Below are 108,892 nucleotides of genomic sequence, written 5' to 3'. Positions count from 1 at the left end.
TGGTTTGTGAGCGGGGCTTTTTTTGGTTCAGTGGGTTTCTCTAATCCGCCTTACAGTGTGGGTAAAAGCAGGACTGGGAGAGGGAAGGTGGCGAATTTGCTGACAAAGGGTGAAAAAGGCGACTGGTGTGGAAACTGGAGCACAGTTGTGGCTGGAGAGCAATGGAGATGTTGGAGATGTCACCTCTGTAAAGAGCTGTTTGCTGGATAAGCATGTGGAGTAATTAGCCAGTGCTCACAAGTTTTTTGTGAAATCAGTGACTAAGCTGGCACTTGCACATATATCTTAATAAAACAAGTGCAGAAAAATACACTCCTAGCAGCATCAATATGCTGTTCAAGCTTGTATTACAACCTGCATTTTATTCCTTTCTTGTTATTTTGTGTCTTGTAGCTTCAGTGAACACAACAGGAAGTCACTAATCAGTAATATGTCTGCCTTGGGCTCTGATTTCAAATATTTATTTTGTAAATCTAAGCAAGACAGCCCTTGGTCAGCATTTGTAATAGGGACATCAAAGAAAAACTGAGTTTGTGTGGCCATGTGTTTATCTGGCTATTTATCCTCTCTGAGCATTGAGATGCAGGTGTACTTTTGGATCACTTACACTTTTTTGAAGTTCTTGTTACACTGCTTATTTGTTCCTATTCCAACAATTTCTTTTTTCTTCTTGTGAAAAGGATAACAACTTCAACAAAAAATACTGATCATGCGTTAAAAGGGGTATGAGGCAAAACCAAGAATCTACAGACAAATCTTTTACTGTCTTTTAAGGTTAGATTGGATTAAAGAATTAACTTTCCCAAGTGTTGGTGTGGATTATATTTATTACAGATATAGATTTTCAGTGAAGAGACAACTTCTCAGGCTGGGATTTAAAAGCATTGGTAGTCAGCTGCTTTCTCCATCCTGCCTTTGTTAGCTATAAAACCCACCAGCTGAGTCCCTTAGAATCTGAAGGAGTTGAAATGTAAAGGGAAAAATCTTATTTTGCATTTCAAAACCCTGGTGATTCTATGCTTCTGCCTTACAAAGCCATAAAAGAAAACACAGAAATTCACCAGCCAAGGTACAGTGACCCCTAAGAATATGTCATTAGGCTTCTCTTCTTCAGCGAAAGGAAAAACAAACATTCTCCATATTACCCCATGTACACTTCATTTTTTTTCATCTAAAATGGATGATTTTAAGTTTAATCTCAAAGGATCCCCACCATCCATTTTTGCAAAAGGCTTATGTTGATTTTGGGTAACCTGAAAAGATGGTGGTAGCCTGAATCAGCTACACTGGCTGAAGTAGAACAAATTAAATGAAGGGGGCACACACAGAAGGAGCTGCTGTGCTCAGTAAGCCAAACACAAAAAATCTGTTCTGATGGGCCTGATGAAGTATTGTCTTGGAATGAAGAAGAGACAAAAGAAGATGTGACCTGCTAGAGCAGGGGAGACACTGGAGGAGATGTGGGAGCTTGTTGGACCTGAGCATGAGCTCCCAATGAAAGATTTAATCAAAAATGAGGTAGAGCAACCTCAGATATATATACAAGTAAAGGCAGAGGTGCTATAACTCATCTATTTATCATACTGGTGCCATCTTGTTGGAAGACTCCATCCCATTCTGGTGTCAGAGATACGTGGAATATACTGAAATAAATAAGCTTGCCACAAAATAAAGCCACAACGTCTGAAAGGCTGCAAAAAAATGCATTTTCTGGTGAACACATTGTGGAGCTCAATCTGTCTCTAATAGCCAGGAGAAGGCTCAATCCCATGAGAGTCTCAGTGTACCGACAGGGGCAGAGATGTAGTGGCAGAAGCTCTTTAAATTAGCAAAGGTAAGATTTGGTATCTGTTAAAGAAATTAAACAAATTCAAACACTGATATTTTAATTGTTGGAACAGCTTTTCAATAACTATGGTGAATTGTCCTGCAGTAGAATTTTTTAAAAGAGAAGTGGATGCTTTTCTAAAAGAAATGCTCTTGCTCAGTAATTAATGAGGTTTTTGGAACTGTATCCCTAGCCTGTGTCATGCCAAATGATCACAGCAGTCTCTCTTGGGTTCATGATTATGAATAATTAAAGGATATTTTGTAGGTTTATTGCAAAACATATGGAGATTTCTGTGACAAGTCAGTGCTTTTGGAGGTCTCCACATAGCTACAAAGATTACAAAATATCATTGGTATGGTTGGATTTTTTGGTAAATATTGGTATGCAATATATTTTTAATATATTTTAATAAATTCTTGTGAAGGCTTTGGTAACTACTTTTTCCTTTCACCAGGTGGAACCTCAATCTACCTGTAAATCAAAGCAATTCATTGCCATTTTCATGCAGGGAATATTTGCCACTCATATTGCCAAACAGGTCTGCAACAAAGATGAACAATATCACTGAGTCTAGAGTGTGCATGACGTAGAAAACAAGTCTTCCCAGAGCAGAGCTGGTGCCTGGCTCTGGGGGGTAGTGATGCTGTTCTTGGCCCTCACCCCTTGCTCAGGGGCAGAAACCATGCAGCTGCTGGTGTGAAACAGAAAGGTGAGTGTGACATCCAAAAATGCCAATTTCCCATGCCGTCTGGGGTAATGTGACCAGGGGTGGATATAGGAACAGTCTGATGTCAGGGCTCAGCACCATCATGCCAGCCACAATGCAGCCTCTCCTGGGATGCCTCCAAGTGCAGGGACCCACCAGGGTCCTTGGCCTGGGCTGGGAAGTGGCACCTTGGCTTCCCTGCTCCTGGATCCACAGGGCAGGTGTCTGGAGCCTCAGCAGTGACCTGTAGTGACCTTGGCTAGAGACTTGCCACTGTGCTCACTGCAAATGCACAAAATGCAAATACTGCGGTGGAGGATTATGAAATGAAGGTGATATGAACCTACTGGGCTCAGAGGGAAGGAGTCTGCCAAGGTTTTCTCTTGTGGGGCACATTTCCATCCCAAGAGGGAAATAAAGCTGCCAGAACATGTGCCAACAAACGTGAGATCTCTCTCTAGGAACTAACTAACTATAGGGATTAAAACTAGCACAGATGCAGTGTTCCTTATATAAACTCTACCAATGCTCCTAGGTCATGCCCCAGATTTGGCAGCCACTGCCCCATGGCTACCAAGAAGTCATCCTACAAGTATCCCAAAGGAAAAAAAAAGTGCAGTAGAGCATTCTGGTGTCCTCTCCTGTTAGTCAATCAATGAAATGAGCAAGCCTGTGAATTTTAGGGAAACAACACAGTTCCAAATAGCAATGCTGGTGGTCCCCAAACACTCCTGTGCACTGCTATGCTCAGGGCACAGTGAAAGCCATGAAGGAAGGGGGACAGGAAAATGCCTTTTCCTGGGAGCAATGCAGTCAACTGGAGAAGCCCTGAGAGTGCAGAGGCAGAGAAAGGTGCATGGACAGCAGGAGCAGAGCCTTGGAGCTATTCTGAGCAGTTCCAGGCCTGAGGCAGATGGTGAGGCTTTTCCTAGTGACCTAGAAGGGATTGTGTAGACACTCTCTAAAGGTTGTGGAGTTTCACCACGGAGAAAGACCTAAATGGAAAAAACTCCAAAAGTAATGAGAGTTCTGTGTCCTTTTTGTTCACTGAACTTCGACTGGGAGCTTTTTGCAGTTGTAGCTTGTACTCACATATAATGGAGCTTCAGAGATGTACCAAAAATAGTTTGGGGTGCTATTTGTAAAGTAAAGTTTCCTGCTAAGTTTTCTGCTCTATCAACTCCTTGGTTCAGGCAATTTCACAAGCACTTGATAGCATCCCCACCTCCTGTTTTGGTGAGACCAAAGGCGAACACTTGTGGGGTACAATAAAATCTTTCCAGTCTCTTGCTGATAGCTCAGGACTATGCTGCTTTCTCCCACCCTTTCCCTCCCTCTCCCCCACACAAACACATGTACGGAGGGGAGATAATGGGGGTGTGTAGAAATTAAATATGCTGCCGATCTCAAACTCCTGCAGATACAGGGATTATTTGGAGAACAAGGGACCGCCCTCAGCTGGAAAAGTGCTGTGAAATACAATCTATTTCTCACTTATCAAACAAGAGTGCAAAGCATTGCAGAGCTTGGTGTTTTGGGATACTGCTGAAACTCGCACCTGGAAGGCTGCTCACATCAGCCAAGCTGCTTAAGATGTTACCCTTTCTCTTCTTTGTCCTGCTTTTACTTTATGCTGTCCTCACAGATATCACTCTTAGTTGATCTTTCATGGTCAGGAACGATTAGACTACACTGTGTGTGCCAAGGACATCTGTGGTCATTGAATAACCGTTACTAAAACTGTTGTGAGAAACACTCTCAGTTGCTAGTTACCTTCTCCAGATCCTTTCTTTATCAATAGATGATGGTGGATGATCTCAGTTCTGCTATGGTTTCCCATTCTAGATCTCTCTGAACATTTTCCTTTAAATGTTTGTTCCAATATTTTCTCCAAGCAGTAATAATGCCATTTTGGAGCATTTTCCCCCCATATCAAGAGTCGAGATCATAGATTTGTAATACTTCTTTGGTAGACCATGATGCCATGATTGCTTTTCAATCATCCATCTAAACTCCTAGTAAAAAAAAAAAAAAACTCCAGATAAAATATAGAAATTTCAACATTAATTCAGAGGAAGCAAAAAGGAAAGAAACACTTTTCTCTGCTTTTTGAAAGGGTGTTGATCAGTTTTTTTCACCACCTGATTATGCTTTCTGGAGTATAAATCTGAGAAAGCTGAGATAAAAAGCATGGCAATTATGGGAGCTATATATATACGCATATGTACATACATATATATGTATATAAAACTTCACACAATAATTTTGAAGATACAAGCAATGTTCCTCTCTTTTTCCTTCCACAGGCAAAGTCTGATGGGAAAGCTGTTCTGAGCTATTGCCAAGTTGGAAAAGACAAAAGAACAGTTCCATAACACTGATGTGTTTTTAGATCAAGCAGCTGGAAGTACTGTACTTAATGGCAGAAAAGAAACAATTCTTTTAGTAACACATAAAAGAAAATAATATAGTGCACAAACTATGCAACATTTGATTATTTCTTAATTTGTTTCATGTGATCATAGAGGTTTAGAGGCTAGAAAAGAATGTGTTTGAGAAGCTCTAACTTAAAATGTCTGGAATTTATAGGCAGCTGAAAAGTAATAGAAGTTAAAACAGCATTTCCAGTGAGATGCAAAGAGTCTGTTTGCCTATCTGACACAGACACCTCCTGCCTTTCAGCACCTAAGGGAAGTTTCAAACCATGAAGCAACAATCTAAAGATGACTGTTACATCTTCAAGAGTTCTTTTGTTTGTGGATGAACCTTCTTCTGTGTAAATTTACCAGACAACAGTATCTTTATGTGTGTTATAAGTCTTTCTTTCTTTCTTTCTTTCTTTCTTTCTTTCTTTCTTTCTTTCTTTCTTTCTTTCTAGATCACTTGCAGATACCCATTTGAACTCTGTTTTGAAAAAGTAGCTATTTATATATCCATAAAATAAATTTCCACTTTAAATGTTCATGTCAAGCTGACAATAAATCCGGAATAGCATGACATTGTATTAAAGATTTTATAGGAGATTATGAAATCACTGTTATATAAAATATTTGTATACATTATTGTTTTTAATTTGTCTGAGGACTCAATTTCCTATTTGGGTGGTGCCTAGAATTCCTACTGACTTCTAAGTTAGACAGGTCAAATTTAGCCCAGCAGTTTGGCTAAATAGTCTGAAAGTGGTTTGAAGCATCTCCTAAAGATTAAAAGAACTTGTGAAAGGACAGAAAGAAATCAGGAAAAAAAATTTAGAAATTTGGGCTTTTTATTTTTGTTTGAGCTAATCCTTACACATCAGGGAGGATACATTTTCCCCTGCAAAACCTCATTCCTAACAGAAATTTGAAAAACTTTCAGTCTAACATCTGGAAGGATGATTCCAGCACTCCCAGCAGAATGTTAAAATACTCCTAGTGCTCCTCTTTCTGCATTAGCAGTTTAGCCTGCTATTGCTAATTTTTATGGGACAATGAATCAACTCTCAAATTCCTAATGTTACATCTATAATACTGTTTGTTATTTTGTTTTGAGGTTGCAGAGGTCAGATCAGCAATTACTGAAAAGTTGCTTTATGGAAAAAAATATGCTTTTAAATGTGACTTAAGTTTTTGTTTAATGATACTCATTTACTTGGCAAATATTCTCTGCTGTAAGCATTATGGTTACTTGAGATATTCTTTAATAGCCTTTTGTTCTGCAATATTCAGTTTCCAAGCAGAGTGATTTCTCTCTCACTTTTGTCTACTTTGCTTTTATTCCTTTTTCTGCTCCAGATCACACCCTTTAATTGCTACTCTTGTGAGGCAGGACAACTGTTGATTATTTGGCTTTGTGTTTTAATAGAGCCATTATTAAACTTAATAAGCATATCTTCTGCTGAACCTTAAAAAGCAATAATTATCTTATTATAAGTAGATCTCACAATCCACCCCTAAACTGCAAATGTTTTCTTCATGGTTTCTTCTTTTTCACCTCTAGAAAACAGGAGACTCTAATTTAGAGAGAGTATGAAATTTATATTCCCTGTAGTTGCTATTATAACTGACAAAATTACCATGAGTTTTATGTGTTAGTTCCTATGCAACCAATGCTTGCATATGTTTAACCAGTCAAGCCTGTTACAGTTCCTTTTCTTAATGCTATTTGTTTTATACCATTTATGACTATAAATTGCTACACGATTATTGCTATGTGCTCTGCTTTCTTTGGTCTTACTGAACACAGAAAATGAAAGAGAAGGAGTGAGATTCTTCCTGTTTAAATGTAGTATCTGCAGCCCAGACTTGGACATGAGCAGGGGTGCCCCTTGCCACCAGTGCAGACCTCCAGAGTGCATCACCCACACTGAAGCAGGCTCCTACTTTTGGCTGGGTCTACCCCAGCCTGGATGGCATTGCTAGCATTTGCTAGGTCTCACTGATCACAGCAGGAGCCTAAACACCTATCCCCACATGCACACCTACTCTGTAGACTTTAATATCAGATAAGATGACTTCAATCCAAGGAGTTTCAACTGATTCTAAATTGCAGCTATTCAGGTCATCAGGCAGCATATTGCAACTGAATAGCAAATCTCACTGCGAAATTTTTTTCCCCTAGTTGAAAGTATAGGAGGGAGGGCTCCTTCTTGAGATGGCCCTTTGGTTCCCAGGAATTGATGCCTGGAAGGCCCCAGGCAAGCCACTTTGTACTGGAGGTGAGTGGCCCACATTTTCCATAAACTGTCCTTCAGCATGAAATGTATTGTGCTGCAGAAAAACAATGTTAACTAAAACACTGCAAGACCAATCACAAGGATGAAGTAGTTTATGCTATTCACACTATAACCTATAAAGGTTTTGTCGACTAGGAAGGGACACGATAATTGTGTGTATGGACATATGAGACATGAAAATGGGCTATGGTTTCACTATTAGCACTGTTCAGAATAGCACAGCTGGTCACAGATCAGTATTTTGAGAGCTTTTCCTCCTTCCCATTCAAGCTGTGTCCCATTTCAGCCTGGACTCATTGGGGAAAACCTACCACACAATCCCTTAGACCAGGTTTAGAGCCATCTCTGGGTTTTTTTAGATTTCTTTGAAATGGAGTTTTAAAATAAAATTTATCTGAAGAAGAAGTGAACAGCAAGGCTAATAGTTTAAGCACTAAATTTAGGAAATATTTGCATCCTGTATGTATGATATGTACAGCAATGACCATCTAACTGGTGGCTCAGTTAAGTGATCTATAGTAGCACTGCAGGGTGCCATTAAAGGTTAGCTTGTGGGATAACTGGTTCCTTAATCTTGCTCTGACAACCACCCAAAAATAGGCAAGTGATCAGTCTTACTGATGTTCCTAACAAGTTTGCTCTTTTCCAGTTTCTTCAGTACTGCAGCAAATGCTACAGACAGGAAAAGCTGGATGTTCAAACTGTGTAGCTGAAGCTGGAAGAAAAATAAGGAATGAAAACAATTTCTTGTGGAGAGAGTCCACCAAAAGAACCCCCAAAAACCTCAAAACCCCACCACAGTCTGAAGCATTATTTTTGCGAGCATGTTTTTGCTGTTTGTTCTGTTACATGCAAGTACTGGGATGCATTACATTCTAGGCTTTATTGCTGCTCAGTAAGCTGTTCAGGGACCAGTGGGCCTTCCTTGGGAGCTGCAGGCTGCAGTGTAGGGTGCACCCACTATGGGCACCTGTGGGACAGTGGGAAGTACTGACTTCAACAGGCAACGTGTCAGACTTTAACATATTTACATTTCATAGCTATTTTGTAATATTGAAAACAGTTCTGTTAAAATCAGCTAAGATACAGGGATGGGAAAAGTCTGGACAATCCTACAAATCTACATTAAATTGCTGAAATAGGCAGAGTTGACAAAAGTAATCCCAAAGAGTGACTGAATTTATCTTTAAGAGACAGTATTTGGGGGCTCCTCTTTCTGTGCAATGACTTTACCACATCACCGAACCTTCCCTAAGAGCTGAAATACCCCAAGTGAAATAATCCAGCAAAGCGTGGGAGCAGCCTGCAGCTGAGAGTGCTGAGCAGCTCTGCTTGCAGAGGCCGGGTGGAGCAGCCTGCAGGCAGCAAACACAGCTGAGGGCACAGCTGGCAGAGAGCACAGCTGGCAGGAGCAGCTGTGAGCCAGCCCAAGGGCCAGGGGGTGCTGAGCAGCTGAGTGCAGCTGCAAACTTCAGCTTAGAGCACAGGGACCTTTCTGGCTTTTCCAAACCAAGAGAGTGGTGACATGGTAAACTGATGCAGCACCAGCCAAGCTCTGTCTTTTGGGACAGCAACTCGATTCCTGACTAGGTGGATTATATGATGAAAAGGGGGATGATTAAAAGAGGAGCAGACTACAGTCGGTATGTTCTGAGGAAGGGTAGTTTTCCTTGCAGCCAATTGTCTTGCAGCCAATCCCTTGAAAGCTTTCATTATTTAAACTCATGTATACAAAATATTGTTTGCCAATGAGGAAAAATTTTCCTTGTTTAGGTGCATTGATTTAATTGTTCTGAGACACTCAGACTCCTGTTCTGTATTTCATAAGGCCTCTTGAAAACAGTATCTGCTGCCTGTGGCCAGTCTGTGCTTGGGGCGGGGCTACAACTCATCTCCTGTTCTACAGCACTATAAACTGCTTAAAGCTGCTATCCATCTTGTCTTCAATTTTGGTTCAACATGCTGCTCTTTAAAACAGGGCTTTATATATTAAGTGAATGATCCATATCTTTGCATCTTATAGGCATGTATTTGCATTGAACTGCACTGCACCATTATTCCAGGGAACACAGATTACCATGAAATTCCAATCACTTGATCAACCTACTTCTTTTCATTATAATGGCCTCCATTATGTTTTATCTGTGAAGTTTCCCAGTAAAGGATAAATACATTGAATAGAACTGATCCTGAAATACTCCATTATAGATGCTCTCTAGAATTACTTTCTGAATCATATTTTTTTAGCATGTGCAGCATTCATTTTCTATAGTGCTAATTTTTAATCAACACATCATTTGGTGAGAAATTATATCAAATCCTTTAGTAAAATCTAGATGTATTATATTGCATTGTCTCCATTCACAGATTTTATCAATAGAAGTAATTATCCAGCATTATTTGTTTTCTGTGTGCTCTGTTACCCATCTTCTGCAGTTATCTTTAAAATCCACATGTTGAACCTTAGCCTAATTTAATCTCTTTGAGGCAGGAACAATTCCAGTGTTAGGACAGTGCAGAGCACTGGGAATTCAGAGAAAACTATTAATAATAACTACGTGTCAACTATTCTTCAGCTCTCTGTTGTGATTTAGTTGTTTCACATTTACTGCATTACTTTGGTCAGAACAGAATTTGAAGTACCAAGTCCAGAAGTACCAAAGTCCCTACAAGTTACATGCTGAAGTGTCCAAATTATCAGATTTTCTCTCTAAGAAGAATTTTAAAGCCTATGCTAGAAGTTCACACTTCTTAGACAGAACATATATACTCATCAACATCTGGATAAAAGAGATAATTAGAATTTTTCTACAGATAGTAGTAGCAAGTAGTTATTATGTGTATAATTATGTATATAATTATGTATTTGTGACCCTCAGAATGGTGCAGTGCAGAGGAGCATCATCACGGTGTGACAGCAGAAACATTGCAAATGAGGGTACTGGATACCAATTGTGAGAGCAGAGGGTGAAAAGTGAGTGCTTGAGATGTCCTCCTACTGGGGATCCCAGTGCTGTAAAGAAGTCACCAGTGATTGGTAAGGAAGTGTAGTTTGAGAGCTGGACAAAGCCAAAAGGACTGAAAGAGCAAAGCTCACCATATACAGTAAATTTGAATGTAAAATAGAGTTGCAGGGCAATGAGGCAGAAGCTCACACAATCAGTCTTGAAAACCTGCTCCAAGTGAGGGTTCTCATAGTAGGGAGGAAGAAACCATCAACCATCATACACCTCCTTCCAGCAAAGAAGGAACTCCATCATGAACACCACACTTGCCCTGGCAAAGGGCACGAGGTGCTGATGGCTTGCTGCAGCCCTCTTTTTCTCAAGCAGTACTGATGCCATCAAACACAGGACCAAACATGAAAGCCCATGGGAGAGCCCAAGAGCAGAGCTAGGTACTAGGAAGGTTTTGTACAACAGTTTTGACTCCATTATTAATGTTATTCTGAATTAATCAGATAATTTGCACTGTAGCAGGAAGCATTATTGTAACTAGACTAATCTTAGTAACTGTTATATTGTAATTAGTATGGAGATTTCCATTAGACTAATAATAAATTCTTTGTTTCCACATAAGGTGTTTTCTTTCCTGCCCATAACATGATTTTGAATGCAACATTGGTTTCAGAATTCCCTTTTCTGTAATAACACTGGTATGGAGCAGTGACAACACAAAAAATCATTACATTATAGTTTAACCCCATTAATTTTTAACTTTATTTTATTCTAAGCATGTAGTTTTTAAAAGATAGATTTTTTCTGTAGTCATAGTTCCATATATTTAGATAAATAACTTCTGCAACTCTAAAGTCTGCAGCAATAATGTTGCTTATACAATTGAAGCTGTCCCTTTTCCTTGTAAGACCTTTTTTACATATCTGATCTATTCCTCAATATGACAAACAGATCTGAAGGTATTTCTTTCTCTGTGACAGTAAATAAAGTATATGCATTCCACTGACATAAAAAATGAAAGAGGACATGAGCAATTAAAATCTGAACAATTCTGCAGCTCTAAAATATTTATGTTTCAAAGACCTTTCTATGCAAAGAGGAAGCGGCATTTAGAAATGCTTTAAACATCAAAAAATGAGAGTTAAATAAAGCTGTATATAATCTATTTGTTTGTATATCAACTATTTTTCATTTGCATTGCAGAAGCAATTTTTCAGAAAATATTGGGAGAAAAAGCCTTTGACGGAGAAGTGATATATGTTAGTATTTGCATTTCTCACCCTATTTGTCTGCCTTTACTACAAAAGAAGATTCAATTTAATTAATTTGATTTAGATAGTAAATGTCTGTAAGAAGCTTATTTTGGGAAGCAGCTATAAAAGAAACAGCATATTTTAAGAGAGCTTTACAAAGATAAACTAAAATGGTAATATTAGAAATTCAGTTTCAAAGAATATAAAGAATGAGGTTAATGTAAAGTGCAAAGATTCATTATGTAGTGAAATATATATATAAGTTTTGGAGACTAATGAGAAATAGATTCTTGTGCTGTATCTGCTTTTTAGGAACACCAAGGGCTGTGGGGAGGACATGAATCAGTGGTGGTTATGGCTCGGCTTCTGCAATCTGAGAGACTCTTTTACTATGTCAAATTCACAGACTGTTTGGGAACCTGTGCCAAGGATGATATTAAGATTTACACTACATTCTGCCTCTGATTTGGAGTTCTGAAAGAAAAAAATAATGGTTTATTTAAAGAAACGAAATTGAGCTAATTTTTGTAAACTGATGTTTATTGCTTTACCACATTATGTTGAGCTGTGAGAAACTATCTTCAAACATTAAAAAAAAATCTGATAAAGTTTGAGACAGTAAGCAATAAAGACTTTAATCACATTGATTTGCTGTGTTGAAAAAGGCCCCTATGTCAGGTCAACAGGAGCATGGTGGGTTTTATGCAGACCAAAGCACAAGCCTGCACTTGGTGTAGGTGCGCCCAGGCATGGGAAAAGGAGGGGGTCTCAGGGCTGCTGGACAGCAGCTCTGCAGCAAAGCCCTGGGCAGACAAGAGACTGAACATAAATGAGCAGAGATCACCCCAGGCACCACAACAGTCTGGGCTGTGGTAGCAGAGCCAGCAGGGATTTTTTCCCCCAGGTCACTTCTTTGAACTGAATTGGGACCCCTGCTATTAAGGCATTCAACTGCAGAGACACGTAAGTGAGAGATCATCAGGATGATTAGGGAGCTGATGATTAGATCATAATGAGCACGAAGAGCAGAGGGAACTCTCCCTGTGCAGCCTGGAGATGAGAAGGATGAGGAGTGTAACTGCTGCTGGCTGTTACCTTAGTGGAGCTCTCTGATGATACCTGGGAGTGTTGCCTTGGAGGTGCACAGCAGAAAGGACAAAAGGAAATAGTCACAAGCTGCAGCAAAGAAAAACCTAACCGGATATGGGGCAAATTTTTATAAGCATTTACATGTTGGAAAGGGGCACCTGGTCTGCCTTAGGGAGTTTTAAACCTCAGCTGAACAAGACCCTGAGCAACTTGTCCTTCCTTTGGCAATAGCCGTGCTCAGAGCTTTGACAATGGCCATGCTCAGAGCAGAAGGAATGGGTGAAACATGGAGGTCACTTGCAGCTTCAATGATCCCATCCTTCTTTGATAAAAACGAGCAGGTTTCCATACTTTGGATAATGTGAAACAGTGCTTTCCCTGCTAAGTTAGCTGCCATGCCGAGATGGCCTCATGATGTATTAAGGTTCATGTTTGATTTATAGTCTGACAAACATCTACAGCAATAAGTAAAATGAAAGTTATTGAGTTAAAAAAGCTGGATAAAAACTAATCTTTAGATAATAATGAAGAATAATCAATTTTCATAATTAAGATTTTTCTACCTGTTAAGTCTAGAGATGTTAGAATCATAGAATACTAGGTAAATCATGTTTTTAATTTGAAAAGGAATGATAAAATAGGTTTTAAAGCATGATTCCTAAACTTTCCTTGCCATACCAAGCTTCTGCAGTGAGCGGCTTCTCAGCCAATGCTAAGCCAAGGCAAAGGTTAGTCTTGCAGAAGGTAAACTCAAGATTACTGATGGAGCTGCAAAAAGAAGCCGAGTTCTCACTATAGCTGAGAGTGACCCTTTCTGACATACCGTGCATGATGCAGGTCTTGGGATCTAAGTGGCACTTAGGAGAATGCTTGTGTTGGGAGTCTGCTTCCATCAGGTACCAGGTAGCAGAGGATTTTATTCTGTATTGAATTAGGACTGGTTCTTGGGTTTAGGTATGTGCAAGACTAAAACTGGACTGAGTGTTAGGATTAGCGTTATGTGTAGCAATAATGTAGTGCAGTATTATGTAGAATTAGCAATTATATGTAGGGAGTTTATCCCTGTGTTAGGAGCCCAAGTTTTTTCTTTATATAGATTAATGCTGAAGAATGCATATTTTCCCAAAAGGCTTTTTAAAAGTAGAAACTTTCAACAGTAAAAGATTTTTTAGTGCCCCTCCCTTTCAAAAGTAAATAATGCTCGGGAGACATATAAACTGGACTCGAAATATATCTTGCAATCAAATTTCTTCTAAAATGACTATATATCCCCACATAGCTATGCTAATTATATCACTATGGAAAAGATACACCAAAACTGTAACTAATTAAGGACCTCAAGTTAATATTTAAAGTGTAATATTAATTTATACTGAGTTATCTGTTAAATTCAAGAGGGTTAATTAGTTCATTGATCATTTCAGTTCTTAAGTTCCTATAAGGATGAATTTGGCCTAGGTTGTTTCAAATACAATACGTTTAAGAATCATTCTAATCCTTCTCTTAATTATGCAAAGTAAGGTTAATTTACCATTTTAAAAGCTACTGAACTAGCAAATTTAATTTTTTGTTTGTGCTTATAGTTGAATTTTAAATCAAACATATCAATATGAAACAGGGAATCACTATTCAAATAAAATATTTTTCTTATTTCAATGAGTTTTGTGTTTATCTCTGAAGCACATTCAGAATTCCAGTCCATGTGACAATTTTAAAATTGGCCATTTATTTTTTCTTTAAATTTGTTTTAGAATTATTTGGTGGTTTATTTTCTTTTTACTTCTTTTTTACCACCAGAAAAAAAAATACTGAAGTGTTTATGAAGCTACTTTCTCAGCTGGGACAAATGCTGGTTGTGCTGGCAGCAAGCCAGCATCTTTTTTGCAGAATAACTTGAAGACAACTGTGCTATGGTTACCTAAACAGTGGAATAATTTTCATAGGATTCTTGCTACTGTGGCTCTGGAAAGTATGCTGCTGGTATCTGGCAATTGCCCCAAACTAATTAGCTCTTTATTTTTGAAGATGAATGTTTATTTCACAGTCGAATAAATAATGTGTATGAAGTCATTTTAGGAAAACAAATACTGTTTGTATCAGGATGCAAAACCCTTCTGAAAAGAAGAGGAAATTAAAGGTTCTCACTTACCACAGATACAGAATTAGAAGTCCTGACACTCATCACCACAGCTCAGTCCTTGGTGCCGATAGAGTTTAATTTTTCATATTCTGTTAAGTAACAGAATCTTATTTACCTCCCATTTGAGAAATACTGGGGGATCTTTAGTGGTATTTTGAAGCTGAAGATAAGTAATGGATCAGGTATCATTTGAATAATTCGTGGATATAAGTACATTGAGAGAGCAGAATGTGACGAGAAAATGGCAATATTGTACTTGTACTTCTCACACAGGCAAAGCAATGAACCCTCCAAGCTCAGCAAATGTTACGTGTGAGCTTTACACCTCACTTAAGAGGCAGACAGCTGCTGCCCAACAACACAGTTATGAATTCAAGCATATGGTTAAATGCATTCCTGCATTAGTGCCACAGTTGTTCTGGAAGATAGTCAAACTCATTACATTATTTGGGCTGGAAATTTTCAGCCTCATTAAAACCTTAATTGCTTGAATGTTGCCATGAAATGAGAAAAATCTGATGGACAGTGTTCCTGAAAGACAATCCACATGCTGTTAACCATTTGTTTAAGGTATTTTAATTGAATGGAAAATAACGTAAAATTAAAATTCATGAATGAGGAAATACATGAGGATGAAAAAAGAAGAAATATTCTTACAGAATTCACTTTTCTATCTGCGGTTCTTTTCTGTTTTCATGAAAGAAAAAGAAGCAACTCTGAAGTTCTTCTCTAGATATTTTAGTGACTTGCTAAATGTCAGTACTATAAGTCACACTGCCTTTTTGATAGTTCATTAATAACGCAAAATTAACCTATATCATAAATTAGTGTTTGGTAACTAGGATGGCAACTGTCATTATAAAATGCAATCAAAATAAATGCTGTAAAGTTAGAAAATTTAATTGATAGTTATAAATGAGTCATGAGTGATTAAAATCAGCTTCTCTGAGAATTCGTATAGTCACTTTGGAGCTTGCTTCTGGTAAATTGGAAGAAAAAGAAGACGATGTCCTGCAATAATTACATTTCTTCAATATATGTTGTGTACAAAGACCTCCCTTTTGCTGCAGAGATCTCCCAGCTGTGTAGGAAAGTGCCAGGCTCACTGAGGGGCAGAACAACCCAGACCACTGCACAGCTCCTCCCGAGAGAAACCTGGTGGCTGCACCCTGGAAGAAAACGATGGGCTCTTTAGAATCTAGCCATATTGAGTAGCTCAGAAAATTGCACTTTATCTAAAAGGATAAACTTTCTTTGAATAGCTGAAGAAAAGCCCCTGCTGCTAGAGGCCCTCCCTGGAGGTGAAAGCCAAAGTGATTTAATGGATTAAAGTCTGCTTTTCAGACCGAGCATATGACCTTGAAGCTCCTATCAAGTACTAATAATGAATAGTTATGGGAATGGAGGTATTTAATGATATTCCAGTTATTTCAATTATTGCTGCTTGTATCCTTGTAGGTGGAGGCATAAAATCAACGGCGGAAGCCAAATCAACATCAGAGATAGTACTGGTAAGACTCAGAAAGTCTTTCAGCTGGGAAACAGAATCTTTTATATCCTCACACGATTTCACAAATCTTTCCAGACACAATTCCTCCTCTTTCCAGAGCCCAGACCATAGAACCCATTGTGTGGGAGAGGTTTATGCTTTCTGGTTCTGTGTCTAACAGTGAGTTATCAAATATGACAGAGTCTTAAGGAGCCATAAAGCTTTTCCTCTCTGAAAATAGAACCATGTTCTCTTTTTGTCCAAAGGGCATTTGTTGGTTTCTTGCACAAAATACGTATAATCTTGGGAAAAAAAACCATCAAGAAACCAATAAAGTAAATCACATGTGCAGCCTTCAAAATTAATTTGGGACATAGCTTCACTGTAAGCCTGACTGTATGAAAAATAGTACATGTAGGGACCCGGCAACATGCTGGGATTTCACTGATCTTTGAAGGAATACAGAAACACCCACCACTTTTTTTCCAAAATGAGAAAGCCATAGAAATGGTATGGGTACATATGGTGACAAGTTTTTTGAAATTCCACTATCTTGGCTTACACTGAGAAATTTGTGAAAGAAACTGTTAAAAAGCAATTGACAGAAAAGTTTGGGTTTGCTTCTTTCTGGCTAATTAGAATATGTAGTGTTACCCTGACTCCACAAAGATCCTTCTGGGAAGATGAAATTATAAGATAACCTGATATATCATCCAGAGTATTTATTTATGTGAGTTCAAGTGTGTGACTATTGACAAGCAGTGGATCCAACACTTAACCAAATTATTCCAGGTGACCCCCTCAGAGTGTATACATCTGTCTGAATATTTACAGGTAGGTAATAGATAAGCAATTGGTGCTTCCTCATGAAATCTCTGTTGGAGACTACTTGCAAAGATTAAATCTGTGCCTGTTTTGGCAGAGTTACTGATGTCTTCCATGCCTAGAATGGTGTGACCCATAGAAATACATGTAGTCATGTGCATGAGTACTGAAGCCACCACCTGGGTGATGGAGGAGGATGTAGCAGTTTGGGCATTGCTGCTGTTGGGTTCAGAAATGCTGTAATCATTCTTTTCCAAAAACAACTGAGTTTGACTTTAGTTGCCATGAAGAAAATAACTTGATATCATACCTTTAAATTGTATAGACTACATGCTAATTTCTTCTGTGTTAGCCAAATTCACTAAGTAACTGTTACATATGAAGACTTGGCCTCCCGAGATGTATTGCTAATGGGCAATTGATTTTATGAATATTCTGGAAGCATGCTGAGGGAAAAGATGTGGGTTGAGATTAGGCAGAGAAAGAAACTGTGAAATATATTATTCCTAAAAGATTTATAGCAAACAAATAGTTTCTGCAAATCAGCTGATATTTCTTAGAAGGCCTAGAAGTGATTGGGCAAGGAAAGGAAGGAAAGAATAATTCCAGTCATCAAGAGTAGTTCAAGAACATGGGAAGAAACTGAAGTGCAAGAAGTAGATTCTCCTCTGCCTCTTCTGAGACTAAAATACTTTGCTGAATCATTCAGCTGATCTTGTGACAAACATCTTGAGGTTTCATTTTGGGGCTGTCTAATCTTATGTCCATTAAAAAGAACACTGTTATTTGGAATTTTTGAGATAAATTGTATGCAGACAATCTTCTTGTTACCATCCTTTCTGCCATACTAAACACTTAGTTTAGCAAAACCTCGAATTATCTCCTGCCATGAGCCAGTCATAAATTGTCTTTCTAGAAAAAATATTTCAAATGCATCCTTACATTTTTCTGGCAGCCTGTCCACAAATGAAATCCGGATGGCCAATGCTCAGTTGAAGGTGCATGAATAATACAAAAAACACCTAAGGAGTATTCCTTGTCCTTTAAAATGAAACCTGAACTTCTGAACTTTAATCTGACTTTGTTAGCAGTTAAAAACCTGTACTAAAAATACTCCCAAGTCAAATTTTTAGAACTTGAGTTCCACATTACTTGCTTTACTCTGAGAGCGAGAAAAAGTGCTCAGTAGATTTAAAATTCCTCTGTTTACTGATGTAGAGACTTTACTATGCAGTCTTAAGTGTAGGATGTGAAATGGATTCCACTACACCTCCTGGATGACTCTGAAAATGCTTCAGGGGTCTTTACCATTTTGAAGAGCTCTTGAACTAACTGAAAACTGTGTCAGGAACTGACACTACTTAACCTGATTCTATGGAAGAGCACTTTTCTTAGGATGTGGCAGGAAGGAACCTTATGGTTGTGCTGCTGATATCTCTTTTTTGGACTGCATCAAACAGGAAGAAAATTTGAAATCATACAGGAAAATTATCTAGTGCTAAAGGTAATTTGTTACATAACATAGTTCTAGTGTAAACAAATAAATAGTGAGACAAGAGTATTTGTTAGATAGCTGTCCTTTGTGTGTTTGAAGAGGGGAAGTGGTATTTATACTTTGTGATTTTATTCTGCAGTGAAACAGTAGAGAAGTATACAAACAAATGCATTACTAATTTCATCATGGTACAGAAAGGGTGAAATTATCAGCTGTCTCTACACTGATGACTCACTAACCTTCCTCAGCTTATGCCATGGTGACAAGGTTTTCTGGGTCCTCACAACGGAGATGCTCTTATGCAGACAGTGAGGATAGGTTTCAAAGGCTTTTAAACACAGAAGGCCCAGATACTTTTTACAGAAGAATGTATTCTCTTTGACACCTGTGAGACTGTAGACATTAGCCCTTGAAAAACTAGTGTTTAAAGTGAAAACCTTAAAGTGGAGAGTTTTTCTTTACGTCAAACCTCTGAGTCTGACACCTCCCTTAGACTTTACTTTCACAAAAATAGAGCTTCATCAGTATTTGTGTGTTTTGAAAGCAGATCACAAAATCATGGAGTTATAGGAGATAATTCATCCTAGAAGAATAAAGGGACTGAATGTATCCGTCAGCATGTTCTATTACAGAGGTTTGTAAAGCCTATGGTTCTGTATTCAGCCACAGTTCCTGCCGATGGTTCCAGTAGTGACGGTGGCACTGATGGTTCCACTTGTCCCAGCAAATGCTAAATTCCTTGTCTTTGTTCAATGGATTGAAACAATCAGCACTAGCAAAGAAGGAGGAAATTAACTATATTAATCAAAAGCAGGAAAGAAAGATATAACAATTCTCAAACTGTAGTGTACATTAGGATATTGGAATTGTTTCAGCGCTATGTTCAGTTATCAGAAAGGACCAAGTTATGGCCAAGTTCACTCTATTCTTCAGGTTTTTGAAAGAAACAGTTTGGTGGCAGCCAGGATAAAAATATGACATTTGATTAATGTTACTTGAGTGAACAATTGAACGGATACTTGAAAAAGAACAAGGGAATATGGTATGTTCATCACAAATACAGACTGAGGAGGCATGTCATTGTCATGAAAATGCATTGTAGTCACATTGTTCTGTTTCAATAATGCTGAAGCTCACTTCTATAATCATCCACCTATTCTACCACATAACTAGAATAGATGCCATTTCCAGTTCCTTAACTTCCTACAGATTAGTCTGCATTGGTTTTGCATGTGGTTTATTTTTTTTAGTAGTGCAAAGATTTAATCATTAAACTTCTTTTTTGAGATGTCTAATAATGATCTACAAGGCAGAAAGCTGAGGGGGTGGAGGGGAGTAATCAATGTTTGCATCCTGTGGCATTCGGCTTCAATTATACTGCTGAAACCTGGAAGCTGTGATGTTTTAAAGCAATCATCCAGTGTTACGCATTACTGCTATTCTGGAATCTCTAGTTTGTTCATAGTTTATGCTATAATTACTGCAAATCTATCCCTCATTCCTTAAATTAGGTAGCGGGTATTGAAACAAGTTATGTAGGTATCTGATAATTAGCAACAGCTAGTAATAATAAAGTAACAATCACAAAAGAAAGCAAGGAAAATATGTCCTGTTTTCCATTGCAAAATTTTCTGAGAGTCACTGATGTCATTCAAATGTCAGCTTACCATATACCACACACAGCTCTTATGTTTCTTTTTGCACTTTAATCTGATAGGTATTTTGTATATAAATTTCAGATACTAAGGCTGCCTCAGTCCTAATACTTGGGCATTGTTCCAGTCCCCATACCTTAGTGCCATTTAAGCATGAGAAAATACAAGGTGTCTCTCTGGAATGATAATAATGTATATTTAGTCCCATTGGTGCATATCTTTCACCTACCTCTTGGTTTAGTTTTTTGTTTCCATTTCCCATATAAATCACTCTCAGTGCATAAGAATTATGCACTTACTCTAAGCTGAAACATTAAAAGACAAAACAGTTGTGCCTTTATAAACGTGATGAGAAAAGATGGATATCTCCCCAGCAACACTGAAGACTTGAATTTCCTTAACTCCTCCATTATTTTCATAGGGTGATCTATTTATGGAATCAGCAATCGCCAACAATTTTCATTTTTCTAAGTAGAATAAAATATTAAGATCAGGTAATATAAAAAAGGATCAAAACAAACCCCCACATAACCAAAAGTAAAGTGGATTAGTAGAGAATAATGTAAAATCATGTCACACAATACACTTTTAGGTTACTCACACGTATATTATTGTAACAGTTATATCATTTATAGTGATGTACTATCCTTATTATAATAACGCTTCACACGTTTCTGGTTATTCATGCCATGCCTTGTGGGAAACAGTGATCATGTTTAGTACCTTATAGTGGATTATAAAAGAGGGATGAACTGTATTATAAAGCTGAAAAACAGGTTTTTTTTCTTAAAAACTGTTCTTTAGCTTTTAGTCATCTAGTAGCTTATTTGTACTTGGCATTAGCCTCTCAAGTCATCACTGGTCCTTCACCCATCCCTTCACACTACTGTACAGACAAAGATAGAAGTGAACTAAATTTTTCTTGTTTTTCTGTTTGAGTTTCGTGGTGTGGCTTTTTAAAGCAATTTCAGCTGTAGGCTTACTGGTTTGGCTGCCTGCAGACATACCTAGAATACTTGTGAAGGTATGTGGTTTCTCGGCTGCACTGACAACTTTAGACAGATTGGTTTAAGAGGAAGTACTTTAGAGATACCTGATGAGAAATTGCTCTGTGCTTAACAAATTGCTCTGGACAAGAGAATGAAAATAAAGAAATGACGCTTCAGTTGATAATCTCCTGAAAACAAAGAGCCAGAAGCTTAGATCTGGGATGTGGTCAGAAATTTTTGAATAAAATATTCGTGATATCTTCCTTGAGTTTCTGCCACTGGAGTTATGTTTCAGCTTTGTGCTGTGCACAGGAAGTATATCTCTGTTCATAAGAATATGTTACTGTCTTCTGCATTACCACTGCTGTTCCTTCTGTTTGCTACGAGCTAACCAGGTGTTGACATTCAGGTTCTCTTATCATTATTTTGATGTATTACCTGAGATCGAGCACTGAACTTGAATTACAGCAACAAGAATCTAGAAATGAAATTCAAAATTAATGTATTTTGGTGATTGTGGCTTTGGAGTTAATTTTTTTTTCTTACAAGTAAACACATTAAACTTCTTTATTGTTGTATGTAAAACTATTGACAGAGGAGTAGAGAAATTCAGTATATAATTTTGGGTTGATATCTTCGACCTGTCCTGTATATTGCGTGGCTACAAACATGGCATTTAATTTGCCTTTGCCTTAACTTCCCACCTGTGACATGGGAATGGTAGCACTTCCATCTCTTTTCAAACTGCCATGATGAGAAATAAATATTGAGGACTACTTATATGCCATAATAATGGATACAAATTGTACACATTACATATAAGATGACGGAGTTGTTGTGATTATTGTGAATTAATATGAACAGATTCAGGGCAACTGGTTTAGTGATCCTGGGGAAAAAAAGGAATGTGTCTGCGCACGTGTCAGAGAGTGAAACCCCCGTTTTTCAGCGTGTCAATGCACACAGTACCCAAGATAAATTCACCTCTTTTCCCTCGACTTTTGCGCAATTGGAATGGCTGTTGGCATTCCTGACGCACTCACACCGAGGTCTTCCCTCTGCCGGAGACCGCCCCGAGGAGCGCGCACCCTCCGGGCCGCTCCGCCGCGCCCCCTGGCGGCACCGGGCCTGCCCCGCCGCTCCCGCAAACCTCGCGCTCGCCGCCCGGGGCTTTTGCGGTGGCGGCCCCGGGAAAATTAATAACCCCGCGCCGGGCCTTGCAGTTTGGCCCACACGCAGCCCCCAGCTGCGGCTGCAGCTGCTCGGGGCGCGGGGATCCGCACATGGAAGGAGGGGATTCCCCGCACAGCCTGCGGAACGGGACGGAGCGGAGCGGGAGTTTCCGTGCAAGAGCCAAGGGGAAGACACCTTGGAGATTCCCCACTCACTAACGCGTAGGGAGGAGACTGCCCGGACATCCGACGGGACGGGACGGAGCGGGAGTTTCCGTGCAGAAGCCAGGGGGGAAGAAACTGGAGAGGCGCGGGAGCGAAATCACTCGGGACCGCACCCTGGGCACGCCTCCACCGGGGCACTTCCCCGCCCCGCACGCTCTGGGGCCGCGACGGCTCCGGTGCCGCATTTGCCCTGAGGGCTGCGGCGCGTGCCCTCGCTCGGGCCGTCCAGGCTCCCCGCGCCCGGGGCGGGCACGCCCGGCTCGCGCTGACGCCACGCCTCGCTCCAGTCGGCGAGCGCTTCCCGCGGGTGCGGAGCGGGGCTGACCCGGCTCCGCGCCACGGGCGGCAGCGCCGTCGTGCTGTGGAGACCAATAGGCGCCGCCTCCTCCCGCCCTCCCTTCCTCGTTCCCACCCGCGCCGCTCTGTCCCATGTTCGGGCTGGAGAAGCCGGCGGGGCAGCGGGAGCCGGGCAGAAGCGGTGGGCTTCCGAAGATGGCGTCCGTGGGGGATTTTAACGTACTCAGCTCCAGCATCCCGGCCACCAAGGTGGAGCTCTCCGTGTCCTGCAGGTACGGTGGCGGCTCACGGCCGTGCCACCCGCTCTCCCCGCGGCGTCGGAGGGGGCGGACGGGCCGGGACCCCTCGTCCCCTCGTCCCGGGCTTGTTAGCGGAGCGGGGAGGGGAAGGGCAGCGCGGGACGCGCTTCGCATGCCTGGCGCTGTGCGAGGCGCAGTACCCGCTCCTGCCCTCGGAGCGTGCCGAGCGCGAAGAGCTGCCGGTGGCATCCTCGGGCAGAGCCAGGCGCATCCCGGGGCTGGCTGCCAGCCCGCTGCAGCCCGCTGGCCGCGCACCGGGCGTGTCCGCCGCAGGCTGCTGCCGGCGGACCCCGGGACCGAAGCGCCGGCGCCCGCGGCGGCTGCGGGCTCTGCTGAGACGGGCAGCGGCTGCCGCCGCCCCGCATCCTGCCGGGGAGCGGGAGTCGCGTCGGTGAGCGCGCAGGGCGCGGTGTCCGCCCGGTATTTAACTTCTGGAGCTGTCCCAAGTGCCGTGGTGGGGATGGACACCTTCCGTCCGGAGTAATCCCGTCACGGGTTTTCTCTTGCAAAACTTAGGAGTACGGGCGTGTGATGTGGCCTCGTCATGTTTTATCGTAACTGTGCTGCCGAGAAATCGAGGGAATGCCAACCCATAACATCAAATGTAGTGTCTGTGGTTTTGTTCCAATGGCGCTTGTTTATCGGTATTTCAAAAATTGTGTTTTCTCCCGTGATGAAGAGATTTTCTGATTAGAAGTCTAAAACGTACTTTTATTTGTGCGCTTTTTTATTCATGTCTTCGTCCACATTCTGTAACTTCCTTAAGTATTTCCTAGTTGCAAAGCAGTGACGCCTTTTACCAGAAGAGTTGGCAGCTTCTAGCGGAAGGTTTGAGCTGTCAGTGTGTTTTCCTGATGGGAAATGAGACAGAGTTTCTTCTACAGTCCATTGCTTCATTTTATAACGTGGCTTCTCAGAGCTGCTGCTGTCTTTACTAGTATTACTACCAGGGCAGAACGGCAGTTCTCTAAACTTAAATTGTCAGACCACTCCCTCTCTTTCCTTAATAAATAAAGTATGATTTGATGTTTTAGCAAGTGTTATTTTCTAAAGAAGGCTGAAGCAGTGAGAACTGCTGAAACAGTCGCCAAGCTGACATATAAACACCCCGTTGTACTTGCTGGCTGTCTCTGCAAAGTTCACAAGCACCAACTGTTGTCCGAGGAAGGGTGTGCTGTAATGTGTAAAAGCAATCCAGGACCTTTAGCATTACTTGTAAGTTCTTCAGATAGCCTGTCACCGTTACAGATGTCAGAGCATTTATGCATTTGACCCAGTTCCTTTAATTCCAGCTGCCATTTGTATATACCTGCCATGTTTCAAAGTGGTTTAGGAATCCATCAGAGAGTTACAAAGAAATGCAGGTATAAAACATAGTCAGTCGATTCTGGCCTTACTTGTAACTAATTTCAGCAAATAGTTTACAGAGGCAGTTTCTCTGTAGATGTCATTAAAAGCCATGTCAGTTTTGTTAAAACTCTTTCATTTGTCTAGATGCCAAGTGCAGAAGGATGGGAATTTCCATGGAGATTCCTCTCTTCTGTATGTGCTGGATGACAATTTTTGATTACAAAATTGTGCTTCAAAGTGGAGTACAAGATGAATGACACTAGGGCAGAGATTAATGATTAACACATTCGTGATTCATCTGTAAACACATCCATTGGCTAAAGCTTGTGAAATGTGGTGTTAAATGAAATTGTGAAAGACTGCCAGAGCAAACTGCAAAATTCAGCGAATGCTGAAAGTTCTTTAATAATTAGCAGTTGTGCATTCCTTAATAACTGGAGAGAAATGCTTTTAGCAACAGTTTGGGTAATGACTTTTTTTTCCTTGATACCTGAAGAGTTGTAGGACCAATGTGGTCACTAACTCACGTCAACAATTGTTAGTTGATAACTATTATTTATTCCTAGATATTTTTCCTTGGATTTTTCTTAGGCTTTGGGGTTTTTTGTTATTGTGGTGGTGTTTTGTGGTTTGTTTGTTTGTGGGTTTGTTGGTTTTTCTGGGGGGGAGGTGTTGCTTGTTTGTTGTGGGTTTTTGCTTGCTTTCCTTGTAGGACATGAGAGAATTTCTTCCAGTTGGTACAGGTGGTGTAACTTGGTGGTTAGTGAAGCAGTGCTAGCTGTTTGTGCCATAAGGTAAATCTGTCACTCTTCTTTCTTTTGTTCTGTGTTTTTGTCTGTCTTATTCAATGAGGATACAGTTTCTATTCCTTTAGTTTTCAATTCCATAGGGTTTCTCTGTCAGCATTTCCCAATTTGCTTGCATGCTCATACTGCCAGTGTTACCAAAGTATCCACATTCAGCACTCTGCATATGGCATTGCACTGCTTGATATTCTCCAAGCCACCCTGGTTTACCTTCAGGATCACATCAGGTAGCCTTTAGGAGATATGCATCTAATGGGATGAGAAATTCTATGAAAATTGTAAAAATCTGGAAATGTTTTGGTTGTCACACAATGCTCTTTCTGGGATTTCTTTATGACTAAAAGCTTTTTATGTCATTCCTGTGGCTTTTTTACCGCATTAGCTGTAATTTAAAAAATGCTAGAAAAGCAAGAAATTAATTTAATTCTAGTTACTACTACTCAGTTTCTATCAGATAAAAACTTCACAATTATTATCTGACCCTGTAAGATGTAGTTTGTCAGGAAGCAGAAATCTTTGACTCAAGAGCCAGCTCTAATATGGCAGAAGAACTTACATGTGTATCCCAGACGATTCTCTGGTGTTGGTAATTGTCCACTATTGTCTGGATCAGTTGTTCTGGTAGCCATTTCCCTCTGCACCCTGTCTCTCCCCTCATCACATGTGCTGAAGGGCATTCATGGTCTGATGAAAATGTTGCTGTCACTTGCCATGCCATCTTTATTTGTTGCTGCCTGGCATAATCTTGCACAATTGTCTTGTGGTGAAGGATGAAGACCTTGTCCCTGCAGTCTGTGTGAAAGAGTGGAAATAGGCTGCACTCTATCCTTTTACTCACTACTATTTCCAAGCCCAGAGGTTCCTCTTCCTCTACAGGGGTGTTTGCACTGCCTGCTGGTTACAGGCCTGTGTCTAGACACACTCTTCTCTTACTAGCTCTGTGTGTCAGCTTGTGGTTTTATGTGAGCTTCAGGTAAGCTTCAGGCATGTACCTGTCATCCTGTTTTCCCTCTACTGATGTTCTCCACTGATTCCAATCTAGTTAAGTCTTGGAAAAACTTCATATTCTGTTCCCATCTTCCCTCTGTTAGTGCTGTTGCTATATGTTGACTGAAGTAGTTTATCTAATGCTGAGGACTACAAGATTGTGGCTATTACATATCTTGAAGTTTGTGCTCTCTGTGAGCATGTAAAGTTCAGTGTATTTAATGGGTTCAAGTTTTTAATGTATTTATTGTGATCTACATAATGATGATTTCTATTTATCATGGTTACTGTATGAATGTGCCTAGGTTTTTTTCCTGTAGTACCTGATAATTCTGCCTCCATTCTGCAATCTTATGTTAATAAAAAAGTCAAGAGTTTCATTATATCTCATGTTAATGTTTATTTATGTACTTGTCAATCAGAATTATCTTCTTGAGAGTGTTCTTTTAATATCTATAGGAAACTGAAGCTGTAGTTTTATCATTTTATGACTTCTAGTAGTGTATCAAAGATGACATGGTTATTGGAAAAACGGTAGAATTGTTGCAAAATATTGACACAGTGCAGGGTCACTTTGCTAATTCAGAACACTATTTATCATAATACTGCTTTGAAAGGCTTTATCTTCAATCAGGCAGTGTCTTTATTGGTCTGGGTCTGTGTTGGATAAACTCTATACTGCCAGTGTTCCCACAACAGGCATTAAGTGCATAAAGGCACCATAAACGCCTCATCATGGTTAATTCAACAGAAATACAGTTGGTTGCCCATGCCTGTTTTGGATCAGTCCTATGCCACTTCACAACTTGTACAGAAATCTAACATTAATCAATGAGCTGAATGGAATTAAGCAACCCCTGTTCTCAGTAATTGAGATAATTCAAGTTTCATGCACAGAGGAACAAAGCATACCACTTCAGAATTTTTCCTTTCCAGTCTACAAGTCTTAACCAGCCACTTCCAAGTGTTTGCAATACCTAAAAGTATGTTTAATTATATCTTTGATTGTCCTAGGCATTGGTTTCTGGGAAGATCATGTCTCTCCAGCCATCATACTTACCTTCTGCATTTTTAAAAAATATTAATAATTTGTTTGAAGTCTCTGTCACAGGAAGATACAATGAAAGAAGAGATAGTCAACGAATTATTTGAGCTTCTAACCCTCTATAGCACAAAATGCAGAATATAAAATTAATTATGATTGTAAATATGGTTTTTATTTTCCTGCCTTCTTTGTGTATGTGTTTCTAGATTGGATTAAAAGTCCACAGAGTGGTTATGTGTGACTGGAAACAGAAGGTTGATCTTACATGTTTTTTTCCTTTGAAATGATATGGCCTAGACAACCAGCTGGTTTCAGATGAGAAAAAAATATAAATGGTTTGCAGTGTCCATAGTCATGGAGATGCATTCCTGATAGAGTGCACGGTTTCATTTTCATCTGTGTGTATGTATTGTTTGAAATTTAAACATGCAACCGTGTGCCTAACAGAATTTAAAGCAGATCGTTTGCACTCTTAAGTTCTGTTTTGAAATTGTGATGACAAAGATGAGTGCCAGTGTCTTCACAAACAGTTCCATGAGTGAGTGTCCTAAGGAGAAATGGATGCTAATGTCTTTGAAATAGGTCTTAGTACCTCTGCCAACCTCAAGCTACAGAACCCAGGCAGTTTGACTCCTGAACTTAAGGGTAATAGACAAATGGGTCAGCACAAAGTCTGTTGCAGAACCTATATAGCTTAAATTTCTAAACTCTGGAGGAGAATGACGTGTTCAAGGGGGGAATGTGGTAAGCGGTTTGGGAAGGCTGTACCTTCCTAGTACCGCAGCCACTGGGGAAAGGAAGAGGGCAGTGTGGCTGGGATTTTAGGATAAAAGGAGGCTATGTCCTCTGACACCTCAAGAGACAAACCCCATGGGTGTATTTGAATAAAGTTGTAGGACTCCTGTCTTCTTTGTGGACAGTGGCTCTTCACAGAGTGATTTTCTGCACACTAGGGACAGGCTGTTTTAACCCACCCGTGAGATGGCCTAAGTGACAGTTCTTACTAAATCCCTTGGGGTGGATTAAAGTGAAAGGAGACTGAATGACCAGTGTGTATACACATGGCAGGTTTATTTCAGAACAGTTTGGCTACATTGGAAAGGAGGTATATATCCGCTTTGGTTATTATTTATAGAAATAAAATTATATAAATATAAAAATATCGTTTAGGAAAATTTACAAGGAAAATAAAGAAAGGGTAAGTATAAAAAGGAGAGGAAAGGTCATCACCTGTGGATCCAACACTGAGACTTGATTGTTGCAATTTCAGTGTCTATTGAACAAAGTTGTGGTCATGGTCTTTATCCATTGGGGTGGAGAAATCCCCTAGAAAATGATTCAGTGGGTTAATATATGTTCAGGTGGGAAGGCCCAGGTGCCCCACCGGGAATGGAGTTTTACACTATGAAATACTGTGGATCATGCACAGTGTGGGAGTGCTTCAGGGGTCTTTGAAGATGTGTGGCCCTAAGACATGGCCACTGTTTCTCATGACTGCACAGGTTGAGTCAGTTGTGACTTAGAGAACCAATGAATACCTTCAGGCTTACATGTGAATGTCCCAATACCTCCCCCGGGGTGGTTTTACACCTGAGTCTCATCAGGAGAGGACATTGACATGATAAAAAGCATTACCCCACCTTGCAGGATCTGCTTGTTAATGGCTTGTTCCCTCAACAAAGAAGATTGTTGATAAGCAAAGCTTGGCTTGTTGTGATCTTCCTCTGGTGGGTGGGTGTGCATCTTCTCTGCACCTGGGCTGTTCTTTGGAAGATCAGAAGTTACACCGCACACCCAAAAATTCTCTTCCTCCCCTTTTTTTAGGGGATGCAAATCTGGCCTCAGCAAAGCACCTATTGCTTTTGCAAATCTGATTTTTGAGTCTTTAGCATGTCCGTTCTGATGCAGACTTCAGGTTTCACACAACCTTGCAAGTCTCAGGACTTGTCAGGTTTTGTCTGAACGTGCCTTTGCCTACATGGAGCTTTGTTTGGCTTTACTTAGCTGTAAACCCATACCCAGTATCTTTTTTATTAGTTACTGGGTGGTTACTGCTTAGTTAGTTTCCTTTTGGCTTGTCCTTGTATAATTGTGTGGTATAACCACATTTCTTTCAGCAGACAGTAGTAGCAAATAGTTATTACGTGTATAATGATGTATTTGTGACCCTCACAGAATGGTGTAGTGCAGAGGAGCATCGCCACGGTGTGATAGCAGAGGTTTTGCAAGTGGGGGCACAGGATGGGAGTGTGGAAGCAGAGGGTGAAAAGAGGGTACTTGGGATGTCCCCCTTACTGGGGACCCCAGTGCTGTAAAGAGGTCACCGGTGGTTGGTAAAGAAGTGCAGTTTGGGAGCTGGGAAAAACCAAAAGCGATGGAAGAGCAAGTCTGAAGCAGATGTATACATTGTGCAGTAAATGTGGATGTAGAATGGAGCTGCAGATGAATAAAGTCAGAGTGTGTTAACTCAGCTGGGGGTCCTTGGACTGGGGAAGAAGAAGCCATCAACATCATGCTCCTCCTGAGAGCAGCTGTTCCCTGCCACCTCTGTAAACTTTGTGGCTCTCCTCAGTGCGGAGCTGGGACACTGACAAGTGGCTCCCTGTAACACCCTCCCTCAGCTGAAGCCCACTGTCCTAGGCCTCGGAAAGGTGGCATACAGGGAAGCCTGGCAGCAGGAAAAGATCCAGGTAATAGGAAATGTGCAATGACTGCGTATTTTTATGTAGATTTTCTGTGGTAGTATTGTTTTCCTCATTTTTTTTCTCTGCCCATTTGAGCAGTGGCTCACCCACTAACAGTCCTGCACTGGCAGAGAAAGAATGAATATTAGAGTGATGGTATACATATCCTTTTAAAATTACTTCTTTGAGGTATACCTTTTAAAGAGTTGTTTCAGAAAAACTTGGAGTTTGTTTCAGCAAAACCGATCTGTAGGTTTTATATGTTGTTAGACATTAATGAAACTGTACTAACTGAATTATACATCCCTAAAGAATTGGGATCTCAAGTAGGGCAGCATATCCATTGATTTGGATGGTCTGGGTGAAAGTAACTGAAAAGGAGTGGTGAGTTGACACTAGATTGAAAAACTCTTTCAGCCACCAGCAGTCCTTAATGCCGTCTCCCAGGATACATCACCAGAAGCTCAAAGCCAGAGACTGTTTACCTGCCCAGCCTTAACAGCATAAATGTGGATGGTTTATTCTTCGGTTTCTAATAGAAATTGGGTTGGTACTGAAGCAGAGTTCCATCAGTTTGTGCTAGTACTAAATGGACTCTTTTTTAAAACTTAAACTGGAATATTCTATGATTGTGTTCAGGTCTCTTTCATCTGCACAAGTGTATTTTTATAACTCAGTACTTCCTGTCTGTTTCAACAGGATTCCTGTTAAACTGTTGCTATGTTAGAGTAAATAAACTTGGCAAATCCTTTGGGGTGTTTTAAACCCTCTGGAGTAATCAGTAATTTTAATAGAGGTTTCATCCTAAAATTGTTTCCATACATCTAGCCAGAGATGGCTTTCTGTGGGTTGTCTTAAAACTCATGGAAGCACTGCTGGTCCTACCCTTCTCATTACTTCTCCTTTTGTTTTTTTCCCTTATGGCTTCTGAATCAATATATTCTTAGTTTGACAGTGAAAGTTACCATGAGGCTGAAAATTATTTGTTTTCTGGTGAGCAAGAAGAGTGAATTACTTCTCCAAAGGTTATGAAGAGGTATTGTGAATGTTTTCTTAATCTTGCACATCAGAGATATGTTTGCTTTCTTTCTGGTTCTTCTTATGCCCCTGAGAGTGGAGATGGTTTGAACAGAAAGGAACAGGTCATCCTAATTACCTGTTAGTCAGTAGAGTCACTGTGGTCTCACCTGTGAGCCTATTCTAGGACAACCAGTTGTTTTGACAAGAAGGTAAAATTCTGAGAGATTGTCTGATCTGCTGTTAGGTCCAGGGCATTTTGAATCTAGTGATCTGGAGGCTAATAGCTGGCTTTGTTGTGCTCTGAGTGAATAGAGAAGGAGAGAGTAAACAGCTGTGAAAGGGTGACTGCTTAAGCTGCCACTACAGTTTGTGGAATTACTCTGCAGGTAGGTCAAGTGGGCTCTTCACTTGAGTGGACTCTTTGGATAATACGTCATCTTAGAACTGATACTTACAGGTTCAGTGATACCATTAAGGCTGAGGTGCAGTGCCTACTAGGTTAATACAGTTATATTACAATTAGAAGCTCTGTGGGTACTATTCTGCACATTAAAAGGTGATTAAGATGCTTCTTTCTTTATGAGGATCTTCCGTGAAAAAGTGATGTGGGCCCATCATTAAGTGAGGGAAACAGAAATGCATTTTTTTAATGAACTAGGGACAATTCCTTTTCCTGTGGGTTGATAAAAATGTGAGAGAAGTAGTGCGCACTTGCAATATATAATACAAATATGGTGTACTGAAAATGTATATTTTCTAAAAATTATTTTGTGTGAGTAACCAACTTCTGTGTTTGTAAACTGCTGAGTGCTTTTTTTCAGAACCAAGAAATCTTTGCATGCATTTAAATGTAATCCAAAGAGGAAGAGAAACATGAAGCCATAGCACCCAGAGAGATTTTGACACATTAATCTGAAGTGAATGACATATTTATCATTAAAGATTTCAGAGCTGTTGAAAGCAATGTATAAGTCTTTTTCCAATCAATACAGAATTTAATTTTTTTTTTAATTTTGAAACTAGAGAAGCAGATTTTACAATGTTCAGTTCTGTACTTACTGTGGTCTTTCTTCAAGGCCAGAATTCTGTAATTTCTGACAGGGGAATTAGATTTACTTCTGCTTAGCAGTTTGCCTTAACAAAGGCTTAAAAAAAATTTACAGAGAAGGAAGTTTAGATGTTGATCGCTAAAAGTAAAATTTGAAGGGAAGTATTTGTGGACAAGGCGAGTAAATGCTACTTTTTAGTGTACATCTGTCAACATGCCCATGGTGCATAGTGGATGAGAGGTCGTAGGAAGCAGCGTAGGCTGTGATGGTTTTTGGTCAGCTGCCACTGCTAGCTAGATTGGTGAATCTTGAGGCATCTGATTTATATGTGCGACTTGGTTTAGATTAAACAGTTCAAAACACTTGACATTAGGAAGCATTTCTTTGCTAAGAGTGTGGTCAAATACTGGAACAGGCTTCCTAGAGAGGTCGATGCCCCAGGCCTGACAGTGTTTAAGAGACATTTGGACATTGTCCTTAATAACATGTCTTAACTTTTTGTCACCCCTGAGGTGGTTGGGCTGTTAGACTGCGTGATCACTGTAGTCCCCTTCCAACTGAAACATTCTATGATTAAAAACTTCTTGGGCACTGGACTGTTATTTTGATAAATTTTTATGGATTTTATGAAACTGTGTGAACAAAGTGATTCTATTAGCATAGCTAAATATGTTTTAACTTTATCTTATTTACTGATCACTTTCTTTCCCACCCTGGGGAAATTGCTCTTATTATACTGAAAAAAAATTACCCCAGCATTTCCAGTGTTATTGCCATGGCTTCTGTTGATTTTTTTTCCCTTAGACATCTGTGTTGTTGCAGCTGTTTTGGAAGGTCCACACCAGAATGAGTAGGTGCAGAATGAATTCCTTCAAGGTCTGTGCTAGTAGAATAATTCTTCCTGCACAGATGTTCCTAGACTTCCTTGCTATAAGTGTTTGATATGCATGTTTTTCAAGAAAAAATTTTGGTTATTTTCCCTCTCTCATAATTGATGGGAATTCCTTTTCATTTTGCATTCTTTATCTGAAAGGCTTAATGGACATAGACATAAAATACACTCACCAAGTTCAGTTAAAATATGAGTCTGTTTCTCTCCATACTTTGATTAGGAGAAGGAAGAAGTTGTTTCAGATATTTCTGGTTTCTGAAAGCTTTGTGAGCTTTCCCGAGACAAAACAGTTTACTACCAAAGAGAATGCTTTTCTCAGGAAAAAGGGACAAAATACACTCTATTGCTCAGCATGTACAGAAAGTGCCATTGAAAATTAAGAGTACAAAGACTACCTAAAGTTCTAGAAATAGGTTCAATCTGCTTTCTATTTTACATTACCATTTCTTGTGGTTGTAGATTGTCCTGTGCGCAGATACTGTGTAGTTTTCTCATATTTAAAGGACCACTTTGATTGTTATCCCCTGAAATGAAATTGAGCAGCCTTTTGAGGTGTTAGGTGATTTAGTGTCCAAATCAGACTCTTCTTTTTCTGTTTTTTTCCTGTTAGCACTTTTTCTTTAAGGTTCCTTTTGCAATTGGCTGCATTGCCTGAACAGCTTGTGAAGTTCTTTTGTTACTATTTTGATTGTCTCTTTATGATTTGGACAATCAGGCTTGCTGCAAACTTTGCTGAAGACATTGTTAATTTGTAGGAAAGTGTGTGAAAGGTTGAATTGAGGGTGTTACAAGTTGTACTAGTTCAAAACCACAAGTTCATTGCATGAACTGACCGGAATGACAGTGTTAAACTTGGGTGTCTCTAGCCTTGCAATCCTTTCAGGGATACTGTTTCTGTAGAAATGTTCTTAACTCACTAAAGATTCTTTATCTTTAGATTCTTTAAAAACCTGTAGATTCTCATCTACAGATTCTTACCTTCCTTTTATGCTGTTCCCATGGTGACTGCTTCTTGCAGCTGTTGGAAGGATCAGGATAGACTAAGCTGTACAGTACCAGGCTACTCTTTATGTTGGTATGTATATGGAAAATAGAGGGGAACAAAACTTACAAGGGAGCATAAGAAGAGTAGGAAGTATCTAAAGAACTCGAAGCACTTTATCTCAGTATAAGTATGACTAAAATTCCTTAATCTACAGTGACAAGCACTTACATACCAATTTTAAGGCCACTGTATAGTCATCATACAGAGGAATTAAAATTGTTTGGAATTCTAATGATGAGTATGGGAGGCTCGTTGCAAAATCTAATGTACTATTGCTTTCATAAACGTCTAATTTTGTGTTTTTATTGCAATTCATCTTGGGATGATCCAATTCTAGTTACAAGGAATTAGTGGTGTATCTAGGTATGTATAATTACGGAGGAATAGGATGCCATTTTCATTTTGGGTTGGCAATTCCATTATTTCAGAACTTGCTGTACTGTCTTTTAAAGCAGTTTGTAGTTATTGCTGTCAACTACTGACTTGGGTTCACTGATTTTCCTGGGTTTCTTAATGCTTCCAATTTATTTTTGCATGATTTTCATTAAGGTAGGATATAGTTTCACTGAGTATAATCGTATGCATAAAAATTACACTTCTGAATGGACTAGAGAAGTTCTGAAGAATTAATGTGTGCAGAATTCAGGTGTATTCGCAAGTACTAATATTAAAGCTAGTACCTACTTTGGCTAGATTAAATAAAACAGATCTGTCTAATGTTCTTTTCAAGCTTTTTGTTGTTGTTGTTCATATTCCTTGTTCTGAAGTGTGAACTTGGCAATACCTAAATCTGGAATACAGTGTCTTTTCATTTCTGAAGTCTTAATTGGACCACTTAGAACATCTATATTGAACAAAATATTAATACACTTTTCAGCACTGTTCAGTAGCACAAAAATAATGTGATTTAGATCTGAATAAGAGTAGATAATGGTGCCCCTTGAAGAGGCTGCACTAGTTATTAAAAATAATTAGCTATACGGGATATAACCTGGTTATTTAATCCTTCCTTTTGCTCTGGCATAGGATCAAAGACCTTACTAGAAGTCGTATCTATCTGATATGTTCTTGAAGACAATGGAGATTTCACATCATGTCTCCCACCTTTAACAGTGAAAGATGGTAAAACAATGGAGTAGACTTCAGCTTCTGTGCCTGTGGTTTAATTTATGGTTAAACCTGTTCCTACTTGATCTGTCGACATTGAGGTCAACTTCAATTTGTAGCAGTATTTCCCTCATAGATAGAGTTTATATACTTCCAATTATTTCTGTTTTCACTGAACTCCAGTGGCTCCATGTCTGTCTTAGATTGCAAGACATTGGAGTGCCCAAAACATTATTGTTTGAATTGAGTGTTTATCAGTATTATGAAGACCAGACAATTAGTCTAAAGGGGCATTTTTGTTTGTGTATTCCAGCATGCCTTTTTGCCAAAGGTACGAGACTCCTGACTTGCATTCAATTTGTGGTCAACTGTGATGTTTAGGACTATTTTTGACATAAGTGCTGCATATTGAGCTCCATGTAGCTATGCTGCATTTTTGCTGTTAATTTTAATACCTTCCAAAGAGGAGATGCTCTTTCTTGTCCCTTTTCAATGGCATCCTGTTTCAGAACATTTTTCTAGTCTGTCAAGACAATTTATAATACTTATTTACTTTAATTTTTTTGAATGGTGAAATATTGGTAACTATTCTGATAATGGCTTCTGATCAGTCCTGATACTTCTGAATTGTTAATTTAAGTCTGTTCATCTGTGTATGATTCTCAGCTGGCTGAAGTGTGGTTACGATATTGGAACTGCATTCCATAACAAAATTAATATTTATTCCTAGGTATATTCTCTGTGTGGATTAGTTCTCTTTACCTTACTTGCCCATCACAGATTCTCAGAGATATTTCCTGATGGCTCTGAAATCTCATAGCCATTCTTTTATGTAAAGTCTAAGGTTTTTGTGTTGAATTAGCAAGTTAATCTCTGGTAGACCTTTGTGATTTAAAGGTATTTCTCTTCATGATGCCTGTTACATGTGTATATAATGTACACGTGGTTGTCTTTTGATTCATGGTATTGGAGTATATGGGCCACAGTTTGCTCGAATCCAAAATGAATAATAAAATGAACTGTAAGCTGACTCTAATGTTAGTGCTGACTAAGTCTTGTGTGTATTACGAGGGGAGAAGACTAAGCTGACTCTTGATTTGTTAAAAATGTATGTTCATTGGTATCTGATTTGCATTTTTTTATACCTAAGATTATTTTTATCTCTTCTTTTTTTTTCTATAGAAATCTTTTGGACAGAGATACATTTTCTAAATCTGATCCAAGTGAGTATATAGTATTTTGTTGTTTCTTCTTATTACATATTCTAAATGTGCAAACACTGGAATAAAATTAGGTGGGTGATTTTCTTCAGTTTCAGTTAGGTTTACATTGTCTTTATGACAATTACTTAGAACAATTAAGTTACACTTGAATAAGTTAAACTTATAATTAATGTTATGCAAACTAGAGTTTTAAAGACTGTTTTTAATACTGCTTTCCTGAGCTAAGTAATCCCTTATTTAATATTTAACCTAAAGTTTCCTAGGATTAACACATTCTGGAAAGTTTGGTTGTTGTTTCTCTTTTAGTATCTGTTGTTTTAGATCTTTTTCAAAGCTGTTAGGCAAAATACTAAATAAACTAGAAGCATTTGTTGCTGCTAGTACATACTGCCTACTAATCTTAGAGTCAAATGCTGAAAAATAAAGTTAAGTTTATTAATCTCTGTGAAACACTGTCTTTCCTGATCAAAAATTGGTGTAACGTTTTTTTAATTAATCTTTTCAAAACTGTAAGCTAGTGACACTCACTTTTCTCATAAGTTGTATTATGACTGGGTCCCCCAAAAACTCTCATGCCTATGAATTTATGATGGGACTTTTGATTTAAAATCCATTACTACTTTGCTATATATTGGATGCTTTATGAAAACTTTAATAAAGGAACCAAGAACACAAACAATTTCCTTTCTTTTCTGATAATGTTACTCAAAGGAGTTTTGTACTGTTAATACACTGGTCCTTAGGTTATAGTGTCAGCTGGTCTCCCCTACAGCTCTCCATTTTCTTTTCTGCATAAGTTCAATTTCTTACTTTAAGCCTGTTAAAGTATGCTTCCATTCTGCATCAAAAAATTTTTGAGAGATTCCACAATACACTTTTGAAGGGGAAAGCTTCTACTTCGTGGGGAAAAACTACAAGAAGTTAGGAGTACCTTTGACGTTTCTAACCTGCAAAGCTTTTTTTAAAAATAAAAACCAAAAAACAAAACAACCCCAAGAGACATAGGCAATACTATGCCTCTGGTATAGGGAGACCACACAGAAACAAATAAAAAGTTGTAGTTGGCTAAAAAAAAGAGTAAAGATTAGTTGGGAGGTGGATTGGATGCTCTTCAAATGTCCCTAAAAATTCTGTGATTCTGTTAAAAAAGACCCTCAGGTAAACTGTTTTGAAGAATGCTTAGTAACCTATTGCCTATAATGAATTCAGAGATCTCTCATATTCGCAAAAGTGATATGGTGTCTACAGTTCTTAAACTCAAAAATTATTAAGGACAAGTACTTCAAGTCTTTATCAGACAGGGCACTATATTAAGCATAAATTGCAGGGTTTCAGTGGCAGGGGACTGCAGTGTGAGCTGTGTGGGAGAAGGCCATGAACCACCCTGTGACAGTCACAGCTGGTTCCAGTCAGCTCTGGAAACCACATGAGCAGCTCTTGCCTGCCAGAACTTCTGCTTGCCAAGAGAGCACACAGTGTCCTGCTCAAACACATCCCAGGAAAAATGTGTCAGCAGGTGTGAGGTAGAGACAGAGCTGCTGAAAGTACTGCCACAGCCACATGTGTGCAGATGCACTGCTGGAGATGCCCTCTGGAGAGGAGATGCTCCAGCAAAGTACCTCCAAAGGCTCTGTAGCCTATGCACAGCCCAAGAACCTGCAGGTGAGCGAACCAAAGTGATCATGGCTGGTGGGTGACCCCTTCTGGGAAAAACATGGAAGCAAAGTGGCAGGAAAACCTAAAGAAATCTTAGTATCTTTGTGAGAAGTAAACTGGTGGGTTTTTTTAATGGATTCAGAGTATATGGAAATATTTTAAAGGTATCGTAAACTTGTTTATCCATTTGTGACATACTACTTTTTCAATATGTAAATAGCTTATTTAAAGCACTCAAATAGGTGGTGTGCTTTCGAGATCTGGTCTCCAGTTGTGAGTACCCAATTATGCTGCCATTCAGGCCTGTCTGTTATAGGTTAGCAGTATAGAACCATGGAGTACAGTAACAATGTCCTTGGTGAGGAGAGAAGGGGGAAACTGTTGACTCCAGAAGTACTCGTACTGTATTTGCACTCTAGAAATTACTTGTCAGAGCAGCTTTGATTTTGGGTGCTTTCCAAAGAGTGTACATCCAGTTTTAGCACTCCGCAGGTTTTTTTTCATCGCCAGTTTAGTTTGTTTGCTTGTACTGTCCTTTAGTTGGGCACAGAGATATGGCCCTACTGTAAAAGAGGTTGAGTAGCACAAAAGGTTCTTATTCTTCTGTATTTGGAAGTACAGCAGGACAACTTTCCTCAATGTCTATTCACTTGAACAAGGCCATTCTTAGGCTGCTCTGTATACAGTAAGTTTATTTTGTAGCTAAAAAGGTGTCAAAATCCGCATCCTACCACTGTCAAAAGATCTACTTTTGCAGCCACTGAATTTGCAGCCATTAGATCTCACTCAAGATAGAACCGTGTAGAGTCATTCTGTATGCTGAGGTCTCATTGCTTTTGACTAGGCCAGTTCTAATATGCTTTTCATAGTCCAGTGCATTTATTTAAGGATCCTACTGGTAGTGAAAATCCAATTTTATCTTCTTGGTCTTTTTCTCAGAGGGAGACACATGAATGTAGCTGACTTCCATGAGTTATAAACATCCTTCTCCTGAAATTAAAAAGGACTTTGTGATTTTCCTGGTTCTCTTAGGAGATATCCTTGCCCTTTTTTTTAATACTGTATTTGCTACTCAGTATTCCAAGTTTGACCATTTCCCTGCAATCTAGAACATTCCATGCCAAGAGGAATCTGTCACTTTTCCTCCCCAGAGGCAAGTGACAGAAGTAACTGTAGAGATAGTAGATATAGATGGGACAGGCTTGGATAGCCATTGTTTATGAAGTATTTTAAATAATCCTGAAGCCTCTTACTGACAGTGCTTTCTGCTCAGTGGAGTCAAAGCAAGTAATATAAACTGATCTACTGTAGTGTTTGGAGCATTCTGCTCTTCCAGTTTGGAGACCATTTTTTTGAAGAATATTTTAAAAAAAAATCTATGGGTTTTGTTGGTTTGGTTTTTTTCTTGTAGAAAGCTGAGCTAAAGTAGCGATTCCCTGATGTGGCAGGGATGAGACCTGGCGAGGAGATACAGGTTAATGATTTTGGCATGTTTCTTCTGTCTAATGACAGGCAGAATTGTTTTCTTCCCATACTCTGACAACTCAAGCTGAGCCCTGCAGAGCTGTGCTGGCAGCAGCACAGTTGGATGAAATATCCTCCTGTGGAACCCTGTGGATCCTGAGTATTAATCATCAAAAGAGTCCAGGATGAATGACTGAAAATGTAAAAACTCCTCCCTGGGGAATCTCCCCAGGGAGGATAGTAACAATATGAAGAATCTCTTGGTAGTTGGGACAAAGGGACCTTAGGGCACCTCTGCCTGGAAGGTATAAAAGCTGGTCAGTGAAGAGTATTGGAGAGCCCTGCTAGAACTGGTACTATGCAAAGATTTAGGTAGCATGAGGAAAAGGTGAATTTCACCATGGGTAAGTCTTCCTTGAACTGGAATAGATGTGTTTGGGAAAACTGAGATGGGCAGGGCAGGTGAGGGAGGCCCAGTCTTTGTGGGAAAATAGGAAGATGCAGGCTATAATAATCTGTAATATTTTTGGAACTGTATCTACAACAAAGTAATAAGTGTTGACATTTCCACCTTCTTCTTCATTGCAAGGTTTAATTAAATCTGCCTTGAATATGACAGTGTGGTATCAGTGTCCAGGTTGAAAATTACTAAATATTCCTGACTACAGATGTAGATGTATCTTCTCTTGGAACAACTCAATATGGCAAAGCCTTCCAAAAGGGTTTCTCAGTTACTGTTCATTAGTGTGCTGCTGTGAGCATTCTCATTGCTACCTCAGTTTTTGAGATTATGAGAGAAAAATTATTTTTTCAGCTCTGTCTTAGGATGTGATTGGATGATATGATGGCTTTTGAAATATTATTTATCCCCCTTTATTCCTTCTTCTCCCTCATGGCAATGCTGTTAACTGTTTTCTACTAAAAAATGGATTGCTTTATGGAGCCTTTAATCTCTGGTGTGAGCATTTCAAGTGCTTTAGATCAACTTAGCTGTATTTATCTGCATTATTCCAGTCTGATATGAATTTGACACAGTTTTTGACTGATTGTTCCAATTAATGTATCAAGATCTTTACAAAACTCCGTCCGAGACCCATTGGAGATAGTGAATCTTAACATTGATGGAGACCAGTATCATGGTTGGCTTCCTTAAATTTATGGGGTACATTTTAGAAGAAAGATAGAATAATTCAAAATTTTTTTTCTAAATTTACAAAGTATTTATCAGAAAGATTGAAATGTATGTCTTTTCTATAGCTTTCATTAGGGCTGACTTTATTTTGAAATGTCAGTTTGAGATGCACATGTGTATGTATCCCTGTCAGACTTGCACCTTTTACTTAAAATAATATGCTGTATGAGGTGATAGCTTATTAGTCTATATTTTTATTTTATTTAAAATATTGGCCACATCTACAGCCTAGAGGGGGAGACGTTATTACAATCTACAGCTTTCACTGATCTCTTCTCTGTGGTGACCAGTGACAGAATCCAAGGGAACAGCCTGAGGTTGTGTCAGGGGAGGTTTAAGTTGGGTATTAGTAAAAAAGGATTTTCCCCAGAGGGTGGTTGGGCACTGGAACAGGCTCCACAGGGCAGTGGTCACAGCACCAGCCTGACAGAGTTCAAGAAATGTTTGGGAAATGCTCTTGGGCTGTCCTGTGCAGGTCAGGAGCTGGATCCTTTCCAGCTCAGGATGTTCTATGATTCTGCAATTCTGGATGGGTAGTCAGAAGTTCAGGAACCTACAGAACTTTCTTTAGCTCATTTCACAGCTTCTATTTCATTCTGTTTTCTTATATTTTCCCATTTCACTTCATTCTTCATGTAATACATTCCAGCAGCTTGTGTTGTAAAAATAAGCTTTTTGGTTTGGGTTCACTCTACTATGAATAGTAAGCAAAGGTAGGGACATGATTGCCAAGGGTTTATTTAAAGTAAATAGGGAAAGACAGACATCTCCTGAGAATTACTTTCAATTTTTTTTTTTGTAAAAGCTTTTTTTCATCTACAAGACATCTTACTTAAAAAATAAAAGTGTAAACTTTTAGCTTCTATGTGAGCTAAAATATTGAAATAGCTTTTTTCTGTGTCTCCTCTTATTTGCTACTGCCTAAGGGGATTTTCTTTTCTTTTTTTTTTTTTTTGGTGTAGAGCAAATGCATTTCAAGTAAGAAGAAAGTGTATTTAGAAGGTTGACTTCATTTCTGCTTTCAGCTGTTGATGATACTAACTTCACTGACAATAAAATCAAACCTCTACCTTTGTTGTTCAAGGCTGCAACCTGAAACAGTATTATTTTTACCTTCTTTTAAAAAATAATGATTGGTACAGGAAAAGAATGTTGAAATACCTGTGTTTCTGTTGTTCAGGAAGGGTTTGAAGAGGAGTTTCAGGTAAAAATTTATCATATGCTTTATCGTAGTTACCTGCAACTAGTAGAAAATAGACTGTAAAAATAAGGTTTATAGTGCTCCTTCAGTGCAAATGATCTGTACTTAAAACAGTGTTTAAAAGACCTGATTATAATCACTGCACCCCTATCACCAGTCCTTGTGGTGAAAGCTGCAGCTTAATGTGTAGTGAGTGCTGTTCTAGAAATAGAGATTCTGTGTCACACCTGTGGGATTGTTCTGCTTGGTCTTTCAAAAACAGATTAGGTCAGCAAATTAATTGATTCAATTTTTTATCAGGCTTTAGTTAAAAAAAAAATAAAGCATGCATATGTGAGATGCTTAAATATATATAAATAATTTGAAGTAGAATTGAGGAAGAAAACCTGAGAGCTTTTTTTTTTCCTTTTTCTGATTCTGTTTCCCCTGTTTCTTTTCAGTCTGCTTTTTTACTTTTATTTTCTTCTCTCTTGAAGAAAGTAGATTTTAGGGTAATTGTGCATTAGATTATCTTGAATAGTCTGACCACCCACATTTAAAGAAGACCTGCTTTTATCCAATTTTGCCTTTAAAGATTGTCAAGTGCTTTGCTGGAGGTCAGGTGTAAGTGCTGCCTCCTATTTTAGAAGCAGTCCATTTATTAGCTGATTTCTGCAACAAGTACACCACATGGTCACCAGTCTGATTAGGATTGCTGACAGCTGAAGGAAAACCTTACCATTTGATTGTCCTAGTTACTAATTTCCACAGCACAAGAGACTACAAAATTAGTTCACTTTATTTAAGGATATGTTCAAGTTTAAAAATAACCAAACTCTTTTTTTTTTTCCCATCACAGTCTGTGTTTTGTACACGCAAGCAATTGGAAACAAAGAATGGAGAGAGGTAAGATGCATATTCATAGGTGTATAAACCTTTTGGGTATATTTGAGGCTGGTCATTTGTCCTAGCAGTAGAGAGCATGTCATAGCCTCTTGAATGCCATACTAGGCTTATGGGGGTCCTATTTACTATCAAACACTTAAAATGTAGTCACATTGATCTCAATTTCCATATCTTCATCACATATTTCCATCAAAAAAGAAAACAAAATAGATAAAATGCATGAGTTTCCCATTTTACAGTCTCCCTCAGATAAATTAAACCAGACTTAGCTGTCAATTTGGATAAGGTTTGTGGCTCTCGAGAGGAAGACATTCAAACAGGACTGAGCTGTGCTGATGGTGTCAGCAAAACTAGCCTGTAGTTGTGGTAGAGATCTGCCTTTGCTGTGCAGTGCTTCAGAGAAGTTACATGCTGCTGAATAGACTGTGCACTATTGTAGGCAACAAGGGAGGGAGGATATTATGCATAGGTTGGACTTTTTTCTTCCTATTTGTGAGTGTAAACACTCTGGAGAGATATGTCTTAAGAAACTAAATCAAGTACCTCAGAATTGGATACCTGCAGATCAACATTTATGGCGTGGAACTCTGTCCCAGTACTTAGTCATCTAATTTTTCTCCTCTAATGTTATTCTTAAGGTTATCAGAAAGAGTTGATAGTATTGGGGAAGGGTGGTAATCTTTCTACTGATAAAATACACTTTTACCTGCCGTCAGAGAAGATTGGTGGAGATGTTCTTCACTACAGGTGGATTGCTGTGTGGCCATGGGCCTTAAGAACAGAGCCAAGAGTGGAATGTACTATCTTACTGTTTTTCCCTGTAAAAGAGAGGAGGTCTGATACTGTTATTTTCAGAACTGGTATTTTATGGCCAACTGGCCAGAGAATTGTATCTTCTGCTTTCCTGAAACATGGTGGATGTGAGTTTCAGTCTTGTCAAGAAGAGAGAATTGAATTTGTCTCATGCCTGGGGAAAAGCTCATGTAACTGCAATATGTGAAACAGTGTACCTATTTAATTTGTAGTTTATAGGAAAATTGCTGGTTTGTGTTGTTCTTAAGTGGGTATTAGACATCCTCTCAGTATACCTACTGGATCACATCCCTCTGATGATTTGTGTGAAGAAATGTCAGTTTAGGGACTCATAATGGGAATTCCCTAATCATAGGTCAATTAGGAGATGCAGTGGACATAAACAGGGTTATAAATATCTGGATAGCAAACTGTGACAACAGCAGATTCTTAAGTCATTCAGGAGCCTAGGTGACTTGGTACAGTTTGCTTGTCAAGCTTAGATCATCGCTTAAGCATTTGGGTCCTCTTCTGGTCCAGAGTTCAGACGATTTTGGCACTCAAAATTTTGGCTTTTATTACTGTCTAGGGTTCATATGTAATTTTCATACTTCTCTTGTGTAGCTGTTAAAACAAGTACTTACCATTTTAATATTAAAATTGTCCTGATGGTAAGATTATAATACAATCTTACCTAGAAGTACATATAAGTAAAGAGGAAGTTTAAGATCTACAGGCATTAAAACAGACTTTTAACATCGCAGTTGCTAGAAAATCAGAGTTTTTTTTGTTTTAAATCATAATTATCTCCATCTTGTCTATCAGGAGGTTCAGGTACAAATATTTTCAACTCACTTTTCTGTTTACACTTAGTGGAAAAAATAACATCCTGAGAGCAGTTCATCAGGCCTAATTTAGATGTCTGCATTAGATCAGATGAGTCATTCTATATAAATGCCTCCAAGAGATGATCAAAAGCCTGAACTTTTGACTATATCAGATGTAGAGTTCAGTGAGTAGAATCCATTCCTAGTGTCTGTTATAACAGTCAAAATTTAGAGGTTGGCATTGTGGAGGGTCTTAATCAGGATTGTGTTTTATATGTTCTGGCATATTATATTTATACCAGCAGTAAAAAAAAATTAAGGTGGTAAGTAGAAGATTAGTCCCTTTAAATAGTTACATTGATTCTGTTACTCTCCTGAATAGTGCTTCTGAAGGTTTTTGCTTCTTGGCCATGTTGAAATTGTAGCTTTACTCAATTGTTAGTGGAGAAAGTAAGCCATGTGGAGAACTAATTAATCAGTAGCTATGTTACTAGTCATAAGTGACTGGATTACAGAAGTAACCTCTTCTGCTTAAAATAGGTAATTGGGAGAACAGATTTCAAAAGGTGCTTAATTTAGCTGGAAAGTGTAGACTAGTGATTTTTAGAGAACAGCATTTTGATGTCACAAGTAAGGTAAATTCTATTAGTAATTAGTAAGTTAGGTAATTAGTTATAGTAGTTTAATCATAGAACCATTTAGGTTGAAAAAGGTCTTTAAGGTCATTGAGTTCAAACATATATGAAGGAATCATTTATGTAGCCCATGTAAAAAAGAAGTAAACAGACAAAAAGACTGAAGCCTCCACTAAAACCCAAACCAGTAATTTAAAATAATTTAAAGAAAAGTTAGTAGTGCCACTGAATTGTCTCTTGAGTTTTGTAACAATCTGAGTATAACTGGTGAGAGATGAAGGTGACAGTGTAATGGGTATTCAGTTAGACCTTTTCTGGTCTCGGTGTGATTTGATCATCAGCACACTGCATATTTATCTTAGGTTACTGATACACTTCTGTAATGTACTGTAAATCGAGTCTGACAGATTTCCCAAGGGTAACATGGTTGCAGTGTAAAATGAAGTACTGTTTATTGAAAACAATGCAGAATTGAAGAGATGAAATGTACTTATACATTTATGATATTTCATTATTTTAAGAGATTAAAACTGATGCTTAACTGCCGTTTTATAACTTCTTTTTCTTGTGAAGTAACTTTTCCTTTGGATTGATACATAATTCTATTTCTAATGGAGCTACAAAATTTAAACCCATGATATATGAAATATGACAATCATTAAATAATTTAAGTGAAAAGAACCTGTATGTTATCCAGCCTCCTATTCATCTGCTGTACCTGGTTCATCTTCCTGATCCATGAAAAGCCATCTCCAAAGTCAGGCGAGGTTGCTCTGAGCCTTCCCCAGCTAAGGTTTGATTTTTTTTTTTATTTTTTTTTAAATTATTTTCAGCTTGACAGAGGCTAAGGTACTTCCTATAAACATCAAGAAAGAAAAGGCATTTTGCCAAAAAATCAGAGAGAGGAGTGATGAAGAGAGAGGTGAACTGAGGTGAAATAGGAGATGATTCAAAAATTATGCATTTACAGTGGAAGGACTGTGTTCCCCAATATTTAAAACTATCTGAAATAAGCAATATATGCAAGCTTTTGCTTGCTGTTGTGTTTGGCACTTTTTTCAGGAAACATGGATTTTTGTTACTGATTCACATTTTTGTGTATTTTATTGGCTTTGAGAGCTGATGTTAATGAAGTTTAGGTTATACAATACAAGATATGTGCCACTGTGTTGAAATACGAGGTCTTCTGCCACTCTGTCTTCATCCAAAAGTAACTGATCTGTTAATGTGAATGCAGTCATTTTCTTTCATGGCATCTGTAGCTTAAACTTACACTTTTCTTTTACAGTTTGGAAGAACAGAAGTAATTGATAATACTTTAAATCCAGATTTTGTAAGAAAATTTATAATGGACTACTTCTTTGAAGAAAGAGAGAATCTGCGATTTGATTTGTAAGTTAACAGTCTTTCACTCTAATATTGTAACCTCTGTAAGCATGTAAAGTTTTGTCCAGCACAAAATTGACTTGAAGAGAGATGGTATTTATTGACATAAGATAAACTAATGTAATAAACATGACTGATTTAGCATTGCTTCCTCAGAAATAAATGTGTAACATAATAATGACAGAGTTTTAAGAAATTGGCAGATGTTAACTAGTCAAAGTACAATTATGCTTATAATTATTACTTTCAGAAAATAGAAAGGAAAAGATGTCAAAATGCTGAAATATTCTTGCAGCATAGCCAGCAAAACAGGTACAGATATACTGTCCAGAAATAAAATACTGTACAAGTAGTAGAGACAAAATTTTCTTTACTCTGCATCTAAATATACTAAATTTTAAGATTTTAAAACAACAGCAGTTGTTCTAGAAATAGATAGCTTCTGACATTATTCCAGATGTTCTCAGTTCTTCCCACTGGTGGAAATGACTTTCACTTACTTTATTCTTTGGAAAACAGAATTGAGAGTCCAGTCACCAGGTCATGCATGTCGTCTCTTATATGTCAGTCCTTACTGATTATTTCAGTCTTTGTGATAATCAAGATTGTCTTGTTTATTTTAATTTTCATCCTCTTTCTAGCAGTTCTTTCTTAACCTTGTTCTAGGAGAGAGTATGAATAACCTTCACAGATAATTAAGTTTTTGCTGCAATTTTGCATCCCGCTATACATTGTGGCCACAAATTTTCTTTGTATGTCCTTTTTTAGTTGAAGAACCCTTTTCCAATTTCTTTTCACTTCCTTTGTAAGATGTACTAAACCACCTATTTCAAGGAATGAAAGGAAATATTTAAAGCCAGGAAGATTACAGGGTGCTTTGAGGTGGCTAGGTACAAATTCTTTGACTTTCACAATGGAAGCCTGATGCAGACTTTATTTGTAGTTTTAAAAGTTGGGTTTAATGTCATTCAGTCTCTGGAGTATAACTATTGTGAGTTATTTAAAATAAGTTTTAAGTCAGACCTAATCAATTTGTGAAATAAAGGATTCCTCTCCAAGTATAAAGCATTACTGAAATAGCCACACAGTGGGGGCTGCGTGGAAATCTGTATCTGTTTGCCTCCTGCTTCTCGTAGGATGCATGTAGGTTATGGGGAGGGGGCAGTGCAATAGAAATGAAAAGTGAAAGGAAAGAACTGAAAAAGAGAAAGCCAAGCTCAGTCTGTAGAAAGAAAGGGGAGTCTGTAAAGACTTTCTGGATAAGTGCTATCTGGAAAGGGCCTGGAAGGGAAGACACAGTCTCCTGTTTAATTCTTTATGTAGTCAGAGAAATGGACTCGTGTCTGTTTATGAAACGCTGTAAGTATCACACATTCTCTGTACTTATCAGAAAGACCTGACTGCTTTCTGCTGCTGTCCTGGGTTACCTGGACACAAGTCTGTTCTGAGATTAAAGCTGAATAGCTGCTGCTGTCTTTGTCTTCAGATGACCAAGTAGCCATATTGTGTGAATTTACTCTAGAGCTCTATAACAATGATAGACAAAAAATAAAGTATCTCAGAACTCTGAGTTAGAAATGTGAATCTCACATAGCCACTCATGGATTAAATCCCGATTCTGAAACTTTGAAAGTTTCCTGTATTCAGTTCCCTGGCAAAATTGTGTACTACTGTTGGCCAAAGTGTTATTTTTCAAAGAAATTCCTTATGTGATTCATATATTTTGCAGGGGGAAAAAAATCAAGTGGCAAATATATCTTTGATATTTGCTGCTTCAATAAATGAGCATGACCCCTCCTAAAACGTACAGCCACCAATGTCACAGGCCCCTTTCTGCTCACAGCTGGTACTTAGTGATTTCGCCAGTGAAGTTGTTCTTTGTTTTACTTTTGTAGCTATCCCTCAGGTCAAATAATAAGTTGTGTTTTTCTGTTCATTCAATTTCACCAAATAGTTTGCTTTTAATTGGATGTTTTAACTCCTGTTAATGGTATTTAGAGGAATTTATTTTCTTTATAAAGCTGTTTCTGAAGCTTTGACTGTGCTGCACCACATCCAGCTATGTTATGGTATTCCTGTCATCCTGACTTGTGATGTGGTCCATGATGCACCCCAGCAACCCATGTGTGTGGCAGCACAACCAAAGGATAGCATTCCATGCAGTGGGAACAGAAACATGCAGGGATCCTGAGATGGGCAGTAACATAACTGATAAAAACATTTTCAGTTTAGTTAGTGGTATTGAATCTGGATGGGTTATTTGATAAAAGTATTACTTGCATTATCTGATAAAGATGGAAGACTGTTATAGAGTTTAGTAATCCTGTATGAATTTATTACGTTATTTTTTTCAATCTCTTCAATTCGGAGAGTAATTGTTTTAACTCTTGACTTGATTATGGAAGGGAAAGTATAACATTTTCTAGCTGGAGGGAGACCAAGATTGTGATAAACTCAAAAGAACAAGTCAAACTCTTGCTAAAAGAAGTTTAGTTCTTGTCAGTTATTTCTATTTGCTTAGTTAGTTTGTTTTCTAAGATTAATTTTTAATTTTTGGTCTGCTTTTTTCATCTTTCATTGTTCAAACAGGAATATCAGAAGAATTTCTCTTTAAAACTTGCACTTTATTTAAAACTATTTAATTTCAAATAATTAGTGAACCATAGTTCTATAATATGTGATGACTCAATTTGTCTTCCTTACTGGGGAACTTTGATTCACAAATCTGTTTATGTAAATAGGTGAAAGAATTGTTTGATTTTTGTTTCTTTACATAATTGTCCTCAGATATGTCATCTGGCAACGCTGATACAAGTTTTCTTTTTTTTTTTTTTTGTAAGCTATGATGTTGACTCAAAGAGTCCTAACCTGTCAAAACACGTAAGTTCTTCCTCACTATTATAATTCCTTGTGCTAACTTAAGTACGTTTATTATCTTTTGACTGTAAGTAATATCAGGTACATAGAGACAAATACAGTGATTGTGCTATGAGTGAAAACACATAATGCTAATGAGTATAATTTTAATGGGACATTTCTCTTGCAAAGGGCATATTTGAGCATGCATGTACACCTTTTCAGATATGTAATGTACTGCAATTTGTTGATACTTATTTGGGCCCTAAAACTGAAGCATGCTTTAATTGTGTCTCAGTGTTAGAAGAAACCTTTTATACTTATGTTGTCTTGAAGTGGGAGTGATGAAATAGTAACTTTAAAATTTAGAGATGCAAGAGTAGAATTCAGAGGCTTCTCAGTGAATTTTTTAAAAAACAAATACAGGAAGGCTTTGGTAAGAGAACCTTTGAGAACCTGGAACAAAGGAAAAGAGGATAGTAGAAGGAATGTTGTGTGTGTACTTCACAGTGAAAAGATGAGACTTTTAGCCATTGATCTGCAATTACACGCTCCCTGTAGTGATTGTGTAGTGCCTTAGAATTACATCTGTAAATGTAACCTACTGTTATGTCAAATAGGTGGTAGTGAGTCTGTTTATGATTCATTATTAGATAGGTATTACTGAGATGTGGTGTTCAGCAGAATCTGTTCTTCAGTAGGCAACAGCTCAGATAAATAGGAAATCAAATTTCATTGTGTGAAATACAATTCTGAGTTTTTTATGTTACTGCTTTTCAGGATTTTTTGGGACAGATGTTTTGTACACTGGGAGAAATAGTGGGATCACAGGGGAGCAGACTGGAAAAATCAATTGTGTAAGTATTCTGGAATGCTGGATGAATGCATACTGCTGCATGAGGCAAGAGGTGTGGAACCTTTTTGCTGTGAGATGTCTTGATATTTTGACAGGCTTTTAAGAGAGAGTAAATAGTTACATGGAATGGAAATCTTTCTTTATATAGGCTATGATAATTTAGGTTTCATTTTGGACAACTAGCAAAGGAATTGACTAATTTAAAATTATTGTCAACCTTGTTTCATCTTGCATTGGAAATAGCTTGAGTGTACTATTCTAAAAAATGTTTTTGTTTTAGTTTGCAAATTAGCACACCATAAAACTTTTTTTACCTTTTGTTCAAGCATTTGAGTTCTTGCAAAAAACCTTCACAAAGAAACAGTGAAGAATTAGCTGACCAGATTATCAGATTTCTAATACAATCACAGAAAATTATTAACATCAGCAAATACTGTGTTTGTTAGACAATGATATTTTGTGATTCTCCCCTTAATCCCATTCTGGATATTAAACTTCTAAAAACATGTCTGGGAAATAACCTTGAGGACCAGTACAGTAAGTGTCATAATAGAAAAGTTATGTTAGGTTATGTAATTAAAAAGGTTATCTGCAAACAAACGAGAGGAGTGTCCCAATGGTAGATGGAGGAGCCCAGATACCTTGCCCTGGCTACTTTCAGACCCATCCCAGGAGAGTCATCAGCTTATGGAAACCCATCTCCACACACTCAAAGAATCACAGAGGTACAAGGCACAGGCAGGGGAACTCCAGTTACACAATTAAGGAAACAGTCCCTGCCCAGCTCCTGGGCTGTCCCAGGAGAACCAGAGCCCCAGCCCTGTGGGATGGCAACACACAGTCACTGCTTGTTCTGGATGTGTTTTTAGTTCTTGACAGCTGCACAGTTCAAGCACAGAAATTCTGTCTTGTCAATTGGGACAGGAGGTTGGCCCTGTTTTGTTTACTTGTACTAAAACAAGAGCTCACTGACTTGTCCCTGTCTAGGCCTAGCTCGTGCCAGCTGCCACAGTGAATTGCACTGTCACAACCTCATGGACTGGGTGTACTCATTGTCAGGTGATTCTACTGGAAGCCTGTGGGCACTTGTTCAGAGAAAGTGCTCGCTTTGAAGACCCTTATATTTAGCAAGATGAATCTTATCTGACTTTTTGAAAGTCTTCAAATCTGTTTCTGTGCTCAATTAGTAAATTATTCAGTGCAGTATACGTTTTTTTCACTGAGAAAAGTCCTAAAATTTATTTTGAACATGTAGATTAAAAGGCATCCATTCAGCAGTTTAGCATTTGGTACAGGTTAAATGAAGTCTAAAATGAGTAACAGATGAAGTTTAAAGTTTTGAATGATCTATGAGAAAAGAAAAAAATATCAGTGAAGAATCTGTGGAAAAAAGTCTTACTTCACAGTTGTGTTGGCCTGTGTAATATATTTTCTCTTAGGCAGACATGCATTTCTCAGGTCTGGGTTCTGATACTCTCTTGTATGGTAGTTACTAAGTGGACCCAACATGTGGGTAGATACATGTTAGTGAAGAGTGTTTGAGTTTTTATCAGTTCTTCATAGTGTCCCTGTTTTATTATGTCATTGGTGCTTTTGACAGTGCTGTGACTTGACAAGTGTGCCTGAATGATTGTCCATTCTGGACTCTGAAGTCTGGATATCTGGGTGTCTAGTAGATATTTCTGTTGTTCGTGAAACTGTTGCATTGCATTTCAGGATTGTTTCCTTTTAGATGTGTGTTTAATGTCTCTTGATATTCAAATAATGAGAATTGAATTGACAATATTGCATGTCTTCCCTTCTTAGGAATATTTACTGCTTTAATTTACTGTTCTCTTTATGAAGTCATGTCTGTGTTCTCATAGCATGAATGTTCTTTATGAGTTAAGAGAGCTTTATCTTTTCACCGTTTTTCTGAAGTTCATTAACATTTTCCCTCTTCAGTTCTCTGCCAATGCATGTACAAAGAAGACAATGCTTGGTGCTGTTTTAGTCCCAATCAGCTACCCTACAGAAGTAGCACTTTTTATACTTAGCAGTTTGAGAAGCTTGAATTCCGCTCTCTGATTAGCATTCAAGTAAGCTCTGATGTTCTTTTAAAATGAAAATTAGAAAGACTTGAGGCTTATTCTTCAGCTCTATCTACTTTAGGCATTTACAAAAGTCTTACACAATTCAGGACTCCATGGCTGTCATGAGCTGTCCAGCTTCAAGTCAAATTGTGTATCATCAGGGAAAGTTGCCTTAGGAAGCCTACAGTGAAGGGGTAGTCTTGTCCTTCCTCAAAGTTAAACGTCTCAAGCCTAGAGGGTCACCATTGCTGTGGTCAGGCAGGAAGGCTGAAACCCACCTTGCACTAGTCTTCATAGCAAGTACAAAAGTGAAGGTACACAATTCAGTTTTCTTTGCCTACATGGCATGCATGCCTTGCAGTTTCATTGGTGTTAAAAGCACCAGTGGATTACACCTCTGAGGCAGAAACCTGACAGTATTTTTTCTTGGCAGTTGTGAGATTGTCCCCTGAACCTCCCTCTCTGTTTCTGTCACAGGAGAGTCTTGCTCCCAGTATTGTAGTGTGGTAGCCTGTTATCCTTGTCACAGTGAGCATTTTTTGTTCAAGAACATACTTTAGTGCTGCACTTTATTTTACAGACTGGCCAGGTACAGATGTGCCCATATGTTTTGGATAATTTCTATTGGAAAATAATTCTACTAATTCAAAGAAGGTGAAATGGATAATGTGACATTTTAACAGTAATATTTGTTCTCTTTACCTGTTAGGTTATTAGATTCATTAAATGCCTTCTCAAGACAAGCTCCATGAGTAAGATTTACCCTGACTGGCTTTGCATGTTCCAGCTGTATTGGCACGAAAGGATAATGTGCAGATGCATCCACTTCCAGAAATTGTGTGGTTTCATTTTTCTCTCAAGAGAGTGTCACCTGCTCAGGCATTATCCAGAATTAGATTTTTGCATGTTCTGTCTTCCTAGAGAGAAGATTCTAGCCACATTTATAACTCTGAGCAGTGTTTTTTTTTCAGTATCTGCTAAGTGCATTCCTGTAGGGATTCCCTTTGATGAGGAGATAGGGCCATTGCAAAGCTTAATGAGTGTTCTCTGCTGGTTATTCACACCTGAGTGCCGTTGCCTGCTAATGAGGCTGTACTGGAGCCAGCTGGCCTGTTATATGAAGTTCTTTCTCCTGTCATCTTGCTGTGAACATAACTGATAGAAAAACACCTGAACTGACTTTCTATATATATTTGCCCTGTCCTTTTATCTGTGGATGTGACTGTCAGAGGGCTAGGCTCTACAAATTTATGGATAAGACTGTAAATTTTTGAATGACCTGAAAAATGTTCTATCTTCTGCCTCATTGCAATTCCAGCTTGCAGAATTGGAGACTTTTTCACCTCTCAGATTTGAATTTCTGCATAAATTGTCATCTTTTACACAGACTCTGTAGAGGTCCTCCTTTCAGTCCTTGTTAAAGCCCAAGTACTCTTCAGAGTGTCCTTTTAAACTTCTCTTGGTGCTGCAGATATGTCAATTGTGGAATAATTTGTTCTAAGGAGACAATAATTACTTCTCAATACTGTATCTTATCTAGACATGCAGGTATTTTTGAAAACCTTTAATTTGATAATGGTTTTCTATTCTGTTCCTCTAATAATGAAATTACCTGCTCCTTCAAATACTGTCCAAAAAGAGGTGATCCCTATAGAGAAACCTACAGGTTCTGGACTCTTAAGCCAGTAGGACCCACTGAAATATAGATTTTTCACATTTTGTTTTCCTTTTTTCAATTTGCACTCTATTCACACTTAGACTGGCACATTTTCTATATCTGAGTTTCAGATAACTAGCCCTGAATGATGGAGTTGACTGCATTTATGCAGTACAGGTTACAGAAAATCTCTCTCTCTCTATTATATATATCTAATGCTCATCATTATTCCACAAACCCTGCTCTGTAACTCTTTCTGGAGAAACTCTGAGAAACTAGTTGCCTGAACATAAATTTTCTATTGTAATTTCAGTGCCATAGAACCAGTTCCAGTGTAGCTCACTACCAGCTATCCCTTAGAGCTGAGGAAAATGGACAATGGCACTGCATTCTGGATTTAAAGAGTTGGAACTCTTACATGCTTGTCTTCAACATAGTATTAGCCAGTATTTCTCTGGCAATTGGAAAGACTGGTCTGTAATGATGAATCTCTAAGTAATTATTTTTTTTCATACTTGAAATTTTGACCAGCTTGAAATTATTTTATTATTTTCTTACAGGGCATTATTGCTAGTTGAAGTTTGTTCCATTTGCCTCATCTGTGACCACTGAGGTTTTTGTCAGGGTGCTTAGTTTACATTTAAGGATTTTTTTCTTAATGAATGATTTTCAAGGGAATTTGTAAGGGAACAAACTCCTTAGTGTTTGCCAATGGTCCAGTACTATTTTCACGCATGTAGACTCAAGCATACAAACTTTGTACTTAATAGCATCAAAAACTGCACAAGTCATTTGATAGAGTTTTTAGTTCCTGAAAAATGAGAACTTTTGGTTCTGCAGAGAAATTCTGTGCTAATCTTGAAGTATCTCACCTCTTTATCAACCATCATGTCAATATTGTCCTTCTTTTATAATGCCCATGGCCCTCTGCGTTGAATGTGTCCCCCTCCAAAAGGCTGTTGGCACTGAATACTATCAGATTATTTCTGTTTCTCTGCTGCTTTTTATGCTGAGGAAGTGTTTTTGGCTTTCTGGTGTTGCAGCATATGTTTTTAATTCCTGTCTAGGTGAATAGTAATTTATTTTGCAACTCCTGTATCAGATATGATGGTTAGATTATTATGTGTCTTCATAGACGTTTCAGAATAAATGTTGTAAAATAATGCTAGTGTTTACTTTTAACTACATTTTAGGTATTTTGTTTAAGTAAAATTTGCAATAGGATGTTTTTCACAAATCAGTTGTAGAGTATCAAAAGGAAACATCCATGTGGGGGTGCACAGTAGATTTCTGGTAGTATTTCAACCTATTTAAACTTTTAATTCTGTTTCCTTTAAAATCAAAACTGATTTGTTTCTCTCTAGTTAGAATAAATGTACAACTCATTTACCAATTCAGTTAGGATAAACCAAATTTTTTTACACAGGACAAGTGGCAGAAAAGGGAAACTGAATTGCATACCATCAGCTTCGTGACTTGAAAACTTACCTTGTGCCCTCTGTGTCAGTCGTAACTTTCATACATAATATTTAGGAGCTAAGGTGATGTGGTTGTGTTTCCTTGCAGAGGAATCCCTGGGAAGAAGTGTGGAACGGTCATAGTAACAGCAGAGGAACTAGGCTGTTGCAGAGTAAGTGTGCTTATTGCTTTTCAAAAATAACATGGAAATTATTTTATGATTTACACTGCACTGGATTGTTAATGGTATAACTTACAAATTTGAATTTTGTGATTTATATGGGAAGTTAAAATACTGTTTACTTTTAAGTTGCTCTTAGTTTTATAGAGAAGAAGCAGAAAGAAGCAGAAGTTAATGCTCAATATCTCTTGCATCCTCTCTAATGCTTCTTCATGTCCACAGTCTTTTGCAATGTCTCAGCAGCTGTCACATACTTGATCTTCTGTATTTTTGTACTTTATCCAGATTTTTATAGCTCATATTCAGAATGTCAGTGAGTTTTGCAATCACATAATTCCTGAGGTTGGGAAAGACCTTGGAAGACTGTCTAGTCCAAAAGTCCTGCCTTTCTTAGGGCAGGTTTCTTAGGGCTTTGTGCAGTTGGGCTTTGAATCCGAGCAATCTCCACAATTTCTCTGTTACAGCTTTTCAGCACACAAAGTAAAAAGGTTTTTCCTTATATTTAAGTGGAATTTCTCACATTCCAAGTATGTGCATATTGCCACCTTTTCTTCCATGGATGCCAGTAACCATAGGCTGTTTATTCCCTAGAATCATGTACTTACACAAATTGATAAACCTGTTTTCCAGGCTAAATAATTTTAGCTCTCTCTGCCTCTCCTCAGATGAGGGATGGTCCAATCCCTTAATCATTTTAGTGACATTTTTGGTAGAATTGCTTTAGCAAGTTTGTGCCTTCCTTGTACTAGGTAGCCTAGAACAGTGCTGCAGGAATGAGCAGTACTTCAGGAGTGGCCTCACCAGAACTGAGTCACTTCCTTCAACTTTCTGTCAGCACTCTTCCTAATGTAGCCCTACAGGCTGTTGGCTTTTGCTGACAAGGTCTCATTGATGAACTTGGTGTCCACCAAGCCCCTTCAGTCCTCTTCTGCCCAGCTGCTTTCCAGCTGTTTGGCTGCAGCCTGTACTGGTGCATGAGGCTATTCCCCTCCAAGTGCAGAACCTGGCATTTCACTCTGTTGAACCCCATGAGGTTCGTATTGGTTTGTTTCTCCAGCCTGTACAGATGTCTCTGAATGACAGCACAGCCATCTGTTGTATAAACTGCTAGTTCTAGTTTCCTGTTGTTTGCAAACTTCCAGAGGGTCTACTCTGTCCATCATCCAGATTGTTAATGAAGATGTTCAATATTTTTGGCCCATTTTTGATGCCTTAGGTACACTGCTAGTGACTGGTTCCAGGTGGACTTATTGCCACTCAATATGACCCTTTGAAGCCCAGCAGTTCAGTCCTTTTTCAGTGTCCCTCACTGGCATTATCTAGTCTATAATTCATTAGTTTGTGAACAAGGATTTATGGGAGACAGTGTATAAGGCCGTGCTAAGGTGAAGAATAAACAACGCCCACTAGGCTGTTCCAGTGGATCAGGCATTAATTTCCCCTTTGTAAATCCTTGCTGATGTCTCTTAGTGACCTTCTTATTTTTCTCGTGTTTGCATATGATTTCCAGGATTATTTGCTCTATCATAATTTCAGGGTTTAAGATAAAACTGGTTTGGATCCTCTTGCCCTTTCTCAAAGACAGGAGAACTTCCCCTGAATATCATTACTTTTTAGAGATAACTGAAAGTGACCCCACAGTGATATTGGTTAATTCCATCAGTACTCTCAGGTGCATCCTACCAAGTCCCGTGGACTTCTGTGTGTCTGGTCTGTGTTAAAGGTTCCCTTTCCTGGTCCTCTACCAAGCACAAGTTATCCTTGTTCCAGACTTTCTTGGGTCTGGGTCTCAGGTTTCCAAGACTCTTGAAACACAAATCTTAGCAGTAAGACCAAGACAGAAAGCTGTGAGAAATGTGGACCTTGCAATGTCCTTTGTCACCTGCTCCCCTGCCCCACTCAGTGGTGTGCCCATCATCCTCTCGTTGCTGTTGCATCTCCAGACCTGTTTATGGAACAGTATTCCAGCAGGCTCTGCCCCAATTAACTGGTGAGTCTGCAGGTTTATCTTTGCATTTATAATCCTTTTCTCATTCTTGACTTTGCCCTAAGAGATGACATGTGTGACTTTGTTTGCCTGATCACAGCAAAGAAACTTTTCTTGTTGTCAGATTGGATGTACTTGGTACCTCTCAGGCTCATTTTCTTGAAGGTTCTGGATTCTTAAGAGCCAGCAGCCACTTGCTTGACAGGCAGAAGGAGCAGACAGCAGCAGGTCTAAGTCACTGAAGGAATGAGGCTGAGTCATGCCTGACTGGAGTTTTTTAAATTAATTCTAATATATTTTCCTTGCCTATGCATATACTTTCAGAATGCAGTTTTGGATGTCTGGAAATCCTTGAAAAATCCTGAGCCATTTTAGCATAAAAAATTGTTCTTTTTCTGGTGTCTCTAAAAAGGAATTCTTGGTTCCAGCCATTCAAACTGCTCTGTGAAGACATTGCACGAATGTGAATATGTAGAAGGCATTTAGAAGATTTATTTTTTTATTTTGTTTTCTGTTTGCATAGTTTAGTCAATTTTATTTTTTCTTTAAGTGTAGTGGACTGCAAGCTGTCTGTAATTTTTCCTTATTACCCATTTCAGGATTCAGTTTTAATGCAATTTTGTGCAAACAAGCTAGACAAGAAGGACTTCTTTGGGAAATCTGATCCTTTCCTTGTATTTCATCGAAGCAATGAAGATGGCAGGTAGATGCCTGTTGAGTATATTTTCTGTTAATCATTAGGCAACTTAATTATTTACAGATAATATACCTTTCTTTTTTTTTAATTTTTCTGATTAAGCTGTGTTTCTTTTATAATGTTTATTGGATTTCAGTTTGTGATGTTATGCACTTTAGGAATAAAACGATTGCAATAAAGTGATCAAATACTGCAATTTAGGGTTTTAAGAGGTAAATGTCTCATAAATATAGAGCACTATGACAATTAATTGTAATAGCTAAATAGTGTTACTTTTGTTAAGATATAGTATGCATTTAAATTATATAGAATGCTCAAAATTGTAGCTGCAAAATATGCTAATACTTAGAAATTGTGTTAGATAAAACATTTTATCCTGCAAATTTAAATTAGGAAATATATTTTATCTTTTTGATGGAGTTCTGGGAAATCGAATTAAAAAATCCCTGAAATAGAATTTATATATTTTACAAATGGCTGTTTGCTACATTCTTGCTTTAATTTGTTAAAATAGACTAATCTCTTTTGTTCCACTACTAAGCCTTGACATTCATTGGTCAACACAACACTGCCTTTGTGGGGCTCTACTGAAGGTTAAGATTTCTTGGAAACTGAAAGTCCTCACATCTAACATATATCAAACCAAAGGCTAGACATGTATGATATTACTTTTTTCTGTAGCTTAAGAGGAGCAGTTCCTAACATAAATCTGTGTATGATGTGTGTTTCTGCTACCTGCTCTTTTTTTTTTTTTTGGAGGCAGATTACAGGGACAGTTTCCTAAGCAAACACTGCCTATGTAAAACTGCAAGCCTGGAGGAGTTATGGCTCCTCTGTGAGTGGCATTAAGGTCACTTATGAAATTTTCTGGGTATTACTGGGAGTGCTGGTACATGCAGCCTCTCTTGGCCTTGAGTGCTGCTCTTCCCCACTTCCTTCTAAGGGGTGAGTGTTGGGCCAGTGATGCTTTATGGGTCTCCCAAATCCAAAGGGATGTTGGGGCAGTACTTCTGCACCTGTGGCAGAAGGATGCTTCCTTTTTTTGGCTTCAGGAATGTCTTCTGAATCATAACCAGGATAAAAGTGTAGGCGTTTGGGGTACAAGGAAGACATTCCTTCAAAGGGTAGCTGGGTAAAGGGTAAAGTTGCAACTGGATGAGGAATTTCAGTTGATGACTTTGTCTCTTGTTTTCTTTTGAACAATTTAGTCCCCAAGGTGAGGGTTCAAAAGAGGTATTTTAATTTTGCATCATTTAAAGAAAGCACAATGTGCTAATATAGTTAATGAGAGAAGGTGATCATGGAATCTCAGAGAGGCTTATATGTTTTACCTAAGACGGTCCTGGTTTAAAAATCATGGACATAAAATGGGGAATAAGAATCTGAAAGCCATCATTCCCTTGGCTCAGTTTCTTAATCTCTAACCAAGAGTCAGATCTTCACAAGATCACTTTCTTTCTGGATCTGTGACTAATTCCTGCGTGTACAAGGTCTGTTTAAACAAGTGGAAATGGAAACTGCTCTTCCCTGAAATACTCATTGAATGGTTATAGTTCCTGTTGAAGCTTTGGGTAAAAACATTTTATATTTAGAGTTGTTTAGCACTCTAGTCTGTAATCTCTCTCCAGTGGGTCTCTTCAGTCTTCCCTTCCTTCTGGTTTCACCGTATTTCTTTTTTTCTTACCTTATATTTTATATGGACATTATATGTATGAATGATTGCAGCTCTTTTAATTCCATCTTTGATGACACAAAAGAAAAAGTAAATACATACAAAATATATCTTTTCTTTTTTTGTTTTAATTACAGTTTTACAATCTGCCACAAAACAGAGGTTGTAAAAAATACATTAAATCCGGTGTGGCAGGCATTCAAGATTTCTGTCAGAGCACTGTGTAATGGAGACTATGACCGGTAAGCTGTAGCTTAAGCTTTTTTAGCATATACAATTTTTTTCTCCCTATCTCTGTGTGTTCTTTTTTTATGTAACTTTTTCTATGCAGTCTAGCCCCTGGTGTTATTTAATCAACATTTTGAAAGGATAATAGGTGTTCAAAACCGTTCATCAAATTAAAGAATTTAGAAAAATAAAGCAAATATGCTAAATCTGTAGGAAATGCTAGTGGTGTTTTCTGGAAAAAATTCTTTGCTCTCTGTGGTGTGAATTAGAAACAAGAAAAGACTAATTTAAATCATAGTCTCTGTGAAAAGTGGACACAAATACTTTTTACTGTTTTGATTAAAAACAATGATGATCAGTTTTCCTTGGGTGGCAATACAATGTCAGAGGATGCTGATAAATGAAAGCCTTTCAAATGCATAGATCAGTAGATGAGAAACAAGAAGGTAGTAATCTTCAGATTTGAAATTTTCAGTGGTGCCATGTAAAAGGTTCTATCTTCAGGTGGTAATAATACCATGTTTTTAATCAACATTTTACCACTAATAACAAACAAATTAGTTCAGTGGAAATGGGTATTTTTAGACTCTTTAAAAATGGCCATGTTGGTTACTCTTTCACTTAGATGCAATCAAAATGAAGCAATTTTGTAATGAGCATATTCAAATAGAATTTTTTACTTGTATTTGGGTTAATGTGCATAATGCATAAGCAAAATATTATTCATTAAGCTATTCTCTGGACACTGCACTGTTTATCACATTAAAGAAAAAGAGTTTTCATGATGATTAGAAAAGATGTGATGCAGGCATACTGAAATAACTCTAGCATTCCAAATTAAGGGAACTTAAAAGTGTAATAGCACTCCTCAAATTATTATTGTTTATCTACTATTGACCTGCTTTTAACATAATGTGCTCCGTGATAAAGGCTCCATGAAACTTCATAGCCCTGCATACAATAATCATGTTTCAAATTAAGAAGTAGTCATTAGCTGTCAGGTTAATTCAAATTGACCTGCTGATAGTCCAGAAAGGATTTCAGAGGTTTGGGGTTTTTAAATTAGAAAACCTTTCTTTCTAAAGGTAAGGATTAACTTCCTAACATCCACATGGTAATACATGAAAACACAAATCCCAGAGGTCTCTTTCAGCTAGTGACAGAAGATAAAATTTTGGTGCTCTGAGTTCTGTGATAGATGTGAAAGGTGGGAATAATGTTATTAGTAAAAATATGTCACAGTAAATGTTTATTCTATGTTAGGGAGACTAAATCTTCAGCTAGTGCATGCTTCTGAGTGAATTCTGTCCACGTTTTCATTATGGAATGACCAGGATTTGCTTAATTATTCTCAAATTATGTGATTATGCAGTGTTTTCAGTCATCACAGGAATGGCATTTCAGTACAGCAGTAGTACTTAGTGTCTAATGTCTTTGTTCCTTCTCTTAGAATGAGCTCTCAAAAAGCACTTAGTTATTTTCTGCATAAAAGTTTTAAAACGGAGATATACCCATCTCTAACCTTGATTATTTTTAAATGAAAGGGGTTTCTTTAATATTAAAATAGGCAACCCATCCTCTAAACTGTGTCCTTTAAGGTAAAGGTTAAGTTTCAGTATAGGAAGATTGGAAAGGTCTTTTAATATCTTGCATATCATACAAAATAGATAAAAGTCAAGGTCTGTAATTAATCCTTTAATATGAAATAAATTTCACTGGAGAGGAGCTTTATTCAAGGATGAATTGCTCTTACTGTAGTTACCTGTCTGAAGTTCCTTCTCAGGAATTTATCTTGATATTCTTAATAATTTATTTTAATAATCCGAGTTTTCTCACTGAGATGATTTTGCTATTTGAACACAGATTTCTAAGACAATTCAAAACTTTTAAATCCTACTAAGCCTTACATAAATCTTAACTTAGTGGTGTGTTCTATCATAACAGGTTTTGAAACGTAAGTAAAATGATGGTTGTCTAGGAAAAAAAAATGTTGTGATATTGCCTTTTTTTGCTGAATTCCTCTGAAGGAGAAAGTAGTTTTAAGGCTGAAATGCTTGATGGGAGAAAAGAGGTTTGGAGTTGTTTTTCACTTTGTCCTGCAGAACAACTTCCATTTTAATCCGTTTTCATTGTAAGGTAACTTAAATCCAACCTGAGTTATGCAAGAGCTATAAAATATAACAAATGATGTGGTTAGGAACCTTTAAATTTGGTTTGAAAAGAGGTACATTCAGACAAAGCAAGTCCTTCTTTACCTATCTTGGAATATCATAAAAAATGTGAAAAACATCCAGGTATGAATTACTTGATACTATATTGTATATAATACCAGCTTTTGCTCAGCTTTATCCCCAAAGAGTCCCTTCTTAGTAAAGAAAATGAAACAATATATATTTGACTGTATATAATTGGAAGAATGAGGAGCAGCTTTCATGGAAGCAAATGATAAAGTAATTGCTTACATTCTTATCCCCTTTATTAATAAGACAGCTCTGATGACTTGACTTTATGTGAAACTGTTCTGAAGAATAAAAGTAAGTTAAGTAAGTTAAAATACAGGAGGTCTGGAGGTGTTATTTTTCTATCCCATGTTCAGGTCATTTTAGGCCAAATAGGATTCACTGTTAGCGAGAGTTGAATTTGCTGACATATTTACACTTTCTGTAGTAAAAGGACATGAATTAAACTATGTATTGTTGCTATCCTCATGTATCTTTCCTGTTTCATCAAGGATGTTGATGATAATATGCTCTGTAGTATTTGCATTTTAAGAAATCCACTCTTGAAGTAAGTATGTGAAACATGATTGATCTTTATTCAGGAAATGTCTGTGTTTTCCTTTTTATCTGTTTCCCAGTCATCCCTGAAGCAAGGTTAGGGCTGCCCTCAAGGGTTCGCTTTACTCACAAGGAAACAGATCTTAAAAACTTTGATAATACTTCAAGGTTTAAAGAATCATTTGTTTTAAAAACTACAGAAAATTCAGAGCATCAGCAAGTAAAAATATATTTGTTAAACTTCCAGTGTGTTTAATTGTTTCCTTAATTTCCACTGTGTTTAGCTTCTGATTTATGAAGATCTGTTGTATTACCTGACAGATTATTTGCAGTCTCATGAGAAATGACTGAAAAATTCTGCTTTTTGGATTTGGCACAAAAAATTAACGCACCCTATGCTATTAACCTTAGAGGCAATCTGGGTACATATTTAACATTTTAATGGGGTTGTGTTGTTGTTTTGTCATTTTATTTTAGGACAATCAAAGTAGAAGTATATGACTGGGATAGAGATGGAAGGTAAGACATTATTTCTCTTAAACTTATGGGTTATTCCTGCATGTTTATATACATTTTAAAGCATATTAATAGTTCGTATCCAGCATAATATTACAGAAAGTTAGTTATTTGTCAATATTTAGAGGTACTGGAAAAATTCTGCTGTGATACAGCCTTGTGTTTTGTAATTGTGGTAAATACTGAGACATTAGGCCATTTCAAACCTGCTGTGTGTATATTCATCCATGGAACGTGATAAAATGCACATGCCTGCAATGGCTACTCACGGTGGCCTAAATATGGCAATGTAGAAACCACCTATTAATTACCTTAATTTCAGATTGGGTCTGAATGTTCATTTCCATGTCTTTCTTCATCAAAACATTGTTGCAAACTGGAGTTGGAAGACCTGAGTTTCGTGTACCTCCCCTTGAAAGAGGACAGTGGAATATGTGTGGAATTTCTGTTGCTAAATTCAGGAGGAATATCTGTTATTCTTAGGAGCTGTGAACCCCAATTTTCTGGCTGTACATTTTTCTCTGATGAAATGAGCCTTTCAAATTGCCTTTATTTTGACAAAGCAGGTAGAATTATTTTTTAACACAGTGGATTGATACCTCTTGGTTTTTTTTTAAATGTTTGAGCTTATATCTTAATACTTTAATTAGAAACTGTATTCATAAATCTTGGTACTAGAACTGAAACGTAATACAGTAATATGTTTATTTCCATTTAAGTTGGTCCATCTTAATTGTTTCCTGTTAATCCTAATTTATATTTTTAAATATATGGGTATGCACTTGCATTTTGATTTTTAAAAGCATATTATTTATTCTGCAGTTAATGTCTTTAATACTACCAATGCAATTTGCTTCTAGTATTACAGATATTGATATTGTGCTTCTGTTAATGATATTGTGCTTCTGTGGCAACATATCTTGTAATCATAATGGGCAAATTTATCCTGTGCTACTGTTCATTTCCTTGCTGACAAGATCCAGAAGCCTATTCAGCTTTCTCGGGTTATAATTTTGTCTTTTTGGTTTTCATCATGAAGCTTGTTGATTTATAAGCATTCTTATCTCTTGTTTACCCTCTGTGAATACCTGCCAGTGTAAATTTATCCTTCTTGATCAGATATCCCCTGGACAGACAAAATAACACATTCTAGCAATTAAGATGAGTGTTTTTAAATTTAAAAAGCCATACTAGTAAAAAATCATTGCACCCCTGTTAGAATTTCTATTAACATTCTTTTCTCAATGAGACTTGACAGTACTTAAAATTATTATGTATCTGTATAAACCACGTTTTTTGAAAATATGCCAGCAATGAAAAGTTAAATTGCATTGCTAAGTTAATAAAAAATAAAGATTATATTTTATCAAGGTATCAAACCCTATGTGCTGTCTCACTTTATCCAAAATCTGTAAGATTAAAAAGACAAGGAAGAAATCTGACAAATAACACTAAGTAACTGTAGTCTGAGTGAAATCTTGAACATACTGTGGATTTTAGGCAATCATTAGCCTCTCCAGTCTCAGATAGTTTCAAATATTATCTGTGTTTGCTCACATCACAATCTGAATACCTATAAAAGTAATATGCAAAAAGCAAAAAGTGAAGGATACCATTTACATGTTTTCCTTTTTATTCTAATGGTATGATTTTTTTTTTACTTTTTGCTTTATGTCTATTTTGCATTTAGAAGCACAGCAGCACTGACATCTTATATGTAAAATTCCTCTGAAAGATGAGACAGCACTCATCTCACATGACTTTAGACAATGCAAAAATCAGACAAGTAGATTGAACTAATCATTTAAGCTACTTCAGTGGTTTACAGGGGAAAATGGTCTGATTGAATCCATCCTACGTGGAATAAATTGCCAGTTGGTGGTGCCTATAAACTTACATAGTGATCTTAGCAAAACCTACGTGTCTAATTTAACTTTGACATTGCCAAGTATATCTGAAATTAATCCCATTCAAGAGTTACTCTAACAATTTTTTGTACAAATCTTCTGTTCCTCACTTTATATTAATTTCCGTTTATGATGCACAGTTTTTATAAGCTGTTGTTACACCAGCTGGACACTTCACCAAGCTGAATCTGTTTGCTCCAGAGATGTGCAGACTGGGCAGTCTTTGGAAGATTGCCTGCTCTCTAGATAACAAAGCAAGTTATTCTGAATATTATAGGCTGCTCTGCAATCAGGAAGACAAAATAATGGTGCATATACTTGATTTCTGAGTCATGACTTGACTTGATTTTGACTCCTTGAATCTTGACTAAGAAGTATTTTTTTCCCTTTTCCCCATTCTATGTTACCTGTGCTTTGAAAAATAGCACCAAGGTGCGTTGGGTTGAGCTTCTTCCTTCATATTCCTAAATTACGTTGTTAGAGTAATTGTAATGTAATATCATGATTATGTTATCATTAAATAACTAAATAGCGCTTATTTATTTTCAAACATCACATAAAATGTCTTGACAAAAAGTAATACGTGCCCTTGGTAATATTAACGCTGTTAATTATTGAACATCTCTTTGTGCCAAACCAGCTTTTGCACAAAAATTGTCAAGATGTGAGCAACTTGTTCTTATACATTTTATTGTTTCTAAAAGCTGTGACAAACCCAAAAATATTTGATGCTATAAGAAGTCACAAAAGTTGGTTTTGTTACTTGGGACAAGCCCAGTTGTTTGACAGAGTCACGTTTTTAGGTTTTTTTTATTGGGTGTCCTTATATGTGAAGCACTTGCAAACAGGTCTAACAGAAGGGGAAAAAAATATACTGCACAACTTCACATCAGCAATACTATAATGTTTTTAGTTCTCTCTGAAAGATTTTTTTATTTAATTTCAGAAAAAAAATCACTTAGCATACATGTTGCAAAAGTCATTTCAGTCTTGATGTTTATGATCTGTTACATAGGAAAACTGGGGGGTGTTGAGTTATAAAGCTGTAAATGCTGTCATGCTAACCTGGGGCCACAGAAGCATTCATCTGAGAATATCCATACTGCAGGAGAGATTTTAAATTTCAGATTCTAATTTCTTATTTTTTGTCTCCATCTTCCTTCTCCAGCTAGACAGTTGATTTTTAAATTCTTGCATTTTCTCATTACTCATTGACGTGTTTCTCATCATGATTGTCCTTTCCTATATTGGTTTTTTCCTTTAGATAATAAAAAATTACAAAGTTAATACAGTCTTGAAAGTGATCCTCAGCACTTCAAAACATAAGGCTAAAAGTGGAAAACTTAGGGAGATGGGCTTTAAGTGATAATTTTGTGTAGTAAGACTCTCTGGTTCAGTGTTCTGATATGCCACTCATGGATGAAAATCTGTAGGTCTAGGAAAATTTAGTGTTAGGCAGGCAAAGAGAAAAGGTACTTTGGATTCTCAATCCAGAAGAAATAAGTAGATCAATTTGCTGAAGTGTGATGATTAATACTGGAATATTTTCTTAATAACTTATACATCTGGCAAAGGCATGTTTTGTCCAGCAGGTGCTCAGCCCTCAGAGCCAGTCTAGTGGTGGCATGTACATCCACCTGAGTACTGAGTGTAAAAATCCAAGCTGATGCTCTTTTAAGTGCAGGGGGCTCTGAGACTAGTTATGCATGCCCATACCTTTTTAACATGATTCATCAGAGGAATCATATCTTTCTAGCTCAGGTCTTGTCAGTGTTTGTATGTAGCCATAGGGAAAGGAGGGTTTCCATGTCTTAGAATTAAAGGAGCAATTACTTTGAAGCCGTACAGATTCTTTTGCTCCCCAGGGACAGTCCTGTCTGGAATGGCTCATGTTTCCTGTTCTGCGGTGTGTTTGTAGGTAGTCATTGAGCTATTGTTTTAATTTCTGCCTTCAAAATGTAAAACCTGATTTGAAAATAGAAGGTTAGAACTGTTAAAAAAGGGAAAAGTTCCATTTTGAGCAATATATATTTTTCTCCTGTGCCATCGTTACCTAAGATTGAGTACGCCTTGTGGATGGCTTCCTCTGTTCCCTGCTTAAATAGTCCTTGCAGTCTGGAGAGCATTTAAGCAGAGATATACCTCCAAAATACATTTCTTATGAAAAGTCTTTGTTTTGGAAGCAATTTGATGATCTTCCAGCTGAAAGGGGAGTGTTTCATGTGAAGTGGTCCCTTCTGAATCTGGATAATTAGGAATATCTTCAACATACAGTATTTCTCAAGCTTGCAGTGTGCTTTGCTTATTTTGTGTTAGCATGATGACTGAACCTTTTAGTTGTTTGATTTATATATTTTGTGAATTCATGCTGATTTCAGGAAATTAAATTTATATTTGAGGGGTTTTTTTGTTTAATTTCATTATTAATAAAGCAAGAAAGAAATTTCATGTTGCTATGGATTGTTTCTATTTTTCGTCTTGCAACATTCAGATTTATTTTAATTTTCTTTTAATATAGCTCAATTAGAACTGTGCTGAATTTCTTAAAAACAAGTTTTGCAAGTCACGAAGTCATAAAACTTTGAATTTCTGTTGTAATTTACCATTGGAGGGAAGGTAAAACAGTTAGCTTCATAGCTCACCAGCTATGGAGGCAGAGTGTAGAGGAAATACAATGCCCTGTTAAGGCACAGCTGGGAAAATGTGGAGCAGCAAAGTTCACCTGGGCAGAGCAGAGACTGGGAGCAGACCTTGTGACTGCTGGGAGTTGTGTAGCTGATGGTTGGGGCACTGACCCCTGCAGTCCTTCCATTCCAGGTACCTGTCTGAGATACAAACCTGCAGCTTGCTCACATCTGGCAGCCCTGTGGTGTCTGTGCCCCAGTTCCCTGATCCCTTCCTCAGCAGTGCCTCCCCCACTACAGCTCCCTCTGGCCACTGTGCTCACAGTGGCTCCTGGGCAATGTGCCAGCCCTGTTATGCGTTGACAAAGCAGTTTTTAAAAAGTGAATGACAGCACAGGAGTGCCAAATGTATTCTTGGAGCAGGAATAGAATTTAGAAAGGAGAAGCTTGACAACCACTGCTTTTCTGTTAGGTTAAGATCTGCTTTCCAGTAATATCATAAGCTGAGCAGCCTCAGTGGATTGCTGCTCTCTTCCCAGATGGGAACACAGAGGAGCCGAAATAAGCTTTGGGTTTTCCCCTTAAAAGTTCAATGTCATGTTATATAGGGGGAGGGCTGCTCTTTTCTAGTTTCAGTTACTCCTTTCATGCTTTCAGTTACTCCCTTTCTCTCACATAACCTCAAACACAGTTCAGTCTGAGTGCCAGTGCTCATCCACTGAGGAGATGGTGACAGTCTGTGGTAGCCCACTCTGTCTTTTCAGATTCTGTAGACTTATATTGGAGTCAATCACTGATTTTCAACACAGTCCTCATTGTGCAGCTAAGTTAAGCAAAAGCCATCAAAAGGATTTAAGCCAATGCCTTACAACTCTAAATTTGCATTACTAATAGGATGAACACAAAATAGAGGGAGTAATAAAGATTTTTAAACAAATTATATCTGTTGCCATTACTTGTTTATTGGATGTCAGTTCATAGTGGCTGTGTGTTCCTTTTGCATTAATAAATAAAATACGTGTTTAAATTCCTAAATGTTGTGCATTTGATTTAAAATCTTATTTTTCCAACAGCCACGATTTCATTGGAGAATTCACAACAAGTTACAGAGAGTTGTCGAGAGGGCAGTCTCAGTTCAATGTTTATGAGGTAAGTATTATGAGTATTTACTCACTCTCAGGAAATAAATGAGAAAACAACAATGGAAAACACTGAAAACAATGGAAAGTAATTATTGCCTCTAATGAGAAGACAAGCCTGTATGGCTATAACCTTTTTTTTTTTTTTTTTTTTTTTTGCTTCTGCATCTGCAGATCTTTATTATTCCTTAAGGTATCCTTTAATTGGTCTCAGACTACTGCCATTAAACTCCAGTGTTTTCGTAGTCCTGATATAGATGGTAACAAATATAATGGTTTAGGTAAGCACTAAAAAGGCAGGGAAGGAAGGTGCTCCAATTATGCACTGCACTTTTATTTTGAAGATGAGCAAAGATGCTGCTGTGCAAAGCAGGACAAAGATAACTTAAAAGCCGTGATTTTTTTTCTCATTTAGATCTAAGATCAACCCCAGAGTTACAGTAAGTTACAGTAGTTTCCTGTGAATAGTGTCATAACACAGATTAGTGTGTGCAGTGAAAATGTCCTTTCCTGTGGTATCACTGATGTAAATCCTACCCTACCAGGAATATGCTGTCATAACATCTTAAGTAATTTTTCAGTTTCTTAAATACAGTGTCAGTATCATACTCCCAGCAACAGCGTACATTTCCTGAGCAACTCATGTTTGCCTCCCTACACTGCAATCCTTCATACTTGGGTACTACTGCTTCTACTTGATTAGTCTGTACAGTGTCAGAACAAAAGATTTTACTGGGCAAAATTGTTAAACGTTTTGCTTTTACAAACTAACTCAAGGCAGGTAGAGGAGTTTGAGTGAGTGTCCATATTTAAAGATTAGGAACCTTGCTAGAATCACCTCTTTGCAATTGAGATTTTTTTTAATAGGTTCATTATAATTCATGTGGCTTTCTAGATTCCTGCAGGGATGTAAAACTTTCAGAGGCTAAAAAATGTTAATTTCTAAAGTTATCTGGAATTTGAAAAAAACCCATGTAAATATCATAATAATTATAGTACTGTGAATTACAGGAGAGAAAAAAAGCTGTCATGTAATTCATCTTTGCCCCAAGTAGATGCCTTGTTTCGCATGATACTTCACTCCAAGCTCTAGTGCAGTTCCTTGCAATTCTTAAGAAGCCAGTTGTCAAGTTACCTGAAGCAGAAAGTTAAAATGAATCTTCTTTTTGGCATTTAATGACTGCTGGCAAGCAATATGCTGCTAATTCAGGCCTGACCATTGAATTCTGGAGAGCAGCGAATGAACTGCCACAGGGCAGACAGGCAGCCTGTTACCTGCATCTTCCTATTCTGGGCAGATGTCAGCAGGAGTCACTTTCTGGCTAAGATTTTGATTCAACAAGAATTACTGCATTGTTTAATTACCTCCATTACACAGGCTTTACTTGGGATTTTGTGTTAACAGGCTTACATGTGTGTAAAAGGAGTAAAAGCTTTGCAGAATATTTACTGTATAACATCAGAGTGGAATACTGGGGAAAAGAGTGAGTCACTTGTTTAGCCTGTTTGGGAAGACCCTAAATCATAGTTGTATCTTCCTGCCTTACATTTCACAGCTGTTCTGTGTTGTGCCAGGAATAGAATCTTTAAATGTCATTTCATTTTGGTTGGGGGTGAAAATCTTTGGAAGACAAGTATTACTAGTTTGCCAATTTCAGGCAAAATTCTTTTAATATTTTATACCAGATAAGTTACTAAGATTGCAATTGGGAATATTTTCATTCCTTATCATTTGCAGAACATCTCTGAGTAGTTTACAGTAAAACTCGGCAGTAAGCCATAAGGCATTGAATTTCCGAAATATATAGGAGATAGTTGAATGACCTAATTAACAAAATAATGTTCTCCTTCCAATTCCATGGGCATTTCTGGAAAAGCAGGAGTACATTTTCGTGTGTATGTAACAAAATTCACTGAGACTTGACTTTTGTAGGTATTCAAAAGGGGAAAAAAATTATTGGTGACTACAGTGAGAAATTGTATGGGTGTGGGTTCCAGACATTCAAGAAAACTGTTTAATGCTTTGTAGTCCAGCTCCGTGAAGATACTTGGATATGGGGAGTGACCCCCCCTTCCCCCCAACTCCTGTATGCGCATCAGGGGGTGATCTTCAACATTTTCATGAAATTACCTATTTCATGAAATTTGATCTCCCCGTCAGCCACATCTTGTCATTGCACCAAGTATAGAAATTGGGAGTAGAAAACTCTCATGTTTTTCAAGTGTTATGAGGAGCAGATGGAAACAGATTAACTGGATTGTGAAGAGATGCATTGTGAGGTGACAAAATTGTGACAATATACCCTGAAATACTGCCACAGAAATACAGAATATATATAATACAGAAATTAAGAATCTTGTGAAAATTCGGAGTGTGCTTCACTGAGCTCTCAAATATAATAAACATTGTTACCTCTGTTGCCCCATCTCTTATTTGTCAAATATGAGTACCAGCACTGGCTCACCTGGCAAGTACCATGAAGATAAATTCACTGGTTTTCAACATGCATAGATCCCTGCATCAAGATGCATCAGTAAACAGGATGCTGAATACACTTAGAATGTGCTGAAAACAGAATACTTTCTGCATTGAAAATACATTACACTTTATATTGGATCATACTACTTTAATGTTTGTATCTGTGTTTCTAGGTAATAAATCCAAAGAAAAAAGGAAAAAAGAAAAAGTATGTTAATTCTGGAACAGTAAGTAAATATATTTTATGTTACTGGATGTTTTTCTTCTTGCTCCAGACAGAGTGTAGTTGACTTGTAATTTTACAGGATTAAAATACAACTTTCTGTCAAGGCTGCAATAAACGATTTACTTTTACACAGCGTTTATTTTCAGATTTTTTTTTTATATGAAGAGTTTGATATAAAATTTGTCTAAGTGTGCTGTTAAGTTGCCAGTGGTTTTCAAAATAAGCTCTACCCAAATTTCAGTCAAGTAATTGAAACCATTGGACTGAACATTTTAAAAATTTTATCTGAAACTTTCCTGCACTTCTACAAATAAATTTTCTTATTTTCTTTTTAAATTTATCTACTGGGCTAGCATTATTAAAAGCCAGTGTGCTTATTATGGCTGAATAGAAAAGAGTCAGCATTTTTATTACCAACAGGCTTTTTGTAAATTTATTTTGAAAGATCCATTAGTGTTGTTTTTGGATGAGAATTTCTCTTTTTTGGTTTGCATTTCATCTTCTGTTCTCATGTTTATGAGCCATTTGCTAGCAATGCAATTGTTTCCCTTCAGCACTTGCTCAGCTTTGATATCCTGGTGCCCATGATGTTCAGAACATCATTTACAAAGAAGTGAAGATAAATGTTGAGGATTGGTATATTGGAAAACGTAATCAGTTATAAGAGATGTTTTTTGTAAACACATCCACCATGTGGGTTTTTTCCACATGAACAGTTCCACCGAAGTCATTAGGGCTACTTTCATGCTGAAAAGTAGCCTTGAAGGAATGTTTTGACATTGTCACATTCTTGTCTAAGTCTGTTTATCAGTGAGAAAATAAACTCTTATTTTTCTACCTTTGCTTTAAATCATGAAAAACTGGCAGAAGCAACTTGCCTATTAAAATTTACCATACGATATATAATTCATTAGGTAATTTATTCTATGCTAACATATTCCTTTTACTAAAATCTTATGTTAAAATCAAGTTCTATTGCATTAAATTAGTGAGTGAGAAACTTATGTAAAGTGGTTGTTTTCAACCAGTGCTAAAAGTGTACCAAAATTTCATACCAAAATTTTAGGTATGAAATCTGCCTTAGGCACGGAAAGGCATAAAAATATAGTTTCACATTCTATTTTCATGTTGATTTTGGTTTAAAATACTTTGACATCTTCATAAGTAGTGAAGCGTCTATCTGCATTTGAAAAAATATATTTTACTCGTGTTTGAACAGGCAAAATCAGCTGTGTCTTGTTGTTCTTTACTTCCAATTACAGGAAAATTACTAATAAACAGTTGTTAGTAATATTGTTTCCTTTTTCCTTCTTTACCTTTTCTTTTTCCTTCTCTTCTGTTGGTTCTGTAAATTCTTTTTGATATCAAGTCATCTCTGTCCCCAGTTGCCTTTACTGTTAGTAGTCCTTCAGGCTTCCCTTCTGCTTCTCCACATGGTCACTTTCTTATGTGTTTGCCTGCAGTTTTGTTTTTCTTGTCCTCATCATTTACCCAAGATATTCTTTATCGCGCAAATTTTTAAATTTGCAAGCCAGGCACCAAGACCATAATTTTCATTAATAGGAGGTAGAGTTCTGGAGAATTTACAGTGGATATAAATCATTGACTGCTATCTCACTATTGCATTTAAGGACTATGTACATACAGTGCACATCTCAATTTATTATTACTTACGGTGTCATTTTAAATTCAGGCAGTCAAATTACATACTAGGTGCAAGTGTTTCAGAATACGTGATTGGTTTTAAACAAAGCCTAGTAGTGAAATAAAAAATTTGAAGCATTGGTAGTTGTTGCCTACATGTAAGTAAATACTTCAGCCACTTTGGGAGTTGCTTCCATTTTTTGACTTTTAAAATCAGATGCAGTGAAAATATTTGCTTAGATTAATTAGGGACAAGATAACCAGCTGTATGAACAGATCAACCATTAATATTACTGTGTCCAGTGGGAAAATGCATCGAAATTTTGGTCTTCTTTGCAAGACTATGCCTGGTAGAACATGGTTAGGGTTTTTTGTTCTCAGCTAGAAGGGTAACTTGGTGATTTTAAGCTTAGCTAATCACTCAGTCACACAGAACTGTGACAAAGGAAGTTGGATAAAAAACAGAATTACTACCTGTAATCTCATTCTGAGTCTTAAGTTTACAGCATAGGAGTATTTTCAATTTTTATATTTGCTGCAAGTGGACACAAAATTTTGTGATAGACTTCCTTTCCCTTTTTGTTCCTTGTATCTTGATTAGTGGATTTGCTCTGAGTAGTTACTTAAGCAGTTTTCACTGACTGCCTGCTGCAATTATATAATGAGAGAATTTATGTAACGAAATTAAAATAACTTTAATTCTTTGCTTCATAAATATTGTACAGTATATGAAGATCTTAAATGCTGAATCTTTTCCACTTGAGTTTATTCTTCTGTGACTTGCTTGCTGAAAATGCCAGTAACACTTTTAGATTACTCTGTGTTTTGTATCTCTGTCATTTCTGAATGATAAAATCGGAAACTGCTGAAATTTCTTACCTTTGCATTTATATATGTATAAAAATATATAAATGTGAATACGTATATATATATGCATACATACGTACTTATATATACACATACTACTTTAAAAAAATTTATATATTTCCTATATATTTTATTAGATTTTTGCATTCTAGGCTTGCATCAATACTCGATATTGCTTTTAAAGTGAGATGACTAATGACATAAATAATTGTAATTGAGTTCTTTAAACAACAAAACTTCATTTTGTTGAAGTGCTCATAGAATACATTATCATATACCCTGTAATATTCAATTGTAGGTGTAGTACACAGAAATCAGAAAATATGTATGTGGTAATCTGCTCTGGAATGCAATCTTTTGCCCTTTATCTTCTCCTTAAATAAAAAAAAAAAGAAGGCAATTATATACTTCTCAATCTGTCTCTTCCCTTTCAAGAGCTGCCTACCGAAATTATTTAATATCTTTTTTAATCTTCTTTTTTCCCTTAATACTGTAGGAAATTACATCCTAAGGACAGAGCTCGAAAAACATTGTGCTTATGTCTCTACTTGTTCAACTGGGAAACACACAATTCTTGTCTGACTCTCTTTTATTTGCTTTCAGGTAACATTGCTTTCCTTCCTAATTGAAACAGAAGTTTCATTCCTTGACTATATTAAAGGCGGGTATGTGATTAGCAACAAACCTTTCTTGTTTTCACAATTTGTTTATGGCTCTCAGTGGCATCTGTAAGGAGCTGTATTATTTCTTCATTTTAGGGGCTATACTTTCCTACATGAAGCATGCACATAGTTACTAAGTTAAGTTATGGAACTTTGCTTATAGTGTTAGAATTGGAGTTGATACTAAAACACTGAGAAAGAGTGACCTCTGCTCAGCAAAGAATATTTGATTAAACAAAAGGGAATTATCTATATATTATTAAATTATTAAAATGCTGTCTGTTTCTTCCGATTATACTGAGCTTTGGTGGATTTAATATTGGCGTTTATTGAGACTTTTCCCCATCAGAGGCATTTTTTCAATACTAATTAAAATTTTTAACACATTCAGTTTTTCATTTATCATCATTTCTTCTAAAGAGAAGTAGAGACCGAAGTGTCAAATGTCTTACATGCTTGGAAATGGGACCAAATCTGAAAAATTTCTGGCTCTTAACATCCCTGCCAGAACACTATACTTGTCTAAAATAAATTGAAATTTATTATGCATTCCTAGGCACGCACTTTTGGATTTTTGGAAAATAAAGTCTGAGTATACGTTCCACATGGTTTTTAGAGCATTGATTACCTGAAGAAACAAGTTCAGTTTTTTGGGGATTTTTTTTGAAGTCTTCAGACAGAGTTCAGTGTAAATTAAAAAGAAGTCTGTGCTGTGTTTTGACAGTAGCTATATGGGGCTTTGCCTTTGGTCCCAACAGTGGCAGTCTTACATTCCTGTTGTGGACTTTGACAGAAGTTGAAAATGGCCATCCATCCATGTTTACCAGAAATTTCTATTGATTGAAATCTGTGTATGCACAAATGCATGAAGAAACAGTCTTGCCTCTAGTGCAGCTGTTTCCTTTCAAGTGTGTTGTACAAATATGCCGTGACTGTCCTATTCCCCATTCATTCAGAATTCATCTCTACAGAAAGAGCAGGTATAAGAAACTGAGGAATTGAAGTTTATGTTTAAATTGGAAAAGAAAATTACATAGGGGCTGCTTATATAATCTTTTCAAGGTAGTGTTTCACATTCCTCATTGAGATGTTATGGTACAAGTTAATGAACCTAATTATCTACATTCTTCAGAAAAAGTCGCATAAATTTTGAATACAATAATATTGTGTCGTTCTTATTGATATTTTGTGTATATCTCATTAACTGCAAGTCAAAGAAGACTTGTGATACTAATAAGTTCCACTTAAACTTTTTTCTGCTTTTTACAAAAAAGCGATAAAATACAGTAGAATGCTCCATGTTTAAAAGTATGAGCAGTAATACTTAATTATTTTATATAGAATCTTTTTTAGTGATTCATACAATTATTTCTGTGTACATGCCAGTGAAAACTGTAGAAGTACTTGTATAAAATCTTACCTTTCTTTCTGTAGCATAGGCAGTTATGTAAACATGACAAGGAGGCTTACTCAGAGTTATTTTCTAGGCTTCTCCCTTCCTTTGTTTGTCTCATTTAATATTACTACATATCAGTTAAAGTCCAGTTGACAAATATTTGATGGAAGGGGATAGAGAAGATTTTGTCATTAATCAGTCTGTTTTCCCATCATGTCCTCCAAATTTTTTTTTTTAGTTCTCTGTTTTTCTTCCATTTAGATAGGCAAGAGGTAGAAAGCACTGATTCTGCAATAGGCTCAACTGCATATTTGCTCTTCCATAAATGGGTGCTTATAAAATACTTTATGTTCAAAACTTCCATTTTAATTCATTTGAAGTGTTTAGAATTAATGCAGATGTCCTGGAAATGTTGACAGCTTTAACAAATTATGATTACAGTATTGATTTCATTTATGTTTTGAGTCTGCTCCTGTTTAATTGGGATATTCCATTACCAGTATCATCTATTAAGTTGTTTTCTTAAAGGACTTAGGAAAATGAAATAGAGTTTTATACATAAACTGAGATTTTGTTTTACTTCATAAGACTGGATTTTACAGCAATATGGCAGAAAAGAGGATGGTGTCTCTTTTGTTTCTGAAAATTACATCAAATAGTGTCATCTTAATAGCTGGCTTTTCCTTGCATCTTGATACTTAATAATGTATTTTGCCACACCAGCCTTCCCACATTTAAAGTAAGTATGTTGTGCTAAAAATAATCTGTATTTCAAAATCACATTTCTCCTGCTGCTTAATACAGCCCCAGTTGGTAACATTCCTATCAAAACACCTTCAAATATATGAATAAGTTAAGCAATGTAAGGGATACATTCTTGGAAAGGAAAGCAATTGTATTTACAGATATGTCAAACCTAGTTTAGTATTTAGTCTTTTTTTTTTTCTTTTCCTTTTTTTTTTTTTTTTTTGCCTGGTTGACTTATTGGAAAAGATGGTGAGCTAGTTATTTGTAAATCAGTAATATTCAGGAGCTGATTCCTTTTGCAACTGAAATATCTTGTCATATCTTCAGTCCCAGATAAGTGGAAAATAAGAGGAAATGTTTTCTTCTATCGTGTTAAAAGCCTCAACTTCATCCAGGTCTTTAGAAATGAACACCCACACATTTTTTGGATTCAAAAGGATTTGGACACATATTTTTAACTGTACTATATTGAATCATTGATGGTCAAAAGAGATATTCAGATCTCCTTTCATGACAGCTGTTCTAACCAAGCAGTACACTATCCACTGTAATGGAGGCATATTTGCTGTTCACAGGAGACCTGGAATGAGAAATTTACAAAGCAAGGGCTGCCACAGCTAGGTATTTTGGAAGCTTTGCCATGTGTGTCTTGTATGATTGGAGACTATCAAGGGGTAATAAAACTATGTAAGAGGAAGATTTTGAAGAGACTTTATCTGAAAAATCTTCTGTATGCTGTTACAGCATTTGGCTCAATAAGCATCTGCAAAGGGGAAATTATAAGTGCCGTGGAGAGGATGCAGCCTCTTGGTAGAATCAGTTACTGTGACAGCTCTGTTGCAGAGTTCTGTGCAGGAAGTGGTCCTCAAAGCTTCAACTGCTCCCCCTTGCTGGCAGCCCAGCTGGTTGTCATTCTGAAGCCACAGGGGGAAATCCATGACTCCTTCCAATGTACTATTTAAAAAACCTAATCAAGCCTAGTCAAAAACCACATTCAGGCTTAATTTGTTTCCACATGTTTATCAGTACTGATGGAACTCATTAAAAGATGACAAGTTTCACTTTTCTTTCTCTGTGGCTGTGAGGTGAGGATTGCTGTTCCTTTTAAGATACTTTCTTCATTTTTTGTGGTATGTAGGAATATAGAATAAAATCACCTGTCCACTTTCAAGTAGACCATGTATTTCTATACCAGCTAAATTCTGGCAAAGTAGTAGTGATCTATGCAGCACTGAATCCAGGAGGCACATGGCTCTGTTTGGGTATTCCACCTCAGCTGGGAGAGGACATCTTGCATGACCAGGGTTAAAATATGCCCAAGGAAAAAAATCAGTATTACTGTTAAAAGGAGTTAATAATATTTATGGAAGTTAAGTTCTTATTGACTTTTTTATTTAGTATTTTTAATAAACAATGAAAAAAAGAATGATGGAGTAAAGTAACTGTTTTCAGCGTGTTAATAAGTTAGTGTTGTGTAGCCCTTGGCTTGAACCTTATATGAGTATTTCAGTGTTCATTTCCTCTATTAGAAAGTCAGTGTCATACAGTTTGTCCACAACTTGTTACCATCTGTTTATTTTTCTACATAGCAGTACAGCTATTAATAAGATTTGTGTTTGCTCTTTCTGCAGAACCCAAATCAATTTCACAGTTGCTATTGATTTCACAGCCTCCAATGGTAAGAATAAAAATAAACCTCTTGTGTGTGTTTGTGCTGTGTTCAGTTCTAAGTGTTCATATGTGTGTTTGTAACAGTGTACAGCTGGCACCCCCTGGACTCAGGATTCCATTTTGCTGAGCAACAGATGAGAGGCCAATTCCTGTCGAGAAAAGCAGGGCAAACAGAATAGATAAAAGTTGGGAAAGCTACATATAAAATTTCATAACCACAAACAGTTTGCAAATATCTGTGTGGTTTTTGATTTATCATTGTTATTATTGTTTCGTTTTTTATAACTGCTGGGAGAAAACTTTGAAGAGCCCACTGAGAAGGGCCAAATACTTCCAGGTAGAGTGAGTCTGAAGTGGGATGAAGTAGAGATAAATTGTGATCCTCCTCCAAAGCTGCTTTCAGAATGTCATAATACGTTTGTCAATTTCATCTTAAAAGTGTATAAATTGCACAAATCTACAAGTTTCTTGCTGTCTTTTCGAAGCTGAAATCCAGCTACTTCTGCTAAAATGTATTTAGAACTACTAGAAAACTACCACTTTTAAAATTTATTCAAAACACTGCATTTTACCTGATACAACTTATTTTTAAGAGAGAAAATTCTGAAGTGATTCAGTTTTAAAGTAAATCTGATCCTTGCTTCGACAGGTAACCCTTCACAGCCAACTTCACTGCACTACATGAATCCCTATCAGCTGAATGCTTATGGCATGGCATTGAGAGCTGTTGGTGAAATAATTCAGGACTATGATAGTGATAAAATGTTCCCAGCTCTAGGTTTTGGAGCTAGACTGCCTCCAGATGGAAGAGTATCACATGAATTTGCACTGGTAAGTAAATAAATACATATATTTAAAATTTCTTTACTACCACAGAATTTTGGGACTTAAGGTTGTAGTCTTAAGCAGTTACTGGGCAAGTTAAGAATAGAGAATATACTAAGTCTGTGCTAACTCTAAATAGCTGTTTCAAAACTTTTCATCATAGTGAAGTTACTTCACTTGAAGTTATGGAGAGAAATCTGGACTCAAAAAGTCTCTGTAGGCCAAAAATTGTAATAAAGAAAAGTAGTAATCTTTAACCTCAGCTGTAGCTTGAGAAGTAGGTGCTTTAAAGACTTCAGACTGAACCTGGTCTCTCTAAAGAAGGAAACAAATCCTGTTCCAATATAATATTTCATTATTCTTGTTTTTCTATCTCATTTTCTGGGATCTCTATATTTTTAAGCTGCTGGTTCAGAGACATAGAGATATCTAAGTGGATTAAAAGATGAGTTAATAAGAACAAGTCTGAGATTGGTCCACGGGTCAGTTAAATTGCAAACCTCAACTCTATCAGGATTTGCCAGAAAGGTTGATCTGGTATAACTGATGCTTGCAATTAGTGTTGATATTTTATCTACTTGGTTATTTTGAGGTTTTTGTTCTTCTCAGAGTGGGATAAAGTTGTCAGAAGTACATCAAATGTAGTTATATCAGGGGAGTTCTAATGAGGTAGCTTCAAAGACATGGCAGAGGACTGGTGACAGTAGATGTGTATTTCTTCTGTCAGCCTGTGCTAGAAAAGAGCACAACATATCTTACCTGAGGGAAAGGTTTTCCATGTAGATTGCAATGGCACCTGTTTTAAATTACTAATACTCATTTAAATTGCAGACTTTGGATTTTGTGTACCAAGTTCAAATATATTGATACATCTTTCAGTTTTAAGGATGTTTCTAAAATTAATTCAGTTAATTTATGAGCCATTGTGATACTTTTACAGAAGAAAAAGCACTGCATACATACATACGTGTGTGTGTGTGTATATATTTCCTTCTTCCTTGTATAAACATGTATAGGTGTCTCCCATATAATGCTAAGCAGTGTTGTCAGTGCTCTCTTTTAATGTTTTAGACAAATTCTGTCAAAAATCCCCTTTAGTTTTCTAGATTCTCAGACAAGTATACTTTACCTCAGAACGAGGTACTGGCACACCAAGCTAATGAGGTGTTGGCATATGACTTGAAAGGTTTTGAAGCCTTACATTGATCATTTGCCTGGCCTGACATTGGTCTGGAATTCAGCTTTTATGTTTGTATTGCCATCTGTAAATACGTATCCTCATTGAAGAGTCATGATGGAGATAAGTAATAAAATACTTACCCTAAGAATTTACAGTACCAGCCATTTCGTGGGCTCCCAAAGAGCAAATTCCTTTCTTTTGTTTATACCAGGTCAAAAATAAATTTTTCAATGCAGAAATATCAAGCAAAAACAATGAAAAGTTTATTGTTTACCTTACACTCATATAAGTGTATGAACCTCAGGATCTGACTACCATTTCCTTTTTTTTTCGCATTTTTAAAGAATAAATCATTGAGCCTGAACTGTGCTCCTAAACATGCTTCCAGTTTTACATCTGACCTGCAAGGCATACCTTAAATCCTTGCAGGGAAATGGCTGTTACTGTTGTATGTACAAAGGAGTGTTTAATTACACTAAAGGTGGTATTTATGTCTAGGAGCCAGTCCCAATGATTCAGAGTCTGAGGCTGGTAGAACCTCCTTACCTCAGCAGTTAACACTCACAAGCAGACATGGCACTTACACTGGGCATTTGTAGCAAACTCTCTGAATAGATCTTAGAATGCTTAGGTCTTTGCCTTTTAAAAATGTACACTGGATAGTGTTCATTACCCTACATAATTTTTACTTCGTAATTACTTATAGTGATTAATCATATCTTGTTTTCATTAGAATGGAAACCCTCAAAACCCATACTGCCATGGAATTGATGGTGTAATGGAGGCATATTACAGGAGTCTAAAATGTGTACAGCTTTATGGACCAACAAACTTTGCTCCTGTAATTAATCATGTAGCCAGGTAAGCATCACAATAGGTGCTGTGCAGAAACTTCATGTCAGAACAAAAACTGCATATAAAAGGCTGACAGTTACAAAGAAAGGTATTGATTGACAGTTGTTTTGTTTATTCAGTCCCATGATTACCTTGTGTCTTCGTGTAGGTTTGAAGACCACGTGCTAGTATTATGCAGAATTTAATTGCTGGTTAAAAAGAAACACAAGTGATCCAGTTGACCAGCCTGAGTCAAAATCTTAGGAGAAATCATAAGGAAAGAAAATTTTTGTTGTGTCATGTTCCTTTTTTGTTCTTCAGAGCACGGAATTATTGCTTCACAGAAAATACATGCATCTATCAAAAATTTTTATAAACTATGAGTTTATAATCGCTTAGTGTCCCAAATGTCAACAAAATCTTCCAGGTTTCTCTGTGCCAACAATTCCCAGCTGGTAGTGGCACTTTTAAGGCAGTGATACAGCTATCACCATTGGGAAGCCATGCTGCTGTTATGCAACACCTTATCTTACTCCTCAAAGTAAAAACCTTCCCATGTTTATAGAAGTTTGTTAAGAAGGATAATGTTGACTTATTTTGGCAGACAAGATCTTGACTTATAATCTTGAGCTCAAGACCTTGGCAGTATAATCCCTCCATGAATTTATATAGGAGGGTGATATGGCTTAGATGATTTGCTGAACAGATTTTATTTTATTTGTAGACACAAAGAACTACTGGTTACAAAATAAAGAAGTAGGGATGTGAAAGTCACTGTACTGGTAATGTTTTATTTATGAGCTTGCAAAATAGCTAATTTTAATAGGAAGAGATATTTATATGCTATCTGGTTTGCTGCTGGTAGTTCTACAGACCAGCAGAAAATAAATTGCAAATTCTGTGGTGCAGAGAATTTTCTGTGCCCCCTGGCATGGCTAGATAGTTGATTTCAGCTATTTATCATTAGGGTTAGTTGTTTTGTCTTCAGATCATACCATTAAAATTATGTGCTTGTCATCTGAGAGTAGCTGTCTCCTTTAATCTTTCCTTTGACATGATCTCTTCAGTAGCAGTTTTCCATGTATGTGGGCACTCAGTGTCTGCATTAGCCACATTATCTGGAAGTCTAACCCAACAGTTTTTCTGGCTCTTTCTTTTTCTTCAGAACTGGTCAGAGTAGCTGAGATACCTGACTGAGAACGTGGCAATTTATCTCAAGGCTGCTGTTCATTGCAAAAATTGAAAATTTTTATCCAGTGTTGTCAAAGCATTGGCATAAAATTAGTTCTTTTTCTCACCGGCTGTTTTTCAGGAATATTTGCCAACTTTTGCAGAATAACAGAAGGCTGTTCGCTGGTAGTAGTAGTCCTTGCACTGAGCTTTTGTCTAAATATCAAGTTGTTGCAAACTTTGGGAGCTCCTCCTGGTAGCAAATCATACATTACAGTGGGCAAGCTAAGTGTCTTCACAAGGATTTCTACTGCGTGATCATCCCTAGAGCAACCTATGTATCACTCCAGTTCTCAGTAGCACCAATTTCCTTCAAGGTTCAATTTCTTGATTATTCTTGTGACTCTCAAGGACATGGTCCTGCCCTGCAGTTACTCTTTAAATCTACCTTCAGCCTCAAAGAAATTTCTTCTTTCCACATCCCTCCTACTTAAAAGAGTGCCTTTGATGAATGTCTGTAAACAGTATCAGATATTACTATCCTGTTGTGATATTGGTATTCTTTGGAAACTCTTTAGGCAGATAATGATTTTTTTATCCTTTCCCCAGTTAGAGAGTTATCTAAACTACACCAGATTCAGCTTAGTGTCATCTCTCATCTCCTCTCCTCATATAAGATCTTTCTTGCTTTGTAGCATTTTACTCTGTGAAAAATTTGAAATAACGGAATTTCTGTTCCATTTCTTCAGTGTAGATATGTAGACAGTGTTAAGTGCTCAGATAGGAAAATAATGTTTATTTTACTCTCTGATTTACAACCTACCTACCATCATTGAAAAATTTATAAGCATTGTGGAAAAGTGAGATAAAAGAAGTCTCTGCATGGCAGTGAAAATGTGTTCCATGGTAGGCCTTGCTAATCTCAATGTTTAACTATCACTCCCTACTGCCAGTGTGCAGATGGGTGATATCCAGCAGGTTCACTGCTTGTATGGCTTCTTTACCTGTCTGTATCTTGGGACTGGAAGATGGTGACATTGTGTAAACTAGTTGTGGCTTTCTCCAAACTCTTATAAAATGTGACTGCAGCATTGTATTTATCAGAAGTACTTGCTTGCCAATGCACTGTGTTGTTATCAGAGAATTTTGTAAGCATATGCAAGCATCATGGCCATCATTGAACATACTCTGTTCAGTGAACCAGGCCTTTCATACTCAGTGACCAAAAAAATAGTGAGTTCTTTGACAGTCATATTAGGTTATTGGGCATGTATTGAAAAGTATTCTTGTGGCAACTAATTTTTTTTCTTTTACTGCTCTCTATACAACTCACTGCACAAGGTTCTACTTTTTCACTTCTTCGCAGTACCAAGGATCTTTATAGAAGTAGGAACTGTAGTGGCTGTGAAGCAGCAAACAGCTTCCCACAAAAAAATAAGTTCTTCTGTTCAGACTATAGAGTTTAGTGAGGCTGTTGGGACTCCTTCTCTTTCAGGACTTTGCAAACCTTCAAAAGCTGCTCATTTTCAAAGAGTAGTTGCTTCTTGGGTCCTTTGACTGAGGTGGGAATGGCACTGGGTGTATTTTATCTTGCATTCCTGTACAGCACAAGGAGAAGCTTGAGTCTGGAAGAAAAGGACATCAGTGGGTAGTGCAAAGAAATTTATATCTAACCCAGGGTTGCAGGGTACATGTTCAGCCATTTTACATACACATAAATGTGAACTATAAATCTGCAATCGTGGTCAACAGTAAGTAATCTGGATTTGTAAAGGAAAAAAAAAAGAAGAGAAAAATATGCAGCATGTTGATTCCTGTTAAGTTTTCTAAACCCAACCATTCAGTAGTGATGTATACCCTTCATACAAAGCTATGTACCCCAAAGGGTAATACCTGTTAAACAGCTTAGGCTTTCTAATGTCTCATGATTCTATAAAGCACATTCAGTCCATGCTCCTTTTGGTAGTGGTTCAGTTCCCATTTTTCACTGATGCAACACGTCAGTGTTCTGCAACATGCAGATTATCAATATTGTATTAGTTATGTTTTTTCAATGTTCTCATTTAAGAGTATAATGTCTGGCTTAGTTATGAATATCTTTACTTTTGAAATTCACTGTATTATGCTTTTCAGTCCTTGGTAGTAAAATTTTACAAATACAGCTTTTTTTCATATTAATTCCTTTAATAATTTTTTTTACTATTATAATGTTGATTTTTCTTCCCTTAGATATGCTGCTTCAGTAAAAGATGGCTCCCAGTATTTTGTTCTTCTCATTATTACAGATGGAGTTATATCTGATATGGCTCAGACAAAAGAATCCATAGTGAATGTAAGTTTTACTGAAAGTGTTGAAAGTATGTTTCTAGGAATTCATATTTTAGGCACTAGGTGTGTTCCATAAGTGCCTATTTTTACCAAACATGAAAAGTTTATGCATAAAGATGAAAAGAAAGCAAAAGTTAAACTTGACCTAATTAGATAGTGTTCTGTGATAAATGATACTCCTCTCTTACACTGTATGTTCGTATGATTTTCCTCTCTACTTCTTGCCTCCTCCTTCCTCATGCATGTCCCACTATGCAGTCTTGCATAGTAAACTCTTTTCTATCTTTCTCATAATTGCAGACAGCTGTGATCCCCACACTTTTTATAAACTAACCCCAACTTTCTAATCTTAAATGGCAAGCATACCAATAATCTGATTGCCATCAAAACAGTCCCCTAAAACTCTGTAAGTTCCTTATTTCCTAGTTTTCTGCATTATTTTCAGTATTTTTCTCTTCAAAACTGCTATGTGTGTAGGTAAAATTCTATATTATGAGCAGGTTCTATTGTGCTTTTGCCCATGAGAAATTTCAGATGAAAGTACGCACAGAAACACTCCTAGACATGGTTGGAAAAGATCTCTTCCAATAGTTTTTAACATACCACAGTGGAGCTGGTTAACAGCAAAGGGGTGAGTTGAAAAGCCTACGTTAAAGTAATTTAGCATCATGTCCAAGTGAATAGTATAGAATTAGGTGGCATTGTTTTGAAGACCCACTTTCAGTACCTCCTGAGGGATTTGATACTTTGCACTTTGTGGGGTGCCATGAAAATACTGCCCCAGTGTGCTGCTTCTCACTAGGGAGCAAGATGCCCTCGAGTCCCAGCCTGCAGCACATACACAGAATCTGTGTATTAGTAAGCTTGGAAATTCATTCTCCAGCCCAGCCTAGAAGTTTGAAACATGATTTCTTTTAGATGAGCTGCTTTTAGGTGACAAAAAGGCTCACAAAAAGTGAGGAAAAAAAGGGCAGTTCTTGATTGTGACTCACCCTTCTGTTTGAAGTCTGTGCATAAGAGACCAGCAAGTGCTGTTGGCTTGTAAGATTAATTCATTTGCCACTAAGACATGCAGAAGAACCTTGTTTTCAGTAATAGTTCATTTTGACGAATAATGACTGTTAGTCTACAATGGTCTGGAAACACAGCAGATGCGTTGTTAGCTTGCAATAAGTGGAAGTTTGGGAATATTTGCTCTCTTGGTTTTTTATGAAGAGGCCTTCATTTCTCTGCATATATCTTGAAATATGAGCACAGTGTACCATGACAGAACTAATTAATGCTATTCAGTAGCAGTTTTTTCAGTCTTAATATCCGTAATACTAAAAAGGGCAATGATGTCCAATGCAACTTGATGTGTATAAAACTCAGAATTTCAATTTCAATTTTTAACATTAATTGTGCTTTTAGGCATCTTTCTCATTACAGCATATATGTCAGACACATTCTGTTTTACCAAACTGTTTAAAGGTTATGCTGTCATTCAGGAAATGCCAACACTTTAGTTTATATGCAAAAGTTTAACTCTTTGTCTTTATGCTGTCCTTGCTACTTACTGTTTCATATTTCATTGCATCATATAATTCTGTGTCTGTGTGAGTAGGCATCTCTTTAAAAGATACGTTTTTCTACATTTTTCACAATCAAGAAATAACATTCTAGAAAATATCTGAAAAATAAAAGGTTCTGTTCTAAGAGATCATAAGGTGTACATCTATGGGTTTTTTTGACCAGTGTATACTCCTGTTTAATCTTTAAAATTTTAAGGTTTATCAGAATATCTCAGTAAGCAACAGAATTAGCTCAGTAAGTTGTCAACCTTGGCATTTGCTGATTGTTCTTTGGTTTTAGCTGATACGTTCTTCATCAGAGGCAGGTTCACATTATTTCTATAAACTGATGCTACTATCAGGGCAGGAGAATCCAATATTTAAGATAGTGTCTTTGTAATGTTAACGATTTTACAGTTTATTCTGGAAAAGCCAGATATCATCTTTGAATGAAAAAGATTAAGTAAAATTAAAAATCTTACCACAGGCCAATTCTATATCTTGCTTTTCTGTGGCATGGATAATTGAGTAAAATTTCGTTAATGGGATAAATGTAATACACATATTGCCCAAATAGATTGTTTATTTTCTTTTAAAAATTCGCATAAGATCAATGTACAAAATAGTGTCCTGTAGTTGCAAGCAGCTGCGTAATACCAAGAAACAGTAAAGCATCTTTAAATAAATGTCAGACTGGTATTAGTTACATGTTTGCAATTACTGTCAGTTTACAAAAGTTTCTAAGAGAAATTTGTCCTCTTAGTTGTCATATTAGTATTAAATGCTAACATAGTTTGTTGTCTTTAATTAGCATCCTATAAGATTGAAAGACTTAGTACTGAAAACGTAAAATAATCCTGTGCCTTTCTGTCTTCATCCAAGATGTTTTATACCAGTTAAGCAGACAGTTTATACCACTCAACCTTTTTAGGGGGGAAAAATTATTCTTTAAAACACAATTTTTGTGTATTTTTTGTTCACTTTTTTCTCAGATCTCATATTATTGGCAGAGGTTATGTAATACACTAAACTTCCTTTTCTTCTTTTTTTGAAGGCTTCAAAGCTTCCAATGTCCATAATTATAGTGGGGGTAGGACCAGCAGAGTTTGACGGTAAGTGTTCCAGTGTTTTTTCTATTTTTTTTTTAATATTTGCTTACGTTTTAGTAATATGGGGCTTTTCAAACAAATATTGGTCTTTAAAAGAACATTATATGAAGCGAGGAGTGACTGCTGTTGGCATTTCCAGCTGGATTGATTGATAACTCAGTGTGATTACAAGCTACCATGTGGAGCTGAGTAGCCCCTCAGGCTCTCTGTTCAAGTTAGAACCATATGGGGGCTCAGCATTTACAGTAAAGTAAGTATACTCAAGCAATATTAAATTTCTTCAACACAAATATTTAGATGCCTCATGAAGTGTCAGTTGACTGGAAATATTGATCTTACTGCAGTAATAAAATCTTGAGAAAAATAAATACATTTGGGGTGATCTGGAATGAACAGGGCTTCACTTGGTAACAGGAGTGAGCCCTACTGTGTAGCAGCATTGACAGAATATTACATACAGCAGGAGAGAAATTACCAGGTTGTTTACATATTCTTTCTATGATATTCTGGAACACCATTCTCTGTTGAAATAACTAAGCTGCTTCCATTATTTGTATTAATTTATTAATTAATATACTACTACCACAGATGTTTAGAGTTTACTAATGACTGTACATGTTAATTCTTGTACAAACACTCTAAATGTAGAAAAAAGAGGAAAAAACAGATAAAAATTATTTATTTAAAATTTATTTTATTTTATTACAAGCATTATTCTTACTCTGTTTGGCAAAGTGGTATATTAGTCATAATTTTATGTGTCTTATTCCATGAAGAAATTGTCCAGGTGAACACTTACACTTCAGATGATTGTATGCCACAATCAGTGAGAAAAGACAGTTTAAGTTTATATTTATAAATACATATGATGGAAATTTGTAGACTTCATTTTTACTCCTGAGAATTCCAGCATGGTCCGAATGGTATGTTACTTACCATTCTCTCACCCCTCCATTGCATTTCCCCTTTCTCCCTGTTTGTCTAGTCCTTGGATTTGCCCAGGCCCCCTTTCTCAGTCAGGACATGTTCTTGGGGTGTCATCCCTGCCCCTTTCCTGAAGTCTGGATTCTGTTTGTACTGCAGGATAGTTTCCATCTGTGGAGCCACAATCCTGGCGTGTACTGCCTCAGTACACGAGATTCACCCATTAGGTGTATGCCAAGTCTGTATGCCATCAGTGCCCAAGAGGACAGAGAAATTACTTCCATCTACAAAAATTCCTCCTGGAATACACAACAGACTCCATGTCTGCTGTGCATGCTGGAGAAGTGTGTGTGCAGGAGGGTGATGTTTAGGCACAGTCTGGACATTCAAGTGACCCTGAAGCTTCAGTTCTGCCATAGAGAGACCAAGCTGCTCCTCTTCAGATCTCCCCATTCCCTAGATCTCCCAGCCCTTGGGAGATACCAGGGGAGTTCTTAAAAGTCTGAAGCTTGGGTAGATGACACATTTGTCAGAGCTTTACTTAAAGGATGTGAGAATGACTATAGCAAGTCACAACAGGATCATTTTTGTCCAGTATTCTGTATCTAACCGTGGGTAGTTTCCTAGAGAATATTAGGAGCAGACTAAACAAATATGATACTTCCCTGAGTACTGTTTTTAGGTTGGAGTTTCGTGGGTAGGATGTGCTTTAAGTCTGTTTTGGAAATTTTTTAGTGAAACTCCTTCAAATACTTGTTCAGTCTCCTGGTTTGAGCACACGTATGTTTTTGCAACAGCATCATCAGGCAACATGCTCTGCAGACCTACTGATTGGTTTCTTTGAACAAATATGGTCAGAAGAACTCGGTTTTCAAGTGCTGGCTTCAGTGAATTCAACCCAATTTGTAAACCCCTGAGAAGCTCAGTGGTGCAGGGCTTTGATTTTCATAGTGTACTGAAAGAAGGTTTGTAGAATTGCAGATCCAACATCTGAGCAATAATCTGAGATCCCAAATCCATCCATTTCAACACTGACAAGAGAGCAGGTACATCTTTCTACCTAGAATGGCTTCCAGGTATCTGGACAACAGAGATTTCCTGTTTCCTGCTCAGGAGATACAAGAAGAATTGCTCAATAAATTTAATAATATTTTAAGCACTCCTCATTCCTTAGCATTAGAAGATACTGCTTTTTCAGTGTGAATTGTGAGTTATTACCTCCGTGCTGTATCCTCTGATAACTTGTGTAACAATAGCTGCTGAAGATGAATTCTTCTCCACCTTTCAAAGTGTATATATATATTGCCTTACAAAACCAGATATACTCGCTGTTTTGAGAGATGAAAGGATAAAACTTTGTCATAGTCTGTTCTTTTCTGAAGATGACAATAAAGATAAAAGTATGTATTGTCACCATGAAAAAGTGCAAAACAGCTACAAAACATGATGTATTTTATGATGCAAATGATCTTAACAGAGTTACCGAAAGAATTGTTGGTTTTATTGCTCGAATGTATAAGTTGTCTGACCTTTTCCTCAATAAGATGATTTTGTTGTATACCTGAACTCATAGGCTTTTTTTGGTTTTTTGTTGTTTTTTTTTTTTTTAAGCTATGGAAGAACTGGATGGGGATGTAGTGAGGATTTCCTCAAGAGGAAGGTTTGCAGAAAGAGACATTGTGCAGGTGGGAGAGAAAATATATTCTCGTAGATAGATTTTCCTCTGTTTTGAATTCTCGTTTCTGTCTATATTCCTACCTTTCATTTTACCTTAGCACTGACATATTTTATCTTGAAATGTTTATAACAAGCTCAGAAACTCTCTGTGATAGCTCTAAGCCTTTTTATAATGCACAGTAGTGGATTTGCATTTGTCAGGAAATTACCTCTAACTGGCAGGACACTGTTGTAAAGTCTTGGTGTGTTATGCAGCCACGAAGAAGAGCTAGCTATTGAAAATTTGGAGAAACATGATGTTTCTAGAAAAAATGATATCTATCTAAAATTAAATCCTATATGGAAGCAGTATTTTCCTGACAGTGGCTAAGTATTTAAGTTGGAAGGGTCCTACAACAGACATTAAGTACAGGGCTGATTGAAAGTTAGAGCATGTTAATAAGGGCATTGTCCAAATGCCTCTTAAACACTGACAGGATCCTTAGATTCAAACCTCACCTTGGATCTGCCATTTCTTCTTCCTGTATTCCTCCTATTTGTCAAACTTCATAGTGTTCACTTATTTTTTCTCTTACTTTTTTTCTCTTATTTCTCTTCAAGACAGGTTGGATTTTTATATTGTTGTTTAGTAGAATATATATAGAGGGAGAATAACTGAGCCATTTCAATAGCTCATACTGCGTGGTAATTAAGGTCAGATAGCAGCTGATGAACATTGGAATATGTTTATTTATTTGCATTTATATCTGCAGGAACTGAAACTTTTCAAAATGTTTAAATTTACAAATACTGATAGGTGAATATTTAAGGATTGATTGATAACTGCTGATGGATGTAATATTTCAATCCAAGGATGTGTTCAAAGCACGTATTTGACACCTGATTTTATAGTTTGGTTTTATTTGAATACAAAAATAAAGAAATCTACATAAATATATGGAAATTAAAATGATCAGATCTTTTTCTTCAGTCTTCTTGCATACTACATTAAAATTCCCTCTCTTTTTTTTTCTAAATGGGGATTAGAAATGAGCATAAGATGACAGAAATGAAATTACCCTCAGATTCTATGGATATACACTAAAGAAAGTCTTGGATTCCTAAATTCTAATAGTTGAGAAAGATAGCTTTTTCATTTTTGCAACATACAGAGATAACAGCTGATGGGAAAGTAAGATACCAAAACTCTTAGAAGAGTAAAACGTGCTGGCTCCTTTGGTCATTGTTGTCAGATAGTTTTAAAAGTAGGGATGCTGTAAGACAGCTGAACAAGAGATAAGAAACTTTTTCTCATTTTGTCAAAGCCTTTGTTCCTTGGTGGTCCTTTATGTTCCTTATTGGCTGGAGAAGACCTGTCAGTAATCTGTTTTTCTGTAAATGTCAGTGCCTTCAACAGAGCAGTGAGTGGGGTGGACCCCAAGCTAGTATTTCTGCAAAGCCCTGTGTGCCATGTCAGATTTTTTACAACTATTTCAGATATCTCTGGCATGCATTACACTTATATTTAAATTCATTTAAATATAAGCAACATAATTTCTCTAGTAACGGCAGCCCAAAAAACTTCAAAGAGCATAAAATGGATAGAATTCTAACATCTTATAAACAAGATTTGTGAAAATGCTTTGCATCAGAAATTACTAACCTAAGCTGAAAGTAAAAAAAAAAAAAATGCAATGAATACCCTTCTGTATTTCTTTGGAATTAATTGCATATCAGAATTGTAATAAAACATGTATTTATTATTAATATATCTTAATCAGAATGTTGTCCCATGCCATATTGAATTACCCGAAGACAGTATTATTTTGTGCTCTTTTTTTCTGTCTAAATACTAACAAATATTTACTTTATAGACTAAATAAATAAATAAATAGGGATTCTGTCAAACCCTCTGTTTGGTTTGACCTTTATTTTCTATCCAGCAGGCTAAAACTGATTTGCCTTTATAAAACTAACTACTCAAATATAAAAAGTTTATTTTTTTGTGTATTAGGTTAATTAAAATTAACTAGTGAAATTACTTATTAATTCTAACAGTATTGTGAAATATTTTGATTAAATTAGTACAGGAAAAGCTTGTCTGATAAGTGAGTCACTGTATGTGGTTATTTACTACTGACTGCAACTCATGTAAGGGCATATTCTTTACTATTTCTTCCTCACTAGAATGTATACATATTGTAGGGACTTATTACATGTGTACAAATTCTTCCTCAGTTTCTTTTAAATTTCTGCTCCTTTCTTATCCTTTTGTTGTTTAAGACATTTTAGGAGAATATTTACTTGTAGCGATGCACCTGTTGTTTCTCCTGAGAATTTTTCATATCAGCCTTTTAAATTAAACCCGTAAATTATAGAAAAAGCACTTGATGTTCCATCAGTTTCCCTTTGGTTTCTCTTACACCTTTGTTTCTATTCCTCTGCCATTTCCACGTGAGCTGTCCTTGTACATCTCTAGGTTTGCTTACCTGTCCATAGTTCCTCCAGCTCCTCTGACATCTGTGCAGTGTGAGAGGAGAAGAGCAGCTAAATCAGGCATCTGTGTTGTGTAATTGCATCTGAAGAATTACACTGTTGAAACAGCCCTGCTTTGCTACAGAACAGTGGTCTGAGATTTCATGTCTGCAGGCTGCTGGGTGAGGTGATCTCTTAGGATGGGACACATGTTCTCAAACTCACACTACATGTACATTTTATACAAGGAAAAAATCGAGGAGCCTGGATTGTTTCTTTTTTGTATGCCAGTAGCACACGATTCTCGTTAAGTATCACGGAATCCAAGCCAGGAGTGGGCAGGTTTACATGTTGAACATCTGGATATCACAGAACAAGTTTGGTTTTGATCCAATCTTTTTTGCTTAGCTTCTTTATGCTTTTGTTAGTATCATATTAAAAGTGTTCAGGTGGTTCATAGTTCTACTGGGTATAATGCGAAACGGTAAAAAAATTTAAAGTCACCCTTTCTGTTTTGTTTACTTCAGAGGTCAAAAAAATTTATTCACCAAGTGCCAGAGGGGAGGCAGTCTGGTGGGCAGCCCCAGGAGCAGGGAATGTAAGCTAAGAATAGCTTTCTGAAACAATTATCTTCTTGCATGGAAAAGGTTGAGAGATAACCCAAATATATCAGTGAAGCGTGTCATCAGCAATCTGGGCTAGCCATGGCTCATGTGAAGGGGTTCACCTAAGTGAAAGCATTACACTATTTCTATTAGATGGCAGATCTGTACAAATTGAGATACAATGTATATTTATAAAATATATAACATAAAATGCAATGTATTTATATGTACATTAAAGCTGTGTAATGTAACATATTCATGTACTCTAACTCCCTAGGTTAAGCTTTCTTATTTTTATATTGTAAGATATATTCTGTGTCTGCATGATGGTCTGAGTGAGCATCTCTTGTTTTGTAGTTTGTGCCATTCCGAGATTACATTGACAGAAGTGGAAACCACGTGTTAAGCATGGCAAGACTTGCTAAGGATGTATTGGCTGAAATCCCAGAACAGTTTCTGTCCTACATGAGAGTCAGAGGAATAAAGCCATCACCTGCACCACCACCCTACACCCCCCCAATTCACGTGTTGCAGACTCAGATATGACTGCTCTGAAGTGTTTAGCATTTTCACAAATCTCTGGATGCAGCAGTAGCTTCTGATAACTTTTTGGAGCTAGAAAAGTTCTCTTCACATACCAAAATTCTCCTATAGTTGCATAAGCAACTGTAAAGCTTTTAAATGCTAGGAGCAAGCTGTTGATGTTCTGAGACTTTTTTTTTAATCCAAACACCCTACTTTTTTGATGTATTTATTGGAGGGGGAAAGCACAAGTCAGGTTTTCAACTCAGAAGATTGGGTCCTCTCTGAATACTGTGTGTATATAAATGTATAGGAATGCTACTACTCTGTATCAATGTTTACATGTTACTATTTTTAAATTTCAGTACTTTTATAACTATTCTTAAGAATAAAAGTTTGGAATATCGACTCACTTGTCTTCTAGCTTGCAATAGGTTGTCACAAGATAACAAGAGAAGCAATATCTCTTTGAATGTTTGTCCAGACTAATACAAATGAAAGCTAAGAAAAGGACAAATATATCGATGTGTTTTAAAGTAACTGAAGTGCTTCAATCAGTGCTTAGTAATCCATTCATCTCATGTACTGAAAATTTCAACTCCTAAATGTGAATAGCATAACTGCATATAACTTAAAACTAACTCCAGACTCTGAGGGGGAGGTATGTGTATTTTTTCAGAGATTCTCCAATTTCGAAGTTTATCTAAGTTTACAGTTTTTTAAACTAACTGCTGAAACAAATTAGAATAGTTACTTGCTATAATTAATTAAAGAAAATTACCTCAATCCAGAACTATCAGTGTATTATAGTTGACTCATTGAGCTCGTTAAATCATATCATGCATTCCTTAAAGTACTGGAAATCTTGCATCAGAAATGTCTTTTGAAGTGATTACAGCAAATGTTTTATAGTGGACAATTTTAAACTTAAAAAATTTAAGATTTTAACTTTTTTTTTGTCTAGATTGCCCATTCAAAGGGATGCTGACTCTTAATATTTGGGTTTAATGTTGTCATTTAATCACATTTCCATTCAGAGTGCATGAATAATAAAGTTAATTAACTGGTTTAAAAATTGCACAACTATGTTGCTTTGTGCACAATTTTGTGTACGGAAGTACCCCAAAAAATTTATTATATGCCTGTTCGTATATAATTATAAAATGGTTTTGCATGTATATTTTGTACAAAATACACAGTTTTGTGAGTTTGTGTCAGATATATTTTATTTAGAACTAATGGCCTTAAATTTCACAAAACTCCTGAAATGATTGTGAATTGCCTTCAAATACTATTTAAACTGAACATTTTAAATTTTTTTGTGTCAGTTTTAATTGTCTTGTATATGTAACTTTTTTCTTTGCATATAACCTGTTTCCTAATTCTGTTTCTTACTACTGTATGTTGTAATGTACAGTATAAAACTGAGGTGCATTTTTTAAGCATGAGAAGTTTTTTGCCAGAGAGCATATCTTCAATATTAATGGCATATAACTATGTAAATGCAGAATCTTCCATTTTTAAATACATTTAAATTCCTTTAACTATTTCATGTGGGTAATTAACGTTTTCCAAATAATTATTCTGTTAACAAAAACAAACAAAAAACAAACTTTTTTTTTGTAAAAAAAAAGTCTTGTTTAATTTTTATTTTGAAACCATTTTTACATAAATATGGACTTTAATTTTCTCACCAAAATATGTATTTCTTAGTGGGTTGATGTTGCATGAGTAAAATTTGATACTTGGCAACTACAAATTTTGATGAAAGTGCATCATAAAGAGTAAGTTTAAATCTACTGTGTGGTGGTGGTGTTCTCCTTTAATCTTCTGGTTTTATTTTTTGCACGGACAGTGTTGGCACTTTTGAAAAACTAAAGTTATACTATGTTTCTGTTGTTTCATTTGATTAGATAAATCTTTATGCTGCTACTTATGTTGAATCCCAATGGGCCATGTATGGACTATGTATTCAACATATCACTAGAAGGCCAGAAAACAAACTTACAAAACAAACAAACCTTTTATTAGTTCAAAGATTAGTCTCAAAACTAATCTAGCAGTTCATTTAACAAGTGAAAGAACTTTTAAAGAAAGGTATTACTTTCATCAAAGTTATTTTGTCTGTCTGGCCTAAGTACCAGCCTCTTCTATTCCATGCTGGGTTTTTTTCCTGTTCAGTGTTGAGTTCTAAATGTAACATATTTAATGGAAAGAAATAGTTGTGATAAATGGACAGAATTCTAGTGGAAAAGGGCTCTTTCCAGACCTATGAGATTCCCTGTCTATATGCTTTACATCTTGAATCTGTAACGTGTGAGAATCATTACACAGACTCACATATTAACTCATTCCAGTTCTGGGATGAGAGTTAATGCTCAGAGCTTGAATTTCTCCAAAAGATCACCTACAGCCATTTTTACTCCTGACTTTATTCTCAAGAATAATGGAAGATAAAATTCTTATTCCTTCCCAGGAAGTGCTAGCTGCTATCAAAACTTGCCAACTTGCCATGCTTAAAGAGTAGCAGAGAGTATTTATGTTTATGAAAGGTAGAATGTGACATGTTATGTTACAAATGAATCATCCTGAGAGAAACTGTTGGCCTTGACAAAAGCTCTATTCCATCGGTATCCATCTTGGAGTAACACATACAGAAAATTCTCTGGTGGGGCACACTGCACAAATATTCCTATAAGTGAGGGGGACACTGGCTCATGGAATCTAGTTTAAGAGTGACTCCTAGGTTTGATTCAGACTAGTGAGAAATTGTTTGCTAATCTGGAAGAAGAAAGTGGTTTGATCCTGGGTTACAAAATAGAATTTTGTAATTTTAAGCAAAGATGGAAAGCTATACAGTAGAATTTACATGGACTTCAAATCAGCTCAGTGGTCTACAAAAGGAGTTTGTTGTGTCGTGCCACAGGGAAGTGCCTGTAGGAGATGAAGAGGATTCGGGAGGGTGGTCATCTCTGAAAGGTTGTATTTTAGAAAGCTGGAAATTCTCACCTAAGTAGGAGCAGATGAAATTCACTCCAGGATACTTAATAAAACGGCTGAAACAGAATGATAAATTATTTATCATCTTTAGGAACTAATAAAAGGACATAAAATGAGAAGTAACACCAATGCAATGGGAAACCTGGGAGCATAGTAAGAGGCTGTTATAATTGTGCCAGTTCTTTAAAGAGAAAAATTGACAAGAATAGAAAGAATATGTAGCTATGTATAAATGTAAAAGCAAGATATGTGTAAAAAAGAACAGAAAAACTCAAAAAATTTTACGACCATTAAAACCTAATGAAACCTCTACTATAAAGGGAAGGTAAATCAATTATTTAACAAAAGGATGAGCATTTATTTCATTAGGGAAAACTTAAATATTGAATGTTTTTTCCTTCAAGCTTCACAGAAGAGAGATAATCATTGAATTAAATAGTCAATTAAAAATAAGTAAATCTAGACTAAGGTTTACCCCTACCAGTAAGAATTTGCTACTGCTACACAGTTTTGAAAGAATTTTATTTAAAAGCAATATAATAAGCTTCAGGATGAAAAAGATAAACAGCTGCTTTAAGAAGACATTTTAAAAGTATAGTAGAAGATACCAGCCTTGTTTGAAGTGCTGTGAAGTACTATCAGGATGGTTAGATTGTTCAGAAAAATGCTCTCAGTCTTCCATCATCAAACTCAATAAATAGAACAATTGCTGCTCCATAGGGACCTGTCTTGCTTTTGGTATTATTCAGTCATTTCCATTGATGAAGCAATATATAATATTTTGGTATTGAATTATTTTATTATATCAACTGGAGATAGTTTAATCACTTCCAAAAATTGAATTAAAACTTGAAATTATTTTTATGAATTAGAAAAACGCCTAAAAGAGGAGTAAATTCAAGCAGGGCACATAGGTAAGAGAATTGAAGTAACAAAAATCTACCACACAGTTACAGTACTTCTTGGCTGTGCAGCAATTCTTTAAAACAGTGTCTGAGGTTGTAGTAGATCACGAAACAGATATTGAGGAGAAGGTGTCATAAGTAAAAGCGTTGAATAATGGCCACCTGAGATAATCCATGTTCTCAAAATAACAAGGCTTTGGCTCAAGTACTAGGTCCAGTTTTGAGACTTCAAATATCATGTGGATCAACTGGAAAGACTCTCAGAGAACAGTTGGGGCACTGAGGACTGTCAGAACAATTTGACCAAGTGATCAGGGAAGATTCTATGGGATTGCCCTCCCCACCCGAGGTCATCTCTAACTGTGAGTCAACTACCAGAGCAAGGGTCATGCATGAGACCAGGACCAGCGCTAGTGAATGAATGTGTGTGTGGATGTCAGTGCAGCAGAAATATTTTCAGACGGACAGACCGTGTCCATTTCCACTGGTGGGTTGCTGTTTCATACTGTTCATTTTTTTCGTGTGAAATGTCCTCTACTTTTAAATGGGCTTATAGCACTTGTACACGTTTTCTGCAGCACTCCATGGTGGATTTTTGCTTCTTTGCCACTGAGTTGGTAGGGTATGATTTCGGGTTCTTTCCAGCCACCATTATGCATTGCTATGAGTGTGCAAGTGACTGTAGATGACTAGTATTTCTTCCAAGTTGGCCATCTAAAGAAAGGGTGTAGAGTACTTCAGTTTGGAGCATATGCTTACAGCCAAACACTTGACAGTAATAAATTTCATCACTGGAATTTTTATTTGATGAAAAATTATTTTATTTTGCAAGCCATCAAAGGCCTTGAAGTGACTGAGTGTTCTTACAGATATACCATCCTGCAGAAGGTGTACAAGTGCTGTGAGACACCTGTTCAGTAATCATGCAGTGTGGGTCCTGGGGCAGTGTGTGCCACAGGTGGTGGAAGAACCTTCCCAAGCCTGAGTGGGCCGTGGCTGTGCCCAGAGCAATTCCATCACTCCTGCACTGCTTTGTTTCCCAGGGAGCAAAAATTCTGCCCAGCTTTGAGAAGAACAAGATTGTCATGACTGAGGGGCATGTGTGTCCCTGTGCCACAGGCTGCCCTGTGGTTTGCTTTGCTTCAGGCTGATCATGAAATCAAAGCAATTGACTGGATGTGCAGAGTGGTTAGCACTGAAAGCTGTGTTTTAAACTGAGTGGGCCATCAGGACACAATCACCAGACAGAGGGAATTCAAGGAGAAGAAAATTGTCTCTCTTCCAGGAGCAAAAGGCTACTACAGACTGTGGAGAAGATGAAATACTTCCCTGGGTACAGGCAGAAAGGCCCTGGAAGTACAGTACTGTCCAGGCAGCCTTGGTGGATGACCTTCTGTGAGCAGGAGGGAATGGAATATATCAGTAGGTAGTCAAACCTGGAGGAAAGGAAGCGAGGCCAACAGGAGTCTCTCATGACTGTTTCTATCAAATGTTGTCATTAATGCAGTAAATAAATGAGTTAGAGGCTACATTTATAAAATAAATAAAAGTATTAGCTCACCAGGACTGCAGGCTGAGAAGCCTGAATAAATTTAAAAATGGTTTTGGTGAGTTGGAGAGAAGGTCAGGGAAAAAAATAGTGGAAAATACTACATTCAGGAGGGAGATAAATAAGCACAAATGGAATGAAAATAAAAGATATCTTTATAAGTGGCAGTTTGAGACTAAATAATCTGTGGATTGCAGCTGGGCTGCAAACAAAATATAAATCAAATTGTGATACCGCTGCATAAAAAGCAAAGATCGCCCTGGAAGATGCTGACAGCAGTTGTGTTCATATGGCAAAAGAGATAATTTCTCCAGGCTAAGCTGTGCTGAAGCCTGAGCTTGGCACTGTGTCTGGTCTATAGGGCCACACTTTAGGGACAACACAGACAATTTTGAAAGAGTCCAGGAGAGAAAAAAAGCAGATGGTTTTTGACCTATGAGGAAAAAATTAAAGCACTTGGGTGTGTTTCATATGCAGATTACCAGGAGTGTGGTAACTGTGTCTGTGCAAGAGGTGCTGTTCTCAAAGGCCAGCAGTGATGGGTGATGCTGCTGCCTTTTTGGTAGCAAGAGTGACATGGGCAGATAGACCTCCCGAACTGTCTGGAGGTCCCTTCTAGTGCATCTCAGAGAAATTACATCACCTTTGTCTTAAAAATTTGTTTAGAACACTCTGGAGAGTTGTTAGGGATTCCCTAATTGTGCAGCCTCCTTCTTAACAGGGAAATAATACATTAAATAATTAAATATCCTCCTGGAGCCCCTTTTGTCAGTCCTGCAAAGGTAGGTGGCCTAATTAAGAAAGAAGAAGGATAATGCAGAAGGGGAGGACTGGAGTGGATGGGTGATTAGGAAGGCACCAGGAGGGCTGAAGAAAGCCCTGGCAAGATCTTGTCTGAAATACATGTGTGCATCCAGTCACCTGTTTCCAGAGTCATGGACTCGAGTGGCCTGTGAAGACAGAGACTCAGGAGAGTTGCATCCAGTGGGCAGGTGAGATGACCAGCCCCTGTGTGTGACCAAAGGCTGTGAGGAGGGAAAAGTCTCGTGTTGAAGGTCAGGTGAGGAGCAGGATATGCCAAGCAAATCAGTATAAATGGACAACAAGATGGGAATCCCCATCTGTACATGTGAGGTTTTGCAACAAGGTGTTTACAGCAGTAAGACTGTCCCATTGATAATTAAGTACAGTCAATTCTACAGTCATGGCACCTTGGCTTGGTGTACTCTGTCAACAGTTGTTACCAACCAAAACCCAGAAAAACACTTCTGGGGTTTTATCTTGGTTTGAAAGACAGGTATTTTCTAAGGAAAGGCAAAAACCCCTTCCCTGAGATGGAGAGTGCAACCCTCTCCCTTCCAATTATTATAGTTTGAAATCAGAGGCTTTCAGGCAGAAGATACGGGGATAGGAATAACAGTTCTTTACTGATATCTAACAAAGCAAAACAGCAGAAACAACAACAGCTATAAAAATTGACAACAGAACAGAACAGTGTAGCTCAGTTCCAGTCCCTTTTGGCCAAGGCCCTCTCTCCCTGCGCTCAGTTCCCGGTGCTGTGGGCAGGGCAGGCCCCGCGCAGCTGAAGGCGCTGGGTGATGGCGGCAGCGGCCCAGGGCTGAGAGGGATGGAGGAGCCGCTCCCCCCTCACGGTGTCGGTCGTGGTGCTCGGCAGAGTGTCCGGGGGTAGTGGGATGAAGTGGGAAGGCAGCAGAGCGATGTCTGACAGCAGGGAACGTGGCTCCTGGCGTTGGGATGGCAGGGAGGATGCTTGGTAGGAGCCCTGGCCATCTTCCTCTGACTCCACCAGCGGGCGAGAGAGAGCCCAGGCCCCCCTGTCCCACCTCTCCTTTTCTGGTCTCCCCCGTCCCCTCCCCACTGCGAGAGAAACTATTACTACTAAGGTGTAGCCACAAATACTTAGCATAACAATGGGAAAAATATCACAGAAAGAAAAGGGAACAATTCAACCCCAAACAGGTTTTTCCCTTATATTCTCTATAACTCCTTTAAAAGGAGCAACACACAATATGCTGTTGGCTCCTTGAGATTCATAGCACTAGGATATACTGAAACATGCAGTTCCTTCAGAAACAAGAACTGGTATTTACCTCATATCTCTGATTCACTCACTGATAATAGGCAAATCTCTGCATAAAAGAAGTGAAGAATCTTTAAGGGATAGTGGAATAAAGCTATCATTAGATTAACATTATCAGATGTCCTTAAATCTGTGCATTGCATGTTTATCATGTAAAAATTCAGAAATAAATGCCCTCTTTGTGTGGAGTGGAAATCATTTTACGATGCAAACTCTAGTTGCTCTTCCCACTAACCTTCTGTTGATCTCATGATTTAATCCTCCAGTTGGAGCTGCAGACATTCACTCTTTTGTTGTAACCATAAGAAGTATTTGATAACAAGAGCCCCTCTGATTTAAAACATGAGTCATCCTCCTTTTCTCCTATCTAGACCTCAAAACTTGTCTCCTTTCTATAACTCGGACCTATACATACCTCAGCAAATGCCACAGTGCTAGCCCTACAAAAAGCCTAAGATAAAACTGCTTTTTAGCATTTTGCTCAGAGAAATCACATCTGCTAATGAAATTGGCTATTTACGTGTTGCTAAGTGCCTTCCAGCACAGGAAGAGGTTTTACAGCATATAAAACCAAAAGCCCACACCTCAGTTGCAGACACATCACAGTTGCTTCTGAAGTAGCTTATTTCATCTTGCTAAGCCTCTCAGAAGAATACAGGCAGGAAGAAGGTGATGCCACTGTGAGTGTGAAAAACCACTGAATCGCAGCATTTCATTATTGGAGATATGCTGTCAGCTGCACTGCAACATTTCCCACTGCCCTGAAAGAATTAGCAAGAAAAGAAATGTGTTTGAGCATACCCATCGTACTAGTGAGGGTTTTTTTCCTGGCACTGTCAGGTATTTCACGGTACGGAAGGACTCTAAATGCTCGTTCATGCATGCAGTGTCATTATCAATAGATCTGTCATTGCAAGGAAATACCAGGCTTCCAAAAACTCTTTTTCACAATGGCGGAACCAACTGAAATGTTGCTTTATTTGAAACCTGTTAGACTGAAATAAGAAAACGAGGATGTTTAAAGTATCACTGTACTTTATGGGTAGCTACTCCCCTCCTCTCCCTTCTTTTCCTCACTTCTCTCCCATCCTCTAGCCAGTACCATAGAGGGGAGCTCCTTCCCCCAGCTCCGTATGGGCATTTCCCCTCACCCCAGGCCAGGGTGAGACCCCGCAGGCGCCCCCTCACACCGGCTGTGTGGGATTGATGGAAAGGGACCACATGGAATGAACGTGGAGTTCTTGGTGCCGCAGAAGCCCCAGAGCACGGGGCAGGAGTCATTTTGCCCACGGTCCCCGCAGCGATGGCAACACCTGCAGAGCCCGGGCAGGGGTAGATCCCGAGGTGCCGAAGGAGCTCGGAGCAGCAGCACAGCGCTGTCCCAGAAGCTGGATGGGGAGGCAGGAATGGCTCTGCTCCGGGAGGGCAGGACAGTGCTCAGCTCCGAGACCACTCCCAGGAGCATCACAGCAAATAAGGTACAAGCCAAACATTTGGAATCTTTGTTTCCATGAGTTTTCTCATGGAAAATTCCCGGTAAGGCCAGTCTGGAAAAGCAGGGTCATCAGTGAATCCAGAGGGCTTTGGGAAGAAGGGGAAAAATACCTACTGGCACCAGGGAGAGTTTTTAATCAGCAAAATAGACTGTTTTTCTTTTCAGAACAGCAGTCGGTGAGGATGCAGCTTGGCTGAGCTCTGCACTGCATTTTAGACAGCTGCTGCTGCAGCTCCTGCCCAGCTGAGGAGCACCAGCCCTGCCCGGATGCAAAGGGAGCCAAGAGTGTTCTCCATCCAGCCAGGGCAGCAAGGACTTTGCTTATTTTGCAGAAATAGCCGCAGGCAAGATTGTGCTTAAAATACATGAACTCCATGGATGGTCTCTGGTAAGGTTTCCCAGCTGAAGGCATCCCTCACCATTCCAGCCAGGCTCTCCAAGTACCTCTGTGCTCTGGCTTCAGCACTGCGGGGTGCTCTGGCTGTGCTGGGCACATTTATGGGTGACCAAAGGCCCAACTGAGTTCCTAGGAACTACAATGTGTGCTTTTCTCTCCAGAAGCTGCTGGCTTTTACTATGAGCTGCCAGAGGTGCAGCAGAGTGGCCAGGACACAGCATGCTCGACCCCAAGGACAGCAGCAGGCAGATTTGATTGTAAGCTAGGGCTGCAAAGCTGTATTGCTAACATGGCAGGACAGAGCCTGCTGTGCTGCAGCTCATCAGGCCTGAGAAGCCAGTGAGCTCTTCCAGTTGCTGTTCCCTTCTCACTTTTATTAAATTATGGACCAGCTAAATTGTGATTACTGTAAAGAAAACGAAATGATCTTGTCCTCCAGGTGCCTCATTATGGCATCTGTTAGAAATAAGGCAGTGGCAGGTGGAGGAAGCTCTAGACATCTCAATTGCTTTCTAAAATTTGCATGAATTTCATTAGTAGTTGGAGTGCAGGGGTTTGGCCATGCACTGCTTTGCCTTCCCTGCTGGCTTGTGCCTGTGCCCAGGCAGATGTCACAGGAGTTGAGAAGGAGGGAAAAGTCCCTACATTATTTGAAAACTCTCCCACCTGTTCGGTTTAAGTCTGGGTGCTGTGTTTATCCTCAAATCTGAGCTTGAGCAGAGACTCAGAGCAGGAGCACCTCCCTCTGCTCTCTTTCTTCCCACTGCCGTGCTTTCCATCCCTCCATCCTCATGGCTTGTCCAGCACCTTCTGCTGCACACAGGGCTGCAGTGTGAGAACATTGCAGTAACAGCCATCCCTGTTTCATCATGACCACCCACCTGAGCCCCAAGGCAGGTGCCTGAGGGAGCAAGCCCCAGTGGGGGCTTGGGGGGCCCTCGACAAGGGAAGGGGCTGGCAGTGAGACTACAGGACTGCCATCTGGTGCCTTGTGCTGCCTCTGCCCTGGCCCTTAGGGCTGGTTCAACAGCCCTTCTCCTGGGCTTTAGGGCTTTTTAAAAGATTGAATCATTGTGTATGTCCATCATCTGGACAAGCTGTTCTGAGAAGAAGTAATAGCCCTCTTTACCCAGAGCAGCCAGCTGTACCTAAAGTCAGACCCAGCAGGAGTGTGAGTGATACATGGCTGTTCAAAGCCACAAAGGGAGGCACCATTTTGGGAACACATTTGTTTCCTCCAGTATTTCCATCTGGAAGAGGCAGAAGAGTTGATATCTGAAGACGTGTGGTCCAGGTGCCAGCAGAGCCCCCTTGCCAGGGAGACAGGGTAGATCTTCCTCTGGCAGTGGGTGCAGGCAGCCTGAGAGATAAGAGGACATAAGCTGTGACCTCACAGATTTTTGTTTTAAACACACTTCTGAGAGGGGTCTCTGACCTCTCAGCCCCCTCCTGAGAGCAAGAAATCTGTGCTGCAGCAGCTGAACAGGAACTCTTGCCAGGTAGGATATGTGGTGGAGTATTGGATGAGTCAGGCATGGAGCTATTTCTCAATTATACCTGTGTAGCTGCTGACAAACCTTCAGTTAAACCTTAAACCTAAGCAAAACCTGAGCAAAATGTAGGCAGAATCACAGCTTTGATGGTTTTTGGAAAGCACTTTTCTTGTAAGGAAATCACCATTTTCCCATCTTCTGGTAGGAGTTGACAGGAAAAGCAAGAATAACCCCCTGTCTTGTCGCATCAAAGAGTGGAAGGCAAATTTCACAAAGTTCAAAGATATTAAATGGGTAAAATTCAACAACGTAGATCTTACCTGCTGTCAGAAATCACCAGGCTGGCATTTGCCCTCAAAAGGAACTGAGAAAAAGCCCCAAGAAAACGGACACAAAAAGAAGGCATTTGCCAAATAGGTGCTTTCAATTAAGAGGCCATGTAGTAATGATAACCATGGGAAACTGTCTTGTGGTGAGCCTCCTTCTTTGGGTTCTCTGCTGGAAGTCTGTCCTAGTACAGGCTGTCCTAGGATACAGCTCTCTGCAGAGCTGGCAGCCTTGACTGATGACCAGTTATCACTGGAGGATGCAGGAGTGATTGCACAGAGTGCCTTGGTCTGCAGCGAGCCTCTCCAAGGAAGTCTCCAGGTTTAAATTCAAGCACTTGGCACTTGAAGTAATGCCATGACAGTGTTCTGTGAAGCTGATTAAAATCTCTTTCAAGTCAAGTGTTGGCTGTGATTCAAGAAAAGGTTGTCTTGGAGGGTTTCATCTATTGTCATGGGTTCTAGTGGAAGAAGGGCAGAGCAAAGGTGCTGGTGAGGCACTTAAGGCATCACTGGCACCTGCGTGTGCATGAGCATTCATTCTGCGCTTAGAGGAGGACAAGGAGATTTGCAAACAGTCACACTGCCAAAGGGACCCAATTTCTCCTCTCATATCTTTTCCAGATCAGAAGGCAGCCCCACAGCCAGTGCATTGGCTGCTGGAGCAGTGCTGGGCTGGCTGAGGGTGTGTGGTCAGAGAGTGGTGGCAGTGGGCACCATGGCAGGGATGTGGGAAATGGGTAGAGGAAGCACAGCACAGGATAGGTGTGCAGCCCTGCCACCACTGCCAACACTGGGCACAACAACACTGGTGACACCACTGGACAGCACTGGAGATGGCATCACCCAGCAACCCCAGCCTGTGGAAGAGCAAGTGGCCACAAGGAGCTCACTGAAGGAGATTCCATGGAAATATTAGAAATTCTATGCAGTGGCAAGGAAAGGAACTGAGCACAACACTGGTTCCCAAAAGGAAGAGCAAAGCTGTGAAGAGAACATAAAAGGGATAAAACAAATGAGTTGTCACTGACCTAAAGCCAGTTGTAGGGAAGCTGCTGTAATTTTGGGTCCCTCTCCTGCAGCCTGGTTTCCAGCCAGGCATGTGTTCCTCCTGCAAGGGCAGGAGACACCTGGCTGAGAAGCAGATGGTTTGGGAAGGGCAGAGAGCTGTTCTAGGGGATTAAAATTTCATATTTTTTATTGTACTTTTTCTGTCTTTCAGGATAATCATGCTTTGCTGGAATCAATACTAACCTCAAAGAGAAGTGTTCATGTATTGACTACATGTTAGTTTACATATTTAAACTTTATATATTTATCTGTAGAAATAAATAGGGATAAGATGTTCTAATAAGTGCATTTTAAGTTGTCCAAAGTTGGTGGAGGGTTCAGTAAGTCAGCAATTGGTTTTTATCAAATTTATCATGTCAGTGCCACACCTTTTTTATAACCAGATCTGAAAGAAAGATTGTGTACAAAATATTTCCCCTGGCAGCATTGCTTGCTCCTGCCTAGGAGGTACAAGGCTGCACTCCTCTTATGGCACAAGTCTCATCATTTTCTTAATTAAGAATAAATAAAAAAAAGACAAAAGATCCTTCTTTCATCTGATTAAGTAGATTAAAAAAACCCCACAGGCTACCCTTAAGTACAATTGCTGATTAAACCCTTGGATGTGGAATAAACAGGCTGAAGAAAATTTTAATACATAAACGTGGGACTGATCTACTAAACAGCCAAAAAACTATCCCTAATTAGGAAGATTCTGCACAAGGGAAAACAGAGACCAAAGGGGAAAATACATGGTTTCTGTAAACAGCAATCTGCATCAGGGCCGTGTGGTTGGGCTGGTGGTTTGGGCTGAGGATGTGGCTCCAGTGCTGCGGGTGGAGGCACACCCAGGTACCAGGAGCAAGCCTGGAGGAGCCTTGCACTGCCAGGGCAGCTGGCGTGGGCAGGGGTCTGGGGGCTCTACCAGGCCTGCAGCCCAGCAGTTTGGGCAGCAGGAGAGGGGAAAGGAGAGCTTAGTATTTTCACTGCCCAGCAGTGGGACTGCCAGCAGCATCCTTCTACTCTTCACCCATAGGGACGGCCTGCTAGGGTCAAGACTGGTTTTGTAATATTTGGAGAAGCTCAGGTGGCAGCATAAAAACAATTTGGATTTCAGTCAGAAAAGAGACCTCCTTCACTAATTTGTCCCTTGGTGTAGCATTTATCTGTGGCAAGTGTGATATGACTAAACCTTACAAACCAAAGATCTCAGCAGCGTTTATCTGCTTGCAGCACACTGCATTGCCTCTTTCCCAGAGGTATTAAATAGTCTTGGATGCACCAGCAAGATCTTTGCCCTATTCCTGATAGTTCTGTTTCATTCCCAAGCTCCAATACACTCAAGCCTGCCCCACTTTCAGGTCCCGCTGTTCCATTTTTTAAGCACGAGAGTGGCAGATGTCACTGGCACCAGCAGCTGCTGTCCTGATACAGCTGTCAGCAACTGCAGCAGTGAGAGACTTGTGAGTGAGGGGCTGAATCCTGGCCTGCACCAGTAATGCCATGAATCACATTAGACAGTGGTGAATTGGAAGGCAGCCTCCTGGGCAGAGAAGTGCAGAACAAAACCTCCTACAACTACGGTTACATAACAAGGCTTAGCTCTCAGGTAGCTGAATGCAAGACAGTATTGCATGTTTCCAAGTGCTGGGAAAATAGCAATAGTTTTCCTCTCAATTTAAAACACATTTTTAATTTATTCTTTCAGTAAATGAACTTCAATAGCAAAAGTCTTAAAGGATGTAGGATAACTGATCAGATACAAACCCAAACTAATGACTTTGCATAATTTATTCCACAGCCTATTTGCAAGGACATTAGCCAGGACAGATCAGCTGGGAAGACTTTATTCTTCATCTGAGCAACAGCTAATACTCCCAAAGAAAGTACTGTCTTCTTCTTCTCTGGATATTGCATCTCCTAATTAGTGTAATCTATTTAGTCTGCTCTGTTTGATTTTTTCACCCACTGAGGCTTCTGTTCTTAAACTTGGACTTGCAGTTACCTCCCCTGGGTAGCAGTGAGGTCCCTGTGCCACACAGACTCCTCTTTGTAGGAGCTGGGAACAGCAAGGAGAGCACTGAAACTCACTGCCTGCTTGCTTCCCTGTTCGGAGAAAAGGGTGATGGGGAAATGGCCACTGAGGGCAGGTGGAAGCTAAGGCAGAGCAGGGCTCAGACACAGGACGTGGCTCTAAATATGTAACTTAAAATGACCACATTCCTTGTCTTGGCTACTCTGTGCTTTGATGTTTCCACTTTGCCCTGTGAAGCAGTGGAGGAATCACTGCTGCCATTTCCATTTGGGTCTGCCTTTGTGGCACATCCTCCCTGCTGTGGGAGGCAGAGCCCGTTCCATTTGGAGGTACAAGGACAAAACTCAGGTGATGTTGTAAGAGCTTTCTGTATGAGAGAAGTTTGTCTTTTCCATTCCTAGTAAGTGAGTTGTTAAAATAAACTGGCCTTTGAGTCTTCCTTCACCATTCATGTTGCCTTCACTTCTTGTATGTGTCTCTCCTGTGCTTCATCTTACAATCATGTCCTATTTTCAGCTCACAGCTCTTCCGTCTCCTTATCCCTCTCTCTTTTATCAGTTCATCCACAGGAAAAAAAATCTGAGGTAGACTCTCACTTTTTAGGGCTGTTCAGGCAGGTTAAAAGTATTTCAACCAGAGGAAACAATTGGAATGGTTTCAGA

General features: G+C 38.0%; 1 protein-coding gene across 1 annotated transcript; it reads left to right on the top strand.

Moving 5' to 3' along the window:
* Positions 1 to 22,829: 22,829 nt before the first annotated feature.
* CPNE8 (copine 8) lies at positions 22,830 to 95,678 on the top strand. Its single transcript, XM_014868965.2, has 20 exons — positions 22,830 to 23,109; positions 36,304 to 36,344; positions 42,696 to 42,742; positions 46,285 to 46,388; positions 49,223 to 49,262; positions 50,019 to 50,095; positions 55,390 to 55,453; positions 58,049 to 58,152; positions 59,956 to 60,060; positions 63,301 to 63,342; positions 68,944 to 69,019; positions 71,662 to 71,715; positions 74,829 to 74,890; positions 78,662 to 78,708; positions 79,351 to 79,532; positions 81,440 to 81,567; positions 84,940 to 85,042; positions 87,643 to 87,700; positions 90,233 to 90,306; positions 93,715 to 95,678. Exons 1-20 carry the CDS (start codon positions 22,970 to 22,972, stop codon positions 93,901 to 93,903), a joined length of 1,737 nt encoding a protein of 578 aa, XP_014724451.1. The 5' UTR covers positions 22,830 to 22,969; the 3' UTR covers positions 93,904 to 95,678.
* The last annotated feature ends 13,214 nt before the right edge of the window (positions 95,679 to 108,892 follow it).

The sequence above is a fragment of the Sturnus vulgaris genome, chromosome 5 (genome assembly GCF_052056855.1).
Source record: "Sturnus vulgaris isolate bStuVul1 chromosome 5, bStuVul1.hap1, whole genome shotgun sequence".
NCBI classification, from domain to species: Eukaryota; Metazoa; Chordata; class Aves; order Passeriformes; family Sturnidae; genus Sturnus; species Sturnus vulgaris.
Note: the sequence above shows the minus strand (reverse complement) of the source record. Positions and strands in the feature narration are given on the sequence as shown.

Bases quoted from the DNA above. Each gene is read 5' to 3' on its own strand.
- CPNE8 (XM_014868965.2), top strand. From the start codon at position 22,970: ATGTTCGGGCTGGAGAAGCCGGCGGGGCAGCGGGAGCCGGGCAGAAGC. The intron at 78,709-79,350 runs GTAAGAATAAAA...TTGCTTCGACAG, and splicing joins TGATTTCACAGCCTCCAATG to GTAACCCTTCACAGCCAACT. The intron at 90,307-93,714 runs GTGGGAGAGAAA...CTTGTTTTGTAG, and splicing joins CAGAAAGAGACATTGTGCAG to TTTGTGCCATTCCGAGATTA.